Source organism: Sorex fumeus, unplaced genomic scaffold (assembly GCF_029834395.1).
Source record: "Sorex fumeus unplaced genomic scaffold, SorFum_2.1 ptg000099l, whole genome shotgun sequence".
NCBI lineage: Eukaryota > Metazoa > Chordata > Mammalia > Eulipotyphla > Soricidae > Sorex > Sorex fumeus.
In genome coordinates, this window is record NW_026606156.1 from 8352595 (window position 1) to 8481228 (window position 128634).

Consider the following 128634-nt stretch of genomic DNA (forward strand, 5'->3'; position numbering starts at 1 on the left):
TCCTCTCCCCTTCATCCTCCTTCTGTTCCTCTCTCTGCTTCTGTCTCCGCTCTGTCTCTGCTCTGTCTCTGCTTCCCTATGCCCAATCTACAGTCTCATTATATCTCTCTCCAAGAGGAATTGGGGAAACAATTACACAGAGGTGCGGTCACAATCAATAGGGGTAGAAATCAACAGGGGTAGAAATCTTAGCCTCAGGGAAGACCGCTCCTAGGACAGATCCTTCCTCAGCAGGAGGACCCACCCTAGAGCAGAATCCCATGGGCGTGTCTCTCCTCTCCTTGTCCGACAAGCATACAAGAATATAATATAAATCATTTTGTATGGATACAGTAAGAAATATCTTAAACTTATAGAATTGCCCTCCTAGGGCCATCTCGATCTCAGACTACGGTGCTCAGGCCAGATAGTCTTTCCCACCCCTAGCAGGATCCTAGTCTCATCGTTACCATAGACAAATGATTGACAGCATTTGTCTATGATCAAACTCTTAACTTATAGTTAAGAATCGTGGCACTTTGGCCTGGCCCATTTCGATGCCAGGGTAGCTCACCGCTTGCCCTGGGTCCATTCAGTCCCTCGTTGGGACCCTGCTTTTGGGGTGTTAGGAACGAAGGGCAATTGAGGCTTAAGTCGAGAAAACAGATGCCCGGGAGTGAATAATGTTCAAAGCCAATCAAATCCTAAGTTACAAAGCATAATGTTAATGGTCTTCCTGTATCTATACAAAAAGGATATTACTTTAAGGCAAACTGTTCATAAGGCATAAGGAGAGGAGAAAGGCAATATTTCACTCATACATATAAAATCATAGATTTCTGGGAAACTGATCTTACAAATTAACAAAGTCTGATTAAGGGGAAAGTTGATTAACTGGGTGGGAAGGAGAGCATAGGGAGGACTGTTTACAGATAAACACAATGGAAGTGGAAGTGCTTCAGGAGCACTGTGATGGGTGTAACCAGATTGATGGGTGTAACCAGATAAACCTAAGCTTCTTGTGGAAGGACAAAGCAATGTTACCCTACAATTAGGAGAAAGCACGTGCTTGTAGCCATGAACACAGAATCATAAAGGCACGGCACGTGTAGCAATGACCACGGAACCAGGCCAAGGCGAGCGCTGTCCCTTCATCCATGTCCAGCTACAGAACTGAGCACAGGCGGATGAGACGTGTTTTCCGAAGGAAAGCAAGTGCGGACGTGAACCAGGAAGCAGTGACCCTCCAGGAGCGGCCCCAGGGAGGGAAGGGTTAAGAGCAGTGAAGCCACCCCTCCCCCACGGAAGCCGTCCTCTACCCCTGCTTCCTGCCCGTGTGCATGCGGTGATGAAAACACTTTCCAGGGCATGAAGGGGCTGTGTCTGATGTCCCAGGGGCACTGCCTGACTCCGCGGACCCCTGGCAAGCCTGGAGAGACCGTGACCCCCGTGGGGGCTTTCAAGGCCGTGAGCTGTTTATTCTACAAAGTCTCTTGTATTTTTTCTGCAGACATGTTCAATAGCAGCTGGCCCGTCCCTGACGCAGGCCCACCCCAGGCACAGGGCTGCGCAGGGCCCAGCTGCCTCTGGGTTGTTGAGGACAGGCGGCACCGGAAGGGGCTGCTCAAGGAAGGCCCCCGCCCCCGCGACCCACCTGCAGGCACTGGGCATGCACAGGCAGGGTCTGGCTGGGTTCTCCCGGCTGGGAACCACCCTGGCCTCTCTCCTGGCAGCATGGAGAAGACAGCCATGCTGGACTCAGGGGGTGAGACCACCACTGCACAAGGGATTTCTGGAAGCTTCCATGCCAAGGCTCCTGCCTCACTCCTTTCCAGCTCCTCCCCCCACAAGCTGCAGGCACCCCTCTGGCAGAGAACCCCACCACACAGACGAGCTCTCTGCTGCCCGTGCGCCAGCAGCATGCAGAGGTCACGGCAGGTGCCCGTCATGCCTGTGCCCAGCATCCTCACCGAGGGGGCTCATGCAGCCCAGAGGGAGTGGTGGGGGCTGGGGAGGGCCGGGCTGCCCAGCAAAGCCCCCAGCTTAGTCCCACGCATGCCCCTGCCTCCAAGTAGACGGTAGGTCCGTGTGGGAAGCAGCCAAGGTTGCCTCGCTGACTCCCCCCAGACACACAGGACCCCAGGGGACCACGGGGCTGCCACCCTTCCCCACCCGAGCACGAGCCACCAGCCTGAGACCCCCTGAGCATGACTCCTGCCCAGCCTGAGACCCCCCACTGAGCACAGCCCCTCTCAGCCTGAGACCCCCTGAGCATGGCCCCTGCCCAGCCTGAGTCCCGCCCAGAGCACAGGCTGTCCAGTCTGTGATGCCCATGTCCCTGGAGTCCAGCGTGGGAGCGGGCCGGGATGCCGTGGGCAGTGGACACTGAGCATCCTCTTTCCCAGCACTCCCCGGCCCCGTGTTTGAACAGGTGCTGAGCACAGCCTTGTGGGTGCACCAGCGGCAAGTGTGGGGGTCCACACACTGCCAGGAAGTGCCCTGACCCCTGCCCAGAAACTCTGGGAGCTGAGAGTCCGGCAAGGAGTCAGCCATGCCAGTTCCATCTCCAAGCTGGGCCTCCCAGGATGGCCTCAGTGCCGGCGTCCCAGTCTGAACCACACAGAACAGCCCCGGCCTAACGAGGATGGGAGCAGGAGGAAGAGCCCCCCGGGAGCTGCCTGGCGCCATGTGGGGGCCAACAACGGGGCCTCCTGGCCGGCATCTGCTGGGGTGGCCTTCTCGGTGCTGCCCAGGGTCCGGGCTGGCTGATGAGCACAGTCACAGCTTTCTTTATCTTTGCTGTGAGGAAAAGCTCTTTCACCCGATGAATGGAAGCTGATGAGAACAGCTCTGACAGGAGGGTCGGCCTCAGAGCCTCCCACGTCACCCAGCCCCCTGTCTGCTGAACAGAAGCTCTGCCTCCTCTCCCCTGAGCACTGAGGGGAGTGCAGCGCCCTGACCGGGGCTGGATTCTGAGTGCAGGGTGGGTCCAGACGCAGGTCCCCTGGGACTCAGGCTCCCTCGGGGACCCCCGACTGCTCTTTCCAGGTGGGTATCGAGACCTGAGACTCAGCATCCAAAATTCTGTCCCTCTGACACCCAGGGCCCCTGCCAGGCCACGGGGCCTCCCCGAGCTCTGACACTCAGCAGACGTGGCTGGATCCCTGGAAAACCCTGGAAGGCTGCACACACAGCCCTGGGACCCACCCATGTCCAGGATGGACAGTCCCCTGTGTCCCTGTGTACAGGGGACCCCCTGTCTAGCCCACCCCACTGCCGAGTCCTGCCAGGACCACCCTCAGGAGCAGCACCCAGCTTGTCACCGGAGCAGTTGCAGAGATGCAGACCGCCGGGTCTGAGGGCCACGTGTGGAACAGTGCAATTCGAGTCCCACACAGAGACCCTGGGAAGGACTGGACACTCGTGAACCCACAAACGCCCTGGGGTCCACCCTCTGGGGTCACACAGGGCTGGGGAGAGAATGCAGAGATGGACACCCAGCCAGGGCCCGGGTCCCCGAGCAAAGAGGAGGGCAGGAGCCTGGAGCAACCCCGAGGGACAAGCCGGGGAACATGGACACTGGGGCTGTGACCCTCGGAAAATCGCCCAGGTTGTCCACGGGGCCCCGGGCACCCCAGGTGAGGCCCCACAGCAGGCAGCGCTAGAGAGAAGCTGCGGCCTTGGCTTGTGTTGGCTCAGGCTTGATGTGGGCAGTCTGTTACTCAGAGCCAGGACTATGGACCAGTGGTTCCGGCTCTGGGCGCAGAGCTGGTTGTTGAGACACGCGTGAACTTTGCTAGGGACTGTGAGAGAGGAAATGCCCCCCCCCCACCCCAGCACACATGCCTTGTCCGGACCATTCCTTAACTCAGCACTCGCAAAACTGAGTCTGTACTTCAAGTTGTTCCTAAAAAAAGGCTCTGATCGAGGTGAGAGGCCCCTGAAAGAAGGATGCAGGGGCCAGAAGGTTCTAGAAAGGAAGAATGAACGACAGCAGAAACTCCGAGGAGAAAGAGCTCCGTGGGTTGGGATGGGGTCCTGGGGAGAACAGTGCGGCCCCCTCCCCCCGCACACCCCCCAGGTCTTGTCGCCCACCTCAGACCACGGCATGGGGAGCTGCAGGAGCCGAGAGCTCCAGCCAAGTCCTCCTGGAACCCCCACGGCCAAGGGAGCCCCCGGCTGTGTCCCCAGGCCTGCGAAGACCAGCCCACACCCCCGCATGCAGGGAAGGGCGCCCGGCTCCGAGGTGTTTCCGAGGTCACTGCCCGCCCGGGGTCAGAGGGCAGCAGCTGTGTTTGTCCTGATCAAAGAGACTGGTGGGTAGGAAACTGGGCATAGAAAAGCCTCAGCGAGCCAGGTTGTGCCAAGGCCAGGAGAGACGCCCACTCCGGCTGTCTGGCCGCCCGCTGAGCCTGATCCCCGGGGTGGGGGCTCCTGGCGGCAGCGAGGAGGAAGGATGAGGCGTTCTCGGATGAGAGCCCCACCCGATCCCTATCTCCGATTCCTGATGCGTCCTTGCAAGAATCTCGTTGACTGGAGGAGACTCCCGAGACTCCCGCCCCCGCTTTGCTTTCAGAGGGCCGTTAATGACGCAGGGCCGCGGCCCCACCTTCCGGGATGACCCTCGTCTCGGAGTCGTGGAGACCTGCCTCTCTGCTCTGGTGGACGGTGCTTGCGGAGACGGAGCACGTCCTCTTGAGGGGGAGCTCCAGGGACTCGGAAGCTGCAGGCGGGTCCCGGGTCCCAGATGCAGAACCAGAGGCTGGGGTGGGAGGGCCCTGCACCCCGAACGTGCCACCCAGCAGGCCACACGCAGAGAGCCAGTCGCCTGGGGCGCTTCCTTGGACAGTTCTGGAATCCAGGCAGAGCTGTGTCCAGAGCAGCCTTGAGGTGGGACGCTGGTCTGTGGTGGGTGTGTTGGCCTTGTGCGTGGGGTGGAGGCCAGGCCTGCAGGGTCCCTGAGGACACTTGTGCGGGGGGAGACCAGCCTGGCTTGTGGTGCCAACTCGCCTGGCTGCGTTGTGGCGGGGGGGCAAGACGCCACGTCTGGTGTTCAGGGAGCCCCTCCCCCTCCCAGCCTCTGGTCCTATGTCTGGGCCCGAGAGAAGTGTGACTCTGACCATCTGCTGACCTGCCATGCCCCCGTGCCACGGTGCCCCCAGGCCCCTGTCCACCTGGTGTCCAGTCAGGAGAAAGCCTGTCAGCAGTTCCTTCAGGGAGGGCTCTGAGGGCAAAAGGAAGAAGAGGATTCGGTCCCAGATACACTCATGAGCACAGAGCAAATGACGCACAAGTGTGTGCAGAAGTGCAAATGTGTGAGGGTGTGTGCATGTGTGTGCCAGTGCATGTAAGTGCATGCAAGAGTGAGTGAGTGTGTGTAGGCAAGTGTGGGAGTGTGCAGGAAGGGTGTGATTGCTTTTGAAATGTGTAGGTGACTGGTGTGGGGGGCGACTTATGTTGTAGTGTATGTGGGTTTATGTATACGTGTGTATGGTGTAGATGACTGTGGATGTGTGAGGTTTATGGGTATGGGGAGTGTGGTGTGTGTGAGGTGTGTAGGTGAGTGTGCAGAAGTGTGAGGTATATAAGTGGGAGTGTGGGGGCATGTGTGAGTATACCGTGTGAGATGCATGTGTGTGATTGTGTGAGGTGTGTGAGGTGCATGTATGTGTATGTGAGGTGTGTGTGTGAGTGAGGAGTGTATGTGTGAGGTGCATGTGTGTGTATGTGAGGTGTGTGTGTGATTGTGTGAGGTGTGTGAGTGATGAGTGTGTGTGAGGTGAATTGTGTGTGAGGTGTGTGAGTGTGATTGTGTGAGGTGTGTGTGAGTGAGGAGTGTGTGTGAGGTGCATGTGTGAGTGTGTGAGGTGTGTGAGAACTGTGTGAGAGAGGTGCATGTGTGTGTGAAGTGTGTGATTGTGTGAGGTGCGTGTGTGAGTGTGAGCATGTGTGTGAGGTGCATGTGTGAGTGTGTGAGTGTGAGGTGTGTGTGTGATTGTGTGAGGTGTGTGTGTGTGAGGAGTGTATGTGTGAGATGTGTGTGTGAATGTGTGAAGTGTGTGATTATTTGAGGTTCCTGTGTGAGTGTGTGAGGTGCATGTAAGGGAGAAGCTGCGTGTTCACAGAGGAAGCGCCGTGTTCTGCCGGGAGACTTCCTCGCCCCGCACCTGACGGAAATGCCCTGAGAGGCTGCGCGTGGCCCTCGCCCGGAGACCTGACAGTGAGCAGCAGTTCTCGAGAACAGCCCAGTCGCGCTCCGCCTGCTCCCTCGGAGCCTCAGGGACAGAGGCAGGTGCGGTCTGTCGGGCAGGGCCGGGTGGGCTCCCTGGCGCCCCCACAAACAGCCCCTCGGGGTCCACGTTGGCTGAGCCACTTTGTTCAGCTTGAAACCATTTTCCGAGTAAGTGCCAGCGTAGGTGTTGTGCTAGGGATATTGGGCAGCGGACGCAGGGGTCGCTCCTGACTGGCTGAGGGGAAACGACGCAGACGCCGGCTGCGGCCCTTCCTGTCCGACACCCCTGGGCTCTGCTTGGCACCTCCGCACCCCTGTCTGGCAGCCTCAATCCCAGGCTGGGGCTCGTGTCCGCAGTCCCTTGGGGGAAGGAGGAGCACTGGGCTAAGGGCAGCACTGCCGGGTCACGCTCGGTGCTTCACCTGTGGTGAAGCTCCACGCGGGGACGAGGAAAGACTCGGCACTGGCCCCCGGCCCTTGGCCTCTGCCCTTGCTGCACCTTCAGAGGCTTCTCCCGGGTCTGTCTCCACCATCGTCCATGTCAGCGGCCAGGCCTGGAGGGGACTGTCAGAAGGCAGCCTGCAGCCCCCCCCACGCCTACACATGTGCACACGTGTGCGCACACCTCACAAGCACACACACTCCACACGTGCACACACACATGCACACACATGCATAAATGCACACACGCTTGTTGTGCCGCACTGTCCAACTGGCCCCTGCTGTTGTAGGACCCCCGGAAGCAGACACCAGCTCCCAGAAAACACCCCCGGCCCCCGGGCAACCCGCTGGCTAGCCCGGCTCTCACTGCTCCCCAGCGGGGCCCCATACTTGTATTTCAATTCACAAGCCGGGCGCTCGGGACCCCACTCCCACCTCCCTCTCGCCTCATCACAGAATGTGCCGGGGGTCCCCACCCCCTCAACTTCCTCCACAGCTGTTGCTGGCTGAGCCTCCTGCAGCCCCAGAGGGTGGGGCGCCTTCGGGCTCCCACAGCCGGAGCAGGTCTAGTGGGTGCCCAGAGGAGTCCCAGCATCACACACAGGGCTGAGCACCGTAGGAAATCCAGGTTCCGCCAGGGTGACTTAGCAGCTACGGCCCTCGCCCGTGGTCCTAGCAGCCGTGGCTCCGACAACCACAGACCTAGCAGCTGTGGCCTCGCCACTGATCACACCAGAGGGTGGGTCTCCCACTGCGCTCCCGGCCGTGGCCTCTGACGGAGCATCCATCTGACAAACTGGCAAATCCTCCCCGGGAACAAAGCCTGGTGGGAGCCGTCCCTCTGGGCTCCTGAGACAAAGCCTTGGCTGGCCCAGGAATGAAGAACAGCTGCGGAAGCAGAAGCCCGTTTCAACAACAACGTGCCTGCCTCTCTGCGCTGGGAGCCTCAGCACACGCTGCTTTGAGAACAGACCCAGAGAACTTGGCAGCGCACGTGCCAACCCTGTCCTGTGGGTCGGTGGGTTGGGGAGGGCTGGGAGCACGGGCACAGAGGGTCTCCGATTGGGTTGGGAGGGCTGATGGGCTGACGCAGCCACAACAGCCAGAGCCACGCTGGCGTGCGTCCCTCGACCAGCACCTGACTCTAGTGCAGCTCACTCAGCAGCCAGTGCTCATTGCAAGGTCAGGAGACGCAAGTCGTGCCCTGGTGCCATGGGCGGGGCACTTAAGGAGCTCCACGTGTCAGCACATGCCTTTACGATCCACACACGTGTCCTCACAGGGGCTTACAGAGAGCTCACGCCACTGCCACACGCACTGTTACCATAAGTAGTTGACGTAGCGCTACGTGAGTGATCATGGGTGGTACCATCTCCCACACAAAGCATCATCCAGAGTGTGGCCACACCCTCTGACGCAGGCATCAGATACAGGACAAATGTTAATAGACATGACACGTCACACAGGCAGTATATGTGGCTGTGTCACCTAATACATGCATGGATAAGCACAGATAAGCACAATTTGCGTATACATCACAGACTATGTATAATGCATATGCTATCCGAAGCATGCATGCACTACGCTTAGTGCGTGTATATATCAATTACCACACGTACAAATACATACCAGTGCATGCATGCTATATGCAGTGCATGTTATAGACAGACATCTGTTACATTGTAAACACATCTATAAGTTTATAATATAACGTTACATAATAATGAATGCTCTCTACACGCACCCCTGCTCCGTGTCCCTGTGGACGCTCTCCACACACACCCCTGCTCCGCGCCTGTGGACGCTGTCCACATACTGACACACTCCCCCCAGTGACCTTGGCTCGACTCCTCTGGGCACCCCTCCTGGATGAGGGACAATGGTCTGTGCTGAACTTTGACCCTTAGGAAGCTGCCGAGCAGAGACCATGTCTGGACCAGGAGGCCTTGCTGGGAGGGGCGGTCGGGTGTGTGGGCAGCACCCCAAGGTGGCCATGTCCGTCCAGGACAGCAGTGGCAGACAGAGACCCCCAGGATTGCCGTGCGAGGACAGAGGCAAATCAGGGCACCCAGCCAGGAGCCAGAGAGGCTGCCCGTACCCCAGACACTCGAGCCCACCTGTCTGTGGCCTGGGTCTCCTCGGGGCGCTGGGCAGCACCTTCTCAGAGCGACAGTCGTGCCCACAGCCTCAGCACCCCCACCCAGCAGAGGTCCTGTGGGAGCACCTTGTACCTCCACAGGGGAGGGAGGGGGCTCAGGACATACCACGAGTGACTGTGCTGCTGACCCCACCAGAGCCCTCACTGTACCGGGATAGCGGCCCCCGGGGTGGTCACCCGACTCTCAGCCTACCTGCCTGGGGCTCCTTCTTCCACTTTCCAGGCCGGTGCTGCCGGCTAGTGGCGTGGGTTCTCGACACGCTGCTCCTTCAAGCTCGCAGTGTCTCCGAGCAGCGTCCCTGCACGCCCTGCAGTGGCCTGGCTCCCCGCGACAGGACACCAGGTGCAGGGCATGAGGCTCTCGCCAGTCGTCAAGGCAGCCCCGGACTGCAGCTCTGAGTCCTGTGGGGTCTCTGGGCCCCTGTGGCTCTGACCAGCCGCACCTGGGGCCTGTGAGGAGCAGGAGCTGCAGCTGCGGCTGGGCCAGCCGGACCCTCACCTCACCCACCTGCCGCCCTCACAGCCCAGGGCAAGGAGAAAGCAGGAGCCTCATTTTCCGCCTGGACACTTGGCAAAGGAGGGGGGAATGGGAGGAATCCCTGGTCTTTGAGAGGGAACAGCTGCTCAACATCTGTTCGCCCCTACCCAGCCTCCAAGTGCGGAGAGAGGGTGCAGGCGCGGGTGAGCCCTGGCCTGCCTCCACGCAGTCCTGTCTGTCCATGAGCCCACGCACGGTGCTGCAGGCCCCCAGGTCCTGCCCGTGACCCGGGAGCCCCGGCTTCCTCCGGGACATGCAGGCTGGGCCTCGAGCAGACCCTGCCAGAGGGACCTTCTGGCAGATGCTTCTCCGGCCGGGAAGGTTTGCTCAGTCTCAGCTGTTGGTGATGCAAGTCCGACCCCTCCTGAAATCTCCCTAGAGCTCATCTGCGTCTGTCTACAACAGGAAGACCCTCGGATTGATCGGCCCCTTCCAACACCCCACAAAGTGGTCTGGACGAGGATGTCAGCTGGGCTCACGAACTAGCTTCTTTTGGGTCTTTCTGAGCAAACTCTCTTTTTTCCCCCTTTTTCTTGGAGGATACACCTGGTGAGATACACCCTGGTGGGCAGAGCCTGGCAAGCTCCCCGTGGCATATTTGATATGCCAAATACAGTAACGACAATAGGTCTCATTCTCCTGACCCTGAAAGAGCCTCCAATCGTTGGGAAAAGATGAGTAAGAAGAGGCTGCTAAAATCTCAGGGCTGAGAATCTGGAAAAAATCTGAGTGCCCAAGAACAGATGACTAGTTAAAGAAACTTCGGTACATTTACACAATGGAGTACTATGCAGCTGTTAGAAAAGATGAAGTCATGAAATTTACATGCAAGTGATACTACATGGAAAGTATCAGAAAGAAAGGGATAGACATAGAAAGATTGCATTCATCTGGGGAACATAAAGTAACAGAATAGGAGACTAACAACCAAGAATGGCCGAGATTAGTACCAGGAATTTTACTCCATGGCTTTGAGGCCAGCCACACGTGTCAGGGGAAAAGGGAGCTCATATAGAGAAGGGAGCACCAAATAAAGGGTGTTGGGAGGATCCTCCCAGGATGGGAGAAGCATGCTGAAAGTAGACTATAGACCAAACATGGTTGTCACCCATTGCCTCTTTTGCAAACCACAACACCCAATAAGAGAGAGAGAACAAAAGGGAATGCCTTGCCACAGAGGTAGGGTGGGATGCGGGGGGGGGGGGGGTTGGGGGGTGGGAGGAATACTGGGATCCGTGGTGGTGGGAAATGAGCACTGGTGGAGGGATGGGTACTCGAACATTGTATAATTGAAACCCAAGCACAAAAATTTGTAAGTCTACAACTGTACCTTGGGCTGGAGCGATAGCACAGCGGTAGGGTGTTCGCCTTACAAGCGGCCAACATGGCTGACCCGAGTTCGATTCCTCCGCCCCTCTCGGAGAGCCTGGCAAGCTACCGAGAGTATCTCGCCCACACGGCAGAGCCTGGCAAGCTCCCCGTGATGTATTCGATATGCCAGACACAGTAACAACAAAGTCTCTAATGGAGACATTACTGGGCCCGCTCGAGCAAATCGATGATCAACGGGGGGGCCTTTACCTTTACCTTTTTTACAACTGTACCTCATGATGTCTCACTAATAAAAATTTAAAATAAAATAAAATAAAATCTCAGGGCTGGGAGGAATAGAGATGTTATTGGCACCCGCTCAAGTAATTCGACGACCGAGGGATATAATTCTATGACCAACGGGATGACGGTGATACAGTGGTACACGTGGTAGAGTGCAGGGCTGACTCCTGGCCTTGTACTCAGAGATCACTCCTGGGTTGCCAGGGATGGATCCTGGGTCAGCTGCATGCAAGCACATGCCCTCCCACTGTGCTAGGGCTCAGGCCCCGCTGAAACCTTGAAAAGCAGCGTTCTCACTCTTGAGAGCAGGGCCACACAGTGCTGGCAGCTAAGGCCTTGTGAAGGTCCTTTCGATGCGAAAAGTCCAGGGTGCTCAGATAGAGACCCAAAGTTCTTGCATATAACTGGCTCCTGTAAACTGAGCCGTCCACACTGCAGAGACTTGGGGAATCTCAGAACCATTCAGGAGGTAAGAGCAAGCGGTGGACTGATGGAAGGGCTCGGTGGAGGCGGGACAGACGGTGGCATGTGCGGGAACGTTGGCAGGCGAAGCCCGGAGGGCTCTGGGTCTGGGCCCAGAGTGCTCCTCTCTGTCTGCTGTGAAGAGCCTGGCTCGGGTCTGGTTACTCATGTCCTTCGTGAGAACACGGCTGTCGCTGCACACCAGGTCTCTGCTCTGAGGCAGGGGTGTCTGGATGTGGGCTGCCCGGCAGGGGGCATGAGTCCTGGGGTCTTGGCTGTGAGAACAGCTCCCACAGCTCGGGCCGAAGACTGTGTGTAATCCCATGAATTTGCTTCCACTTTCTAACCGTTGAGACAAAGGCAGGTCCCACAGAAAACCGGGGCAGGCGTGTTACTAAGCCCTGACAGCCACCCAGTGGGGGAAGCTGTTTGCTTCCAAGACATTCCTGAAACCCGGCCAAGTGGGAAGCTCGGAAACCGGACCTCGAGACTCGTGAGGCGTCCGGCCTTCCCCAGCGCCCCTCCCACGAGCCCGCTGCCCACATCTCTGACGAGCAGAGCGCCGCGCCCCTCCGTGCCTTTCCCCATCTCCATTGGGGTTTTCTCGGGGGCAGGGGGCACAGGCCACCCCCAGTCACTCCCAGTCAACTGAACCAGGCGGGACCAGCAGTGCTGGGGGCAGTGTCCTGCTGGGCGTGAATGGGGGACCCTCGCTCCTTGCTTCTTCACGGGGTGCCACTTACTGGGGTATTCTGGGGGCCCTTGTCCCTCCTGGGGCCTTTCCTTCTACCTGCTCCAAGTCTATGCTTGGACATGAGGAGAAAGGGTTGGATGCCCGCAGGCAGGGAAGGTGGCGGCCGGCCTGTGGGGTGCGGCCCTGTGGGAAGACCCTCCCTGCCCTCACAGGATCTCTCCTGCCAAGGATAGAGCATTCCCAACAAAACATGAGCCTTTATTCCTTTAATTTTGTAGAAGAGACTTGTTTGCTTTCACACACAGAATTAAAACTGTGGGGAATTCTGTGGAAACACAATTTATGAAAAGCTGAAGAAATGCTAAAACAATCTAAACCATCTACATGTTCTGTGCCTTGTCCCTGCTGGTGTCCAGGAACAATGAAGGCGCTTCAAGTGCTGCGAAGCCTTCGCCAAGCCAGCTGCATCTGAGCCCTAGTGTCGAGGCCCAGGAGACCCAGGATCGACGCAGATAGTGCCCACTCCTGTGGGAACGAATGACCCCCACCAAGGGCACCAGAGAACACACAGCCACGGTTGGAGACTCTTTCTCCCAGCACCAGCACCGGCTGGTCCCACGGATGGTCTGATGTGCCTGCCACTGCCCTTCCCACTGAAGGACAGTGCCCTTCTCTCCGCTTCCACAGGTCATGGAGCTGTGGGCTGTGGGGAGGATGGCAGAAGGAACTTTGGCGATGAAGACGGCACTGTTCTGGACTTGGTGGGAGACATGTTGGGACCCCCTAAAAGCCTAGGGAAACTCGCAACAAAGCCGTTGCTGTCCGAGAAGGTGGCGTTCCCGGGAGGTCCTCTGCTCTCTGCTTGGTCCCCTTCACACACGAACACAGACACAGGCGTGTGCACACAGAAACACATGCAGCAACAGAAACAGATACGCACACAAATGCATGCACACAGAAACACACATGCATACTCAAAAGCACACTTATGTACCCGCTCACACAGTCGCCTGTCATTAACCCAGAAACGCTACGGCCACCCTGTGAGTGACCTCACTGGTCACACCAGCTCTCAGTACTCAGCCCCTTCCTGCTGCTGTGGGGGCTACTGTGACTGGGGTGTGTGCAGGGTGGCACAACTGCTCAGTCACGGGGCAGTCACCCTGGGCCCCTGAGCTCGGGCAGGGACAGCTGAAAGGCTGATGCGAGAACGGTAAGTTCCTCAGAAGTGATGAGAAGAGCTCTGGCAATGCCTCATCTCAGTAGCTCGGGGGGAGCCTGGCTCACTTTTAGGGGGTAAAAGATACGGACTGTGTGAAATCTACCCCTGGAGGAGCAATGTTGGGGTGAAGGGGGCTGGACAGGACTGCAGAGCCCAGTCTCTGCTGAGGCACGCGGCGGCTATGCCGGAAGCAGGATGGTGCCTCTGGCCTTCTGAGCACGTCACAGCTCGGTTCCGTGTGCCCCCAGGTTGACGCAGGCCAAGCCAGAGCTCAGGTCCAAGTCCCATTGGAAAGTTGGACCGTGGGTCTCCCGGCAGGAGCGCCATGGAATCCCCGCGCCATGCATCTGCAACTGCTCCAAGAGTCATGGTGACCAGCTGCAAACAGCAGCCCTGGCCAGCTCACTGGGAGCCCCTCCAGAACCCAGATCTGGGAACGCTGATGGGGAAGGCCTTGGCAACGGGCCTGGGCACAGAGCTGCACCACCAGCCTCTGCCCAGACACAGAACTCACAAGCTTCCCGACTGCAGCCAGGTCAAACTGCGCAGTCCCAGAGGAGAGCACTTAGGATGGGAGTCACGTCCGAGGGAGAAATTGCTGCTGCATTGTGAGTCTTGCACATCGCTGAGGACAGACTTATCTGGAAGATAGATGATGGTGGAATTTCTAGAAGGAAAGGATTTGGATTTTGTGCATCCAAACTCAGTAAGACTGTATTTCTAGTGCCCCAAGGGGTTGTCCTCAGAGTGTGGTGGCAGCCCCAAGCTTCCCCTCTCTGGGGAGAGGACGGCCACCGCAGAGGAAGCATCTTCAAGAGCCTCTGCAGGTGGCGCCAGTGACTTAAGGCTTCAGCATCATGTGCTCTTATTGGCAGAATCTCAGGCATGAAACACAGACAAGCCATGTTCGCGTGCTCATGGCTAAGCGAGGGGCTGGGAGCTGCCGCAGGGCTTGGGGCAAGGCTGGACCTCAGAGTGGAGGCCTGTGCTGGCCGGGACTATGGCAGAGGAGCTGTTGTGAGTAGCCCAAGCATCCATCCACGCAGCTCTGAAAGGGGCCTGGGTCTGTCCACAAGGCCACAGCATGGGTGCCCCAGGCAGGGGCCGTGCTCGCCCTTCGGTGTTCCTGGCCAGTGCTGCTGAGGCTGCTCCACTGACACCTGCTTGTTCCGGAGGCCAGACTGCCATGGACACCGGGAACTGTGTCCCTCTGTCTATACTCAGAGCCACTGCAGACTTGGATCGAGATCACACTGATGGAGATGGTTTATGTTCTTAGTCAGTTTGGGGGCTCCAGGTCCCGGCTCAGCTTCTGTGTTCCTTCAGGAGGCCCCAGCATGGAACCAAGACCCCTGCAGTCAGCCCAGGAGCTGCGCTCTGCTCCTGCCCTCTTTTGAAACAATGACCTCATTTTAAGTCTTAAGCCAAAAATGAGTATTTTCCTGATCAGCTCCCGGAAGCGCGCGGCCGCATTTGCAGCCGTGCGACATCTTATTATCTAGTTCTTACTCTGGAGAACCTGGCAGGCTACCAAAAGTATCCTGCCCACACAGCAGAGTCTGGCAAACTCCCCGTGGCGTATTCAATATGCCAAAAACCAGTAACAACGATAAGTCTCATTCTCCTGACCCTGAAAGGGCCTCGAATGTGGCATTTTCTAATATCTCAGGGCTAGGACAAAGGAGACGTTACTGGTGCCTGTTTGAGGAAGTTGATGAACAATAGGATGACAGAGATACAGTGATTCCTGATCAGTATAAACATATCGAACTCTATGCACAGCATTTACACTTCCCAAATTATTCTCAAGCAAATGCGTCTACATTCTATGTCAACGTAGCATTTTCCCTTGAATTTTCATTTCCTGTGTTTTCACTTTAGCGGCGCTGTTTCGCAGTGTCTAAATCTCAGGTGTGCACCATTAGAAACCAACCTCTGTACATGCTACGTGCAGGTACATTTTTCTTTACAGGTAAATCTTTCTTGGTGTCTTTCAGTGATGTTCTATACATTTTCTGTAAAGGCGTTAAACACGCTTCCTTAAATTCTCATGTGTTTAAAAATTCTCAACTATTCTGCCAACACTGTGTTTTCAGCCCTTTTCTGCAGAAACAATTGCATTCTGTAACTCTTTTGGTGGCAGGGCGTACACCCATTAGTGCGAGGGGTGAGAGGTGGCAGTACTGGGGGACCAACCAGGGACTCCCAAATGCAAGGTAGTTGTTTAACCCTGAGCCGCCGCCCGAGCCTGCTTTGCACGTCTCACAGGAGGTGTGCTTCCCACGTGCCAGCAGCGGGAGATGAGCAGCACAGCGGCCCTCAAGCGGCCCCACGGACCCCCTTCCTCCAATCTCCCTCCTGCGAGTCAGCTCTGGGCCTCTTTGGAGCAGGAGGGAGCAGCCTTAGGAGGACTGGGGGCTTTACTGCACTTCCCCAACACGGCCGCCAGAGGGCACCATTGTGCCAGGTTCATCCAGGAGCCGCACTGGCTTCTCTTGCCACTGGGCTGGTCTCTCCCGCCTCTGCTGGGGGCTGTGGCGACAGTGAGGACATCAAGTCCCTCCCACTGGCACTTGATGAGGTGCCAACCTTCCCATCTTGCCTCTCCTGGAAGGTTCCAGAAGGTACCAGCATGACTGGCTAGCAGCAGGACGCTTTCCCCACTTCCCGAGGAGTGGTGGGTCTTCAGGCAAGGCTGCCCAGGAACCCGTCCTGACCTGCTGGGCTGTGTCCACAGGCGGAAGTGCATGCTTGGACCCCGGTAGAATCCCAGCCAGGAGGGGCCACAGTGGGCTTTGGCGATGGGGATGGTTCTAGGCCCCACAGCTGAGGGACTCTCCCACATGGAGGAGCTGCCTGGGGCACTGAGCAGTCCAGGGCACTGTCCACTGTTCCCGAGGGTAGAGGGAGAGAGCAGGTACACCCATATGCCACCCAGACTCCAGACATGAGCCAGACTCTTCTCACATGGCTCTCAGAAGCTGAGTGACACCCACTGAATGTCCAGTGTTGGCCCGTCCAAGGTCCCTGGGCAGAGTGACCTCATGTCCAGATCTATGGGGCTCATTCTGACTTTTGATTCAATGCTGCTGCCTATCAGCGTCCCCATGGTAGACAGTCACCAGTTTCTGCTCGATTCTCTCATGGGGCCTCAAATGCTTCTCAGGACACCTGGTCCCTCCTGGGTGTTCAATCTGGCTGGGGGGCCCCTGCAGGGCCCTGGACGTGGTGCCAACTGAGCCCGGCAGTGAGGGTAGAGCCAGGGTCAGCTGCATGCAAGGCAGGCACATTACCCCCTGCACTCTCCCCAGTGCCCGCTGTCTGTGGACGTAGCAAAGATTATTGGTTAATGAGAGATTGACCGGTTTTCTTGAATTCCTGAAGGACACAATTGTTGAAGTGGTTGTGACCTGGAGGTGTTGATGAGCCAACTGACAGCAACGTGGTTCTCCACCTGTTTCTTGTGTTCTGACTGACAGCAATGTGGCTGTTTCGGTCCCCACTGTGACAGCACGTAGCCCTCCGCCTATTTCCTGTGTCCTGACTGTGACAGTATGTGGTTTCACAATCAACATGCAATACAATACAAAAGAAATGAGAAATGGTGGGCTGTGGCGAAGGCAGGCTTGCATGCAGGCTAGGAGCAGACAGGATGCAAAGGCAGCATTAGGAGGAGGACCAGGAGTGCTCCCCCTCCCCGACTCTTCTGGATGGCAGGCGAAGGATGGGTGACGGCAGACTCCCTGGTGTCGTATGATCTCTCCCTTTACGGCGCAGTCATAGTCATCATTACAGCCATAATCTCGGTTATCAGAGTTCCATCATCCTAGTCTCCTCGCAGACCTCAAAGTCTCCAAAGTGTGTTTTCCTCCTCTTCTTGTCTTCTCTTCGTTGCTGTGCTCTATCTTCTTCCTTTGTGCTCTGCTTCTATGTGTGCCAAGTGCTCTTAAGTTCTCTGTCTTCTGTCTGTGCCATTGTCTTCTCCTTCAGTCTGTCTCGTGGTCATATCCTTTCTTCTTCTGACCTTCTAACCATCTGACCTGACTTCGGCAACCTATAACCTTGTGACGGTGACCTCCCCAGCCCCTTACAGCATAGTTTTTACAGAAATCATGCAGGGCAGGGATACAAAGGTGGGGTTGAACATTAACAAATCAACAAAGAGAGGTAAGGCCACCCTCCAGGCGATCAACTCAAGGACAAAATCTCATCTAAGGAGATTACTCCAGATTGCTTAAAGGCAGGATTCCATCCAGGGTGTGCTGCTCTTCTTCCCGCAACTAGTAATCCACTTGGTCACAGTCACGGTCTTCCCGTTGTTCATCGATTTGCTCGAGCGGGCCCAGTAACGTCTCCATCGTGAGACTTGTTACTGTGTTTGGCATATTGAATACGTCACGGGTAGCTTGCCAGGCTCTGCTGTGCAGGCGAGATACTCTCGGTAGCTTGCCGGGCTCTCTGAGAGGGGCAGAGGAATTGAACTCGGGTCGGCCATGTTGGCCGCTTGTAAGGCAAACGCCCTACCGCTGTGCTATCACTCCAGCCCAGTAATCCACTTAGTTTTAATAAATTTCTAATATTTCTAGCAATGTCATTTTGAATGAGCACAGTAAGAGAGATAACGAGCTTAAAGTTTGGTTCTTCCTGAGGACATCTCATTATACATTCCAGACCACAGTCCTCAGGCCAGGTTAGTCTTCCTAACCCCAGCAGGATCCTTACTCAGTTACTTCTTTTGGGTCATGACAGCTTGCCCATTACTGTGCTCTTAACCCATAGTTAAGTTTTATGGCGCTTAACCTGGCCCATTTCAATGCCAGGGTAGCTCACAGCTTGCCCTGGATCCATCAGTCCTTCAATGGGACCCTACTCTTGGAGTGCTGGGAACTAAGGGCAACTGAGGCTTAAGTCAAGTAAATACGGATGCCCAGGAGTAAATATTATTTTGGAGTCAATTAACTCCCAAATAGACATAAAGCAAAGACTGCTAAATAAACCATACAAATGACATAAAGAGAAAAGCAATATGATTATTAGTTGTGCCTCAGTTGCTCCGTTGTAGGAGTGGCTCAATAAACCTTAAGCTCCCTGCAGGAGCATCAGTGTTATCCAACACTGACTGTGACCGTTTGTAGCTCTCTACCTGTCTCCTGTGTCCTGATTGTTACAGGAAGTGGCTCTCTGCCTGTTTCCCGTGTTCTGTGACAGTATGTGGCTCTCCACTTGTTTCCTGTGTCCCAACTGTTCCAGCAACATGGTCTCTGCCTGCTTCCTGTGTCCTGACTGACAGTATGCGGCTCTCTGCCTGTTTCTATGTCCCGACTGTGATGCAGTGCAGCTCTCTTTGTCCCGACTGTGACAGTACACGGTCACACTGAGTGATGTTGCCCTGACCCTCCTAAGGTGTCTCTGGCAACCTTTGCTGCTGGCCCATCACTCCCGGTGAGGAGGGAGCCACTGCAGTCCTGGGAGAGGACTCTCGGGCTGTGGCACCTGCTTTGCAGCCAGGCACCCCACAACAGAAGTGCCTGCTATGACATGTCCCAACTTCTTGACGTTATGGTGCGAGGGCAGGCACGCGGATCCAGCAGGTGGGCACAGGGGAGAACACCCACAGTGAGGCGGGGAGAGTCACATCTCCAACCGGAATCCAGCGAGACCAGACTGCCTGTCTCCATCCAGGCCTGGTGCCCGCCTCTGGGCTTCTGAAAGGACCTGGCAGGGCAGTGGACAGAACTTGGTCCCAAGCACCTGGTGTTGAAAGTCTCTGCAGAGCTCAGCACACCAGGAACTGGGATACTGACGTGGGTCTTCATGTTCACAATCTCTCACACATACGCACACACGTGTGCACATGCCAGACATTTTTGTGAGGTGCTTGTGCAGGACACCAGTCATGGCTGTGAGCTTGCATCACTCCCTGGATGACTCACATGCTCCTGTCCTGGCATGAAGCAAGAGCATTTTTAAATACACTGCAACTGAGCCCCGCCACAAGTGTGCCCCCTACATAGCCACATGCGGCACTGCAGCCCCTGGGCTGGGGGGCTCGGGCGTCTCTGGGGAGGGGCTCAGGGACAGAAGGACAGCAGGCCTGCTCGAGCTTTGCCCAGAGAGGCCCTAGTGGTCCTGGGCTCTGCTCGGGAAGAGGAAGTGACACAGCAGCAGGGTGGGCAGTCGAGACCCCATGGGCAGGAGAGCGCAGCCCCACCCGACACATCACCTCCAAGTCAATTCCAGGAGCCACCGGCAGCAGAAGGTGCTGTGGAGTGACTAGAGATCGAGGCCCAGGTTCTAGAATGACGGGCGAGACCAGGGTTCCAGAGCGATGGCCAAAACCCGGGTTCTAGAATGACGGGCAAGGCTGGGACCTACAATGGCAGGCAAGACCCGGGTTCTGAAACAAACACATTTACTCTGGAGGGCACAGGCTGCCCAGGGCCTTCTCAGAAGGCATCTCTGCGGTCCCCACAGACCAAAATCCTCAGGAGCAACAAGGAGCCTCTTCCCTCCCCTCAAGGCAAGAAGGCGGGGGCAGCTCCAAGAGCCTCTGGGGACCTGGGACCCTCTTCCCCGCCTTCCACTGCCCATGTCCCCTGCTAGGCCCTAGCACTGCCGCAGAGTGAGGCCGGGGAAGACTCGCCAGCCAGGGGAGAGGTTCCCTGGGCCTATCCCAGCACACGCCCGACTACAAGGGTCCACTGCAGGCAGAGCCGTGTCCGTCCCTTTCTGCAGCTGGGGCTGGGGTGCGGGTGTGGAGTGTGGGCAGACAGGAATGCCCGTGGGGTGAGCCCCGCTCCTGCCTGTGCTGTGGTGCTGCTGCAGGGGAGAAGGAGCACCCAGAGTGCCCATGTGGCGGCCTCAGGGAGGAAGGAGCACCCAGGCAGTGTCCACGTGGCAGCCTCAGCGTGTGTGCAGCCTGCTCCGAGCATGGTAGTCCTCATAGAAGCTCTGGGATGAGGCGGGCGTGCGGGGCGGCACAGCGTCCAGGGCCTGCATGAAGTGTCTGTGCAGGACACGTGTGGCGCCCATGTCCTCCTCCAGGGCTCGCAGACCGGCCTCCTGGCACACGGCCACAATCTGCACGACGAGATGGCCCAGTCAGGGTGCACAAGGCGGGGCTGGCGAGGTGGGCTGGACAGAGACCCGGGCAGCCCTGAGCCACTCACCTCCGCCCCGGAATACGCCTCCGTCCGCGAGACAAGCTCCTGCAGGTCCACATCCTCAGCCACGGGCATGGCGCGCAGACGCAGGCCCAGGATCTCCTGCCGGGTGGCCGCGTCTGGCAGTGGCACGTAGATGACACTATCGATGCGGCCGGGCCGAAGCAGTGCCTGCGGGAGGGACCCAGGGTGAGCGGACACCACGCCCCAAACACGGACACCGGACACAGAACACCAGACATGGACACGGGCAGACACGATGTACACGAACACAGGCAGACACGGACGGATACGGACACGCCCCCTCGCTCAGACCTGACACCGAATCCTGGACGCGCACCAACAGCGACCCCAGACACACACCGCCTGCATGCAGGCTCCAGGAGGGGCGGCACAGCTGTGGGGGGCCTGGTACGAGCCAGCTGGACATAGAACTTCCTTGCTGGCCTCACTGACCACCACTGGCCGGGTGGTCTAGGAGTCCTCCCAGCAGCTAGAGCCTGGGTGTCAGCTCACAGGGGTCCCCACCATGCCCTTCCACCAGCACTTACCTGGTCTATCTGATCCGGCCTGTTGGTGGCTGCTACGATGGTCACGTCCCTCAGCTGCTCCACGCCGTCCATCTCTGTCAGGAGCTGGGCCAGGACACGGTCTGCCACGTCCCCTGCCCCCGAGGACCTGAGTATGGATAGGCACAGACTAGGCGGCTCCCCACACAAGCCCTGAATCCCAACAGCCCATAAGTCCTCCAATGAGGAAACGCCCATGTCTGGACATTCAGACTGCAGACTCAGACCAAGGTGCTCCTGGCTGGGAAGGCAACCCATCATGGGCCCCAGGAACGGTCTCCACACCCCCCCCCTCACTCACACATACACACTTGCAAACATACACATACACTCACATACACACAACATGTACCCTCAGACTCACACACCTTCACTCATACATACACTCACATACATACACACGTTCACATACGCGTTCACTCTCACACATTTACACACAACTCACATACTCACACATACATGCTATTACAACTCATATATACTCACGATATGCACACATATACTCACAATACACTTTGTCACACCCCCACACTCAGACACATACTCTCACCCAAGCACTCATACACCCTTCACACAAACACTCTCACCTAAACACACAAACGTGTGCACGCACACACATCCCTCCCATGTACACGCACAGATGTGCAGTGCTGCCCCGGGATGCAGCCACCTCCACAGCAGGGCCCGTGCGAATCCTTAGAGGAGCTTGAGAGTGGGGCAGAGAGGGATCGTGTGCCCGTGAAGATTTCCCACAGACTCTGCCCCCCACACACATCCACAGAGACACACACATGAAACCAGCTCACACACGTGCATGTCAGCACACCAGACACACACATGCATGCTCACACATAAACACGCACATTGGAACAGATTATAATTCTCTTTGTTACCTGAGAGGCAGGAATACGCTCTTAATTTCATGCAATTGCAACACTGGAAACATGATTTAGCCCTGCAAAACCGAGCCCTGAGTCGTGTGCCCTCCTGACGGGGCTCTGCTGCACGATAAAACCTGGCTGATCTGTCTCTGAGGGTGCTTGGGCCCCCTAGACCACACCCGAGGGTGTTTGGGGAACCATGCTGTGCCGGGGACTGAAGTGGGTCAACCCTCGGCTCTCTCCCAGTCCAAATTTCAACAGCTTCAGTAGACACTGGATTGCGAAAATGACCCCGGGCAGCCCCAGAGTTTCCCGAAACTGAGGTCCCACATGCAAGCCTCGCCAAGCACACCATGAAGGAAAAGGCCAGAGAGAAAGACGTGAAGAGCAACCATGCTCCCCCAGGGGACATGCGTGAGGCCCGTCACCCCACGGCTCTGACAAGGCTGAGGCAGGAGGGCGCCTGGCCCACCCATGCAGGGCAGCACCCCACGGTCCTGGCAACTGTCTCTTACCTGCCCCTTTCAACAGCCAAGGCGTCGAGCTCGTCAAAGAAGATGATGGAAGGGGCCACCGCGCGAGCTTTCCGGAAGATCTGTGGGACAGATCAGAGCGGGTCAGAAATGATCGACTGTAGTGCTCCTCCCTCCTGAGAAAGGACCCTCACCGCCTCCCTCCTGAGAAAGAACGGTCACCGTCCCCCTCCTGAGAAAGGACCCTCACCGTCCTCCCTCCTGAGAAAGACCGTCACAGTCCTCCAGTAAACTGAGCTGGCAAAGATGTAAGGGAGGCAACATGGTGAATTTAGAAACAAACTGTCTCAGTAATCAGAACTGCACCTGAAACAGGAGGACTCTTGCCTAAAGAAACCACAATCCGCTCTCAGGTGGGCTGTGACGTCCCCGGGTTCGTACCCCGCGTGAGACACACGAGCTTGGCCGTCTTACCTCCCGCACTGCTCGCTCTGACTCGCCAACGTACTTATTCATTAACTCAGGCCCCTGCAGGGAAGCAAGCAGCCTCAGTGTCTCGCTGCACCCTCCTGGCGAGGACGAAAGCACACAAGGAAAACAAGGCAGGCGTGCGGCCAGCCTGGGGTCCGCCCCTGAGCACGCACGCCCGGCCCACACCAGCACCCACACTGCTCACGGCTCCCCTCACGTTCCCTCACATCTCCTCGCACGAGTCTGCTCAGGTCTCCTCGGCCCTGCTGACAGCTCCTCACCCGCCACTCAGACCTCTGCTCACACCTCCCCTCACGAGCACACCTCGCTCACACCTGCTCACAACTTCTCTCCCCTCCCTTCCCCAGAGGCTGCCGCGCAGCAGTGCCAGCCCACGCCAGATCCCTCTGGGCGCTCCTGCTGCCCCGGGGCCCCTCCCACCTTCACAGCGAGGAAGTTGAGCCCACTCTCGTTGGCCAGCGCCTTCGCGATCATGGTCTTCGAGCAGCCGGGGGGCCCGTACAGGAGGACCCCTTTCGGGGGCCGGATGCCCATGCGCAGGAAGGCCTCGGGGTGTTTCTGGGGCCACTCCACAGCCTGTTTGAGCTTCAGCTTGATTTCCTCCAGCCCCCCGATGTCTGACCAGGAGACCTGTGAGACACGAGTGCTGCAAACGCAGGGCAGAAAAGCAGCACCCGGCGGCGCAGAGCAGGAGGGCAGATGATCACAGCGCAGAGGGCACTGGCCTTGCACACCACTAGCCCACGTTCCTTCCCAGCACCCCACAGGGTCCCCGAGCCCACCAGGAGTGATCCCTGGCACAGAGCCAGGAGTAAGCCCTGAGCATCGCGAGACCAAAGACCAAGGGGGAAACAGGTACCACGACGAGAGCCAGGCGTGACGAGGGTCCCGGGACGAGCATCTCTGGGCCAGCAGAGGGCTGCCCGTCCCTCAGCATCTCAGCCCCCAAGGAAACAATCAAGAGGCTGTTAAGTGAACCTCTGCCTGCCCCTCTGCACAGGCACTGCCCAACGGGGCAGTAACTGACATCTCGGGGGGATTAAGAAGCGCTTTAAAGTCGGTGGGAGGAGCACATAGCAGACAGGGTGCAGGAAAAGCAGCGCTCGGGGTAAACAGACAGCGAGTCACACTTGTGAGACCAAGAAAAGGCAAGACCACTAACCACCGCTCCCCACTTCAAAGTGAAGGCAAACAAAGCCTAATGGAAACCAGGATGGAAACAAGACGTGGGCAGGCATCAAAGCAGCAGCCCGTGAAAACAAGGAGCAGGGTGGAGCCGCCAAAGACGAATCCAAAGGACTCACCCAGAGGCCACCTCTCGGGTCCCAGACATGTGCAGCACACCCACACACGTGACTCTGCGTGGGAGCCAGCCCCGAAGCACTGGACGGGGCCTGGAGACCCCCCAGCCCTGGCACCCCACTGGGCAAGACAAGGAGCTGCTGACAGCAACAAGGCACGCCGGGCCCCCAGGAGTGAGCTCCATGTCCCCCAGGGGCACGCCGTGTGTGGGCTTGTGGCCTGACAGGGACGTGCGCATGGGGAGCCTGAGGGAGGTGGCCGACTTCAGAGGCAGAGAGGCAAGCAGACAGGCAGGCAGCCAAACAGGAAGTCAGCGAGCTCCATGGCACCCCACGAGAGCTGTGAGCCCTTTCCCGGGTGCTCTTTCTCACCTGCTCTCTCTCCCCCCACCCCCGTCACACACAGGGAGTCAGCGCGCCCCGGAGCACCCATGAGGAGAGCTGCGTGTCCCATCGCTCTGTGACACTGCAGGAAGGTAGTTGTGAGGGTAGCCTGAATGCTGAGTCTCAGGCAGGGGGAGGCAGCACTTACACTGGGCACGTCCACGGCCACCTCTCTCATGGCACTGGGTCTGACCTCATTCATGGCCTGCAGGAAGTCCTGCAGAGTGACTGTCACCGACGCGGCCAGCTGGCTGTCGGGCACATGCGGCTGCTTCCCCTGGGCCCTCAGTAAGGCACACAGACCTGCAGGGACAGACGCCAGCTCACCTCCTGCCAGAGCCGCACATGCCCTGGAGCAGTGGCGAGCAAGGGGGCCTGGCGGGGACCTCACCGACAGACGGAGAGAAGCACCCTGCTCCCCCCACCGCCGGCCCTGCACAGGAAACTCCCCACTATCCCGCTGAAGCTCAGCGGGGAGTAGGTTCGGTGACTTCAGAAGAGACATCAGACCCGAGCCAGCAAGGCTCACCCGTGCACGTCACTCCCACTGACAGATGCCCACCCACACGCAGAGACACGCACATACACACGAAGATACAAACACACACAGACACACACGTGCACACAGGCAGACTCACAGACACAACCCCCCGTCCCGGCACCCAGGTGCAGCGTGACACCAGCTGCCGAGACAGACACGTGTGAGAACACGGAGTTCTCTCCGAGCCATCTGACTTTGCTGGCACCGGCAGCTGTGCTGGCTGGACCCACCTAGGCCTGGGCAACTCCGTCTCAATGGCCATGCCAAGTTGCAGATGGTCAGTGCTGAGAAGTAAGACCTGGGGGTGCGGCCTGTCATGGGGGCTGTCCATGGAGCCTCACTTACGTGACCTTTCAGACTGTGTCAGGGTGTCTGTGGGGGGATGTGTCTGTGTGTAGGCGTGACTAGACAAGGGTGTGTGTGGGGGGGTTGTGTGTATTGTCTATGTTGGGGGTGTCTGTAGCGGGTGTGTCTGGGGGGTCCTTGTGTTGTGAGGCCAGAGGAGGCCCTGTCTATGAGAGGATGAGTGGGTACATGTGTGCATGTATACGGTTTTATGTGCAAGTGTGTATGTGTATATGTGTGCGAGTGTGTTCATGTGAGTGCGTATGTGCATATTAGCGCACGTGCATATATGCACGTGTATGCATGAGTACATGCACACGTGAGCAACTGTGTGTCCACGTGAGTGTGTATGTGCAAGTACACAAGTGAGTGCATACGTGTGTGTGCACGTGCACGTGTGTGCCCAGAACCGCACAGGCCCGGCTGCGCCCTGCAGGTCGCAGTGCCCGTCTGTGGGCCCCTTCCCGTGGTCCCACCAGGAGCCGCCCGCCCCGCCGGCCCAGGCTCACCCGCCTCGTTGCACAGGGCCCTGAGGTCGGCCCCCACATAGCCGTGGGCGCTGCCGGCCAGGTGCCGCAGGTCTGCATCGGTCAGCCCGTGGGGGACAGAGCGGAGCAGCTTGCGCAGGATGTCCAGGCGGCCCTCGGCAGTGGGCACGCCGATCTCCACCTCCTGGTCGAAGCGGCCGGGCCTGCGCAGGGCCGCGTCCAGTGCCTCAGGCCGGTTGGTGGCCCCCAGGACCAGCACCCGCCCTTCACTTCCTTCCTGGCAGAAGGAAGCCACGTGCCAGCGTCACCTCACATGACGGCAGGCAGGTCCCACTGCCTGCTCTGTCCACCCAGCCACCTAGCCCCGGGTGCAGGCAGGACTCACAGCGCCAAGGCCATCCATGAGCGTGAGACGGCAGGCAGGTCCCACTGCCTGCTCTGTCCACCCAGCCACCTAGCCCCGGGTGCAGGCAGGACTCACAGCGCCAAGGCCATCCATGAGCGTGAGCAGAGAGGCCACCACGCGCTTGTCCACGTCACTCTGAGCCCCTTCTCTTCTCGGGCAGAGGGCGTCCAGCTCGTCAATGAAGATGACTGACGGGCGCCTGTGGGCCGAGAGCAAGCTCCACCGTCTGCTTTGTGGCCCCTCCAAGACCCCCCACCAGCCAGCCCAGCAGCCGCACACTGGGCTTGGCTGCCACCAGTGGACAAAGGAGCATGAGGGCTCCGTGGCTCAGGACGTCTTGCTCGGGAACCCTGGGCAGTCCTGCCGGCCCTGCGGAGGACACAGCCCAGGCAGCTCACGGCGTGGAGGGCGACTGTCTCCGCCCCAGGCCCAGCACATGGGCACCTGAGCCCCGTCTGCCCCTGCTCCCGCCCAAGCCCGAGGACGCACCTCCGCGAGGCTTCTGCAAAGATCCGGCGAAGGCTGGCTTCCGTCTCTCCATAGAACCTGCGACCAGCGACACCTTAGGGACCAACCAGGACGATTTCCCGGAGGGGTCTGGGCAGCCTCGACTTTCCAAGTGTTTCCCGAGCACTGAGCTCTCTCCACGTGGACAGGGGCTTCGTCCATCCCTGAGCCCCCACACCCGGCCCAGGCGTCCACAGCATCAGCCTGGACCTACTTGCTCAGGATCTCGGGGCCGTTGATGACAAAGACGGACGCGCCAGACTCGGAGGCCACAGCCCGGGCGATCATGGTCTTCCCGGTCCCCGGTGGACCGTAGAGCAGCACCCCCGTCGGGGGAGGGACCCCTGCAGGGAGGCCCAAGGCTCAGCGTTGCCAGCAGTGTGCGGGCTGCCCACATCTTGGCCTGAGCTCACACGGCAAGGGAGGGCCCAGCTAGCTCCAGACCCCGGGCCCCAGTGGCCAGTGGAGAGAAGACACCACCCCCTCCCTCCTTCAGGGCCCGGTACCCACACTGGTCACTTGAGACGCAGAGAGAGAGAGAGGCAGGCCAGAGTCTGCGGGGCCCTGGCGGTAACCATGCAGGAGCCCCTCAGAGTGGCGTGGGACGGCCTGGACGTGTGCGTGGACACCATGGGGAGGGATGCCCGGGGACACCACACAACCCGGCCTCACCGCAGCGCCGGAACAGCTGGGGCTGGGTGAGGGGCAGCTCGACGGCCCTCCGCAGGGCAGCCAGCTGTGGGGCCAGCCCGCCGATCATATCGTAGGTCACCCTGGGCAGCGGGTTCTGCTCCCCGGACTCTGTGTGGGCACCGGTGAAGTGGATGCGGGTCGACGCGGAGATAAAGTAAAACGTGTCCGTGTTGCGCCGCGCCCCCAGGCTGGCCGGGTCCAGCCACTCTCGGTCCCCAGCGGGCCTGGAGTCGGATTCTGAGCCGAGACCCGGGCTTGGGACCTGGAGCCCAGGCCCACAGCTGTCCGCAGGGCTCTGGGGGATGCACGGGGAGCCATGGTCCTGCACGGGCCTGCAGGGCGTGCTGCTGGCCGGGGGCAGCCGGGGGGTGCCCAGCTCCAGCTGGCTGAGCTGCAGGGACAGGTCCAGGGTGCTGACATCTGTGCTGGACGGCTCAGAGGCCGGGCCCTGCGCCTCCTGGTCCCCCTCACCCGGGGGCTCTCTCAGGACCACGCCATCTGCCCCTCGGACACCCAATACTCGCATCTCCAAGAGCCGGATGTAGAAGGTGAAGGACAGGAAGTTGCCCGGCAGGACGATCTTGCGGTCTGGAAGGACAAGGGGTGGAGGCTCAGGCTGGCTCACGCGGAGTGGCAGCCCCATGGGCCACTGGACACACAGTCCATCACGGGCAGGTCCGGAGGGCAACACCTGCAGGTCACCCTCTGCCCATGACAGCCACGTTCAGGACGCCTGACACTGGCGGCTGCAGCCGCCATGGTCAGTGCCTGTCAGTCCTCGGCCACTCGCTCCTCTGCAGCGGACCCCACAGCTGGCTCACCCAGTTTCCTCCGCAAACACTCGGCCAGTGGCTCCTTCCCCAGGTCCTCGTCTGCGTCACTGCATGGGTGGAAATGGTGTGAGTCCACCGGGAAGGGGGGCACGGCCAGCACAGTGAGCTGGCCACACTTCCTGGCTCCTGACCACTAGCTGAGGCTTATTTGTGAGGCCAAGCACAGACCCCAGCCCCTGCTGGGCACATCTTCACAGTGACCACTGTCCAGCAGGGCAGAACGCCAGAGTCACACACAGAAAAGCACGCTGGTGGGGAGTGCATGGACACCCCGCAAACCACAGTGGAAGCTCTGGTGTCTCTGGGGGGGGGGGGGGCGGGGGCACGTCAACCCCAGGCCTTGAGTCTCCAGACAGGCCCCTGCCGCCAAGTATAGCCCCAGCCCTAGGAAGTCCTGTTCGTATGGTGCCTGGGTCAGAACTATCAGGTGACGCTGTCCACTGCTGCCCTCAGCACCGGCCCTGCCTGAGCCTGCAGCGGGAGCGTCTCTGAGGCCTGTGCCCAACTTCATCTTTGAGGAAAGCAAGTCCACCTCCTGGGAGGCCAAGCAGGCCAGAGGGGACAGAGGCAGTCAGCACGCGGAAAGTGCTCCAGGCCAACTGTCAGACACAAACCCGAGTCTGCCGGACACTGCCCAGCCACGCCCCGGGTCGGACTCAGCCAGAGATGAGCAGAGGGTGTGGTGGGGGAGGTGGTTCGGCCCCACAGCTCTTAGCGCGCACCTAACTCTCCGCTCCGCATAGACACCAGAGCCCACAAGGGCGTAGACCACAGATTCCCAGCACATGCTGGGACGTGCTGATGCCAACAATCCCCCAGCGGCTTGGCACATGCGTGCACAGGACACCAGGCCACAAGCCGGACGACCAGAGAGGCTGAGAGGCCCGTAAGCCAAGAACACTCAGAAGGCGCTTAAGTTACAGACCCAGACAAGAACGATCAAGTCTGTGCTCTGAAAAGCGGACGGAAGAGGAGAAACACACATCCTGGCCACGGAAAGCCACGCTGGAATGAGCAGACACAGAGAAGCACTTATGCCAGCCAATGGTTTGGCGACGAAGTCAGAGGGTGAAGTCTGTCCTGTGTCATGACCCCACGCCACACACGCCAAGCTTGGGACCAGGCTTGAAGCCCTCTCCTTGGTCCCTCAAAACACCTTCTGAAAATGGCATTTGATGAGGAAGAACTACAGCTACGATGGAGAAAGACTCGAAGGGTGATCTGCTGACCGCTGGCCTTGAGGGCTGTCAACCAGCCGGTGCTGATGTCCCTACTAACACGGCTTCAGCCACAGCAAGAAGGACAAGGATCGGCCCTGCCAACTGCACTGTCAAACCATCCCGGGTACTGGATCCCTAAGCGCCCGCAGAGACACACCTGAGGCACACGTCCACCTCCTCAGCTGGCACCAAGGCCCCCAGAAGCGGCTGCACCCGGACGGCGTCACCTGCCTTCACGCCCATGCTCCTCTGGGCGGCTTCACTCAGGCCCACCTTCCCTCCGGGAAAGGCCGCCACTGGCCAGGCTGTGAAGATCTGCCAGGACAGAGAGGAGAGTCAGGATGCAGGGCACAGCGGGCCCTGGGCAGAGCTGGCACGGGCAGCCAGGTTCCTGTCACAGCACTCCTCCATCAGCGACGGACTGGAGAAAGCAGGAAAGGCGCGGGGAACAGTCCGCAAGAGATGAGCCGGGAACGTGCAGCGGGTCTAAGCGGGAGCGTGCCCGGGGTGGAGGAGCTGCTGGGTCTGATCTCTGCCACCACAACAAAAACAAGAGCAAAACTCCCAGTACCAGGCTGGGTGCAGCTCTGAAGAAGGGAGGGCACAGGAGGGGCAGTGCAGTGCAGATCCAGCTTGCGGGGAGACAGACAGACAGAGCTGGGCGGCGGGAGGTCACGTGCCAGCCTGCCCCCTTGGCAGAGCGTGGCCATGGGGGAGCTTGCCTCCCAAGCAGGGTGCGGTCCTGGGGCCTTACCTCCTGCTGCCCGCGGGGGCCGGTGAGCAGCGCCGGGCGGCCGATGCACAGGCCCGCAGCCTTCAGGGTGCCCAGGGCCAGCTGCACCAGGGAGCTCTGGAGGCGCTTAGGGACGCGGACATCTGCAGCAGAGAACACCCTGTCCCTGGGTGCCGGGGGGGAAAGGTCCCTTCCCAGCGTGGCCTGGGGCCAGCCAAGGCAGGGCACGCAGGATGTCCCTCAGCCCGTTACCCGGGAGAACCCACCCGGCACCAGCTCTGGGGTCCCCACTCAGAGCGGCTCCTGGCACAGATGCCCCAGCAACCTGGGCTACCCCACCCACCTCCTGTGCCCCCAGAACAGCAGCATTGACCCTGCACTTAGGAGGGCATGGGGCTCCCCTCCCACGGCCTGATCCTGAGTGAAAGGCAGCACACACCGCCTGTACCGGGGAGGCAGGGAGGGGCGTGCGAGGGGCGTGCACCCTGGAGAGGGAGGGGCCCCGCACCCCTGCACCTGGGGAGGGAGGGACCCCGCACCTGGGGAGGGAGGGACTCGGCACCCGTTCACCTGGAAAGGGACCCTGCACCCCCGCACCCTGGGGAGGGAGAGGGGGCCCCTGCATTCCTGCACCATGTGGAGGGAGGAACCCCGCACCCCTGCACCCTGGGGAGGGAGGGACCCCGCACCCCTGCACCCGGGAGGTGGGGAGAGGCCCCGAGAGGCGCCTGCACCCCTGCACCGGGAGGGAGGGCGGCCCCGGCCCCGGCCCCTGCCCACCCTTGTCCAGGGCGCCGGTGACCGTCAGCAGCGCGGGCCCGTCGGCCGGCGAGCCCGGGGCCCCGTCCCCGCCGCGGGAGGGCGTCCGGCGGCCCTTCCGGGAGGACATGCCGGGTCCGGCGGCCGGTCGGGGGGCGCTTCCGGGGCAGAGGTCACGGGCGCGGGGCCGGCGGGGCCGGGGAGACCCCGGAGAGGCGCCGGGCGGACGCCGCGGAGCAGCGCGCGGCTCGGCGTGGGCAGCGAGCCGGGCAGGCGGCCCGGAAGCGGAAGCGCGGCGCGGGGAGGCGGGACCGGAAGCGCGCGCCCGAGGGCGGGGCCGGAAGCGGAAGGGCGCCCGCAGGAGGCGGGCCGGAAGCGGAAGCGCGGGCGGCCATGGCGCTGCGGCGCGGCGCGGGCCTGCGGGAGGCGCTGCTGGCGCGGCTCCTGCGCGCGGGCGCGGGCGCGGGGCGGGCGCGCGGGGCGGCGGGCGCGGGGCTCGGCGAGCTGCGGGCCGACCCCGACCGCTTCGGGGGCCTGTGGGTGCGGCTGGCCGCGCGCCCCGCCCTCGACCCCGCCGCCTTCCGGAGCCGCCTGCAGGGCAAGTGGGGGCTGGGGACCCGCGGGACCCCTGACCTCCCCGTCCCCGAGGGCCCCGTCCCCGTCGGGGCCGCGCTGCCAGGTCCGCGCGCTGGCCTTCCCCGTCCCCGCCGCCCGAGGTCCATGCGCTGACCGCCCCCGCCCCGCCGCAGCCCTGACTGCAGGGACCCCGAGCCTGGGGGGTCCGACAGGGACTCCCCGTCACTGCCCGCCCCCTGCCCCCCGCGCAGTGACTCCCCAGCGACCCGCCGTCTGGGGTGTCCTGCACTGACCCCGCAGTGAGTGTCGGAGTCTTTCCCGCCCCCCCCCCCCCACCACACCGGTCCCAGGCTGCCATCAGGTAGTGACCCCAGCGGGCGGGCGGGGGCTGCAGGGGTCAGGGCTCCCTGCCTTGAGCAGTGGGTGTGGGTGTCACACTCTGAGGGACTGGCACTGGCCTTGTGGCGCGTGCCCAGCTTCTTGGACGTTGGAAGGGCCCCCACCCGGCCGGTCGGTGCCTGAGCTTGGCCTGCACCTCAGCCTCCTGCTGCATTGGCCGCTGGGTGGGGCCGCCTGATGCGAGGCCAGGGCTGTGCCTGTTTGCACGCGTGAGGGCCCCACATCCACTCGTGGATGGACACCCAGCCTGGTGCAGCTCGTCCCGGTGACGGTGGAGCTGTGAGGGTGTGGGGCAGGCCAGGCCCCACCTCCTGCCCCAGACCTGCAGCCAGCAGAGGCCCCCTCCCCGCTGCCCTGGCTGCCCACCGCAGCCTGATTGGTGACCCCTTCCCTGAGCACACCTTGATGCCGCACCTGGGGCTTGCTCAGGGAGGTGGTGGTCTCCGGCCTGTTCTCAGTGACAAAGAGACCTTGCAGAAGTCAGGAGCTCCCCTGACTATGTCACAGGATTCTGGTAGCAGGAGGCCACGTTGGTGCCCAGGCCAGGGAGTCCTAAGCTTACGCTCATCTGAGCAAAGCCGGGCCCTCGTGAGACTGCTGGAGGGAGCTCAGTGGCCGCTGTAAGGCCCTAGGTCCGATTCCTGGTCCTGCCCAGTCCTGGGGACTCCCATCCCTATAAGAACTGAAATTTTAAAGTACAAAATCATTTAAAACATCTAATAAAAGACAATCGTTTAAATGAAAGGCACTAAATGTCCGTGATGGGGACTGGGCACTTGTCCTGCATGAGGCCACAGTGGGCAGGATACTTGTCTTGCATGAGGCTGACCCACGTTTGATTCCTGGCCCCACATAAATAGCCCCCCTGAGTCCCACCAAGAGTGACCGCTGAGCATCGCTGGCTGTGACCCAGCTTCTCCGCTCCCCCAGAAAGGCATCAGTGATGTGTGTCAGTACCAAAAGCATATTTATGCACGTCCAACCTCTTCGTTTTTCACCTGCAGAAGTTGACATTTCTTCAGAGTTTTTCTAGAACACGAGTGTGATTTAGAAACCAGCTCTGCTGATTGCCCACCATGAGCTGCAGGAGTCCAGTGAGAGGCTGGAGAGTGAACCTGCCGGCTGCAGGCACGCAGGAGGGGGTGTGCATGGGGCCCAGGGCTGGACTAGACCATCTATGGGCGCTTCCAGTCCCTCAGGGAACTCAGTCTGGCGGCAGTGAACACAGCGTTAAAATGCCAGGCGTGGCTGAGACATCGGGGACCAGCCCCCTCCTCCCCCCTCACTATTAAGGAAGCAGCCCCCTGGGAAGGTGCCCTGCGCCCCGGCCGGGTCCCCTCACGGCTCTCCTCTCCTTGCAGCGGCGCTGGAGCTCTGGCGCTGCGAGGGCAGAGTCGCGGTGTGGCTGCAAGTCCCCATACCCCAGAGCCAGTGCATCGGCCCTGCCTCCTCGCTGGGCTTCCGCTACCACCATGCAGAAGGGGACATGGCCACGCTGTCCTTGTGGCTGGCCGAGGGGCCCAGCCGGCTGCCTGCGTTCGCCTCACACCAGGTTGGAGTGGCAGGTCCGTTGGGGCGACGGGGGGGTTCTCAGGGGACTTGGGACAGTCCCTGGACGGGAACGCCCTCCTGTGCAGATCGACGGCCCCACAAACCTTCCTGGTGGCTGATGGAAAGTTTAGAGGCTGTGCCCCAGGGCCTCCTGGGAAGTGGTGTTTCTGGGGGAGGTTTGGGTGTGTGGGGGCGGGAGGCCTGAGCCCCTGGTGAGCCTGTCCCTCCCCCAGGAGCTGTGTTCGATGAGGACTCTGGGAAGATCCTGGTGGTGCAAGACCGACACCAGGTGAGCCCCCTCCCCACACCCAGCCACAGCCAGGGCCGCAGAGGGCACTTCTGAGCCATCGGGAAACCCGCTGATCTAGAAAAGTGCTTCACGTGGCTTGGACCAGGTGGCACCGCACTGGGAGCGGGTCTGGTCCCGGGATCCGGTGGCGGGAGTAGGGTCTGGTCCTGGGATCCAGTGGCAGGAGCCGGGGTGGTCCCGGGATCCGGTGGCAGGAGTGGGGGCTGGTCCCTGGGTCCGGTGGTGGGAGCAGGCTGTCCTAACCCCTGTGCCCACACGCCTCACGCTTCATCGCAGGCAGAGATGGACACAGGAGACTGCGTGGGTGAGACCCTGCGGTCTGCCTGCCGCTGGCCCGTGTTCCTGGGACACTGCTGGCCCTACCCCGACTTGAGTGGTCAGGGTTGACTGCTGCATCTGAGCTGTTGGTCTCCAGAAGTGGCTCCAGGGAGAGCTGCAGCCACCTGCGTCCCCGGGACCCCCGTCTCACAGACAGCCGGCCTCACCCCACAGCTGGGAGCCTCTCAGGGCAGCAGCTCTGTTTCTGACCTGAAGACTTGGCTTTGGGTGACACTGTGGCACAGAGACCCTTCTTCCCTGGGAAGGAGGCTGGACCGTGGCCGAGCTGTCCACAGACTCCTGGCTAGGCCGTCCCAGCCACACCCGGGGAAGGACGGAGGCCCATCCTCTGTGGGGCTGAAAGACCGCAAGGAATCAGGAAATGAAACGACAGCGAGTTGGGGGCTCGCCCTGCGCACGGCTGACCCGGGCTCCATCCCCAGCTCCCAGATGGCCCCCAGGCACCACCAGGAGCCATCCCTGAGCACCGCCGGATGTGGCCCAAGATCAAGAAAAAAAGAATATGATTCATTCTGGAAGCCCACATGTAAACTTGAGTCTGACTACAGGACACGCTTTCAATGCAGCTGCAGATGGCGTCCAGAACAGCTCTGACAGGACGACGGGGGACACCTCAGCCTGCTAGGGGCCGGGGGACACACAAGAGCCTGCTAGGGGAGGAGGAACACACCACACTCTGCACCTCACACTCAGTCGATCCCCAGCAGACCAGTTTCTTGGGCTGCAGTTCCTGACTCTGAGGGCCAGGGCAGGAACCCATCACCCTCACCTTCTCTTTTCCATCCCCACACAGCCATGTGCCGCACACACGCACATGCGTGCAGACACATGCATGCAGAGACACATGCGTGCAAACACACACATGTGTGCAGACACACGCACGTGTGCAGACAGGGAGCAGACAGCCACGTGCACAGCTCTGCTTGCTGCAGGAATGACGCATCTGTCGGCCCTCCGCGGCGTGCACACCCCAGCCCGCTCCAGCTCTCAGCGCCCCAAAGCAGGAAGGTCATCTGTGAGTCACAGGCAGCCTGCAGGCTGGCCGTCTCCTGGAAGAATCTTCTCGGAGGAGTGGAAAGTTCCTTCCCAAGACTGCGGCAAGGCGCATGGAATTTTACACGTGAAGCACAGAGCTGCCCTGTCCTCCGGGGGCCCGAGAACAAAGGCGGAAGCTGACGGCCCCCAAGCTCGGCCTCCGGCCACACCCCACTGAGCATCAACTGGAGACGGCGCGGGGACTCAGGCTAAGGGTCTTCAGGCAGACAGGCGGGTGGACGCGGCCCGGCGAGTCCCGGCAGAGCAGCCGGGAAGAGGTGCCGGTGCTCGCTCCCTTCTGTGGAGACTGGCCCGTGACCCCACGGCGCCCTTCCCGCCCTCAGTTCCTGCCCGCGGTGGAGCCCTCACTGGCCACAGCAATGTCCAGCACATGGCATTCCCTCTTGGGGCTGTCAGGGCCACACCAGGGCACTCAGCCAATCGGGACGAGAGTGGCCCTTCCACAAGGGACTGGACCAGGCATCAGACCCGCCGGCTGGCTCAGTCTGGGCTGGGACAAGGGTCTCCCGCTGCAGCACTGCAGGGTCCAGTGCCCACCCCTGGCAGCAGTGAGAAGCAGCCCCCTGGCACTCAGGCCCCTCAGCAGGGATCCTGGGGAAGTGTGGACAGGAGAGGCCACTCAGGCGGTTTCTCACCAGTGAGGGAACACCGCACGCTTTATGAACTGACCTCGGAAGGCTGGTGGCAGGGGCTCGGTGCCCGCAGAGTCAACAGTCTGCAGAGTCCGGGCATGGCGCCATGCTGTGAGCAGACCTGGAAGTGGCCCCTTCTCTGAGAGCCGCAGGCAGAGGTGCCCGCTTCCTGCTCCGTCCTGTGGCGGGTGCAGCCCAGGGCCGGGCAGAGCATCCTGGCACCATGGAGTCCTGCCCCGCTCTCCTCGGCCGCCCTGTCTCGGTCAGCGTCCTGCCCCGCACAGGCACACACAGACCCGGAGTCCAGCCATCCGTTTATTCACACTCCAAGAGCCACCTCCCACGGGGACTGCTCCCGTGTTACTCTGTCTTACATTATTATAGAGAGCACTAGTACTAGGGTACTCTGTTACAATGGAGAGTAACATTAACTAGGTTACTCTGTCGATTATTGTGTGGATTATTATTACTAGATGACTATCTGATCAGACACGATACAGAAAATAAATGTGAAACTTTAGAACAGCCTGCCGTAGTGATTCGGTTTATGCTGTTTCCTACATCTGAATAGCAGCATCATAACATTCCTCTATTTCATTTGTCAATAGTTAACTAGCAGCACGTTTTTTAAGTCACGTTCAGTAGATGTTTATCTCTGCTCCTTCATTCATGCAGAACTTGCCACGTTCACCAAAGCAAGCAACTTGTGTTTCTGTAGAAACGGGGAGGACGGCAGCCCACGGCAGCCCGAGTCACCAGCTCCCTAGGAGGGAAGGGGGGTGGGGGGACGGGGGCTTCACGTGGAGTCACGAGTTGCTGAGTCGGGCCCGCGAGAGCCGAGGCCCTGCTCACTGTCTTCTGACTTTGTCCAGCAGGTGAAACACTTGTGGAAGTTCCCCGGAGGGCTGTCGGAGCCTGGAGAAGACATCGGTGCGTACCCCAGACTCCGCTGGGTTGGGACTCTGAGGGTTCGTTCTCTTGCACGGTCGCTGGCAGTGAGGCGGTGAATTCTCCCCCCGGGTCAGCTGCTGTCTCGTTAGCAGGGTCCAGCCACGGCATCAAGCCTGGTCAGTGCCGTGCAGACCAACCCGCTGCCCGGCTCTCGGCTCTGCTGCAGGTTCTTCTGTTTGACCTCTAGCTTCTGGCTTCTGAGGTCCATGAGCGAAATTTAGCAGGAAGGGTGACTTTGGGCAGGACTCGGAATTATTGTCCAGATTAGATAAGTGTGACTTCACCACCCTTTGTCCAGGCACATGTGAGGAGTGACTGAGGGGAACTGGGAGGAGATCAGTATCATTTAGGAGAACTTCATCTGCTCTTCAGGACAGCCAGGGAGACTGGGCACAGACAAGTGTCTGCAGGATGGGGTCCCCGGACACCCCAGGAGGGACCACAGGATAGGGTTCCCAGGTACCCCACAGGGGCTGCAGGACAGGCCCCCGAGCACCCCCAGTGAGGTCTTCAGGGGGTCCTTGGGCATTCTAGTGGGTCTGCAGGGAGGGGTCCTGGGGGGTCGTAGGAAAGGGTCCCACTATTTCCTCATTGCCTCTCCTTTGGGTGTTTAGACGCACCTGTGCCAGGTGGCTGAGGCCAGTGAGACAGCCCATGTGCAGGCAGGTGCCCATGACCTCCAGTGAGGGTCTGGCCGACCTCGTGGGCGTATGCCACTGTTACCATATTGGGCAGCATTCTGTCTCGCTGCCCACAGGCCTGAGGTGGAGGCTGGCAGGCGGCTGCAGTGACCTGTGGCTCCTGAGCTCCCCGAGTTGGAAGTGGCCAGTGGGGCACTGAAGTTGGGGCTGGAGGCCATGCCCTGGGGATGCACTGTGAGGACATGGGGTGTGTGTGTGGGAGCCCAGCCCAGGCCCAGCGGGCGCCTCCTCCGGGCAGACAGGCCCGGGCAGCTCCCCGTCCACTCTCCCCGGAGCTGGGGGCAGGTGCAGGAGACCCAGGCCAGTGTGGAACCCCCACTGCTAGGCACGCTCCCCCACCGGGCAGATGCTGAGAGGAGCAACGACGGGAAGCCAGGCTCCCGAGACCTGCCACCTGGTGTCACATCCCTCTCCTTCAGCAAAAGGAACCCAGAGCCTGGGTTTGGGTGTGTCCTGTGGCCGCTGGAATTGGGAACAGCCCAGTTCTGACACAGGCCCCCGACAAGGTGCCGCGTGCATGCCTGCACAGAGCTGGGCTCACAGAAGGGCTGGCCCTGGCCCAGAGCTTCTGCCCGGGTTCCCGCGTGGCCACCAGACGTCCGCCTCCCAGAACTGGCCACTCACAAGCTGCACGGGACCTCGGTGTCCGGCATTGCCAGTGACAGGCTGTGTGGGCGAATGTTCACTGTTCTTACTGGGGAGAGCTTCCCCCTTTCAGCTTAAGAAAGGGAATGCTGACTGACCGCCAGCGAACCTCAGCCCCCAGGGAAGCCAGCGCCTGACCCCAGCACTGCATCCAAGGCAGTGTCCAAGGCTGCCTTGTCGGCCCTTCCCAGACTGTTTGGAGAAAAGGCCCGGGCGTCCCTGCCGCTGGGGGGAGCATGGCCGGTACCAGTGGGAACACAGGAGGCCCTGAGGCACATGGCCGTGAACCACAGCACAGCCGCCAGGTGGGCGGGGGCAGCCGGGAAGCAGTTTCCTGCTCCCCCCAGACACCAGCCGGAGCCTCCCAGCATTCCAGAAAGTTCATGCAGGGGCTTAGCAGACATTTAGCAAAAGCAGCCCCAAAACTCTGGTCGGGGCACCGCAAGGAAACAGGACAGCGCCGGGCCCGGGAGGCCCAGGTCGTCAGCGGCCCCGTCACCAGCCAGGCGCTGGTGGTCGCTACAGCGCCTGCTGAGCCTTCGGGATGGGCTGGTGGAGAAAGGGGTTCCGACTGCAGCTCTGCACTTTCACCCCCCCATGGACACCTCTGGGAGACCGGGGGCGGGAGGGGCGGGTGATGGCCCTGCGCACAAATGCCCGAGGCAGCGACTGGGCGCGCCATGGGGGCTGCTGGAAGAGGGCAGGGCCCAAAGCCTGGCGGGCAGCGTTGACGGCCATCCGGGTGGGGGTGACAGGTCACTGGGCTGGGGTGATGGGTCGTCCAGGTGGAGGCGATGGCCATGCAGGCAGGAGTGACAGGTCATCCAGGAGGGGGTGACGGGTCATCCGGGCTGGGGTGATGGGTCATCCAGGTGGAGGCGATGGCCATTCAGGCAGGGGTGACGGGTCATCCGAGCGGGGGTGGCCGAGGCTGCCCTGGCTTGTCCGCGCTGACGGGCATGTGGGGCCAGGCCAGCGGACGGCATCTCTCCCGCAGGAGACACGGCGGTCCGGGAGGTGTGGGAGGAGACGGGGGTCCAGGCCGAGTTCCGGTCCCTGCTGAGTGTCCGGCAGCAGCACTGCAGCCCCGGCGCCTTCGGCAAGTCCGACCTGTACCTCGTGTGCCGCCTGCAGCCGCTGACCTTCGCCCTTCGCCCCTGCCCGCACGAGTGCCTGCGCTGCCAGTGGATGGAGCTGGCCCAGCTGGCGGCCACGGCGCCCGCCACGCCCGTCACCCGCAGCGTGGCCCGGCTGCTGCTGCACGGCCACCGCCAGGGCTTCCACACGGTGGACCTGACCGTGCAGGACGTGCCGGCCCTGCGCCCCGGCCCGGCCCCCAAGCTCTACCACCGGGAGGTGCCGGCCTAGGCGGGGGGGCCCCCCGGGGCTGCCCGTCAGCTCCTGGCCGACATGGGGAGGAACAGGATGGCCTTCTGCCCCGGGCCCGTCCGGGGCCCCAGCTTGCACTGCCCGGTGCGCTTGAGGGCCACGTACCAGCCCGAGTACTTGCGCGAGCGGTAGGTGTTGTAGTTGTTGGACTCCAGCCGCTCCAGGAAGAAGCACTCGTCCGTCACGCATTTCTGGAAGACAGGGAGAGCGGCTGCCGTGGGCCTGCACGCGCTGTGCCCACCCCGGGCTGCGTCCAGGCCCAGCAGGCACCTGCCAGGCAGGGGCTGAGGCCCGCTCTGGGAAAGGCGTCTCGCTCCATGGCCCCGGGCAGCGGGCACGGCCTGACAGCGCCTCGAGGAGCCCCTGAGACTTGTGGCTGGAGCCCACGCAGCTGGTGCAGACGCCCGGGCTCAAGACCCCCCTCTGGACAGCACTACTCATGGCCACAGGAGTCCCCGCCAGGGCCGTCCGCAGGAGCCAGCGGCAGCCCCAGCCCCGGGGGTGCAGGCCCTCCCTCCCTCCTAGTAAATGCCTGGACTCCCCACTGTCTCGTGTGACTTGACCCCTGCAGAGCCCACCAGTCCGGACTGTCACTCCCAGTCCCGGGGGCGGGGCTCGGGCTGTGCCTTGCCCCACCCCCTATCAGGTGGCTGAGAGCACCAAGAGGCTCCCCCTGCCCGCCGCCCACCCAGCCAGGAGGAGGAGCTGCTCCCTCCCTCCTCCCAGCTGCGCCCACTCTGCCTTTTGTTCCCCACACAGACCCTAGGAACAGTGGCCAGGCCAGCCAGGGGTGGACTCTGAGGGGGACACCCGGGTAGGTGCACATTTCAGGGGGCAGGGTCCGGAAGGCCAGTGAGCAGGATGCAGGGGGAGGCCAGGGGCCCGGGTCCTCCCTGGGGCCCTGTCTCTGCGGACGTCTGGAAGCATCAGGCCCTGAGACCAAGGACGAGGGGCTCTGGGGGTCTCAGGAGACACACACAGCGACAGACATGGAGAAAAGCCCAGCCTAGAGCAGGGCACTGCCTCGCTGCCCCCGCCGTCAGCCTCCACCCGGGGCTGTCCTGCCCTGCACACCGTGTCCCCCGGGACTGTCTGTGCCAGAGAGACACGCCCCCAGGTGTGTGGCCGCAGAACAGACCCCAGCAGCATCCGCAGGGGCAGCTGGACACTAAGTGACCTGCAGTGCCGCCGGCAGGGTTGGGGTCCGGGGAGGAGAGAGGACAGTGGAAGCACAGCGCTCACCAGGGCAGGGCGGACGCAGGGCTCTGAGTTAGCTGACCGTGGCCCAGGGCTGAGAGGAGACCAGTGGTCAGGTGCCTGTCTGTCAGTAGGACATAAGCCACGGGACCACCCCCAGGACAACCGCCTTCATCACACGTAGAATCAGGCTGGCCCTGGCTGCCACAGAACTGAGCTCTGGTTCTCTGCTGCTCCCGTGGGCTGCACGGCTCAGGATGGGCTTTGACTCCTGCAGGTGCGACCGTGGGACTGGGAGGCTCCCGGGGCTGCACTGGGCTGCTTTCTCTGTGCCCACCCGTGTGCAGGGCCTGGCACCGTGATCCACATGAAGAGGCACTAGGTGTGTGCAGAAATGCCTGCACTTGCTAGTGTCGCGTCTGCGTTAGACGTGTCTGCCTGGCTGGCTGCCTTCATGTGTGCGTGGTGGTGTTTGCAGTACTGCATTAGTGTCAGGGGCACAGACACACGACTGCACTCGTGGACTTGCAGGACTTGCAGGAAGGTCTGCACTGGACACAGACCCTTAGCGACATCCCTGAGTCCATGCAGGAAAGTTCGCATCCAGGACAGCGTGGCTGGCTGCCCTCACTGTTGCTCTAGACACACAGTTGCGTGACTCTGTGCAGATGTGCGTGGTGCGTAAGTCTTTGTGGACATTGCGAAGTCCAGTAAGGACCAGAACAGTCAGGCCGCAGAGAGCACAGACCATTTGGAATTGAGAACATGGACTTTCTGGACTGCAGGGGCTGCGGTGGCGTGACTGACCCCCTTCCCACGTGTGGCTTCCCCGAGCATGGACCCCCCATCCTCCTCTGTGAGGCCGAGTCGGGCTCTGACCCCGCTCTCTGGGCTCAGCCCCTGCCCGCCGCTCGGGCTTCGCTGTTTGTCCCTTCACAGTCCTGGACTGGGCAACCTCGGCTCGGAGGAAGTTTGCGCAACATGATTCCAAAACTGCCTTTTCTTACACCACTTCTGAGAATGGGAAACAGACATGATGTAAGTCTCAGCAGTGACGCTCAGGCAGGCACTCAGGAAAGGTCAGCCTGGCAGGGGGGCCCACATGTGTCAGACCCGCTGCTCAGGACGGCCGGTGCGGGCGCCATCAGGAGGGTCAGCCGCCCTGCAGACTGCTCAGGCCCCCGCAGGGAAAGGCCTGTGGGTGGGCGGGTGGGGGCTGCAGTGACCCCAGGGCCCAGGTGCGTGTGAAAAGGACAGCTCCTGCCCGCCCCGCCCTGCCCTGCCCTGCCCGGTCCTCTCTCCCCTGCCCTCCCTTCCCTGCCCCGCCCTGTTTTGCCCTCCCCTCCCTCCTGCCCTCCCTCTCCCCCCAATCCCTGTCCTCCCCTCTCCCCTGTTCTTCCTTCCCCTGCCCTCCCCTCCCTCTCTTTCCCTGCCCTGAGCTTGGGGCTAACCCAGGGGAACTAGATGGTGCCCACAGGCGACTGGAGAAGTGCCCACCCCAGCCTCTGTCTGCAGGGCTCAGGGGGCCGTGTACCCCCTGAAGCCTGGGACTGGGGTGTCCAGCACAGCGGGCACCCAGCCTCCCTCAGGGCGGGTCCCTTCCCTGGGTCTCTCTCCTCCCCGTCTCTCTCCACCCGCCCTGGGGAGCACCTCCCTGGGACTGCCTCTCCTCGGTCTTCCCCAGAAGGAAGAGGTGAGCTGGGTGGGTGTCTCAGCCAGCTGGGGTGCAGCGCACCCCTGCCCTCAGATTCCTCTGGCTGGGCCGTGGTTTCTCGCGCGCGCGCGCGCGCGCGCGTGTGTGTGTGTGTGTGTGTGTCTGGCTTCTCGGGTCACCAGTCCCCCGCTGGCAGAGCTGGAACCTCAGGCCTGACCCTGGTTTTGTAGGGGTGTCATGCCCCGAGGGAGCTGCCCTCAGTGGCCCCACACTGCTGACCTGCCTCCTGCTGCACAGCCTGAGTTGGCATGGGACACACACAGGCCAGGCCCAGGGCACACGTCCACCACTGGGCTGCGGAGAGCCAGCCGGCCAGCCCCAGAGCCCAGCCCCACATGGGGCAGCCGTCCACTCGTTCCCCTCTCGAACAGGCCCCGCCCTGGCCTCTGGCCTCCCACCCAGGGTCCCGGGTCCTCCAGGCCGACCCAGCAGCTGTCCCTTTGCTACTGGAAGGCTAGGGTCAGACCCAGCCAGGAGTTGATGGGCCTGCCCGACTCTCTGGCCACACGCCCCATGTCCCTGGGCCCGCCTCGAGCTCTGCACACTGGTCTGTAGCTGCCTCCACTGACCCTGTGCCCACGCAGACCCACTCCACCCCTCCAGCCCATGCTGGGGCCACACGTTCCCAGGGGTGGCCCTGCCGATCCATCCTGGCACTCAGCACGAGGGCCCGTCCCTGGGGAAGGGCTTCCACCAGCCCCGCTCTGCCCCGACACTGGCCAGCATGGTGACCTCGACAGGAGTCGTGCTCTCCGGGAGAATTCCAGAGTGCCCCCACAGAGAAATGCCAACACTGGAGACTGGGAGCCAGAGCGGCCAGCCTGTGCCCTGGGGGCCTGTCCACCAACCGAGGGCTGAGACACAGGCCCAGCTGGCCACGGACGTGCCTCAGGGTAGTCCCATGCCAGAGTCACAACGCTAGGGCCATGAGTGTTCCCTGGGCCACCTGCCCCCGGCCCAGCCTCCTAGGGTGAGCCCCCAGCTCGGCCTCCCGGGGCGAGCCCACGGCCCTGCCTCCCGGGGTGAGCACTGCAGGCCTTCTGTCCCGGTACCCTCAGGTCACTGCCTGTTGGAGCCCTGGGCCCTTGGGACCTCCTCCCCAAAGACTGGGCGTGGTCAGAGTGCAGGACTCGGAGTACAGGATCCCAGGGGCTCAGTGCTCCGGGAAGTGGGACTCACAGTGAGGGACCCCAAGCACCCAGGCCCCTCCCGGAGCTGTGCATGTCCCACACACAGACTGGCCACACTCGGGCTCGCAGGGCACGTGTGCCAGGGAGGCCTGAGGAAGCGCCGGTGAGTCCTCACCAGAGCCAGCAGCCGTCCATCGTCCTTCATGGCCAGGTAGCGGTTGGCGCTCACGCCCTTGATGGACACGACCCCTCGCTCCTCAGCCTGCAGCTGCAGCTTGACTAGAAGAGACAGGAAAGCACCTCTGGGTCTCATGGCATGCACACTCATGCACACACACCACAGGGACATACCCGTGCACACACTACAGTGACACTCATACATGTGCACACACACACACCACAGTGACTCACACTTGTGCACACACACCACAGTGACACACATGTGCACACACATCACAGTGACACTCACACATGTGTACACACACCACAGTGACACATGTGCATGTACACGCCACCAACATATACAGGTGGACGCACATACAACGGTGACACATACATGCACATACACACCACCACCACTCATAACGTGTGCAAATACACACAAGAGCCACAGTCACACGTGTGTACATATGCCAACGCACACATGCACACATACAATGACATATACAAGCGAGCACACTGATACTTGGAATGTACACATACACACGGCAACCCTTGTCCCACACAGGTTCCCATATGCCCACAGCAGCACAAACACCTGCACACACGAGTGCAGACACACAGCCCGACTCTGGACCAACGGGAAAGGGAGGGAAGGCCTGGCGGGCGGCCCAGCCTTGACACTGAAGCCGCGGGGTCCACGTGCGTGTGGCTGTGGGGTCTGTGCACGTGCTCTAGGACTGGCCAGGACTCGTGGGCCCTGCACAGCCCCGCGAGGCGGCCGGCACGTCCAGGCCTCTGTGGTAAGCAGAGCCCGGCATGGCCTGCCGCCCCTGGTCCCAGCAGTGGACAGTGCAGACATGTCCAGGGCAGGGTCGAGGGGCTCGCGCACGTGCTCTGCACCCCAGCCTGGTCCCCGGGCACAGCCCCCACACGAAGCCTGGGAAGGAGCTCAGCCAGGCCCTTGCTCGGGGCCAGGGGCACGAAGCCGCGTCCCAAGCAGCCCACCGGCAGGCGTGGGCTAGAGGGGCCTGGCCAAGCCAGCACTCCTGAACGGTGGCTGGCGTGCCATCGTCCCGCACAGCCCAGGGAACACCTGTCCCCAGGTGCGCAGGTGTGCAGGACCCCAGCAAAGGGGACGTCTAACCAGCGCGGGCCCCAGAGACTGGAGCTGGGCCCAGAACAGGCTCACAGACCTCACATGTGTGCCCTTGTGTGCTACAGCGACCCCGGGGCCTGCGGGCAGCAGAGCTGGGCTCAGAGCCACGGCACTGCACATGGGGCCTGCCCACAGGGAGGGAACAAGCCCCCTAACCCCCCCCCCCCCCCAGGGCTGAGTAGCGCAGGGCCCGCCCTTCCTCCTGGCCACACTCCCACCAGCTCCCAACTGATGTCCCGACTGATGTCCTGGCTGCGACCACACTCCAGCAGGAGCCCTGCTGCAGGACGCCCTCCGCAGAGCCCGAGCAGCCCGGCGTGAGCCATTTCCACACGCCCCTCCCCGTCCCTCCATCCCTGGCAGCCGGCCAGCGGGCTGCAGCCCAGCTCCGGGAGGCCACACTGGGAGAACGCTTCCAGAACCTTGGGGCCCCGCGGAGGGCGGCTGTTGGCTGAGCACACGCTGCCTTTGGCCCCAGGCTGGCCCTGCCCTTACTTGGGCCCTTCTCTGTGCTGCGGGCACCCAGGGCGGGGGGATACTGGGCTGCCCCCAGGGGTCTGGCCGCTCCTCTGTCCCCAAAGGCCCCTGGGTCTGGAGGAGAAGCAGCTGGTGTCTGTGCCCATGTTCCAGCACATTCTGGGGCCTCCTGTTCCTTCTGTCTAGAGGAAGCTGCTCCTGGGCAGGCTGAGTGGCCATGTCCACTTCTGTCCCAGCACCCTGCAGTGGGCTCGCAGCCTCCGGGGAGCACTGAGCCTCAGCTCCTGCCGTGCCCCTCGGCGTGGCTGCATCGCAACACCAGCCGCACCAGCCTCCACAGGGCCACCAGGAAGTGGCCAGGAGCCCTCGGGAACTGGCTACCAGCAGCAGCACAGCCCCCCCCTCCCCTTGCTGGTCTCAAAATCAGCTGGCCGCCTCCACATGCCCACTCCCCCACGCCATTACGTTTCTGCCCTGCTGTCCCTCTGCCGTGTGTCCTGCTGTCCTTCCTGTGTCCACCCTATGGTGTGCTCCACACCCACACGCCTCCACGCAGCAGCCGGCTCTCGGGGACCCTGTCTCTTTGCCGGGGGCCCTGGGGTCCCGGGAGAAGGGAGACTCGGGTGCCTTCTGGGGTGAAGTGGGGTTCAGGGCTGCACCTCCGCAGCTGCCCTAGAGATCCAGCTCCCCTGGCGAGGAGACCCCCGGGACTGGCCAGCTGCTGACAGTGAGTCCGGATGGCTCTTCAGGCCGTCTGCAGAGGGGGGCCCCACGGACAGGCTGTGGGACCACCGTGCAGGGGGCTCCCACTGGCCCTGCTGAGGCCGGGCAGGGTCCCAGGAGAGCCCCTGCGCCCTGCACCCTTCTCAGGTCAGGACCCGGAGGGCGCCCGCGCGAGGGGCAGCCACAACGCTGGCCTCTGGGCTCCTCGGGCAGCCTCGTCCCAGCCGCCAGCTGCAGCCGCTGCCAGGGTCTGTGTTTGCTTTTGCTCCTTGTCCTCGTGGGTCTGGAACACTCGTCCAGGAGGCGCCAGGAGCTCTGGCGCCCAATTACTCAGGAGCCTTCGACACCAAGTCTTTCCAGGCCAGCTCGGCGCTGGGGGCCTGGCTCTGTGCCCGCTTTCCTCTCCCAGACTAGCTGTTCCTGCTACCCCTGCACAGAACGCCCCGGGTGAGAAACGCAGATGCCCACAGCTGCTGGGACCCCGGACCAGCGAGGACCGGAGTCAGAGCCCTTGGCATCCCTGTGCGGTCAGGGGCACATGGCGCCCACCTCCCAGCCTCCTGACGCTCTTCCTTCTCGCAGGGGCGCGGGAGAGGGAGGCGTGGAGCCAACCCCAGGGACCCTGGCCGCGCTGGTTAAGGACTTTGACTTGGGGGTTTGTGGTTGAGTAAGCAGTGCTCAGGGCTTAGTCCTGGCTCTGCACTTAGGGAGACGTCCTTGACCACTTGTCCCAAGATTGACTCGGAAACAGGCTGCGGACACGACCGTCCCTGCACCGCTGGCCCAGCATCCTATTCCGTGTCTGTTCCCAAAGACGGTAGAACTGGAGGCTTCCCACAGCCCCAGAGGAGGCCCCCACCTGCAGAAAGGAAGGTCACAGGCCTGCAACCAAAACCGACCCCCACACACTCTCCCCGGGGTGCGGCTTGCAAGGAATCTGCTCTGGACACTCAGTGCTGTTTCTCTGCAGCGTCTCCTCCAGAGAGACAGCAGCAGCACTTGCTGCAGGCAGGCTCTGTCCCCAGAAGCCCAGGTGTGACCCTGAGCCAGCAGCCACTGAGTTCCCAGCGAGAGCAGAACCTCACCTCATGGACACTCCTTGGGTTTCACAGCGGGCCGGGCAGGACAGGACCTCTCCCCCCTGCCATGGGAACACCCGCAGCCCCGTAGACCCCGAGGCCCCTCTCCAGCTCAGGGGCTCCTGCCTCGGTGCCTCAGAGGAAGCGCCCCTCTGCCGGCCTGCTGGGACCCACGCTCCAGCCAGCGAGCTTCCGGAGGATGCTGACCTGCCTCTCCCTCGCTCCCCCGCCTCCTCTTGTAGTGAGCCTGACCCCCAAGTGACTCACCGAGACTGAGGAGACTGAGACCGGAGGAGGAGGAGACGGAGGAGGAGCCGGCCTTCAGGGTTGCTCTCCCTCCAGACAGACATCACATCACAAAGCCCATGAGTCACGTGCCCCGAAGCCACCCTCAGAGGCAGAGCAAGCGCAGCCAACTGTTGGGTGCAGGTAGCCTCTGCTCTGCTCGAGGGCACCAGAAGCCCCTCCCCATCCCACACAGACCCAATCAAGGAAGAGTTTGCAGCCCTCACACCCATTCTAGAACATTCCTCAGCTCCTGGAGAGAAAGCCCTGGACAGGGCATCTGATGAATGGCTGTGGTCCCCGAGGCAGCGTGGGGTGGGAGGGACGCAGGGGGCCTCTCAGCACGAGGCTCTGAGCCACAGACAGTCCTGAGCTCCTCACTCGCCTCGACTGTGGCTCATTTCTCAGCAGAAATGAGGGGAGTGAGGGTATGTGTGTGATGTGTGTGCATGTGCGTGCATGTCTACCCAGGTGTGTGTGCACATGTGTGCACCCACATGCATGCATGCACACACGAGCATGTGTGGACCCAGGTATATGTATGTGCATCACACAAGTGCATGTGTGTACAATTATGTGCGCATGTGTGTACCCAGGCATGTGTACATGTATGTGCCTGGGTATGTGCACATGTGTCCAGATGTATGTGTGCACATGTGTATACCAAGGTGTACGTGTGCACTCGTGAGCATGTGTGTTCAGGTGTATGTGTGTGCATGTGTGTATTTGCGTGTGTGTATAGACAAGCAGCACTGGGATAGCCCAAAGACCAGACGGCCCCGTGCAGAAAACCAATTCCCACCACTGTTCAGCAGCACCTCAGGAGTGATGGAGCACAGTGTGACACGGTGGTCCGGCCCGGCAGGAGCGTGGGGTGCTGCAGGTACCCCCAACCCTGTGGTGATCACTGTAGCCCAGCAACCCACTCCTGAGTCAGGGGCAGAATCTCATGGGCTCCTTGGGGCCGCAGCTGCTCAGGGACAAAGCCAGGGAACCATCCCAGGGCTGCACCTCAGGGCCCTGCATGACCTGGACATCGCCTAAGCTACAGCGGTCCATTGCAGGGGAGCTCCTGCATCCCTCGTCCCAACTCCAACCCTGACGAGGACCCCCACTTCCTGTGCAGGGCAGCTCTGCAGTGTTTGTCTCCAGAACTGGAGAGATACCACCTTTCCCTTCCAGCTCCTATGAGGTGACTTAGTTCACAGGGTGAGTTGAGGGGGGATGTAGTAGCCACTGAAGAAACAAGATCTCAAGTTCACACATGTCTCTTTCTCTCTCTCTCTCTCTCTCTCTCTCTCTTTCTCTCTCTCACACACACACACTTCCTCTCAGACACTCAGTCTCACTCACTCTCACAGATACACAAACACTTCCTTTCATGAGTTCATGCGCACACACACACTTAGTCACATTCATACACTTTTCCTCATCTGCTCATTTCTAAGCACATTCAGTCAGTGCCTCACTCATTCACACAGTCGGTTATACACTTCCTCTGATGTGCTCATTCACACACAGTCACTGCCTTTCTTATGAGTTACTCACTTTCACTGAGTTACACTCACATTTCCTTCTCTGCACCCATTCAGTTAGACACTGCCCCTCATACACTCACACACACACACACACACACACTTCCTCTCATAAACTCAGTCATTCTCACGGTTACACCACACTTCCTCTCCTAAGCTCATTCACAAACACGTTCAGTCAGTTATACACTTCCTCTCATACACTCACTCATTAATTACACAGTGACAGTTACATACTTCTCTCATACACTCACTCTCCCAGTTACACATACACTTCCTCTCATACACTCATTCACAAACACCCTCAGTCAGTCATACACTGTCTTCCATCCACTCACCCCACACATTCGGTCAGTTACGCACTTCCTCTCATATACTCACTCACTGTAGCACTGTAGCACTGACCTCCCGTTGTTCATCGATTTGCTCGAGGGGCCATTCACACAGTCACTCTCACAGTTACACACACTTCCTCTCAGGTGCTCGCTCACACACTCAGTTATACTTCCTCTCATACACACTCATTCACACACTCCCTCAGCCTCCCAGTCACCGTCACACTCTCATGCTGACAGTCACTTTGTCACACACGCTCACACTCCTCTCACTCTTGCCCACTGGCACACACTCACTAGCTTGTATACTCACACACTTATTCACACATACTTTCACACGCATTCTCGCTCCACAATCTCACACATGCCTCCACTGTCACACTTGCACACACTCATGCTCAACTCTACATTCATGGACACTCGCACGCTCACTCAAACCCCACTTCTGTGAAAGGATGAACGAGGCTCAGACTTCGCCTCAGCCCCAAGGTTCTGTCTGGGTGGAGAGCAGGCAGCAGCCGAGGACAGGGCTGTGGGTCCCCGATGTCTGGCCGTCCCCCGCTGGGCTTCCAGGGCCCATGACTATGGCTCGGTGGCTTCCCTCCCCTCCCCTGCCGCACGTCTGACCACAGCTGCTCTGCCCCCTCACTAACCCTGGGAGTGAGCCCCAGGCCAGCTCGCAAGGTCAGCCTGGTGAGGGGCACCGATGCTCCCCCTTCCTGGCCGTGGGGGGCTGGTGGGGGAGGGGCTCTGCCTGGCGGAGGCCTCCTTTCGTGACTGGGTTGCGTAACCTCGGGAAGGGCGGGGTGGGCGCAGGCTGGGACCCACCCTTCCCACGGCATGGCGCGGCCGGGTGAGTCGGGACAGCGTGACATCAGGGACCCCCAGAGCTGCCTGAGGAGCACCACAGGCTCAGCCCCTCCCTGGCCTGCCCGGCCCCCACCTCCCTGCCCTCGTCCCCCTCCCTGGCCCGTGTCCCCATCTGCCTCCCTAGCCTTCCATCCCTCTCACCAGCCCCTCATCCCCTCTTCCTGACCCCGTCCACCCTGCTGTCCTCTGGAATCTGGGAGCGGGGCTGGTGAGGTCTAGGTGGGGCGCCCCGGGGCATTTCCAAACCAAGGGACAGGGTCTAGGCCCCCTAGGATCCTGCCCTGGGACGGAACAGGAAGCACTTCTAGCTGCCCCCAAGGCCGCGCTGACCCTGTTGATCCCGTGCCCCCCTGAGAAAGATATGACTAAATGGGGGCGGGGTGGCCCAGACCATGTCTCAGCCCAGCACCCGCACCGGGCCCCACCCTGCCCATCACTGTCCTGGTCTGGGCCACCCACTTCCGCTCGGGCTATGGGGTCCCTGCCCATGGCTCCCAGGTTGGGGTGAGGGTCCAGTTCTGGTCCTGGTCCTCACAGTGGGAGGTGGGCTGCCTGCCTCGGCCCTGTGAGCCTGGGGTCACAGCACTCCCCGTAGGGCCATGAAGGGTGCCCGTGTGGTGTCGGGCACAGTGCGGTCCTGCCACACCCGAGATGCTGCCCCATCCCACATCCCCAGGGCCCAGCTTCCTCCTCCCCCACTGGAGAACTGCTGAGCTACAACGAGGTGACAACCAGCCACACCTGGAAGGGACAGTCACAGCTATCTCCTGAGGGTAAGTGTGGCCCTCTGCCCACTCTTGCCAGCCCTGAGGGTTTCACACGGGAGCATCGAAGGCGAGAATGGAGACAGGTAACCAGGTGACACCTGTGGTCCAGTCCCTGCCCAGACAGACTGGCTGATGGCAAGACCCGAGCGGCCGTGTAGAGCCCGCAGCCGCAAGGCTGACTCCAAGGCCCCAGATGGCATGTGCCACTGTCACACACCAGGGAAGGAAGCTGCTGGCCCCTTCCGGGGGCCCAGACGGCTCAGTGCCACGGTCCCGTAAGCGGCTGGCAAAGACGTTTAGCCAGGGCAGCGCTGGACCCTCCTGATGGCTCCTTGGACCACTAACGACCCAACCAGCATCAAAGTCCTTCCCCACAAATCCCACCACGCCCGTCCCCACCTGGAGCCCTACGGCAGGGCGGGGACCTTCTTCCTGCCAGGGCCGGGTGGACACTGACAGCACCCTTGGCCGCCGTACAGCACAGACGGGCCTCGGAGGGCAGCTAGCGAAGAGCGCTGGGCGTGGCCTGGCCCAGTGGCCGCCGCCTCCCGCAGGGAAACAGGCTAGAACCTACGTTCCAAGCACAGGTGCCCCGACCACCTGGAGGGCAGAGCAAGGACCCTTCCCGCCCTCCCCATGTACTTTACGGCAAAGCTGACGTGTAGACATATAACATGCCTCGAACCCAGGGACAAAATAACGGGAACTGGGGAGAGGCGCTGAGAGACGGGTCTGGGGAAGGCACAGGCACGGAGAACAGCGCAGGCACACCACCACCGGGGCAGGGGCACCACGGCCAGGCCCAGCCCCCGCCCAGGCACAAGCCCTGCGGGTGGAGGGAGGCAAGAGGGACGCTCACTCCTCGTGGGTGCAAACGGCAGAGAAACTGAGGCTGGAACCTCCTCCGATGCGGCATCCCGCCCCGTGGTGCAGCCGCCGAGAGCACTGAAACAGGGCGTCCAAGACCGCACATCCGAGCTCTGTCTGGAGACCAGGCAGAGAGTGGACGAGGATGATGGGTGGGCACGCCACGGTCACTGCAGCGCAGAGGGGCCCGAGGGGGCCACGAACTGAGTCAGGAGACCAGCAAATACAGGACGGTCTCCGGGACCTAAAGGAGCAAAGTCAGGGCCAGGCTGACTCTGAAAGCCCACCCGCCCTGTCCGGGCAGAACTGAGACCCTAGGGGTGGACACCGCTCCCGAGGCCATGGCCTCGCAGGGCAGCCTGGAGGGCCTGAGCGTGGGGCGGAAGGGCGCTGGGGAACGCTGCCCCTCTCCTGGGCGCACAGCCGCTCCAGGCCCAAGTGGTCAGCCTCAGCGCCCCGTCACACCCCCAGGGCCCGAGTGTGTCCGTGCCTCAGCGTCGGGGGGCCCTGCTGGGGTCAGCCGAACTCCGGTGATGGTCCAGTGCGAGGGTCCTGGCCGCCGGCGGGGCGCAGGGCCGGGCGGGTGGGCAGCAGCTTCCCCACCTGGCCCGCAACCACCTCCACCTGGACGCCGGCCAGGACGCGGACGCGGACGCGGACCCGGGCGGCCACTCACCGTGGGGGTCGCTCTTCTCGCGCGCCCCGTCCACGCGGCCGTCGGGGTGGATGCGCAGGAAGAAGCCCCCGTTCTTGCAGTAGAGCCGCTTGGGGTCCCTGAAGTGGCCGGGCGGGAAGGCGCCGCCGTCGGGCAGCGTGGACACGGCGCCCGAGGCCATGGCCCCGCCGGGACCCCGCGCCGCGGCCCCCCGGGCCCGGGCCCGCCCGCGCCCCCGGCCCGCCAGCTCGCCGCGCCCGCCCGAGCAGCGCCGGCCCGTCTGCGCGCGGCCCGCCCGGCCCGGCCCGCCCGGCCCGGCCCGCCCGGCCCGGTCCCGCCCGCCGCCACCGGCCCGGCCCCGCCCGCGCGGCCCGGTCCCGCCCCCCGCCTGGGCCGGGCCGGCCGGGAATAGGGGGCCGGCGGGGGGACACTGGGGGGCCGGCGGGGGGACAGGCCGGGCTGAACAATGGGGGCGGGCCGGGGGGCCTGGCTGGGGGCTGAGCTGGGGGCTAGAGGCGGGGAGGTCTGGGGGGCCGGGCTGGGGGCTGGGAGCTAGACTCAGGGATGAGGGCCGGGTGGTCCTAACTGCCGCAGCCGATCTGGGCCCCGCCCCCGAACCGCAGACCCCGCAGGCTGGACCCCGCAGGCCCAGGGACAGAGCTGGACCCGGCGCGCCGGCCGGGGCTGTCCCTGGAGGCTGCTGGGCAGGGCGGGGCGCACCCATGGGCCGAGGGGCTCCCAGAGGGTTCAGAAAGCCCAGCCCTGCTGGAGGGCGGGAGACCCCCGGGGCCCTGGTCCAGGACAGGCGCCCATAGCGGGGCTGTGCTGAGGGCGCCTCCTCCGTGCCCCCAGCCAGACCTGCCCCTGCTGCTGCCCGCTGGGACCCCTGCTCAGTCAGGCCACACACAGCCCCTCAGAGGCACACCTGATCCTCTAGGGAGACCACAGAGACCGCAGCAGAGTGACCACAGAGAGTGCAGCGGGGAGACCACAGCTCTGTGACACTGGAGAGACCGCAGGGGAAAGACCAGGGCAGAGTGACCACAGCGGAGTGACCGCGAGGGACCGCAGCAGAGGGACCGTGGAGGAGAGGCCACACATCACGGCAGAGCTGTCCATCCACAGAAGGCAGTGGGCAGCCGTGGGGCCACAGTGCACTCCGCCTGGGGCAGGGGTGTGTGTGCTGGCACCGGCGTTCTTGGTTCTGAGTGGTGGGCAGCCCTGAAGTTGAGGGCAAGGGGGGGGGCTTGCACAGTTGTGGCACTGAAAACCTCCCTGGGGTGCTTTCAAGTGGTGAATATTAAAGCACAGGAAGTATATCCCAGAAGGAAAACCAAACCGTGATGAAATAAAGGCTGGTTTCCTCGGCACAGTTGAGAGAGGAAAGTCAGTTACTCCGTGCTAGCCGGGACTCAGGATACGGGCTCCCGTGAGCGGCCACAGGGGCCCCAGCAGTGTTTGGAAGGACGGCGTTGGGGCCAGAGAGTGCAGTGGGTAGGGTGGTAGCCTTGCATGCAGCCAACCTGGGTTTGATCCAGATACCATATATGGTCTCCAGAGCACAGCCAGGAGTGATCCCTGAGCACAGAGCCAGGAGTATGCCCTGAGCACTGCCAGGTGTTCTCGGCCCCAGTCCTCGGCTCTGGCAGTTAGGACCATCATCCCTCTGGCCCTCATCCCTCTGAGTCTAGCCCCCAGGCCCCAGCCTGGCCTCCAGCCCCCAGCCCAGCCCCCCAGACTTCCCTGCCTCTAGCCCCCAGCTCAGTTCCCAGCCAGGTTCTCCCAAACCAATCAGCTCAAACAAAGCACCTGTGTCAAGGTCAGGGGTGAGGACTGGGGCCGAGCACAGTCTGCAGGCAGGAGCCCGGCTTCACCCCAGCACCACATCTCCTGGCCATCCGGGTGGTGGGCCCGGCTGGGCGCTGGCAGGTGAGCTCGGGCTGGGCTGTTATGGCAGCAAGTGGGTCCTTCCACCCACACACTGCCCTGTTCTCAGTGGGCGTGTGCCCACGGCCCCCACTGCCCAGGGCTGTAGCCTGCCCTGCCTGACCCTGTACCTGACTTGCGGTCGCCCCCGTTCAGGAGCTGTCAGGTCTCGAAGTGTGTGTCTGGAGTCAGCCCTGAGTGTGGGCACAGGCAGGCTCGCATCCTGACCGCTCCTGGCTCCACACGGCTCCCAGCCTTGCCTGCTGGCTCATCTGCACTGTGTGCAGGGGTCGGGAATGTCCCCCTTTCTGCCTCGTCATCACAGGTCCCGAGAGTTCATGCCCATGTGTCCACATGCGGGGATCTTCCCAACAAACTGGCACCCAGAAATACTTTGCAGGGCCTTGAGTTTCTGTCCTGGAGGCCCTCCTAGTTTCCCCTGGCTCAGCACTGGGCTCTGGGCATCACCTGGTGGCCCACAGCAGCTGGTGAGACAACAGGCCTCCCCCAGGCGCTGCGCCCGCCTCCTCCCCTGCAGACACACACGAGTTCTACATGTCAGTGTCCAGTGTGAGCTGGATGGCTGAGGACAGCGAGGTGGGAAGTAACAGCCACAGGGAAGTGAAAGGCCCGACTGCCCATGGGCCAGGACAGAGAGAGAGAGAGAGAGAGAGAGAGAGAGAGAGAGAGAGAGAGAGAGAGAGAGAAGGGGTCGCAGAGCAGGCTCGATCCCCCGCACCATACCAGGTGTGGCCCCTGAGCACAGTGGGGGGCCTTTCCCCAAACCATAAAAATATTAAAATGTCACGTGCCGATGGCCCCTGGCAGATGCACAGGGACAATGCTGTGTGACACTCGAGTCACTGCCCAGCCCCGGAAGGCACCGTCCTCAAAGTGGGCAGGTCATGTCCGGCACAGTCAGCCCGGGGGGGATGCAGACTGGGACGCCCAGCGAGGGAGGACAGGTGCCCCTCCTTCTTGCTGGGTCCTCACGCCTGGGATTGATGCAGGGACGGCAGCTCCACCACATGTGGGAGGGCAGGGTAGCTGCTCCCCTTTCACTCCCACGGGGCTCGCCAGCACCCCTCCTCTGCCCAGCCCTGGAGGACGGGACAGGCCCCAGTGTCCTCCCGCCCACAAAACTACAATCCTCCTTCTCTGGAAACGCCCGGCAGCCACAGCCACACAGCCCTAGGTGGCCCCCAGAGCCGGCGGACAGGGTGGCCACACCCCAGCACCAGGGCTGGGCCCCCCGTCTGCACAGGCCTTCACTCTGCCCCCCGGCCAGCTCATGGTCCCTCCACCAGAGCGATGACTGTGCTCCTCGGCCATGACCTGATGCAGGTCTGACCTCCCGCGACCCCTGGGGTGGAGAAAGCCTTTAACTCATCGCTGGTCATCGGAAGCAGCCGTGCTTTCATCCTGAACCCACTCAAGGGCTGGGCCCCTCACATAAGGAAACAAAGAGTCAGCTGGGATGGAGGTGCTGGCAGCAAACTTGAGTTCTGTGATTTCCGGTGCTCGGCGACTACTCACTCCACCTCCCTGGACCACCAGCAGTCAGGGGGCCTCTGAGAACCACTGCAGTTCAAGCAGGCTGAGCTGGAGCGCCCTTCCTGCCAGGAACAGCTCCCCCACCCAGGAAAGCCTGGGGACACCATGGCAGGACATGGCCCAGTGCTGCCTGGACCACAGCAGCGGGCTCCCTTGTCCGAGCTGACAAGCTCAGAAAGTGCACCGGGACCACCTCCTTGCTGCCTCCTCCTGGGCCCTTCGCTTGGAAGGAAGTCAGCACGTGAGCTGCCCTTGGCTTCCTGTGGCTCCCCAGGACAGCACTGCCGTGTGTGTGCCTGGGTGCACACCCAGCTGCCGAGCCCCAGCCTGGCCGTGACCCCACCCTGCCCGAGACCCGGGCCCCTCGCCCAAGCCCAAGCAGCACAGAGAAAGGAGGACAGGCACTAGGGGGTCGGGATCACAAACTGTCTGCAGAGACAACCTTGTCTTCAGGAGGCCCCAGTGCGTTCAACTGTTGGATTAAAGGGGCTGAGCCCTGCATGAAAAGGGAGCTGAATATTTACCAAACGCCCCAGAGGCATTAAAGGAGAGGGAAAGAGCCAAACAAATCAGTGTCCAGATGTGGAAAGCATTGCTTGGGGCAGGGATGTGGCCTCTGGTTCCAAGTTGTGTTTCCTGCAAGGAGAGGCCGTGACTGACCAGCCCTGCAGCTCCTCAGGGCCTCAGCTCTTCTCAGCCGCACCCCAATCACCTTGGGGCCTCTCTTGTCCCCATGGGTTCTAACTTCTCAGAGTAGCTACTAGCTCAGCGTGCTGTTATCTCAGAGAAGTTAAACTGCACAGAGTGATCATTATCTCAGGTTCTAGTTATCTCAGGGCTGCATCTAGTTATCTGGGGTCATCTAAAGGATATCAGTGACCCAGGTGATGTCTTAGTTCTCTAGGTGACATCTCTTCTGTGGAACCCGCTATTGACTTCAGCTGCCAAGAAGGGAGATGCCCTTGGAAATCCGGGTTCATTTTCCTTAAATGGAAGCAAAGAGCTTCATTAGAAAACAAGAGCTGACAGGATCATTGGTCGAGGGAGCAGGTGTTCAAACAGGCAGAGTGAGGAGAAAGTGACTTGTTCTCTGGACTGGCAGACCAGGACAACCTGAATGTGGTACAGGGACTTGGGGACGGCTTTGTGCTCCTGTCAAGCACAGCCCCAGACTGAAGAGGATGTGGCTGTGGGAGTCAGCGGCTTCTGAGAGGGGACAAGAATGTCAGAGCCTCCAGTGTTGGTGGAGAGGCAGCAGGCAGCTACTGACGTGGTCCTCCTGGAGTTGCAGGAGCCCGCGCCAAGCGTCAGAGGCGCTGCAGATGGAGGTGGGCACTTCCCAGAAACTCCCAATATTGCAGTCATTTCTGGAAACCCCAGGTCTTAGATATGCGAACAGAGCTGGAGGTTTCAGAGGCAAGAAGGGATGCTAGCCCAGGACACCCGAGCGCACAGGAGGCTCCTGGGTCCCGGAGGTAGGGTGGCGGCCAAGAACAGCGGCGGGGCAGGGGGAGGAAGATGCTGAGCAGAGGCACTGCGCAGGCGCCGAGCGAACAGTGCCAGGGAGGAGAGGGATACAGGACCGAAGGACCATGGGCATACCCCCAAATTCGCACTTGCGACCTGATTGGCCACCTCCCACACCTCATTTACATGTGGGCCTACGAGAGCCTCTGAGGAGCCCCGCCAAGGGCATGTGCAACCTGATTGGTCATCCCACAATCAAACCACACCCGCATTTGCATCCACAAGCGGATTGGTGGCTTCCGGCTGATGACCTGTAATGTACAACCAATCAGGTAGCAGAGATAACCGTGGGGCGGGAACCGTGATGCTCTGGTCGCAGGTGTGAGTGACGGGTCTCGGGCTGGCCCTGGGAGTGCTGGCCACGTGGCTCCTGTTTGCAGGATGGGCTCCAACCCGAGGCCTCGGGCGCTCCCACGGGCAGGCTGACCACCTTACACCCACCCGCAAGGCCCCAGAGCTGATCACGACAGGCCGTAACATGGTCCCAGCAGACAGCTGGCAGGCGCGTGGAAGGGCGGTGGGCTCCTTGGCTGACACCCTCTGCCCACCGATGCGGCTGTGTGCCAATATCTGGAGCCCGCAGCCCCCCACAGCCACGGCAGGAAAGTCCAGTGCTTCCCCCCGCAGGGCCGTCCCCTCTGCACGCTCCTAGGGAAGGCCCCCTAGGAGGCCTGAGGCCCTACACTGGTAAGTGCCAGCAGTGCACGTGCCTCTTCACCCATATGGGTCAGGCCCAGACAACACTCAGCCCTCGGTACACAAAGGTTGCCCCCTGGGCCCCCGATGGCCTGGCTAGGTCCCACAGTCAGCTCTGGGGCAGCCCACACCTGCACACAGCAATGTGATTTTGCTGAGCAAGGCCCAGGGGCCCCCATAGCGGTCTGGATGCATGCGGGGTGGGCGGGGCTGTGGGTCCTGACTTAGCTCCAGGGAGTCTGTCAGCTGGGCCAGGCCCTGCAGGTAGGACCTTCGCGCCCAGCCCGTGACATCAGAGTGAGGTGGAAAGGCTCCCTGTGGGTCCTCCCTCCGCTCGGCTCTGAATCTGAATCCCGATCATTTAGTCACTGTCACTGTCCTCCCGTTGTTCATCAATTTGCTTGAGCAGGCCCAGTAACGTGTCCATTGGAGACTTTGTTGTTACTGTGTTTGGCATATTGAATACGTCACAGGTAGCTTGCCAGGCTTTGCTGTGCGGGCGAGATACTCTCAGTAGCTTGCCAAGCTCTCCGAGAGGGGAGGGGGAATTGAACTCGGGTTGGCCATGTTGGCTGCATGCAAGGCAAATGCCCTACCCACTGTGCTATCGCTCCAGCCCATCATCATTTAGTCAGCAGAGCTAAAACTGGATGACTGTCTCTGGGGCACACGCAGGACACCAGGGCCAAGTGGACACTGACGGTACCTGTGAGCTTTCTGGCTGTGCCATGAGAACCAGATCACATGGGACGAAATCTCCTGAGCAAACACTCCACACAAGCCATGAGCCCCACGTTCCAAGTACCTGCCCGAGACCCTTCCAGGCAGGACCGTGCCAAGCAGGGGGTCCCCTCTGGCTGCCGTGCCTCCTCCTAGTACCAAGTACCCTCCAGAAGCTCCTGCCCGGCTGTGAAGGAGGGAGGTGTGTGTGTACCAGCTTCCACCAGAGATGGATGGCAGGGACTTGGGTGGGCAGTAGCCGGCTCCCGCAGGGACCTGGCTGAAGGCATTTATTGGCAGGACGGAGCACAGGTCACTCTCCAGAGATGGCCACGGACGCTATAAAAACAACAGGTCTCTAGAGTCCTGAGAACTTATCTGGGTGGGTCCGAGTCCAGTGATAACCTCGCAGTCTGTCTGGAGGACCAGAAGCACCAAGTCCAGTGCCCGGCGCCACGCCTCCAGCTTGGGGGTGATCACGTCATATACTCTGAGGGCCCGGCCCACGCCCAGAGCCCCGCAGCCCAGCTGCTCGTACATCCTGGCGATGTAGGCGGCAGGCGAGCCCGAGGCCAGGGCCTGCCGCACCCGGCCCTGGGTGCAGGCGCTGGCGTCCAGCTCCGTGGCGTGCGTGGCGCTGTTGACCGAGAGGGCACACAGGTACCTGTCCCAGCCCCGGGCCAGGCACTGGAGCACCGTGGGTCTGTAGAGCGCCAGGGCGGAGGCCAGCCAGGGCGGGCAGGCCTGGCCCTCCTCCCCGGGGGACGTCCCGGCCAGCACCTGCAGGTGGCAGAGGCACAGCAGCTCCACGGCACCACCCCCCAGGAAGACCCGGCCGTCCCGCAGAGCCTGGCTCAGGCGGTGGGCACATGCCCAGAACCCGTCCTCCCTGGCTGGCAGCTGGGCGACCACCGGGCTGGCCAGCACGGCCGTGACCAAGGGGCTTCCCTCTGCCCACAGCGTGATGGCCGCCCTGCCCGTCCTCTCCGCGGCTTCCCAGGGAAGGCTTTCCCTGACGGCCACGCGCAGCCCCGTGCCCACACAGCGCTCCTCCAGCTGCGTGGCGTAGGCCAGGGGCACCGCCCCCGAAGCCTCGGCCAGGGCCTGCAGGGCACGGCCACTGACAGAGCCAAGGGCCAGGCGGCCGCTGTGCAGGCAGCGGTCCCGCAGGCGCGGGCACACCCGCCCCTGGGCCAGCACCAGGTCCACGCGGAACGAGGTCAGCACCTGCAGGACGTGCTCCAGCCACAGCTCCTCCGCGCTGGCCCGCGGGTCCTCCATGCCGGCCACCACGGACCACACCGGCCCACGGAGTCCCAGGTGGCGGTAACTGGCGCTGAGGTCCCCCTCCAGCAGAGCCACCCGGATGGGCTGGGCTTGCAGTGCCGCCACCAGAGCCATGTGGGACAAGGGCACGGCCATGACGAACCCTGGGCAGACACAGGAAGCAGATTCTGGAAAGCCTGGGAAGCAGCAGGTGAATACTTTGGAGAGGTCCAGGCTGCAGGGGGCAGGGCTGCTGCCCGGCTGCGTGCGGGCACTGCGCCACTGCCAGCGTGCCACCGCGTCCACCAGCTCCATGCTGCCCGGGTCCCCGTGACTCAGGCCCGCCTCGAGCTCCGCCAGGTCCGCCGGGCCCTCACAGCAGGGCACCCTGGACACTGAGGCTGCCTCACGCAGGCCCTCCTGGGGGAGTGTCCGGGGGACGATGGCGTCCTGCTCTCCCGGAAGCCCCCGCGCCCGAGCAAAGTGCCTGCTGTGAGTCAGTGCCGACTGCCGTGGGCGGGTCTCTGAGAGCAGACGCCCCTCCCAGGCCGCCGCTCGGGCTCTGAAGGTGGGACGGGGCTCGACAGGTGTCTCAGGAGGGCGAGCGGTGGTCTGCAGCTGCTGGGAAGGCCCCGAGTCAGGGCTCTCGTCCTGCAGAAAGGGGCCCCTGGTGCCAGGAGCTGTGCAGGGAGCCGAGCGCGCGAGAGTGCCGGTGCCCCGAGTGGGCAGTCCCCGCAGAGGCACCTGGAGGGCGGCCACCGCTCTGAGGCAAGAGCTCAGGCCCTCGGACATGGCCGCCACCAGCACGGGGCTGGGCACCCCCAGCTGCAGACATTCCTGGGCCGCACGACTCCAGGCGCCCACGAGGAGCAGGAGCGTGCTGGTGCCCGCGTGGTATGTGCCGTGCTGTGCCTCGACCGCCTCCCGCAGCAGCTGGCCCCCCGCACTGCTGAGGTCCAGAGCGCCCAGCAGCCTCCGCGCTGACCGGACCAGCTCGCTCTCACGACCCCCTTCGCCCACGATGAACTTGGACGCTTTGACTGGGCCCAGGAGCGTTCGCCCTGTTTCTGCCAGTGACGAAAGTTCCTGAAGTCCTCGGTGCCGCCTCTGGTCCACGACGCCCCTGTGGCTGCGTGCCGTCATCTGCGAGTCCTGAGGCCCGGCCCTCGGTGCTCCCTGAACAACCCCGGGCACTCCTGCCTCCAGGTGTATCCCTGCGTGGAGGGGACAGGCAGCCCAAAGCCACAGGCAGCACCTCCAGCAGAGGCATAGGTGTCGGAAGGAAGAGCAAGGTGGGCAGGCTAGTGGACAGAGCCAGGGGCAGGGGCCAGACTCGAGTCCAGAAGCCGCAGGTGCCGAGAGGCCACAGCTGGGCAGTGCTGGCCGGCAGAGGTCCGGTCAAGAGAGCCACCGCGGGGCAGTGCCGGTCCGGGTGCTGGGAGCATGTGGTCATGTGCAGCCACGCTGGGACTAAAGGCGGGTTAGAGAGAAATGACACGGGCGATCAGACCGGAGGCAGAGAGGGTGCTCCGGGGTGCTCTGGGCTACTACTGGGTGTAGCTGGGAGGCAGCTTTCCCCACAGCATCTCAGCAGGAAGAAGAGTGAGGAAGAGGGAGCCCCGTGAAAGCAGCCACTGGGTGTGGGGCGCAGCAGAACAGCTACGTCTGCCCCTAAGTTCGCAGTCACTGTGGAAGGTCACAACACTCGAGCAGTGCATCTCACCACGGCCTCAGCATCCCAGGTACCAAGGCACAAACGGCACCGAGACTTCTGCTCCTCCTCTACGCTGGCCTCAGCACTGCCGATGAGTTCCTGGAAGCCGCCTTGGCCTGGGAGCTGAGAGCCGGTGAAGCCCGAGTGGATCCCAGGGCAGAGAACAGCGAGGTACCCAGTGAAACCGGGATCCAGGAGACTCTGCTCCAGAACTCACAAGCAGTCCTGTCCTGAGAGATATCACACTCCAAGGAGTGAAAGCAAGACTTGCAACCCCCTCAGGCACATCCCTCAGGCCCAGGAGGTTCCAGACCCAGCTCACCAATCTCGAGACTGTCCAGCTGGCACATTCCCACTGTCCACTGCATCCCCCAGTGCAGTTACACCAATGCCCTCTGACCTGCCTCCCAACCCATCCACACCCCTTGCCCACTCACCATCTGCTTTATCGTCCCCTGCAGATACACCAGCCATGCTGGAATCCGTCCATCACTGCTCACTGCCCAGTGCAGGGAAACACAGGGAGCTGCACACGGCCTGCTGAGAGGCGTCCCGTCCAGCAGCCTGGGCAGGCCCGAAGCGCTTCCTCCCCTATCCAAAGTGGCTGACCTGTGCCCTCCGGAAGGCCTGCTCCCCACCCTGTGCGCAAAGGGCACCCTTCCAGCTCTCTCTCGCCTTACTTTGGCCCATTCGAGAGCCCTCTGTCTGCGATGAACCTTCCTAAGTACACTCGAGCTCCTCAACAACTAAGGGTGTGGCAGTTCTCTATGATTCATAAACAGAAAACTCAAAATAAGAATCCCTCGCTCCCAAAGGCCAAGACGGTGGAAGGAGGATGAAGGAGCCGAAAGTCCTCTGCCAACTCCCTTTCCTGTTGTGCTGACGCGGCCCGGAGCCGGACAGCTCCCTTGGCCAGTGTCACCTTGACCCTCCCAGGCACAGAAGAGCAGTCACCCTCCTCTGCTGGGACCCTCACGCCTGCTCTTGGCCAGGGCGCACGGAGAAAGCACCGGCCAGCAAAGCTATTAGGGGGCTCCTTCCCGCCCCAACGGTGAAACTACTGACCCCAATCTCCCCCCTAGCCCAGGAAGATCTACCACAGTCACCACACTCACGCATGCACACAAACACACACACACAGGCATGCACAAGCAAGCACTTTCACGCGCACGCATGCATATTCGTGCACACCCAGGCACGCACGGTCACGCACGCGTGTACAACACGCATGGACACGCGCACACACACACCTACGCGGGCGCGCGTACACAGCACGGGCGCTCGCGCACATGCACGCACACACACGCACACTCACACACGTGCTTGCACAGGCCCAGGTGCTGGCACACGCGTCCCTGCAGTCTCGGCCCACATCTGCCCTCGCGCAGGGGTGAGAGCCGCGCCCGCGGTCCGACGGCGGCTCCTGCCGCTCCAGGGGCGCTGATGGCCCCCGACGACCCTCGGACCCTCCCCACCCGCCGCGGCCGGCTCAGGCCCAGCCTCGCGCGAGCCACTGACCGCTGCCCCGCGCCGCGGCCGGCGTGCGAGCGGCCCGGCCCGGTCGCTAGGCAACCCCGGAAGTCCCGCCTTCCCGCCGGCGAGGAGGCTGTGAGCTCGCTATTGGTCGCGAGGAGCGAGGGGGCGGGCGCCACTGGAATCCCCTCGCTCCCATTGCTCAGCGTGGCTGTCCATCAGGAGGGCCAGGCGCCGGGAGCGCCTAGAGCGGCCTTAGCAACGGGGTGACTGAGGATAGCGGCCTTAGTGACGGCCCGGCGGCGTGGAAGCCGCGGACCCACGGCCGCTGGGCATGGTGCGCCGGGCTGCGGGTGGGCTGGGGCTGGAGGCGGGAGGTGGGGGTGGGCGGGGAGGGGCCCTGGACTCGGTGAGTGGGTCCGGGCCGAAGGGTCCCCGGTGGGCCAGGGAGCGCTTTGGTGGCACCTCTGGCCGCTGAGCCACCAGCCACGGGGTCCTTAGTCCGTCTGTGGTGAGCACAGCGACGAGGTGTCCCCGGCGGGTGGACGGCACGGGGAGGAGCTGCCTGTGGGGTTGGGGGCAGAGGACTCTGGGGGGCTCACAGCCGCATGCGCAAAGGGTGGAAGTCAGGGAGCTGCGGCCCAGCCTCGCTGGGAACAACCGGGCATGAGCCCAGAGCCATGCGACGTGACCCTCCTCCTGCCTCCTGGACAGTGCCCACCCTGCGCCCACACTGCTGCCCGGAGGCCTGGAGCAAGTCGACTTGTCCTCAGCCCCGGGCTGCAGGGAAGATCCTTGGAGACTCTGTCTGGGCATTTGAGCAGAGACGCTGGGCCAGGTGGACGGACGCAGCAGACCTCACTTGCTGGCGGCTGTGTCTGTCCACCACAGCCTGTTTGCTCGCCGTGCGTTGGGACTGGCTGGACTCCAGGCATCATCGCTCCCACTGTGCCCCACATGACGAAGAACCAGCCTTTTCAGAAAGACACCCATAGCGAGCCCTAGGGGAGCCAGTGACCGGTGCCCTCACGAGAGGGGGGCTGACACCAAGTGTGGCCAGCCCTCCTGGTTTGGTCCTACACTGAGTGCGGGTCGCCCTTCCCGGTTCTGGTCCTACAAGGACTGTGGGTCAGCCCTCCCAGTTCTGGTCCTCCACCCAGTGAGGGTCGGCCTCCTGGTTCTGGTCCTCCACAGAGTGTGGGTCAGCCCTGCCAGTTCTGGTCCTTCATTGAGTGCAGGTTGGCCCTCCTGGTTCTGGTCCTACACCGAATGTGGGTCAGCCCTCCTGGTTCTCCTACACCGAGTGCGGTGCGGATCAGCCCTCTGGGTTCTGGCCTGCACCAAGTGTGTGCCGCTCTCCCTGTCTGGGCCTGGGAACCGCTCCGGTCACGCCCGATGCTCACTTGAGTGCGGTTCTCTCAGGCCTCCAGCTTCCGTCGGACTTCCGACCAGTGGAAGCAAAAAGCAGCAAAAGTTGAACTGAGCCAATCCCAGAAGCAGGAAATCCGAGAGGCCTTTGACCTATTTGATGTGGACGGGTCTGGAGCCATTGATGTCAAGGATCTGAAGGTTCTGGGCCCCTCACCTCGCCCCTGAGAGCAGCTATGCTCAGCGTGAGGGAGGGGCGTGCCAACCCCAGTCCTGGGGTGGCACAGTGGGGGAGGGGCAGCGTCTGGGCCCTCCCAGTGTGCAGTGAAACAAGCTGGTCCTCCTGGAGGGCCTGGCCACTGACCATGTGTGTGTGTCAGATTGCCATGCAGGCCTTAGGGTTTGAGCCCAGGAAGGACGAGGCCAAGAGCCTGGTAGCTGAGGTCGACAAGGATGGGCGTGGCACCATCTGCTTTGAGGACTTCCTCGCGCTCATGAGTGTGAAAGTGGTAGGCAGACTGGCAGCCACGGTGGCCTGGCGGGGGAGTGGGCTGGGGAGGAGTATGCCCAGGGCGGGCACGGCTGCGGGGAGACCAGCCGCCCCGCAGGAGCAGAGCCTCGTGTGCCGCAGACTCAGGGGATGCCCGTGCCCTCCCTCCTGTCCGCTGAGTCAGCAGAGGGGTGGGCTGGGCTTCAGGGGTGGGCTGGGCTCCCTGGCACTCATGCCGGAGGAATCGAACGTGGAGACCCAGTGACAGCACGTGCTTGTTTTCCCAGAGTCAGAAGGACGAGAAGGAAGAGATCCTGAAGGCTTTCAAGCTGTTTGACAACGACGGCACGGGAAGCATCACCCTGGCAGACATCAAGAGGGTGGCCAAGGAGCTGGGGGAGAAGCTGTCGGACGAGGAGCTGCAGGTAGCCCCGCCCACGCCCCGTTTCCTGTGTGCCCCACACGCGGTGGCCGTGGCCTCCTCCCTTGGCCACGGGGGTGGAACGCAGTTCTGGGCCTGCATCTGGCCACTCTGTCCTGTCTTACAGGAAATGCTCGACGAGGCGGATTGTGATGGAGATGGAGAAATAAACGAGGAAGAGTTTTTGAGAATAATGAGGAAGACGTCTTTGTATTAGCAGCTTTGCCCCTTCTGGAAGGGGGTTTCCCTCTGCGCTGCACATTCACACCGGCCGTGCAGTTCTGTACTCCCCACTTTTGGTGGATGGGTTACGAATGTCTCTGTGTATAGTCCATAAATGAGTTGCATGTTTCTACGTCTGTGTTAAGTTGATGGCATCAAGAGGCAAAGAAAGGGTAACTCTCCTTTGAGCCATGGATGGCAGAACAGTGTTAATTCCAGCAGTGACTTTTAGAGTTCCAGGGCCCAGGGACTTAATGAAGTGACTGAAATTGGCCCCACAGCCAAATGCATCCAAGATGTTATTTTTCTTTTGTGCGACTCTTAAGGTGTGGACTGACATTTGGTTTTGAATCAGCTAGTCAGATGTGTGAACTATCACATAAAACTTTCTGCAGTGATGTTATTTGTTGATTTTCTTCTGTTTTTTTGTTTTGCTTTTTGGGTCACACCTGGCGATGCTCAAGGGTCACTCCTGGCTCTGCACTCAAAAATTACCCTTGGCGGTGCTCAGGGGACCATATGGGATGCTGGGAATCAAACCCAGGTTGACCGCATGTAAGGCAAACGCCCTACCCTCTGTGCTATTGCTCCAGCCCCCATGATTTCCTTCTGGATGTAAAGAAGTTGAAATCAGACCTACACACTGCGTCTTCCAGGCCTTTCTGTAACTAGACCCTTTAAGATTATTAACTCTGACTAGTGGTTTAATGACATGTTTTTATTTTCTAAATTCGTGTGAATTTTTTTGGTCTTTTTTGAGTCACACCTGGCAATGTTCAGGGGTTGCTCCTGGCTCTGCACTCAGGAATTACTCCTGGCGGTGCTCAGGGGACCATAAAGGATGCTGGGGATCAAACCCGGGTTGGCCATATGCAAGGCAAACGCCCTCCCCACTGTACTATCGCCTCCAGCCTCGTGGAATTTTAAATGCTGTTGTTTAGTAATGGTCTGTGTTGTCAGTAGACAGCATCTTCACAACAGTCCCCTGATATTTGTTGAAACTTACCTTTTCAATAAATTTGGGGCCTGGGCCACACTGGTCAGTGCTCAGGGCTTGCTTCTGACTCTGCGCCCAGAGACTACTCCTGGGAGCGCTCAGGGGTGCTGAGGTGAAGCCCAGGCTGGCCACATGCCAGGCAAACCCCCGCCTGCCGAACTCTGCCTCCAGCTCCCAGACCCGTGCATGTTTTTTAGGCATGTCTAATCATTCTTGCAAGTTCTTCCCCCCCACCCTTCTTTGGACGCGGCTGTCCCCATGGCTAGCCTGGCAGGAGAATGCGGGCGGCAGAGGTGAGGTTGTGGGTCTGTCCTGGGATCCAGACACATGCTCCTGGTGGCCGTAGCGTGGGGGGAGTCTTAGAGCAACCTGGTGGCCCACTGCCCACAGCACCTGCTCCCGGCAGCGCACTGAGGAACCTGCAGAGGGAGCCAGCACCCAGCCTGTGACTCGCCTTACGGAGCTGCCCTGTCTGCTGGGGGCAGCAGCGTGGCTCTGTGGGGCCCTTGCCCTGGAACAGCTACTGGAGTAGCTCTGCCTCCCGGCTCTGTGACTCTTCCTCCACCTCTCTCCTCTGTGCCCCAGCTGCGAACCCTTCTGGGGCTGTGTCCTGCGGGGGCTTCCCACGCTCCACTGTGCCCGGCTGGCCAGCTGTCATTGGGAGTGGTCCCCAAACACCTCGGGTCTGGTCTTGCTGCAGTGGGCTGCAGCTTGGTGGTTTGGGGGCCTCTGAGCCCCGAAGCTGCTCGTCCCTTCAGGCGTGCCCGGCACAGACCTGCAGCCCTGCTGCCCCTCCAGCCGCGGCGAGTCCATGGCCACTCCACAGCTGAGCAGGGCAGCACTGGATTTCTTGCACTGCCAGGACCGAGCAGCTGCTCTCACCGCCCCATGTCCGACTCGTGTGTGGCCCTGCAAGGGGCCGGCTCCTCCATCCTGTAGAACAGGCTCCTGGGAGGGGGCGGCCAGGCGTGCGGCTCCCAACGCCCCTGCCCCTCTTGGTCCGGGCCGCTACATCACAGCGACACAGCCGAGGACAATCTCTTACAGTTGGGGAGGCCCAGTGGCCTGGTTTCAGGGTTCCTGAGGGAGGAAGGCTGACAGCAGGCAGGAGGCCACACTGGGCAGGGAGGGCGTGTGGTGGGTTTGGATTCGAATCTCGTTCTCTCCTCGTTCCCAGGACAGGCCAGTTCCTTGGTACTGCTCTGGACTCCAGGGTCACAGGGCTGCTCACAGCGCAAGGCCGCAGACTCCAGGGAAGGCTGGGCCCTGGCTGGCCGCGGGAGTCTCCAGCAGAGGGCGCCCCGGCCCCAGCCCGTGGACGGTGGGTTTTGGCTTGAGAGCGGGATGTAGTTAGTGACCGATGTAAAGGAACGTTAGAACTAAAGATGTCATTTGCCTGAACAATGCAGAGGAAATTTCATAGATGAGTTTACATTAATGAAGTCATTTTATTGAAAGCAAATCTTGTATTCCAAATCGGAAGCCCTGAGGGGGCTCCCCAGCCCTGCAATACACCGACCCGCTGGTCCTCCCTCCTAGTCTGGCCAGCACCAGCTGTCTCCTGATCACGTGTGGAAGATGCCACGTTGCTGTGGTGGTCTCAGGGTTCTGGAGCGGTGGCCAGAGGGGTCAATGACACAGCTCTCAGTGCTCCCTTTGGAAAATGACCAAATGTCGAACATGGCTGCACAAGTCATGTCCATCCTGGAAGAGCTGATGCGGGTGAGGGTGGCTCACGGGCAACAAGAGAGCCACCGCCAGCTCCCTGCGGCCTCTTGTCATCGAGGTCGATGGGGCTCCATCAATCAGGTCGGCGGAGACCCAGACGCAAAAACAGAAAGTCTGAGCAGAGATCAGGTCGCCCACAGCTCCATCGGCATGTGTGTGAATGTGTGTGTGCACAGGTGTGTCTCATGTGCAAAGGCATGAGTACAAAAACACGTGTACACGCATGTCTGTGTGCATTTGTGTGTTGTATGTGTGTGGGAGTTTGTGTATCTCTCTTCTTCGGGGGGTTGTCTAGACCCAACCTCCTCGGTCTCTACCCATACTTTCTCCTGTCTCAGTACCCACTAATAATCACCATTTGCCACTGTCCCCACTGTCCCGAGTCAGGTCCTTGAGCTTGGGCCCCAGGACAACTTGGTCTCCAATGTTCAGTAAGCCAGTCAACACTGCTTCAGGATCAGCATCAGAGACAGTAGTCAGTGCCAGTATCATATCAGTGTCAGTGTCAGTGATGATGTCAGAGTCAGTGTCAGAGTCAGAGTCAGTCAGTGTCAGAGTCAGTCAGTGTCAGAATCAGTCAGTGTCAGAATCAGTAAGCGTTAGAGTCAGTCAATGTCAGTGTCAGAGTCAGAGTCAGTGTCAGTCAGTGTCAGTCAGTGTCAGAATCAGTCAGTGTCAGAGTCAGTCAGTGTCAGAGTCAGAGTGAGTGTCAATCAGAATCAGTATCAGTCAGTATCAGTGTGAATATCAGTGTCAGTCAGTGTCAGCCAGTGCCAGTCAGTGTCAGAGTCAGTCGGTGTCAGTCATTATCAGTGCCAGTGACAGAGTCTGTTGGTGTTAGAGTCAGTGTCAGTGACAGTGTCAGTCAGGCAGTATCAGAGTCAGTATCAGTGTCAGTGACAGTGTCAGTTGGTGTTAGAGTCAGTATTAGTGACAGTGTCAGTGGTGTTAGAGTCAGTGTCAGTGACAGTGTCAGAGTCAGTGTCAGAGTCGGTCAGTGTCAGAGTCAGAGTCAGTGTCAGTCAGTGTCAGAGACAATATCAGTATGAATATCAGTGTCAGTTAGTGTCAGCCAGTGCCAGAGTCAGTGTCAGAGTCAGTCAGTGTCAGTCATTATCAGTGTCAGTGACAGTGTGGGTGGTGTTAGAGTCAGTGTCAGTGACAGTGTCAGAGTCAGTCAGTGTCAGAGTCGGTCAGTGTCAGAGTCAGAGTCAGTGTCAGTCAGTTAGTGTCAGAGTCAATATCAGTGTCAGTGACAGTGTCAGAGTCAGTCAGTGTCAGAGTCGGTCAGTGTCAGAGTCAGCGTCAGTGTCAGTCAGTCAGTGTCAGAGTCAATATCAGTGTCAGTGACAGTGTCAGAGTCAGTCAGTGTCAGAGTCGGTCAGTGTCAGAGTCAGAGTCAGTGTCAGTCAGTCAGTGTCAGAGTCAGTATCAGTGACAGTGTCAGTCATATCGGCATCATATCCAGTGTCAGTATCAGTGTGGCCGTGGGTGTCATTGTCAGCATCGGTATGTATCAGTGTCAGCATCGGTGCCTGTGTAATGTCACTGCCAGTCTATATCAGTGTGAGGCCCAGTGCGGTGCCTGTGGTCTGAGTTTGTGGTCTGCGTTTGTGGTCAGGGTTCGTGGTCGGCACCCATGGTTAGCAGAGTGCACACAAACTCATGTGTCACCCACTCAGTTGGGGCATGTGTCTCTGCTGCTGCCTGTGAAGAGGACATCTTGCTTCTTCAGACATGGTTGAAGCTGCTTGTCCCCACCCCCATGCTAGCATCAACCTCTGTCTCGGCATCTGGCTGCGTGATCCCAGGGAGAGGAGTGCGTGGTGGCAGGGAGGCTGCCTGAGAAGCAGACAGTGCATCGCAGGGAGTTTTCAGGCTGACTTAGTCCACCTTTCCTTCCCGTGCGGCCAGCTTTTCTGGAAACTTTTACTTATCGGGTAGTTTTTGGGGGACGCTGTGGCTTCCCCAGGAGCCCCTGGATCCTGCGTCAGGAAGTGCTGTTTGCTGTGTTGCCCTGGTGACAGAGCATTTCCTGTGGGAGCCAGTGGAGGAACTGGCTGGAAAGCCCCTTGTCGGCAGAAAGTCTCTGGGCTCAAGACCTCTGACAGTCACTGGAAAAGTACCCAGGGCAGCCACCGCCGCCTCAGCACAGGGAAGTTTCTTCTCTGTGTCAAACCAGCTTCCTCCCATGGCCTGTCTCCTCTGTCCTTGCTCTGTCCACTGGAGACTGAAAACATGTCCAGTTGGAGTCGCTTCCTTGTGTGGGTTTGGGGTGCTGAGCCAGTGAACTCTCAAATAGGAAGAGGGACCCACAGCCCGGAGCACCAGTGGTGGCTCATCTCAAAGATGGGGGCTCACAGCACCTCCTCTGCCCAGGCAAGGCTGGGTGGCCCCGCTGACTCGGGACTATGTGACTGACCTGTGCTCTGAGGGCCCACAGGCCCAGCCGGCACCCAGGAAAGATGGACACAGCACTGAGTGACTTCTTGATCTTCTCTCTGGGGACAGTTACCCCCACCCTGCTCCATCAGGTGTACTCGCCCATGTGACAGGATCTCAGATGTGGGGACAAAGAAACCCTCTTTGATGTAGATGAATTCCAGGGTGCCTGTGGTAGCTATGAGGGTACGTCTGACAGAAACACTGAGGCCCTGTGGTCACCCTGATGGCACCTCTGACAGTGGCACTGAGGCCCGTGGTCACCCTGAGGGTACCCTGTTAGTAGCACTGACATCCTGTGGTCACCCAACAGTGATGCTGAGACCCAGTGGCGGGTGTTGGGAGATGACAGTCTCCTGCTGTGTCTGTGGGGCTGGGTCTCCTGTTACAGGGTTATGGATTTCACATTGCATATGCCGTACGGTATTCACCTCATGGTTGTGCTGTCTTTCCTATCAGGTTGTATTCCAGAAGTGTTGCTCTCCTCCTGGGTGGTATTTTTACGTGGCTTGACCATGGACCATCCTGGGTGGGTGTTGTCCTCCTATTGTGTTGTGCATGTGGTATGATGTCCTATTGTGCCAGTCTGTAGAACCAGTGGCCCCACACGCGGGACTCTAGGAGTATCTGTCCCCTGTGCTGTGTTTGCTACCACAGCTGCTCTTTGATTCTGCCATGTGCCAAGTGCTGCCTGGGAGGACGATGCTCTGAGTCCGATGCTCAGAGTCTGAGACAGTGGTTCATGAAGGTTTGGCCTCCACACGCCTGTCTGATTCAGCAGCTTCGGTGGCACCTGCATGGGGCTGGTGTGGCACTCACTTGGGCAGTGTGATCTGAGTGCTGGGTGCTCACGGGCACACACACACACACACACAGGCTCTCGCACATTCACGTACTCACATTTGTTCAATAGCACACATTCCCTACCTACGTGCACAACATTCTTACACACTTACACAATGCACTCACACATACTCCCCGATGTGTTCACTCTCTGCAGATACACACAATATATACACAACGTTCACAAAATTCACAGTACATTCATATGCACACTCACACACACGTACACACCACACACAACGCTTACACTGCACTCTCACACTCACACACATGCACACATGGTCGCAGCTACACGTCCCTGGGCACCGGGTCCCTTCCTCAGAGCAAGGTATAGAAGTGGGCAGAGTGTTCTCTCGTCCTTCGTGGGGCACCCAGCTGGGGCTCCAGGATCTGCCCTGCCCCACTCAGGGCCAGAGTTCAAGGCCAGGGTCCACAAAGTCACCCTTGGCTTCTCCTGGGCTGCAGCTCAGAACCCACACCATGACACACGTCCCAACGACTGGTTGCCCGAGGCCACCGGCCACCTCTCTCTGGTCTTCTCCAGGCTCAGAACACACGCGCCTGTGCCTGTGTGTGCCCACGTGCATGCCTGTGTGTGCCATGAGTATGCTTATGTGTGCTCTGTGTGTCCACATGTAAGCCTGAATTGGTGCCTGTGTCAGTGTGCCCGCGTATGCCTGAGCACATGCCTGTGTGTGCCTGTGTGTGCATATGTCTCTGTGTGCCCAAGTACGTGCCTGTGTGTGGTCGTGCTGACATGTACATACCTACATGACCGCGTGTCCGTGTGTGCATGTGTCTGAATGTGCCCCGCGTGTGTCTCTGTGTGCTCTTGTACATGCTGCTGTGCATGTCTTGTCTGTGTGTGCATGTGCCCTGGCCCAGCCTGCCGTGGTGGTGCCTTCGAGCTGCTTGGCTGTGGGCGAGGAGAGTGTTTGGGCCACGAAGCACCCGGGCTGCATGATGCTCGCCCCCACATGACTCACCGGCTCAGCACTTCCTGCCCGTGTGCAGCTTTGCTGCTACCAGAGGCCCCAGGGCCTCTGTTTCTACAGAGATGACTGGGATGAAAGGCCAGAGACTGAAACAAAGAAAGGGGATTGTTTTTCATGTTTCCCCTCAGAGTATTGTTTTAGTGCGGGTGAAACCATTCGAATGTGAACAAACAAATTTAAATTAGAAAGTTTTGATGCTGATTTCTAAAGGGAATGGGGTTTTACCTGATAAAATCTATAAAGCAGAACATCAATCCTAAGAAAAGACCAGCTCCACAGACCCATTACTCATGCTTTCTCTCCTTCCTGGGGAGCTGACATCAGTCCACAGGCCGAGGGTGTGGTGGCGAGGAGGCCCAGAGGAAGGAGCGCTGCCTCCCATCCGCCAACGCAGAGCCCGACACCAGGAGCCCGCGGCCCTGAAAGGTAGCGCGACACTTGCTCTGGAACCGCCCCTGCCTCCGAGTCGCTCTGCCGACCCAGTTCCCACGCTGACCCGGACAGGTGAGCGAGAGTGGCCCTCGTGCCTGCAGAGGGCCCCCAAAGTTGGGCCGCCTGCCATGGGGACTCAGGAGGACAGGGCCTGTTCCACAGGTGTCACAGGTGAGGAAGGGGAGGGCCTGCGGGTCTCTCTGGCCAAGTCCCTGTGGCTAAGAGCTCCCAACCAGACCTCCCCACAGTCCTTCAGGGCCCTGAGAAACTCTTCAAGACTGAAAATGTGTTCTCTCCAGCAGAGATAACCTACCTCACCTTTCAGAGTCAATTCTCTCCCCTGACCACATTTCTGATATGTCTTTGGGAGGTACCTGGTACAAACCTCACACAGGTAGACCCAGAACACCTGTGTTCACACCCACTTCAACACACATACACACACACACAGGCGATACCTGGGTGCACACTTACTTCCTCACATTTGTGCACACCCCATACACAGACACAAACATTCATACACAAGCCATGTGCGTGTACACACAAATGCACACGTATCTGAGCACTGCAATGCACGGGCACATAGGCACATGGCTATGCCACTATGCACATATGCCGTATGCCATGTGTGTCACAGAGCGTGAATGTAACAGCCATTTCCCAAACTCTTCAGAGGTTGTTTCTGATAACCCTGAGACAAACTGCTTAGTCAGTTAAGGGAGAATCACAGACAGGACAGAATAGACCCAACAGAGCAAGTCTGACCTGGAATTTCAGAGAAGTGCTGGAATAAAGACTCCATACTTGCAGGGACCCAGAGGCCTGTGAGCTGGGAGTTTCTCACCTCAGGCCCTGTGAGCTGGGAGGTCTCTCACCTCAGGCCCTGTGTGCTGGGAGATGTCTCACCTCAGGCCTTGTGAGCTGGGAAGTCCCAGTCTCAGGCCCTGTGAGCTGGGAGGTCTCTACCTCAGACCCTGTGGGGTGTTGGGAAACCCTCACCTTAGGCCCTATGAGGCATGAGTCCTTCACCTCAGGTCTTATGAGGTGTGAGGATTACCACCGAAGATCCTATGAGGTGAGAGTCACTCACCTCAGGGTTCAATGAGGTGGGAGTCCCTCACACAGGTCCTATGAGATGGGAGTCCTTTACTTCAGTGTTTTGTGAGGTGAGAGGTTTCTCACTCAGGTCCTCTGAGGTGGGAGCCCCTTACCTCATGCCCTGTGAGGTAGAAGTCCCTCACCTCAGGTCTTTCAAGGTGGGGGGCTTCTGGCCTCAGGTTCTGTGAGGTCAGAGTCCCTCACACTGGTTCCATGAACTGGGAGGTTTCTGATCTCAGTTCTGTGAGGTAGGACCCCTCATCTCAGGTCCACTTAGCTAGGAGTTTTCTTACTTGAAGGTCTCTGCCGAATCTCTTTTTTGGGGATGAACTGCGCCTTTGTCTATTTTTAATTCTTTTGGTTGAGTTGTGATTTACAGCAGTTACTGATGTTAGTGTTTCTAATGTGGTTTACTGAACCCCACGCCACCGCTCTGTATCACCTCTCCCCGCTGCTCCAGGGCACCTCCCTCCTTGGCAGACCCATTCTGCAGGCAGAATCCCAGGCTTTGTGTCCATGGACATTGTCTCCTCCCTTCTTGTGCTGCACCAGACTTGTGGGTGCGCTCCCCTGGCTCTTGGCGCCCTCCTGTTGACTCTCTGGCAGAACCCTGACATGCTGCCAGGATGCAGTGAATGGTAAGACACCCTCGCCCCCCTTTCTCACAGCTGGGCAGTGTGACTGGGGCCTAAAGGGCCACGACTTTCTCCATTCTCTGTCCTTGGGCTCTTGGCTTATTCCCAGACTTGGTGACTGTGAGTCGAGCTGCCACGAACACAGGCTTGCCAGCATGTTTTTAAGTTACTGGCTTTATACTCTGAAATTTTGTTTCTTTAAAAGAAAGCGAACAAGAGGAAGCCCACCTGTGCCCACCCATGAAGCTTACTGAGCATAGATTTCTTTAGGAGGGGTGTTATTTTTTTCTCCTTAATTAAAATACACAACGCACACGTTTTACTTTCAGCTAAATTAACACCAATGATTTTGGTTTGTCACACAGTAACTTTTTTTGAAGGCCTCTGTGAAGTTGTCAAATTTAATAGGGACATCTTGCCTCACAAGTCCCTTCTTTGGGTTGCCTAGATTCTCTCAGATGTGTAACCCAGAGACAAATAAAGGCCTCAAGGGAAATTAAGTCCAACTCCGCAGAGAAGCAGTAATCAGCACCCTGGAGAGGAGTTTCTCCAACCTCAGCTTGTGTTGTGTGAATTTCCACAGAGCAGAGCGCAGGAGTGTATAGAGTAGAAGAATGTGTAGAGGAAAGTACAAGGGTATGTAGAAAGGAGAGGGCAGGGGCATGTAGGGAGGAGAGGGCAGGGGTGTGTAGGGAGGAGAGGGCAGGGGTGTGTAGGGAGGAGAGGGCAGGGGTGCATAGGGAGGAGAGGGCAGGAGTGTGTAGAGAGGAGAGGGCAGGGGTGTGTAAGGGGGAGAGGGTAGGGGTGTAGGGAGAAGAGGTAAGGGGTGCATAGGTGCATCCTGCACACAGAGGCCAGAGCAGGGCATGAAGGGAGGGCGCGAGGTCCTGCAAGGGGCCTGCTTTGGAGGCCTTCCCCCGGGCCTGTGTCCTGCACCCTCGCACCGCTGTGTGTCCGGCCTGTGCCCCACAGGGAACGCCCGGGGCACAGTGCTCCTGCAGACCCCACAGGCACCCTGCTGCCCTGCAGGGCCAGAGTCGGGTGCTGAGGAGGCACAGCAGGGGAGCCCTCAGCCCGCGCTGTGTGTGTCCTGCGTCTCGAAGGCTGGGAGGAGGACACAGAACCTGACAAGGAGGAGAAAGAGCACGTTCCCCTTCTCAGGCTGAGTCGCCTGCGCAGGGCAGCCTCGGGGACCCCCTTCTCGCCCCAGTAAGTGGCACCGTGGGCAGCCTGGCTGGGGGCAGTCACCGGTAGATTGTAACTTTGTAGCACAAAAATACTTCTCTGCTCTCATTTTTAATACCCCCTGAAAAAAGGGGGAAAAGTGGGAAGGAGGAAGCAAAGGAAGAGGAGAAACAAAAGAAAAATGAAATTACTAAAATGAACAATAATAGGTCTTAAAAAAAAACGAAACTAAAACCCGGCATTTATGTAGGGTGAATCAACAGGTGGGACAAACCTTTTCTAGTAAAATGAGATTTAGGTGTAAGAAAAGCAACCACAGAGGGGATTTTCTCTTCTCTCTCTCCCCCCCTCGCTCTCAAAGAAAATGGATTTTATTCATGGCTCGTACATGGTGAATTTCGAAGTCTCCTCTCGCTCTTACTGTGAATCACCCCCTGCGTGTTTGCGTGTTTTCTTAGTAACGGCGTGAATCACTCCTGTAAACCTTTGAAGTTCTCAGCTTCCCTGCGCTGCCGGCCCTCCTCTCGCTGTCTATGAACACGGTGAACTACCTGGGTAGTTCCAGCATTTTCTGTAGAACAGGTAATTCAGTGAGCTCGGAGGGGCAGGACCCACAGAAGCAGAAGCAGGTGGGGACAGAGGAAAGGGCTGGACACACCCTGGGCTGAGGTGGACGTGACACACCCGAAGGGCTGAGGTGGACGTGACACACCCCGGGCTGAGGTGGACATGACACACCCCGGGCTGAGGTGGACGTGGACACACCACAGGCTGAGGTGGACATGGCACACTCTAAGGGCTGAGGTGGACGTGACACACCCTAAGGGCTGAGGTGGACATGACACACCCCACGCTGAGGTGGATGCGGACACACCACAGGCTGAGGTGGACATGGCACACCTTAAGGGCTGAGGTGGACGTGACACACCCCGGGCTGAGGTGGACGTGACACACCCTAAGGGCTGAGGTGGCCGTGACACACCCTGGGCTGAGGTGGATGTGGACACACCACAGGCTGAGGTGGCCGTGACACACCCCAGGCTGAGGTGGACATGACACACCCTGGGGCTGAGGTAGACGTGGACACACCCCGGGCTGAGGTGGACGTAACACCCCCGGGCTGAGGTGGACGTGACATACCCTGGGTTGAGGTGGACGTGGACACGCCACAGGCTGAGGTGGACATGGCACACTTTAAGGGCTGAGGTGGACGTGACAGACCCCAGGCTGAGGTGGACGCGGACACACCACAGGCTTAGGTGGATGCGACACACCCTAAGGGCTGAGGTGGATGTGACACACCCCAGGGCTGAGGAGGACGTGACACACCCTGGGCTGAGGTGGACGTGACACACCCCAGGGCTGAGGAGGATGTGACACACCCTGGGGCTGAGGTAGACGTGGACACACCCCGGACTGAGGTGGATGTGGACACACCCCGGGCTAAGGTGGACGTGGACACACCCCAGGCTCAGGTGGACATGGCTCACCCTAAGGGCTGAGGTAGACGTGGACACACCCCGGGCTGAGATGGTTGTGGACACACCCTGGGCTAAGGTGGACGTGGACACACCCCAGGCTGAGGTGGACATGGCACACCTTAAGGGCTGAGGTGGACGTGACACACCCCAGGCTGAGATGGACGCAGACACACCACAGGCTTAGGTGGATGCAACACACCCTAAGGGCTGAGGTGGACGTGACACACCCTAAGGGCTGAGGTGGACGTGACACACCCCAGGGCTGAGGAGGATGTGAAACACCCTGGGGCCGAGGTAGACGTGGACACACCCCGGACTGAGGTGGATGTGGACGTACCCCGGGCTAAGGTGGACATAGACACACCCCAGGCTGAGGTGGACATGGCACACCCTAAGGGCTGAGGTGGACGTGGCACACCCAAGGCTGAGGTAGACGTGGACACACCCAGGACTGAGGTGGATGTGGACATACCCCGGGCTAAGGTGGACGTGGACACACCCCAGGCTGAGGTGGACATGGCACACCCTAAGGGCTGAGGTGGACGTGACACACCCAAGGCTGAGGTGGACGTGGACACACCCTAAGGGCTGAGGTGGATGTGACACACCCCAGGGCTGAGGAGAATGTGACACACCCTGGGGCTGAGGTAGATGTGGACACACCCCGGGCTGAGGTGGACGTGGACACACCACAGGCTGAGGTGGACATGGCACACCTTAAGGGCTGAGGTGGACGTGACATACCCCAGGCTGAGGTGGATGCGGACACACCACAGGCTTAGGTGGATGCGACACACCCTAAGGGCTGAGGTGGACGTGATACAGCCCGGCCTGAGGTGGACGTGGACATACCCCAGGCTGAGGTGGACATGGCACACCCTAAGGGCTGAGGTGGACACGATATACCCCGGGCTGAGGTGGACGTGACACACCCTAAGGGCTGAGGTTGATGTGGACACCGAGGAAGGGACTGAGCAAGCAGGCGAGGACTGCAGGGAATGTCCAGCTTGCCCTGGCAGCCCCTGAGCCCACAAGGTTGGCACCTGTAGCCCCGAGCTGGCCTCACCCGGCAGGGCAGCAAGCAGGTACCCAGGTCCTGCCCAGGGATGAGCAAGAACTCAGGGGCCCCCACACACGGTGGGGCGATCTCAGGCCGGGCCGGCGTCCACGTTCCTCTGTGGCCGGTGCAGACAGAGAGTGGGCTCAGGGTCCTTGCTCTTTCGTTGCTGTTCTTAATGAAATACGCTGGTCCCACTCACAAGTCCTCCAGGTCAGTTACTGCTCTGCGGACACATTTCCCGCAGTGTGACTTGCCACTGTATCTTGCCCTGTGCGGGACACACAGACCAAAGGCCTTTATCACGATCAGGTCACAGAGCTACAATAGTGTTACGGTTTTTACTGCCCAGTTAGGGGCACGGGCTGGAACACGTCTGGGACTGCCCCCCGCGCCAGTTCCGGGCCTGGGGGCTCCCCGGGCCCCTCATCCCTCGACAGTGCTGCTCTTTATCTCCCTCTTCCTTTAAGGCAACAGAACTGTTGTCAGCCAGCCCCACAAGGGTTTGAAGTGGTTTCCTGGTGAGCTGCCTTCCCCGAGAGGCCGCCTCCCCGGGTCGTGGGTGCCAGGGGTACACGGGGGCGGCGTGGACGGCAGGAACGGGCCACCGGGAGGGAAACACTGCACAGCAGACCTTTGGGCCCCTCGGGCTGCGCCTGCCTTCCTGGCCAGCCACGCTTCCTGGGCTCTGCCGCACGTCGCAGGCTCTGGTGAGGCCACACACTTCACTGGGCGCCTTCCAGCTCGGTGGGAAAAACGCAGCAAGCAGAACTGATTCTGGTCCAGTGAGCTGCTTAGGACTCTTTCGAAAATTGAAGAAGAAAGGAAGATTTGGGTCTTTCTTCACATTCTGTTTTTTTATTTCATTTTATTTTTTGGTTACGGGGCCACATCCAGCAGTGTTCAGGGCTTACTCCTGACTCGGGCTCATGGGTCACTCCTGGTAGTGCCGAGAGGACCAGATGGGACACCAGAATTGAACCCAGCTTGGTCACATGCAAGGCAAGTACCCTACCTGCTGTACTCTCACTTGGGCCCCATTTCATGAAATCTCGTTCAGAATTACTGAGTCAACCAGAAAGTGTCTTAAGCCTCTGTCTCTTTAAATGCACTTGGCTTTAACTAGAGATAGTTCAGCAAACTAAAATTGGGTCATGTTGAACTTTCCAGAATGTTACACATATAATTTGGTTGACATTGGTCATCTCCATAATATCTGTGTACAAGATGAAGAATGATCCTCACCTTAAATTTTCAGTCAGATAAAAGCACACTGACGGTAATGCCTGAACCATTTCACAGTCACAAAAGAGTAACCTTTGGGGAGAAATGTTGAGTTTTGGGAGACCTTTTCCAGGAAGCGCTCTGCAGGCAAAGAGCCTTGGTGTTATTAGGAGAGTATCACTTTTTCTTAGTGAATAAATCTCCAACTTTCCAAATGAGGAGCTGATATGTGAGGCCTGAAGGCTCAGAGACCCACCGGGACAGGGACCCACCTGGACAGGGACCCACCTGGTCATGAACTCACCTTGCTGGCTAGCGCCGGCTCTAGCGCCGTTTGAGTTACGAGTGCCACCCCCGTGATTTTCCACTGCTGTGGAATTCCATCTGTTTAATCAAACTGAAACCAACCATAGTGTCAAGGTCCTTATACCTTAAAAGATTTCCTTCCTGATAGATTATCTTGCTAACCCATTGCATCATTCAGAAAAATAAATAACCCAGCTCAGCACACAGGAAGTGTAACCAAAAAGGAAATCGAAAATATTAAGGTACAGATATGTGTGTCACACAAGCACCAAGCGCATGCAATTGCAGTGTCCAGAGTTTACCAAACACGTACACTTGGTATTGCTCAGTGTCTTTCCAGTGATCAACCCTACTGAAAGGAATTGGCCCATTTTTCTCATTTTTCAAAAAGAAGTCCCGAATTAGAACATGACCCTTCATTGGTGCTGGACTCCAGCTGGAGAGGTGAGAGGCTGGATCAAATCCACGGTGGCGGCCACTGCAGAGAGCCTCGTCGGGATGGACTCACCCTCCCTCTGCGCCCCATCCTGCTGGCTGGAGGGACACTCACACACGGTGCAGATGCCTGGGGCAAGGCCCTCTGCAGGCCTCCCATGAGCCGCGCGAAGGGCCTCCAGCTGACGGTGTCCTCCCACAAGTGTCCCGGCAGTGGGGTGGGCACTGCTGGCATCCCCGACCCCTGAGCTGCCTGGCGTGTTGTTGCTGAAGCCCAGGTGGGAGATGCTGCCCTGACCCTCATGCCTGGAAGCTGGGAGTAGCCTGCTCAGAGCACTTTGCACGTGAGCCACCAGGTGGCCCAACTGTCCCCCAGCTGCAGGAGAGGGTCAGTAGGACTGGGGGACTCTGCTGTCTGGGGCAGAGCTGCCCAGGGCCACGGGGCCTGCCCAGACCAGAGTGCCAGTACCCCCAGGGATCCTCCAAGACCAGAGTGCCAGCACCCCCAAGGGGGCCACGCAGACCCATGGGGGCCCTCCCGGAACTGAGGGCCCATCCAGGCCTGACCCTTCCCTCCCCCCCACGCAGAGGAAATGAGCATGGTCCTGCCCCTGGGTGCAGCCCAGTGAGACGGGGGCTTGTCTGTGCCCACCTGCCCCTCATCCCAGCTGACCTGCCCGGGCCCAGGCAAGGTCTCTAGGGACACTGTGACTGCTTTCCCCTGGCGCTGTATTACCACATCCCTGATCCAATCCTATTTTATTTATTTTCAGTGAAATTAGGTTTAGTGATTCAAACAAACAACAAAAATCCTACTTTGGTTCCAAAATTGGGCAGCGAGCTTCTAGTTTGTGCTGAGGACACAGAAGGTTCCAGCATTCCCTCCCACAGGTCCACCCTGGAGGACCCAGTGGGACAGTCCCAAGTGGCCCTGGTGGCTGGCCCAGGGAGTGTGATCTAGGGCTGTTTCCCGGGTGATCCCTGAGGCTCAGCCCTGAGCATGTCTACAGCCCTGTTCTACTGGGTTGTTTGTCATTCCAATGCTGTGGGAACCTTTTTCTTTTTTTGGGTCACACCTGGCGATGCACAGGGGTTCCTCCTGGCTCTGCACTCAGGAGTTACTCCTGGCGGTGCTCAGGGAACCATATGGGACGCTCTGAATCGAACCCGGGTTGGCCGCGTGCAAGGCAAACGCCCTACCCGCTATGCTATCTCTCCAGCCCTGGAACTTGTTTTTTGATCTGGGGCTGAAACCCAGGCCCTCACTGACACAAGCCTGCACCACTGCTGGGGAATAGGCTTTACCTCACGCGGCGACCCCTTCTCTCTTCCGGCACCTGTTTGCATGCCCTCAAATGCTCATGAACCTCCTCACATTGATAAGGCAGAGACTTCTTTCAAGGAATAGTTGGCACTCCACACTCAGGGGAGGAGCCCGACTTTATCATGTAGATAAGAGCTGAAATGCAGTCCTTTAAAATTTAATGGGTAAGTTTTCTTGTCTTTATGGAGGCACTGTGACTTACAGTCTTTTGACCCCAACATGAGGCTCTAGACAAGACCTACTGAGACTACGAATATCCAGGTTAGACACATGACAGGGGCCGAGAGAGCACAGGGTGACGGTGTCCCTTGCGTGGACAACCCTATTCTGATCTCCGCACCACGTAGGGCCCCCAGAGCACAGCCAGGAGTGAGCCCTGAGCACAGAGCCTGGCGTGACCTGCTAGGAAGCTAGGAAGGCGTCGGGGGATGACTGAGTGTGGCCTTGTGCATGGGATCTGTCCTGGTGAGCCTCCGAGACTGTTCCGGAAACCAGGACTCTGACAGAACCTTCCGAATCAGCCAGTGCAGGTCGTGGGGTGAGGAGTGTCCAGCGGCAGAGGTGAGACCAGTGGTGTTTCCTGGGGCCAGGTGGTAGGGACACTACCACAGGGTCAGCGCCATCCGCAGCAGGGATGGTGCCACCAGAGGCCACCAGAAGGCAGGGCACCGGCCTTCTCTCTGCTGACCCCACGGGGTCTTCCCTGGAAACCCCACAGCAACTGCTGCTTCCTTCTGGACCGGGAGATGGCTCTGCCTGGTCTCCTCCCACCCCTGTGCGGGGACTGAGCTCAGGCGTGTGCTAGCGATGGGAGCCTCCGGAATCGGAGGAAAGGAAGCAGGTGCCTTCTGTGTGACCCTGCATGAGGAGGCCACTGACGGCCCATGGAGACTTGATCCTGGCTGAGGTAGTTTGAGAGAGCCACGGGGCTGGCCGCTGCCAGGGTGGTCAGGTCAGATCTGCAGGCGACACGCTCTGCAATCCACACAGCTCTCTGGCCACAGAGCCCCCCGTCCACACTGCCGCCCAGGCCACACAGCTGACAGCCCACGTAGCTCTCGGTGCTATCGCAATCCCCACGTGCGGTATCCCACCCGTGGCCCACAGGCCGCTATGCCCACCTCGCCTTGTAACCCCTGCATCGGTAAGACTCTGCTGTCTGCACAGATGCCACTTGCTTTTTGCCTGGCTGTGGAGATTGAGATGTGACTCTCTCCAAAGTGTCTCCTGTGGAACGCCACACGAGACCATTTCCACGACCGGGGCATGCCTTGCCGAGAGCAATGAGGGATTGCAGCTCCAAGCTGGCTGTGGGGACATTTCTCAAGGGGGGGGGGGTCCAGGTAGAGACAGAAACAGTCTTTCTGAGTCTCATCACCTCCCGCTCTGCCCGGAGGTCACAAGGTGCCCCAATCCCGGGCCAACTGGGGCTGTCACATGGCCTGGGCAGCCGTTCTGCATAGGTCTAGGGAGAAAAAGATTCGGGGCCCAGTGGGGACCAAGGCTGCCGGCCCCTCTCGGAGGAGGAATGACTCGGCTCATGACAGCATGACCCGTCGCTGGTGGAATTTCCTGTGAGACCTCTTCTGCCTGGCTTCCCACGTGGCTTTCCCGATGTGTGATTTAATGCTGGCACCTCCTCCTCACATTTACTGGACACCCAGCTAAAGGGCCATGTGGTGGCTCGTGTCACCCAGTGGGCAGGGGCCCCCAGGCCATGAGTGCAAGCCCTCTCGTGCAGGACAGAGGCAGTCTGCCCCTCACACACCACGTGGCCAACAGCAAGCATGATCACGGGCATGGGGAGTGACTGGTGATGGGCATGGCTGAGTGTGATGTCAAAGGTGAGAGGCCTGGGGTGCGGGGGAGCGTGAGAGGTCAGAGCCAGGCTGCGGTCACAGGCGGGGCACGCGTAGGCCGTTGGTTCCTCTCCCAGGGGCAGCAGAGGTGGGCTGAGGGGATGACCCCACCATTCCCACCTGTCCCTGTGCTGGGGCAGCACTGTTGGCCCAGTGCAGGGACCGCATCTGTCCTGGGCCCCAGGCAGTGGAACTCCAGCTGCACCCTGTAGTGCTGACCCTGCAGTGCTCTTGGGTCTGTGCTGGGGCCCAGGGTTTCCTTTGAAAGGGCAGCGGTGAGTTCCTGCCTGACTACTGGACTTTCTCTGCTGTGGGTTTCCGCTGCTGCTCTCTGGGCCAGGCTCTGGTTTCGGCTGTGACGCAGAGGCCAGTTAAGGGCAACCGCGGCCTTTTCCCATGTGCCCACCACCAGCACCTTGCATTCGGGGGCTGCAGGGGGTAAGCCGGTAATGTCTGAGGGCTGGGGAAGGGCCCTCCGGACCATGGGCATTGCCTGTGGCCCTGTCCAGCCCACACCGCACACGCAGCCCTCAGCCCACCCCTCTGTCTCTCCTGCTGCTCCCTGGGCACCTGGCTTCCTGCCCAGAGGACAGACTCCAAGAGCAGGACACTGACCCCCTGTGGGGCTTCACATAATAGCTGCTCAGCGTGGATGAGGGTACAGGAGAGGAGAGAAACCAACTGGGGAGAGCAGGAGGACAGGGAAAGCGATGGAGTAGGACCCCGAGGAGAGGGATGGGGGCAGGGTAGGGGGGTGGGGACATTGGGGGGATGGGGAAAGGGTGGCTCCATGTGATATGGGGAGCTGTGGCTCAGGCAGAGTTGGGGCCTCCGAAACCCCAGTGTCTGAGGTGGGGTCAGGGGGCGTGCAGGGGCATGAGATGTCAGACAGGCGTGTCAGATGGGCAGCAGCAGCGCTGACCCTCATTCAGGTTCTGCGCCTTCCTGCTGTCCCATAGGTGAAGAGCTCCCATGCAGCCTCTGAGACTCCTTCCCTCCTCCAGGTTGAGTCAGTGGGCTCAGGAGTAAGATTAGGGCTCAGCTGTGAGATTAGGGGGCTCAGGTGTGTGATTAGGGGCTTAGGTGTGAGATTGGGGGGGTCTGGTGTGATTAGGGTCTCAGGTGTGTGATTAGGGGCTCAAGTGTGAGATTAGGGGATCAGGTAAGAATAGGTGTTCAGGTGTGAGAATAGGTACTCAGGTGTGAGATTAGGGCTCAGGTGTCTGATTAGGGATTCAAGTGTGAGATTAGGGGCTCAGTTGTGAGAATAGGTGCTCAGGTGTGAGATTAGAAGGCTCAGGTGTGTGATTAGGGGCTCAGGTGTGAGATTAGGGCTCAGGTGTGTTATTAGGGGCTCAGGTGTGAGATTAGGGGCTCAGGTGTGTGATTAGGGGGCTCAGGTGTGAGATTAGGGGCTCAAGTGTGTGATTAGGAGCTCAGGTGTGAGATTAGGGGCTCAGGTGTGTGATTACGAGCTCAGGTGTGAGATTAGGGGCTCAGGTGTGTGAATAGGGGCTCAGGTGTGAGATTAGATGTTCAGGTGTGAGTATAGGTGCTCAGGTGTGAGATTAGGGCTCAGGTGTGTGATTAGGAGCTCAGGTGTGAGATTAGGGGCTCAGGTGTGAGATTAGGGGCTCAGGTGTGTGATTAGGGGCTCAGGTGTGAGATTAGGTGTTCAGGTGTGAGAATAGGGGCTCAGGTGTGAGATTAGGGCTCAGGTGTGTGATTAGGGGCTCAAGTGTGAGATTAGGGGCTCAGGTGTGAGAATACGGGCTGAGGTGTGAGATTAGAGCTCAGGTGTGGCACTAGGGGCTCAGGTGTGAGATTAGGGTCTCAGGTGTGAGAATAGGTGGCTCAGGTGTGAGATTAGGGGGCTCAGGTGTGAGATTAGGGACTCAAATGTGAGATTAGGGGCTCAGGTGTGTGATTAGGGGGCTCAGGTGTGAGATTAGGGACTAAAATGTGAGATTAGGGGCTCAGGTGTGTGATTAGGGGGCTCAGGTGTGAGATTAGGGGCTCAGGTGTGTGATTAGGGGACTCAGGTGTGAGATTAGGGGCTCAGGTGTGTGATTAGAGGGCTCAGGTGTGAGATTAGGGTCTTAGGTGTGAGATTAGGGGCTCAAATGTGAGACTAGGGGCTCAAGTGTGTGATTAGGGTGCTCATGTGTGAGATTAGGGGCTCAGCTGTGTGATTAGGGGCTCAGCTGTGAGACTAGGGGCTCAAGTGTGAGATTAGGGGCTCAGGTGTGTGATTAGGGTGCTCAGGTGTGAGATTAGGGGCTCAGGTGTGAGATTAGGGGCTCAGGTGTGAGATTAGGTGTTCAGGTGTGAGAATAGGGGCTCAGGTGTGAGATTAGGGCTCAGGTGTGTGATTAGGGGCTCAAGTGTGAGATTAGGGGCTCAGGTGTGAGAATACAGGCTCAGGTGTGAGATTAGAGCTCAGGTGTGTAATTAGGGGCTCAGTTGTGAGATTAGGGGCTCAGGTGTGAGATTAGAGGCTCAAATGTGAGATTGGGGGCTCAGGTGTGAGATTAGTGTCTCAGGTGAGAGATTAGTGCCTCAGGTGTGTGAGTAGGGGCTCAGGTGTGAGATTAGGGGCTTAAGTGTGAGATTAGGGGCTCAGGTGTGTGATTAGGGGCTCAAGTGTGAGATTAGGGGCTCAGGTGTGTGATTAGGGGCTCAGGTGTGTTATTAGGGGCTCAGGTGTGAGATTAGGGGCTCAGGTGTGTGATTAGGAGATCAGGTGTGAGATTAGGGGATCAGGTGTGTGATTAGGCGGCTCAGGTGTGAGATTAGGGGCTAAGATGTGTGATTAGGGGCTCATGTGTGAGATGAGGGGCTCAGGTGTGAGATTAGGGGCTCAGGTGTGTGATTAGGGGACTCATGTGTGAGATTAGGGGCTCAGGTGTGAGATTAGGGGCTCAGGTGTGTGATTAGTGTCTCAGGTGTGAGATTAGTGTCTCAGGTGCGTGATTAGGGACTCATGTGTGTGATTAGGGGCTCAGGTGTGTTATTAGGGGCTCAGGTGTGAGATTAGGGGCTCAAATGTGAGATTGGGGGCTCAGGTGTGAGATTAGTGTCTCAGGTGAGAGGTTAGTGTCTCAGGTGTGTGAGTAGGGGCTCATGTGTGTTATTAGGGACTCAGGTGTGAGATTCGGGGCTCAGGTGTTTGATTAGGGGCTCAAGTGTGAGATTAGGGGCTCAGGTGTGTGATTAGGGGCTCAGGTGTGTTATTAGGGGCTCACGTGTGAGATTAGGGGCTCAGGTGTGTGATTAGGGGATCAGGTGTGAGATTAGGGGATCAGGTGTGTGATTAGGGGGCTCATGTGTGAGATTAGGGGCTCAAGTGTGAGATTAGGGGCTCAGGTGTGTGATTAGGGTGCTCAGTTGTGAGATTAGGGGCTCATGTGTGAGATTAGGGGCTCAGGTGTGTGATTAGTGTCTCAGGTGTGAGATTAGTGTCTCAGGTGTGAGATTAGTGTCTCAGGTGCGTGATTAGGGACTCAAGTGTGTGATTAGGGGCTCAAGTGTGTTATTAGGGACTCCGGTGTGAGATTAGGGGCTCAGGTGTGATATTAGGGGCTCAAATGTAAGATTAGTGTCTCAGGTGTCAGATTAGGGGCTCAGGTGTGAGATTAGGGACTCATGTGTGAGATTAGGGGCTCAGGTGTGAGATTAGGGGCTCAGGTGTGAGATTACGGGCTCAGGTGTGTGATTAGGGGGCTCAGGTGTGAGATTAGTGTCTCAGGTGTGTGATTAGGGATTCATGTGTGAGATTAGGGGCTCAGGTGTGTGATTAGGGGGCTCAGGTGTGAGATTCGGGTCTCAGGTTTGAGATTAGTGTCTCAGGTGTGAGATTAGTGTCTCAGGTGTGAGATCAGTGTCTCAGGTGTGTGATTAGGGACTAAAGTGTGTGATTAGTGGCTCAGATGTGTTATTAGGGGCTCAGGTGTGAGATTAGGGGCTAAAGTGTGTGATTAGGGGGCTCATGTGTGATATTAGGGGCTCAGCTGTGCGATTAGGGGCTCATGTGTGAGATTAGGGGCTCAAGTGTGAGATTAGGGGCTGAGGTGTGTGACTAGGGTGCTCAGGTGTGAGATTAGGGACTTAGGTGTGAGATTAGTGTCTCAGGTGTGAGATTAGTGTCTCAGGTGTGTGATTAGGGGCTCATGTGTGAGATTAGGGATTCAGGTGCGAGATTAGTATCTCAGGTGTGTGATTAGGGGGCTCAGGTGTGAGATTAGGGGCTCAGGTGTGAGATTAGGGGCTCTAATGTGAGATTAGGGGCTCAGGTGTGAGATTAGTGTCTCAGGTGTGAGATTAGTGTCTCAGGTGTGTGATTAGCGGCTCATGTGTGAGATTAGGGACTCAGGTGTGAGATTAGTATCTCAGGTGTGTGATTAGGGGGCTCAGGTGTGAGATTAGGGGCTCAGGTGTGTGATTAGGGGCTCAGGTGTGAGATTAGGGGTTCAAATGTGAGATTAGGGGCTAAAGTGTGTGATTAGGGGGCTCATGTGTGATATTAGGGGCTCAGCTGTGTGATTCGGGGCTCATGTGTGAGATTAGGGGCTCAAATGTGAGATTAGGGGCTCAAGTGTGTGATTAGGGGCCTCATGTGTGATATTAGGGGCTCAGCTGTGTGATTAGGGGCTCATGTGTGAGATTAGGGGCCCAAGTGTGAGATTAGGGGCTGAGGTGTGTGATTAGGGTGTTCAGGTGTGAGATTAGGGACTCAGGTGTGAGATTAGGGGCTCAGGTGTGTGATTAGGGGGCTCAGGTGTGAGATTAGTTGCTCAGGTGTGTGATTAGGGGCTCAGGTGTGTGGTTAGAGGATTTAGGTGTGTGATTAGTGGCTCAGGTATGTGACTAGGGCTCAGGTATGTGATTAGGAGCTTAGGTATGTGATTAGGGTCTCAGGTTTGAGATTAGGGGCTCAGCTGTGTGATTAGGAGCTCAGGTGTGAGATTAGTGTCTCAGGTGTGTGTTTTGGGGCTCAGGTGTGTAGTTAGGGGCTCAAGCTTGTTATTAGGGGCTCAGGCATGTGATTAGGGGCTTAAGTGTGAGTTTGGGGGGGCGCAGGTGTGATTAGGGGCTCATGTATGTTATTAGGGGCTTAGGTTTAATATAGGCACAGGTGTGAGATTAGGGGCTCAGGTGTTTGGTTAGCAGATTTAGGTGTGATATTAGGGGCTCAGGTGTGTGATTAGGGGCTCAGGTGTGAGATTAGGGGCTCAGGTGTGTGATTAGGAGCTAAGGTGAGTGATTAGAGACTCCGGTGAGTGATTAGGGGCTCAGGTGTGGGATTAGGGGCTCAGGCGTGTTATTAGGGGATTAGGTGTGAGATTGGGGGGCTCAGGTGTGATTAGGGGCTCAGCTATGTGATTAGGACCTTAGGTGTAATATAGGCTCAGGTATGAGATTAGCGGCTCAGGTGTGAGATTAGCGGCTCAGGTGTGTGATTAGGGGCTCAGGTGTGAGATTAGGGGCTCAAGTGTGTGATTAGGGGTTTAGGTGTAATATAGGCTCAGGTGTGTGATTAGGGGCTCAGGTGTGAGATTAGGGGCTCAGGTGTGTGATTACGGGTTTAGGTGTAATATAGGCTCAGGTGTGTGATTAGGGGCTGAGGAGTGAGATTTGGGGCTCAGGAGTGTGATTAGGGGCTAAGTGAGTGATTATGGGTTTAGGTGTGAGATTAGGGCCTCAGGTGAGTGATTAGGGGCTTAGGTGTGAGAATGGGGGGGCTCAGGTGAGATTAGGGTCTCAGGTGTGTGATTAGAGTCTCAGGTGTGTAATTAGGGGCTCAGGTGTGATTATGGGCTCAGGTGTGTGATTAGGGACTCAGATGTTTGATTAGGTGCTCAGGTGTGAGATTAGGGGCTCAGGTGTGAGATTAGGGACTCAGTTGAGAGATTAGGGAGTTCAGGTGTGAGATTAGGGGCTTAGGTGTGATATTTGGGTGCTCAGGTGATATTAGGGTCTCCGGTGTGTGATTAGAGTCTCAGGTGTGAGATTAGGGACTCAGGTGTGTGATAAGGGGTTTAGGTGTAATAGTAGGGGCTCAGGTGTGTGATTATGGGCTCAGGTGTAATATTACGGGTTCAGGTGTGTGATTAGGGGCTCAGGTGTGAGATTAGGGGCTCAGGTGTGTGACTAGGGGATCAGGTGTGTGATTGGGGGCTTAGGTGTGAGATTTTGGGGTCAGGTGTGTGATTAGGGGTTTAGGTGTAAGATTGGGGGCTCAGGTGTGATTAGGGGCTCAGGTGTGTGACTAGGGGATCAAGTGTGTGATTGGGGGCTTAGGTGTGAGATTTTGGAGTCAGGTGTGTGATTAGGGGTTTAGGTGTAAGATTGGGGGGCTCAGGTGTGATTAGCGGCTCAGGTGTGTGATTAGGGGCTCTGGTGTGTGATTATGGGCTCAGGTGTGTGATTAGGAGCTCAGGTGTGAGATTAGGGGCTTAGGTGTAAGATTGTGGGGACTCAGGTGTGATTAGGGTCTCAAGTGTGTGATTAGGGGCTCAGGTGTGTGATTATCGACTCAGGTGTGTGATTAGGGGCTCAGGTGTGAGATTAGCATCTCAGGTGTGAGATTAAAGGCTCCGGTGTGTGATTAGGGGCTTAGGTGTGAGATTTGGGGGGCTCAGGTCGAATATTGGCTGAGGTGTGAGATTGGGGGGCTCAGGTGTGATTTGGGCTCAGGTGTGTGATTAGGGACTCAGGTGTGTGATTAGGGGCTCAGGTGTGAGATTAGGGGCTCAGGTTTGTAATTAGGGGCTCAGGTGTGAGATTAGGGGCTCAGGTGTGAGATTAGGGCTCAGGTGTGTGATTAGGGGCTGAGGTGTGTGACTAGGGGATCAAGTGTGTGATTGGGGTCTTAGGTGTGAGATTTTGGAGTCAGGTGTGTGATTAGGGGTTTAGGTGTAAGATTGGGGGGCTCAGGTGTGATTAGGGGCTCAGGTGTGTGATTAGGGGCTCTGGTGTGTGATTATGGGCTCAGATGTGTGATTAGGAGCTCAGGTGTGAGATTAGGAGCTCAGGTGTGAGATTAGGGGCTTAGGTGTAAGATTGTGGGGACTCAGGTGTGATTAGGGTCTCAGGTGTGTGATTAGGGGCTCAGGTGTGTGATTATCGACTCAGGTGTGTGATTAGGGGCTCAGGTGTGAGATTAGCATCTCAGGTGTGAGATTAAAGGCTCAGGTGTGTGATTAGGGGCTTAAGTGTGAGATTTGGGGGGCTCAGGTCGAATATTGGCTGAGGTGTGAGATTGGGGGGCTCAGGTGTGATTATGGGCTCAGTTGTGTGATTAGGGGCTCAGGTGTGAGATTAGGGGCTCAGGTGTGAGATTAGGGGCTCATGTGTGAGATTAGGGGCTCAGGTGTGAGATTAGGGGCTCAGGTATGAGATTAGGGACTCAGGTGCGTGGTTAGCAGATTTAGGTGTGTGTTTAGTGGCCCAGATGTGTGATTAGTGGCTCAGGTGTAATATTAGGAACTCAGGTGTGAGATTAGGGACTCATGTGTGCTATTATGGGCTCAGGTGGGAGATTAGGGCTCAGGTATGTGATTAGGTCTCAGGTGTGTGATTAGGGGCTCAGGAGTGTGATTAGGGGGCTCAGGTGTGAGATTAGGGGCTCAGGTGTGTGATTAGGAACTCAGGTGTGAGATTAGGGGCTCAGGTTTGTGAATAGGGGCTCAGGTGTGAGATTAGGGCCTCAGGTGTGAGATTAGGGGCTCAAATGTGAGATTAGGGGCTAAAGTGTGTGATTAGGGGGCTCATGTGTGATATTACGGGCTCATCTGTGTGATTAGGGGCTCATGTGTGAGATTAGGGGCTCAGGTGTGAGATTAGGGGCTCAGGTGTGAGATTAGTGTCTCAGGTGTGAGATTAGTGTCTCAGCTGTGTGATTAGGGGCTCATGTGTGAGGTTAGGGGCTCAAGTGCGAGATTAGGGGCTCAGGCGTGTGATTAGGGGGCTCAGGTGTGAGATTAGGGGCTCAGGTGTGTGGTTAGGGGCTCAGGTGTGTGGTTAGAGGATTTAGGTGTGTGATTAGTGGCTCAGGTATGTGACTAGGGCTCAGGTATGTGATTAGGGGCTTAGGTATGTGATTAGGGTCTCAGGTGTGAGATTAGGGGCTCAGCTGTGTGATTAGGAGCTCAGGTGTGAGATTAGTGTCTCAGGTGTGTGTTTTGGGGCTCAGGTGTGTGATTAGGGGCTCATGTGTTAGATTAGGGGCTCAGGTGTGTGTTTTGGGGCTCAGGTGTGTAGTTAGGGGCTCAAGTATGTGATTAGGGGCTCAGGCATGTGATTAGGGGCTTAGGTGTGAGTTTGGGGGGGCGCAGGTGTGATTAGGGGCTCATGTATGTTATTAGGGGCTTAGGTTTAATATAGGCACAGGTGTGAGATTAGGGGCTCAGGTGTTTGGTTAGCAGATTTAGGTGTGATATTAGGGGCTCAGGTGTGTGATTAGGGGCTCAGGTGTGAGATTAGGGGCTCAGGTGTGTGATTAGGAGCTAAGGTGAGTGATTAGGGACTCCGGTGAGTGATTAGGGGCTCAGGTGTGGGATTAGGGGCTCAGGCGTGTTATTAGGGGATTAGGTGTGAGATTGGGGGGCTCAGGTGTGATTAGGGGCTCAGCTATGTGATTAGGACCTTAGGTGTAATATAGGCTCAGGTATGAGATTAGCGGCTCAGGTGTGAGATTAGCGGCTCAGGTGTGTGATTAGGGGCTCAGGTGTGAGATTAGGGGCTCAAGTGTGTGATTAGGGGTTTAGGTGTAATATAGGCTCAGGTGTGTGATTAGGGGCTGAGGAGTGAGATTTGGGGCTCAGGAGTGTGATTAGGGGCTAAGTGAGTGATTATGGGTTTAGGTGAGTGATTAGGGGTTTAGGTGTGAGAATGGGGGCTCAGGTGAGATTAGGGTCTCAGGTGTGTGATTAGAGTCTCAGGTGTGTAATTAGGGGCTCAGGTGTGATTATGGGCTCAGGTGTGTGATTAGGGACTCAGGTGTGTGATTAGGGGCTCAGGTGTGAGATTAGGGGCTCAGGTGTGTGATTAGGGGTTTAGGTGTAATATAGGCTCAGGTGTGTGATTAGGGGCTGAGGAGTGAGATTTGGGGCTCAGGAGTGTGATTAAGGGCTAAGTGAGTGATTATGGGTTTAGGTGTGAGATTAGGGCCTCAGGTGAGTGATTAGGGGCTTAGGTGTGAGAATGGGGGGGCTCAGGTGAGATTAGGGTCTCAGGTGTGTGATTAGAGTCTCAGGTGTGTAATTAGGGGCTCAGGTGTGATTATGGGCTCAGGTGTGTGATTAGGGACTCAGGTGTGTGATTAGGGGCTCAGGTGTGAGATTAGGGGCTCAGGTGTGAGATTAGGGACTCAGTTGAGAGATTAGGGAGCTCAGGTGTGAGATTAGGGGCTTAGGTGTGATATTTGGGTGCTCAGGTGATATTAGGGTCTCCGGTGTGTGATTAGAGTCTCAGGTGTGAGATTAGGGACTCAGGTGTGTGATAAGGGGTTTAGGTGTCATAGTAGGGGCTCAGGTGTGTGATTATGGGCTCAGGTGTAATATTAGGGGCTCAGGTGTGTGACTAGGGGATCAGGTGTGTGATTGGGGGTTTAGGTGTGAGATTTTGGGGTCAGGTGTGTGATTAGGGGTTTAGGTGTAAGATTGGGGGGCTCAGGTGTGATTAGGGCCTCAGGTGTGTGACTAGGGGATCAAGTGTGTGATTGGGGGCTTAGGTGTGAGATTTTGGGGTCAGGTATGTGATTAGGGGTTTAGGTGTAAGATTGGGGGGCTCAGGTGTGTGACTAGGGGATCAAGTGTGTGATTGGGGGCTTAGGTGTGAGATTTTGGGGTCAGGTATGTGATTAGGGGTTTAGGTGTAAGATTGGGGGGCTCAGGTGTGATTAGGGGCTCAGGTGTGTGATTAGGGGCTCAGGTGTGTGATTAGGAGCTCAGGTGTGAGATTAGGAGCTCAGGTGTGAGATTAGGGGCTTAGGTGTAAGATTGTGGGGACTCAGGTGTGATTAGGGTCTCAGGTGTGTGATTAGGGGCTCAGGTGTGTGATTATCGACTCAGGTGTGTGATTAGGGGCTCAGGTGTGAGATTAGCATCTCAGGTGTGAGATTAAAGGCTCAGGTGTGTGATTAGGGGCTTAGGTGTGAGATTTGGGGGGCTCAGGTCGAATATTGGCTGAGGTGTGAGATTGGGGGGCTCAGGTGTGTGATTAGGGACTCAGGTGTGTGATTAGGGACTCAGGTGTGTGATTAGGGGCTCAGGTGTGAGATTAGGGGCTCAGGTGTGAGATTAGGGACTCAGTTGAGAGATTAGGGAGCTCAGGTGTGAGATTAGGGGCTTAGGTGTGATATTTGGGTGCTCAGGTGATATTAGGGTCTCCGGTGTGTGATTAGAGTCTCAGGTGTGAGATTAGGGACTCAGGTGTGTGATAAGGGGTTTAGGTGTAATAGTAGGGGCTCAGGTGTGTGATTATGGGCTCAGGTGTAATATTAGGGGCTCAGGTGTGTGATTAGGGGCTCAGGTGTGAGAATAGGGGCTCAGGTGTGTGACTAGGGGATCAGGTGTGTGATTGGGGGCTTAGGTGTGAGATTTTGGGGTCAGGTGTGTGATTAGGGGTTTAGGTGTAAGATTGGGGGGCTCAGGTGTGATTACGGGCTCAGGTGTGTGATTAGGGGCTCTGGTGTGTGATTATGGGCTCAGGTGTGTGATTAGGAGCTCAGGTGTGTGGTTTGGGGCTCAGGTGTGTGATTAGGGGCTCAGGTGTGTGATTAAGGGCTCAGGTGTGTAATTAGGGGCTCCGGTGTGAGATTAGTGACTCAGGTGTGCGGTTTCGGACTCAGGTGTGTGATTAGGGGCTCAGGTATGAGATTAGGGGCTCAGGTGTGTGATTAGTGGACTTAGGTGTGTGATTAGTGGCCCAGGTGTGTGATTAGGGGCTCAGGTGTAATATTAGGGGCTCATGTGTGTTATAGGCTCGGGTGTGAGATTAGGGTCTCAGGTGTGTGATTAGGGTCTCAGGTGTGAGATTAGGGGCTCAGGTGTGTGATTCGGGGCTTAGGTGTAAGATTGTGGGGGCTCAGGTGTGATTAGGGGCTCAGGTGTGTGATTAGGGGCTCAGGTATGTGATTAGGGTCTCAGGTGTGTGATTAGGGGCTCAGGTGTGTAATTAGGGGCTCAGGTGTGTGATTAGGGTCTCAGGTGTGAGATTAGGGGCTCAGGTGTGTGATTCGGGGCTTAGGTGTAAGATTGTGGGGGCTCAGGTGTGATTAGGGGCTCAGGTGTGTGATTAGGGGCTCAGGTATGTGATTAGGGTCTCAGGTGTGTGATTAGGGGCTCAGGTGTGTAATTAGGGGCTCAGGTGTGAGATTAGGGGCTCAGATGTGTGAATTAGGGGGCTCAGGTGTGTGATTAGGGGGCTCAGGTGTGAGATTAGGGGCTCAGTTGTGAGATTAGGGTTTTAGGTGTGAGATTAGGGGCTCATGTGTGTGAATAGGGGCTCAGGTGTGTGATTAAGGGCTCAGGTTTGTAATTAGGGGCTCAGGTATGAGATTAGGGGCTCAGGTATGTGGTTAGGAGCTCAGGTGTGTGATTAGAGGCTCAGGTATGAGATTAGGGGCTCAGGTGTGTGATTAGGGGGCTCAGGTGTGAGATTAGGGGCTTAGTTGTGAGATTAGGGTTTTAGGTGTGAGATTAGGGGCTCAGGTGTGTGATTATGGGCTCAGGTGTGAGATTAGGGGTTCAGATGTGTTGTTAGGGGCTCAGGTATGATTAGGGGCTCTGGTGTATGATTAAAGGCTCAGGGGTGTGATTAGGGCCTCAGATGTAGCATGGCTAGCAGTGGCCATCTCATGGGCTTTTCTGGTGGTCCATCCTGGGGTCAGGAGGAAAAACCTCTGTGCAGTACCCCTGGCCACACTGCCCTGCTCTCTGTTCTCAGCACCCCTAAGCCCAGAATGTGCTTCCCCCTGGCCCCTGCAGAGGGCGAGCTCAGGCTGAGTCCAGGCCTCCTTCCTGTCCACCCCCGCTGCCTCCCTCAGCTCCTCTCCAGGGTCCCAGGGTCCCTCCTGCCACAGGAGGAAGGAGCAGGAGGCCTGGGCGTGGCTTAGCCTCTGGCGAGAGGGGCCCTGTGAAGGTGCCAGACACAGGGGGCCAGCGTCAAACCCAGGCTGCTCCCCTGAGGGAGTGGCCGGGCTCTCTGGGAAAGGCTGTGGTGCGGCCTTCTGCCCACAGCCCTGCTTCCTGGGTCTTGCGGGGTGTCTCCTCTGGCGGCAGGAACCTGAGCCTGCTGCTGCTGTGGGCGCCACCGTGGCACTGCCTCCCGCCCTGGGCTGTGCTGAGCACTGAGTTCTAGGGGTGCCCAGGCTGCCCCAAGCCCTCAGGTCCGTGTGTTCTCCTCCGGGCTGCTCCTGGGCCTGCAGCCTCTCAGGAGCCCTAGCCGCCCTCCACCGGGCTGCAGGGGCCAGGCAGGGCCAGCTCAGGCCTGCGTCTGGGGCAGGGTCAGGGCTCTTCTGAGGCGAGCCTGGCACACAGGGGCCCCGCTTCTGTGTCAGCCCCCAGTCTCCACTGGGACCTGCCATTCCCCTCATCCCCACTGCCACCCGTGAGTCCCCACGGGCCCTCGAGAGTCCCCACCATCCCCCATGAGTCCCTACTGTCTCCTGTGAGTCCCCACTGTCCCCCGTCAGTCCCCACCATCCCCTGTCAGTCCCCGCTGTCCCCGTCAGTCCCCACTGTCCCTGTGAGTCCCACTGTCCCCATGAGTCCTCACCATCCCTGAGTCCCTTCTGTCCCCTGTGTGTCCCCAATGTCCCCCGTGTGTCCCCCGGGCCCCGTGAGTCCTCCCGGACCCACTGTCCCCTCTCACCCAGAGAAGGCCTGGAGGCCGGTGTCCAGCAGCCCTTGGGAGCATCTGTGTCTGCTCCTGTCTCCCCCTTCTCAGTGCTGGAGTTTGAATGTACAAAGCCTCCCCTTCCCGGAGGATGGCCCGAGCCCAGGGCATGCGAGCAGTGCCGGTGACCAGACTAGGGTGGGCGCAGGGACAGATGCCACAAGCCAGGGGTGTTGCTCAGCTGGGAGAGCTGCTCCGTCAGGCGCTGAGCCAGGTCAGGGAACAGCCGAGGCTGGGCAGGGCCTTCTGAGCCCCAGCGCGGGTGAGTAACTTCCTCACTGGCCAACACAAATGCACAGGCGCAGCCACTGAGAAGAAACCACACATCGTTTCTGCACCGGTCACCAGAGGGGGTGCTTTTCTGCAGGTGTCGGGCTGCCCGAGTGACCACAGCACTGCAAGCACGGGCTTCAATGTGCCGTGGCAGGTGCCTTCTTATCGCCAGTGATGGACATGCTGCTGCTGCAGGCCTGGACGATGGGGCAAAGTCAAGCACAGTGGCTCTGTCTCTCCTCACGCAGCAGGCTGTTGGCCGGGCATGGATCTGCAGGGTCGGTGCCAACACGGGCTCCACGGAGCGGCCAGGCCACGGGGCCACACCCGGTTCCAGCGTCATGGCTTCTCGCACCCCTTCCAGCCCAGCAAAGCCTGAAGCACGAATTCTAGACCCATCTGGAGCCCCTGGTCCCTGGCACCCGAGTCCTCGAGGGCTAGAGGTGGTCACGCATGGTCAGTCTGGAGCGGGAGGGCAAGGGTGTGGGCAAGCTGGCTCGGTCCTGCCCCGGAGGTGCAGGGGTTTGGCGGCCCCTGGGCCACAGAGGCACCGGGTGCTGCCAGCCGGGTTCACACCACCACCTGGCCGCAGAGGCCACAGGACTGCAGAAGACACATGTGCCCTTGTCGCTCCTGGTCGCGGCCCCTGCACCCACTTGTTGCTGCTGTCCTCTCCCCTGCCCTGGCCACACGGCACAGCCGGGAAGCCAGCTGCCGACAGCCTGCGCTTCCGCTGGGAGAGAGCCTGCAGTGGGAGCACGAGCTGGGGTCAGCACGAGACCCGAACGTAAGACTCTGTCAGGAAGGGGGTGCCAGGCGGGAGGGACGCTGGCCCTGGTGGTGCCTGTGGGGCTGGAACATGCTGATCTGAAACTCAGTTGTTAACTGTGTGACTCATGGCACCTGCAGAAAAATGGGAAAGAAAAGAGAATCAAACTTTGATGAACATAATCGTGATTTTTTTACAAAGTCCCGAAGTGCAGGGAACTTGGTTCCTGGAAGAAAATGATGTGTCTCGGACGTGGTGGATGCCCCAACTTGGGGTGTCCTCATGGTGAGTGTGTTCGTGATGTGGGTGTGTCCCTAACCTGAGCAAGCACCCAGCGTGCATGTGTCCACTGATGTGTGCATTTCTGTGATGTGGGAGTGTTCGTGATGTGGGCGTATCCATGATGTTGGTATGTCTGTGATGGTGGCGTGCCCATGACATGGGTGTGTTCGTGACATGGGTGTCAGTGATATGGGCGTGACCGTGATGTGGGTGTATCTGTGATGTGGAAGTGTCCGTGAGGTGGGTGTGTGCATGATGGGTGTGTCCACGACAGGCAGTGTCTGGGGTGTGGGTGGGTGCATGATGGGTGTGTCCACGACACGGGCATGCCTGTGGTGTGGGCAGATGCGTGATGGGTGTGTCCACGACACAGGCATGTCTGTGCTGTGGGCGTGTGCATGATGAGTGTGTCCATGACTTGGGTGTGTCCGTGGTGTGGGCGTGTGCATGATGGGCGTGTCCATGACACGGGCAGGTCTGTGATGTGGACGTGTGCATGATGAGTGTGTTCATGACTTGGGTGTGTCTGTGGTGTGGGCGGGTGCATGATGGGGTGTGTCCCTCCCAGTGTCTGCCAAGATGGTGTCTTCCTTATTGAAAGGCTCTGGTTAGCAGACAAGCCCCTTTGTGAGTGGAAAGTACCTGGATGGGTGTGCTCCGGGCTCCTGTCCAGCACCGTCACCCCAACACTCCCTCCACAGGTAGCTGGGGGTAACGCTGCCTCCTCTGACCCCTGTGCTGGCCCCCCACGCACTGGGAGGGGCGACATCCCCCAGGCAGGCTTCCTGAATCTCTTTCCTCATCCGCAAACCTCAGCCAAAAGTCACAGGAGATTGTGGTACTCTGCTGATTCTGGTCTCACATTCCCACAAGGCCTCACACACAGGGTTGCACAATGTCATACAGGAGGTCACAAATGGGGTCACCTATGAGGTTGCACATAGGGTCACACACAGGGTCACTTATGGGGTCACACATGGGCTCACACACGGGGTCACATGGGATCACACATGGGGCCGCACATGGAGTTGCACACAGGACCACAAATGAAGTCACACATGGGATCATGCATGGGGTCACACACAGGCTCACACATGGGATCACATGGGGTCACACATGGGGTTGCACATGGAGTTGCCCACAGAATCACAAATGGGGTCGCACAAGGGTCACACACAGGGTCACACAAGGGGTTGAACATTGGGTCACACACGGGGTCACACACAGGGTCACACAGAGTCGCACACAAGTCACACATGGGGTCACACATGGGGGTCACACTTGGGTCGCACACGGGATCACACACATGGGGTCACACACAATGTCACACATGGGGTCACACATGGGGTCACACACAGGCTCACACATGGGGTCACATGGGGTTACACATGGGATCGCACATGGAGTTGCCCACAGGATCACAAATGGGGCCGCACATGGGTCACACACAGGGTCATACATGGGGTCGAACATTGGGTCACACACGGGGTCACACACGGGGTCACACACGGGGTTGCACACGAATCACACATGGGGTCACACATGGGCTCACACACCGGGTCGCACACGGGCTCGCACATGGGTCTCTCATGGGAGGGTTCCCCGGTTGAGGTCCAGCCCACACCTCTGTGCCGACCTTCACAGACCCCACGACTGGGTCCCTCATCAGCCCGAGGCTGTCCATGCTCTGTCATCCCCTGGCCCCCACAGGCCATAGGCGTTGGACCCAGGACCACAGCCCCATTGTCCCTGAGGAGGCCCTAGTCGCTGTGGGATGCAGCAGGAGGCAGAGAGCACCTGCGTCCGGGTCCGCTGGCCTGGGGCGCTCGGCGTGTGCGGCTGCAGGGGAAGCCGCCCTGGGCCTGGAAAGCGTGGCACCCACCCAGGGGACCCTGGGCGCCGTGGCACGAGCATCTGAGCCAGGGCAGGGCGGAGGACGGGACGGGGGCAGCAGAACTCCCAGCAGCCGAGCGAGGGGCCGGGCGGGGTGGGCGGTGAGCGCTCGAGTCCCTTCGTGCCCTGCTCCCAGGGCAGAAGCCGGGGTGAATGTCACCCAGGAACGAGCTGGGTCAGAGCGGGGGCAAAGCCACCTCAGTTCCCCGGGCCGAGGCCGGCCCGAAGTGCTGACAGGGAGCCCGGCTCCCCTCCAGGTGGCTGCAGGGCCCGGGTGCGGGGCCCCTTTAGTCATTGTTGAAGCCAGCTATGACTGGCGAGCAGGGAGTGGGGGCCAGCGCGCGCCTTCGCGGCTGCAGCGCCCCTTTGAAGTCGTGGCACGGGGTGTCGACAAACCCACGGCCTGGCCGGCTGCTCGCTGGAATCCACCCATCTCTCTCCTTCCTGTCGAAGCTGCCGATGGGGCATGTTCGTGGCCATCCCTGCCCCCACACCCCTCGGCACACGCACGCCAGCCAGTGGAAAAGAAAATCGTTACTCACCTTGGTCCACCTTGCAGAGGTTTCCAGCGCGTTGGGAGGCGCTGCCTCTCCCTGAGGATGGATAAATAGGAGCTTTGCTGACAAGCCGCCACAGCCCGGCCACCGGCACCATGCTCCGCCTTGTCCTCTGCCTGGTGGTCACGATGGGCCTGGGCACTGCAGCCCACACGGCCGGTGTCCAGGGGCCTGACCGCCTCCTGATCCGAATGCGCCACCTCCTAGATATTGTTGGCCACTTGCAAACTCTGGTGGACAAGCTGGTAAGGGCTGGCCGGTCCCAGGGACGGCCCAGAGCTCCCGTGAGTGGAAAGGAAAGGCACCCCACTCACAAAAATAACAACAATTCTTCTCACTCTAGGGTCCTGCCACGCTGCCAGCCCCACGGGATGTCAAGGTAAGGCCAGGATCTTCTATGCTTGTGGGAATCCAGAGGAAAAAGTCATTAACATAATTACTTAAGATGCTTTATTTTGTTGGATTTTGAGTCAAGTGGTTGGTAAAATGCTTATTCTAATATTGGCCAGACACTTATTGGTTTACCATAGGTCAACCAATTAACACTATATTGCTTACAGAGTGCTGTAAATATTCTAAGTATCTTTAAGATACCAGGTAGGAGATATGCCAGAGAGTAACAAACTTAGGAAATAACTCTGCACTATGGTCATTTTCTGAACAACAGATTATATCTAAAGATCCTATGTGCATGAAAATTCTTGAACCCTAAATTCATAAACTTAGGGTTACACATAGGACTAAAAAAAAAAAGGTAAAGGCCCTCCCGTTGATCGTCGATTTGCTCGAGCGGGCCCAGTAACGTCTCCATTGGAGACTTTGTTGTTACTGTGTCTGGCATATCGAATACTCTCGGTAGCTTGCCGGGCTCTCCGAGAGGGGCGGAGGAATCGAACTCGGGTCGGCCATGTTGGCCGCTTGTAAGGCGAACGCCCTACCCGCTGTGCTATCGCTCCAGCCCAAACACAATTTTTCATTACGAGAGAGAAAGAAGCAAAGAGAAAAAAGAGGGAAGAAGGAAGGTGGAATGAAAGAATGAAGGGGAGGGTCAGGAGAGAGGGAAGGAGGGAAAGAGAGGAGGGAGGGAGGGAGGGAGGGAGGGAAGCAAGGAGGGAGGGGAGGAGGGAGGGAGGAAAGGAGGGAGAGAAGGAGAGAGAGAGGGAAGGAGACAGAGAGGGAAGGAGGGAGAGAGGGAAGGAGGGGAGAATGGTAGGGAAGAAGGGAGGGAGAAAAGGGAAGAAGGGGAAGTGGGAAGGAGGGAAGAAAGGAGTGGAGGACAGAAGGCAAGGAAGAGGGAAGGAAGAGAAGGAAGGAGGGAAGGAAAGAGGGAGGGAAGAAAGGCAAGGGAATGAGAGAGGGAGGAAGGAGGGAGGGAATGAAGGAAGGGAGGATGGAAGGAGAGGAGGATGAGAGGAAGGAGGGGAGGGAAGGAAGAAAGGGAGGGAGGAAAAGAGGGAGGGTTGGAAGGAAGGGAGGATGGAAGGGAAGGAGGGTGGGCAGGAGGGCAGGAGTGAGTGTGTGTGCGGGGGCCAGGGCTGCAGGGACCCCGGGGCTGTGAGAGGAGTGAAGACCCTTTCTGCGGACACAGCCCCTGTACCTTAAGGAAACAGCCCGGCGTCGCTGAGGCTTGGGAAGGGCGTCCCAACAGCGGGGGATGTGGGAGTTGGGGTGCTGGGGGCACCGTGTGGCTGTTGGCCCCTCGGTGGCAGGCGCCGTAGCTGGAAGGGCTGCCAGTAAGGAGAGCCTGGGGCCGTGATGGTAAACGGCTGACTGGGACGTGGGTGAGTCACAGGCGCCTTTCCTCCGAACCCCGCGCCCCGAGCGCAGCACTCCACCAAGGGCTCCCACCCCCTCCCAGCAGGAGGAACGCCTGTCGGTGCTTCTGTTTTCTCTCTGGACACACCCAGAGGTGCTGGAGGGTCCTCTCAACTCAGTACTCAGGGGTTGCTCCCAGCTGGGCTCCAGGGACCACGGTGCTGCGGCTCCAAGCCGGGCCCCTCAGACCCCCAAGCTCGCTCTGCCCGGGAGAAGCACGTCGTGGTGTGCCCCGACAGCTGCATCTGAGGGGATGGTAGCCAGTAAGGACACACCTCCAGCTGTGTCAGACACTCAGTGGGCTTTAACTCACACAAATCACAGCGCGGGGGCCCCTGTGTCAGACTCAGGGAGGAAGAGAGGCTTCTGGCGTGCCCGGCAGGAAGAGAGTGGACACGATCTCCTCAGGGTAGATAACAGCGGACACGATCCGCTTAGGTCAGGATAAGAGAGTGGACATGATTCGCTCAGGCCAGGATAAGAGAGTGGAAGCTATCTGCTCAGGGCAGATAAGAGAGTGGACACAATCTGCAGATGGCCCCGACCCACCTGGAGGTGCCACTGTTCTCGGTCAGAAGGGGAGGTGAGAGGCCCTTCGTGCTCCAGGATGCCCAGCTGAGATCTGAGCATCTGCGTGTCCCGCCCTGAGACCTGGCCTCTGGCTGGACCAAGGTTGCCAGTCCCATGGCCAGGTTCCTGGGACACAAAGGAGCAATTTCACAGTCAGCGTCAGCGTCAGGGTCCCTGAGACCAGAGCAGGGCCGGGCCCCGGGCGCCCGGGATACCGTGGCTTGCTGCCATTCTGGGGGGTGCTATGACCTCAGGCTCCTGCAGGAGGCAGAGCCTGCCCCTTGCTCTGGGCTGCCTGTCCCTTAGCTGCCCACGGACGCTGGCCACTGAGAGGGTGGCCAGCGGGCAGGACGGCCGTGCTGTCCGCACCCAGTGGCCCCTCTGGAATGGGCTTTGCCTCCATGCGCACAAGCAAGTGTTAACTCAGCGAAACGGGTTTGTGAGAACCGCTGGGTTTTCACAACGTTGCAGCTGAAACAGTTAGTGTTTTCAGTTTCAGCTGGAAAATTTGCCCTTTAAATATGAAATAAGTTTTTTTTTCCAGTAAGGTAAGCTGGTTGTGGTCAAAAAGAAGAGAAAAGAAAAAAATTAACAAACACAAGCATGTGGTTTTCAAGGAAACAAAAGTGCTACAATGAACATTTATAAATAGTTTATATCAAATAAGCATTTTGGCGAATACGGAAAGGCTGGTGGTGGCCAGGGACGATGCTTGCGGCCACATATGCAAAACTGCCTGCCCCAGGCACCGCCCTCAGGCCAGCTGTGCCAGCTCCGCACAGGGTGAGGTGGGGACTCCAGAGATGGCTGGATCTGGGACAGTCTTCCAGAAGTAAAGGGGAACCCGAGAGCTGCATCCAGCTGCAACCCGACTCACTGAGAGAAATGCTCACACATCTGCAGCTACACCCAGCTCTGCCCTGGTGTGGGCAGGCGCCAGCCCAGGTGAGGGGGCAGCAGCAAGCCTGTGCCCTCAGCAAGTGGGGGTCCCTGCCAGGGGCACTTTGCCCAAATGCACTAAGTCAGGCTCCTTGCACAGTCCGAAGACACCAGCTGAGCCTCCCAGAAGACAGCTGGCTGCGTCATGGAGACACACGGTCAGGAGCACTCACTCCTCAGCTCTCCCCACCAGCCCCTGCCCTGTCCCCTCTCCTAAGGAGAAACTGCCCCCACCACAGCAGCTCTCCTATGAAACACAGCCCCACCCCACCCGCTCCCAGTCCTAAAATGAAAAGCACTTGGGGGGAGGGGTGCAGCCCCTTGACCCCAGAAGGGACCGAGTGACTGTGCCCGAGTGACACAGGCCTGGCTCAGCTGTGGAGACTGATGAACCCAGGGCTGGTGGGGGGTGGGCCGGGGTTGATGGGGTGGGCTGGAGAGAGTGCTGCATGCCCGGAATAACTGAACACAGAGACCTGAGCACACACCATTTTTCTTTCAGAGACACTGCGAACGGTCAGCTTTTTCATGCTTCCAGAAGGAACAACTACAGCCAGTGAGTGCAGGAGCGAGTGAGAAGATCATTTCTTTACTGGCTAAACAGCTGAGGAGAAAACTACCTCCGGGTCCCAAAAACGCAGGGAGAAGACAGAGACACAGAGAAGTGAGTGTCTTGTTTGGTCAGTCTGATTGTTCTTCATTCAATTGCTCTGAAATAAACAGGTACACACACATGCACTCCCATGCACTGCATGCACACACACACACATGTGCATCACATCCACTGCTCACATGCAGGCACACACATTTACACACTTACAATCACATATACGACACATACACTGCCTGCATTCATACACACGCATTCACACTGAATGCACACACTCTCTCGTACATCATTCACTGTGCTCGTGCATTCACACACACCATACACATGCATTTACACACATGCATGCACACATCACATATATTGCACACATGCATTCAAACACATGCATTCATCTTTTGTATGCACATTCTGCAATCACACTCATAAACATGCATCTTATACACTGTACACACATACATACACACATGCATTCACAATGCGACACAAACATATTCACACACATGTGCATCACATACACTGCAACAGAAACATTTGCACACATGCTGCATAAGCACATGAAAGTGACACTGCACAATGCCTTCACACACATTCACACACATGCATTCACAACTGCATGCACACATGCACGCAACCATTCACACACGCATGTTCCCATGGCACACACACTGCATGCACACACCAACATGTACACGTGCATCACATATACTGCACACATGTATTTCACCTCTGCACACATGTATTCACACACATGCATTGACACACCTAACAGTGTACTCCCACACATGCACACACATGCATTCATACGTGAGCACACATGGGCATTTGCACACAATGTACAATGCATGTACAACGTGCACACGCATGTTCACAAACAACACACATGTGCACAATTCACTCACACGGACAGGCATGTAAGGTCTCTCACTCACACCAGCTCCCACCCTGTAGGTTCTGTGGACCTCACCTTGTACACACACGCTGAAGAGCGAGGCCCCTGACCCCCGAGTCAGGTGCCCCCGGCGTGGCCGGTGCTCAGTGTCCCTGGCCCAGAGTAAGTGAAAGCACTGCACTGAGACCCCAACAGTGAGGAGGGGTGACTTGAGCCCCGAATTCTGTGAGAGATGAGGCTCTCTCCTTTGCTGCCACCTGCAGGGGGCCACAGTCCCTGAAACCCTCCGGGCCAGACAGGAAGCAGTGCCTGTGTTCTCTGGGGGGTCCACTCTGTTCCCAGGGCCCTCTTGCCTGTGCGCCATGCTCAGGAGTAATTTGAGCCGCCACCAATACACAGAGGAGGAATCAACCCACGCCTTTCTTTCTTGATCCTCTGAGGACTGTTTCAGGGGTCAAATGAGTCGACGACTCAAATGAACGACAGAGCAGAACAATCTCTGCTTCCTTCAGTGTGTGGTCAGCTTGTCACAGGCTGGGTCTCCAAGAAGAAAAGGCCAACATGTGACTGAAACCCAGAAGCAAACAATCGCGAAAGGCCAGTGCAGAGCTGAGTGCACAGGGCTCAGAGAGGGGAATGAGAGCACTGAAGGTGTGCTGTGCACAGGGTGGAGGGGACTCCCTCCTGCAGTGCTCACCTGTCCTTACCCTACAGAGGGGCTAAATCCACGAGGGTTAAAAAAAATCAGTCTGCAGGGTTGAGGTTAAGGAACAGAATCCAATACATTAAATGTGTACACATAGGTGCGAGCTATTGTTCAACCTTCATGCAGTCAGGTAAATTAAGGTAAAAACATATGAACCTTGTTGTTTTTGCAATTAAACATTTTAACCATAACCAAAACTAGAGAAAGTTCTATTTGAAGGGATACAACTTCTTTTACAATGTATATCAGACACCATTTTAAACCCTTTCGGTTAATAATTGTATTCTCAGAATTAAAGACACAAAGGTGCATGTGGAAATTTGCTCAGATGTTCTTGCACTGTGTGCACTGAGACGAATATGGAAAATCTATGCGAGCATCCAGCGGAGTCCCTGCTAGAAACTGGGGTGGCTCTGATATGTGACATGTAGAAGCTGCAAAATCAGCAACTGGTGAAAACGCGAATGCAAAGAAACATTCCCAGCCTCGCCTCCGCAGCGCTGCGTGCTTCTCTCTGGGTCGCCACATAAACACATAAGCATAAACACTTGCTTGCATCTCTAGTGGGAAATTATGCTGAGGACAAGTGTTTTCTTCAACTGAAAATAATGTTTGAAGACTGCTGTTTTCTCATTGTGTTTAGGCTTGCCCTTCCTGCGACTCTTACGAGAGGAAGCCGCCCGGAGAATTCCTAGAGAGACTAAAATCTCTCCTCCAAAAGGTACGAGGCGAAGGTGTGTGGTCCTGCCTGCCTGTTGTGTCTGCCCTCCACTCAGACCCACTGTTTCTCCACAGATGATCCACGAGCGACTGCCCTAGAGCCGCTGGCACGGCAGTTCCAAAGCCCGAAGGCAGAACTGGACACGATTCTCCACACGCTCACCCCTGGGGACCCACGTCTGCTCTTCCCAGTCGGCTGCTCCAGCTCGCCCATGCCGGGGAGACTCAGACTCAGAGGGAGAACAGGGTGACCCTTCAAATCACTGCAGCACTGTACCTGGGTCTGCGGGTTCTGATACGATCAGCTGGAGACTTCCGCTCAGTCTGAGTCCATTTCCTGCTAGCATTTCCCTGACTTATAGGTGTTTGTTTTATCTTCCTGCCACTCTGAGCTGTTCGTGAATTCGTGAATCTTCCATGACTCTTGATCTCGCCGTCTTGGCAGAACCGAATGGGTACATTTTCTACCTTTATTCAAGCTGAAAGGTGCAGAAACATCAGGTCTAAAGGAAGAGCCAAAGTCCTTGTTCTTTTGAGGAAATGGAGTGCTTGGTGTAAACCTGAGACTTCACCCTTAGTCTCCGGTCTCACTCTAGCCTGCTTACACACCGGGACAGCTTTATCAGCCTGTACAAAATTACTGAAACATGGCAGGTAGGAACGTATTTATGGGATGGACGTCGTCTTCTCTGCTAACTCCAAGGCTCCCCTTGGAAGCGGCCATTGTCAGCTGTGGATGCAGCAGCTGGAATCTGTGGAGGGGCAGTGTCTGGTCTGAGGACACTATGGTTTCCAATGCCAAGGCCTGTCCCACCCGCCTGCAGCCTCCTGCCGGGAATGTGGGAGGCCCGTCCTGATGTGGGTGCAGCCAGCTCCTGGGGCCTGTGCTGCCGAGTGCTTACAGGGCACCTCTGCCCTCTGCGTCACAGACAGAAAGAGCCGGTTCTGGAGCCCTGCTCAGGAGCCAGGTTCTCCTCCACTGTCCCAGAAGCGAGACATCTGCTCCATGAGACGTTCTCCTGCCAGCCCGGCCGCTGCATGGGGGGGGCCTGGGTCTGGGCTGTGCAGTGCTGGCCGGGGGGCGCCGCGGGGAGACCAGACCATCTTCCATCTGTTTCTGGGCCCTTTGGAGTCATACTCAATCACATAGCTGGTCATGCGCACTGCCCGGTGTCTCTGCTCTGATCCTTTCGGGTAGCGATTCTGCCTTGAAAGCCACGATGGTTTCAGGGCAGGGAGAGCCTTGTGGTGCCCGGTCCCGGTTGGACACTGGCACTCACGAGCTCCTCCAGCATTCGGGCCCCAGTATCCCTGGGTATTGCCTCAGAGACCCCACGTGCCCTGAGACAGCCTTGGTGGTCCCAGCAGTGCAGGGTCAGGTGGCAGCACCCTTGGGTTGATGCCTGAGGTGGCAGTCATGGCTGAAGGTGACTAGAAGGGCAGGGAGGACTCGTTGGGAGGCCCCTCTTCCCCAAGTAAGACTATTCCATGGCATTCTGGCGAGCCTGTGACTGACCCAATGCCAAGCGTCCACTATAGACCTTGCGGCCCCGCAGGGAGGGAAACCATAAGGGTATGCATGAGGAAGAGTCCACCTGGCACTTGTCTTTGGGTTCAGGATGAAGGCAAGATGAAAGCCCCCATGCCTGCTGGGGCCTGGCACCCTGCCTCCAGCCCTCCAAGCAGCCTCCCCTGGCTCCCACCAAGTCTGACCCTCAGTTGCGCAAGGTCCCACAATACCACCTGTAGCAAGAACAAAGGAAATAAATTGTACCTCCAGCCCCCCAAAAAGGGAGGGAGAGGGACAAAGGAGGAAGAGGCAAACATGCTGAGGGGCAGAAGAGTTTAGGGAGAACGAATCCGGTCTTTAACATTTGAGCTGCAAGTCTCCTCTGGATACTCAGGATTATTATTCTGTATTATCAGAACAATGTAACGAGCAATTCTATATGATTTCTGTGTGGGTGTTACATCTGAGAACTGAGTTTAATATGAACATTGTATTTTATAACTTAATGATTATTTATTATGTATTTGGTGTTAAATGTTTATGTGCGTGGCTTCTTATTTAAGACCTGATCCGATTAAATTCATGTGGTCAGCACAGCTTTCTTCTGTGACTCCGCAAAACCCTCCCAGCACTGGAGCGGGAAGCAGGAGTGTGGACTGGGCTGTGCGTGGGCCCATCTTGCCCACTTTCAAGCCCCCGTCCCTCTATCCTTGGGGCCGGCCGGGCGGGCTCCTCAGAGCTCTCCCGGCCCACTGGCCAGAACTCCAAATTCCCGGAGTCACCAAGGCAGGGGCCTCAGATGCGGCTCTGGAAAGGCAAGATCAGGCTGTTGGCAGAGTCTGCCCAGGATTCGTGCCTGCTCTGCCTCCTGCCTTCAGTGGGTCCTCAACAGAGGGTGTCCTGGGACCCCACCCTGTCCAGTGTTTGCACTCACTGCACTCCACATACACATACCATACATACCACACATATCACATACATACCTATACTGTACTCACAGCGTACACACACACCATAGCCCTAACACACATACTGTACACATGCTGCACACACACCACACATACTCACCACACAGATACCAACACACATACCACACGCCATACATACTACACAAACACAAGTCCCCCCACCAATCATACAGACCTCACACACACCACACACCACCCCCACACCAATTGCACACAACTCACACTGTACACACATTACACACATACCACACCCCTCACACATCACACACCCCATACTCCACCCACCGAACATATACCACACAACATACACACATACTGCACATACCACACTACACACATCACACACATAACATGCAACATGCATACATGCTATGCAAAACAATGCACACTATACACACAGTGCATAGCATTCACGCACCCACAGACCCTGTGGTGACCCATAGTCACCACAGACTCTGCTCTCTCCTGATCACCAGAGCTGTGCGCACACAGCCCACCAGGGCCCCAAAGCTCCTGTGTCTGGAGGGAAGGTCGGGGACCGCAGACGGCAGCTCTTCTCGATATCTGCTGCCATGTGCACCATATGCACCATATATATACCTCACACCCCACCGCACACACCAAACATACACTATACACACACTCATCACACTATGTACAGCCCATGCACTCCACACCTACCCACACACCACACACACATTCACCACACTCTATAGACACACACTACACACCACACATACACCATATTCTCCCTCCCCCCCCCCCCCACACCCCGCCCCACTGTCCTCACCCACCACACACATGCCTCAGCCTGGTGCCCAGGAGAGAACAAGCTGGAGAGGCCAGGGAGGCATCACTGGGCAGGCCAGCCTCTGGGAGACCACCCCCGCCCTGTGGGGAGGCTCAGGACTTCCCGAGAGCAGAGCGCAGTCCCCATGCACCAGAGACCCTGCTCTCTCCTGATCACCAGAGCTGTGCACACACAGCCTACTGGGGCCCAGGAGCTCCTGTGTCTGGTGGGGAGGTCGGGGGTCGCAGGCAGCAGCCCTTCTCGATATCTGCTGCCAGGTGCCTGCAGCCGTGGGCTCAGGAAGGCACACAAAGCCTCTTCCAAGGCTCCACGAATCCACTAGATGACACACCAGCTGTCCAACATCTGCACATGGAAAATGAGTTCCCACTGCATTAGACAGCCACGGTATGGACCTCACAAGCACAGGGGCCAAGGGCCAGAGGTGCCGAGTGGGGCCCTGGGAGGGAGGGAGCCTGGCCACTCAGATACCCGGCTGCCCCTCCCTCCAGACAGAAGGGAGGACGACGCTCAGCCCAAAGTCAGAATCCTGGGCCAAGGAAAGCCAAAAGGGGACAGCAGGAAACAAGGCCACAGACATCCAGTGCAGCCTCTGGAGTGTTGGGAGCTGAGTGGACAGCACTGACCCACTGTGACCCCGCTGGGGCCTATTCGCAGTGTTCCAGCAGTGGGAAGAGCCTGCCCTGGCAACCACGATCTCCTGCCCTACAGCCCTGGGTGTAGGGGGGCAGGGAATGGAGATGGGTGGGGACAGACACACAGCGTGGCTGCCCGGGAAGTGCTTCCAGTGACCCTGCCCTCTGCGCCCAGCAGGGGGCGTGCCAGCCTAGGCCCAGGCGAGGCCCCTCCAGCCTTCCCCTGCCCAGGGCGGGGGCAGTGTCCCGGGGCTGTGCTTGGGCACTAGACTCCTGTCCTCCACCAGGGACCCGGTACCCCTGCAGAGCAACAGAAAGATGCGACCCCAACCCCAATCTCGCCACCTTCGCCCAACCTGGGCCTGAAGCCCCGAGCGGGCTCCAGAGACCCCAGCGAGCAGATCTTGGCTCATTACTCCACACCCTTGCATTACCCCTTCATGTCATGTCACGCCCCTGCGTGCCCTCCCCACGTCATACCATACCCCTGCACGCCACCCCCCAGTCTCTTCTGGCGGAACACACGCTGTCTCTCTCTGTGCTGTGCCTTTCTGGGCCCAAGGCTGAGTCCTCAGGCTTCGGAGGGCACTGGGCCCTGTCCCAGCAGGAGGTGGTTCAGGCCTGTGGGGGCCCTGTCACCCGCCTCCCACGCCCTCCCCAGCCTGGCCCCCTCCACACACACAGGCAGTCCAGGAGGGCCCCAGGGGAAGGTGGTTCTCCAGGCCCTTCCCCCAGAGACCCTTGATGGCAACCCACCGTCCTCACAGGGAAGTAAGGAACTGAGGAATTCTTAGTTCTGAGACAGAAACCGGGAGCCACCGGTTCACCTTGTTCCTCCAGAGAAGACCCCGAAGTTCAGGACAGAGCCCAGCTGAGACCCCTTTGCTTGATGCATGGGCAGAAACTTCAGGCCCAGACCTTGCAGGTTCCTGTGTGCTGCGCACCTGCCCTGGGCTGGGGAATTCCTGCCTGTGGCCGAGGAGGAGGCGCTTCCTGCCCCTATGGCGCAAGACACTTCCCTGTGGTGCCTCTTCCAGTAACCAGCATCCTGGTGTTTGCCACTGAGTCACCCGCCCCTGCAGCCACCAGCGAGGCGGCTGCAGACCACATGGAAAACCATCCCCCAGGAAATGGAAGCTGCGCCGAGTGACATCACATGGCTCAGGTGACCGCACCAGCTGGGGACACAGAGCTCCGGGCTCTGCCAGTGACTGTCACAGCGTGTCCGCCCAGGACCTGCAGCAGGGCGGCTGGGGCAGGGTCTGCAGGGCAGGACGGAGCCTGGGTGACACTGTGACCACACAGGCTCCATTCCCCAAGCAGGCGGCGCTTGGTCTCAGCACAGCCAAGGAGCCTGAGGAGGACGGTGCCTCCAAAAAAGCTACAGAGCAATGCAGAAACAACAACTCTCACTTTCTTTAATCTTGGAATTCTTTTGTTCTTTCTCAATGAGAAATGTTCCACTCCATTCTACATGGGAAAAAGTAAAAGCAGTCGATCGATTTTCACTCTGAAACCACAGTGGATGACGCAAGTGAGCCGGTGACTCAGCGAGCAGCTGCCAGAGAGGGGGACAAGAGCAAGCAGGTAAGTGACCCCATCGTCCAGACTAGACTTGATCACAGTGAGAGTGACTCTGACCCCAGCAATCGTGATCACAGTGGCACAGTCTGACCCTGACCCTTGTATGTCATGTGATCACAGTGACAGAGTAACCCTGACCCCCAGCAACTGTGGTCACAGTGACAGTGTGACCCTGACCCCAGCACACCATGTGATCACAGTGACTTGCTCTTGCTGACATCAGTGAAAATAAGAGAGTTACATCTTGTACTTGCACTATGTATGTGACTCAGACAGTGCAGAACTTGGCTCACAAATGCACGTGCGTTCATACAACACAGCATATATGTATGCCTGTGTGAACCCACTAGCATGTGCACTGACAGAGAAAACCACTCTGCACAAACGCTCACACGAGCACTGTATACACTGCAGGAAGATGCTCAGGGAAGAATGTGTGTGACTCAGCGAGGTCGGAGCTGTGTGAGGGGGTGGGAGCAGGCTGGCTTCAGAGCCAGTGACTTCAACCACAAACGTGATTGCCTCTGAGTGACATTCTGCATGCTTGACCAGGTGAATGTGACTGCCGATTTGGGAGGGCTGGATCCCACCTGGTGTGGCTCGTGCTCTGCTCCACAGTTCCTGCTTGGAGGCGGCTGGCGTCGGGCCCGGCATCACTCCTGCCAGGCTACTCGGTCTCCAAGGGTCTCAGCAATTCTTAGCCCCCCTCCCCTCCCTTGCCAGCACAGAGCTAAGAAGGTGCTTCATTGTTTTTCCATTAGGAAAAATTAACTTTCTCAGGATCGGTGTTCTCTTCTGTTCCTCATTATACAGAGACCCTCGAAGCTGGTCCCTTCTAACCACTCTGAGGCCCAGTGCAATGAGCTGCTTCACTTACAGCATGGACAGAACTGCTGTGTTAGAAGTTTCAATATGAAGCCCTACATCAAGGAGGTTCCTTCCCGTTCAGCCGCTGCCAGTTGGTGTCCTGGGAATTCTGCCTCCCGCCAGATGTCCCACTTGTAGACCTGTGATGAAAATGTTTCTATTTCCTGTCAATTTAAGAAATGTTTCCGGAATATTCATGGATAAAATAGGGTTTATCTGATCATAACGGTTCTCTTACAATATAAGTTCAATGCTCGAGCGGGCCCAGTAATGTCTCCATTGGAGACTTTGTTGTTACTGTGTTTGGCATATCGAATACGCCACGGGGAGCTTGCCAGGCTCTGCCGTGCGGGCGAGATACTCTCGGTAGCTTGCCGAGCTCTCCGAGAGGGGTGGAGGAATCGAACTCGAGTCGGCCATGTTGGCTGCGTGCAAGGCAAACGCCCTACCACTGTGCTATCGCTCCAGTCCAATAAGTTCAATAACATTAAAAAATTTTTTTTGTGTGTGTAGCACTGTAGCACTGTCCTCCTGTTGTTCATCGATTTGCTCAAGCGGGCACCAGAAACGTCTCCATTAAAGTCTCCATGAGACTTTTTTTTTGTAGGAGTACTGCTATTTATTCAGTCACTGATTAGCTGATTGAATTGGGCATGAACTCCACCTTACTTTTTTTTCCCATTTTTTATAATTTTACTTATTGCATCACCATGAGAGCAGTTACAAAGCTTTTGGGTCTAAGTCTTGGTCATACAATGAAACACCCGTACCTTCACCAGTGCCCATTCTCCACCACCAAAAACCCCAGTATACCCCCATCTCACACCCTCCCCCTACCTGTGGGGCAGATGATTTCCACATTACTCTCTCTCTACTTTGATCATATTCAATATTTTGACACCAGACCCACCATTATTTGAGATTTTACCCCAACACTCAGATCTGCTGAAAAGGCAACAATAGACAATTTGTGTTCTACTGCTGGTTATGAATAACATATGATGTCGCGTGGCTACAGTAGGGCCATGTAGGATAACACTCTTTGGTCCTTCCTCAGGTAGCTTAGGTTTGTCAGGTCAAACCCATCTAAGAACACTGAACTTGTATTGTAAGCAATGTCCTTTCTGTGTGGACACAGGAAGACAGTTAATATTATGCTTTGTAACTTGGGAGTTGATTGACTCCGAATAATATTTACTCCTGGGCATCTGATTTCTTGACTCAGTTGCCCTTAGTTCCTAGCACCCCAAAAGCAGGGTCCCAACGAGGGACTGAATGGACCCAGGGCAAGCAGTGAGCTACCCTGGCATCGAAATGGGCCAGGCCAAAGAGCCACGATACTCAACTATAAGTTGAGGGCATGATCATGGACAAATGCTGTCATGATCCAAAAGTAAGTAACGACGAGACTAGGACCCTGCTGGAGCTAGGGAGATTAACCTGGCCTGAGGACTGCGAAATGTATAGTGAGATGTTCTCAGGAAGAACCAAACTAAATTTATATCTCTTACTGTGCTCATACAGAATGACATTGCTAGAAATATTAGAAGTAGATTTATTACAACTATTTAAGTAGATTACTAACTGAGGGAAGAACACACCCTTGTTGGGATCCCACCCTTGAGTGGATCTCCTAGTAATCTGAAGTAATCTCTGTAGATGAGAGTTTATCCTTGAGTTAATCTCCTGGAGGAGTGGTCTTACCTCTCTTTGTTGATTCGTCAGTATTCAACCCACCTTTATGTCACCGCCTTATGTGACTGCTATATAAACTAAGACGTAAGCTCGGAAAAGGGGTCAGAAGTGAGAGAGCTCGGGCTCCAGAGATCCAGAGTCAGAGCCAGAAGGAGAGAGCTTCCAAGACTGGGGCCCAGGAGAGAAGGAGGCAGATAAAGACAGGAGTGAAGAGGATTGGAATAAACTACTATTGATATAGACCAGCCTGGCCCCCGTTTTTTCTTCCGTCTGCCCTTGGCCAACAGCCGTTCCGATCCAGGCCACACACAGTGGCTCAAGAGCACCGAACGCAGGCTGTGAAACAGTGCCGTCCAGTGAGCCCGTGAACATACAACCTTCGGCGTGATAAGATTTTACAGTTTTGAAATTCTGAAATTTTAACACTTAAATCTGGAGGGATTTCTGCCAAAAGCCACTGGGTTTCGAGATCTGCTCCTGAGTCTCTGGGATCATGGCCATTGAGCAGCTTGATGAGGAGCCAGAGAGGGCGTTCATGGGCGATGACTTGGGGTCTCGTTGGGGTGGGGAGGACAGGCCCGGCTCTACCCCATCCCGTGAGGCCCAACAAGTTTTGTCACTTTGGGCCCAAGCCTGACTGTCCAGTGACCTCTGGAGGATGAAGGCCACCAAGCCACCAGAAGGAAACAGGCGGAGAGACAGCACCCTTCCCCCCTGGGGTGGCCCGGCGACAGTAACTGACTGCGGGGTCCGGACACATTTCTGCCAAAAGCCACTGGATTTCAAGATTTGGTTCTGAGTCTCTGGGATCAAGGCCGTTGAGCAGCTTGATGAGGAGCCAGAGAGGCCGTTCGTGGGTGATGACTTGGGGTCTCGTTGGGGTGGGGAGGACAGGCCTGGCTCCCCCCGCCCCATCCCGTGAGGCCCAACAAATTTCGTCACTGCGGGTCCAAACCTGACTGTCCAGTGGCCTCTGGAGGATGATGGCCACCAAGTCGCCAAGAGGGAGCAGGCGGAGGGACAACACCCTTTCCTCCCTGGGGTGGCCTGGCGACAGTAACATACTGTGGGGTCTGGATGCATTTCTGCCAAAAGCCACTGGGTTTTGAGATTTGTTTCTGAGTCTCTGGAATCATGGCTGTTAAGCAGCTTGATCAGGAGCCAGAGAGGCCATTCGTGGGCAATGACTTGGGGTCTCGTTGGGGTGGGGAGGACAAGCCTGGCTCCACCCCCATCCCGTGAGGCTCTGTGTGTCTTGTCACTGGGGGCCCAAATGTGACTATCCAGTGGCCTCAGAAGGATGGCAGCCACTGGGCCGCCAGGGGGAACAGGCCAAGGCATAAACCTATTCCCACCTGGGTTGGCCCAGCACCGGTAGCCTACTGCAGAGACCGGACGCATTTCTACCTAAAGCCACTGGGTTCCGAGATTTGTTTCTGAGTCTCTGGGATCATGGCTATTAAGCAGTTCAATCAGGAACCAAAGAGGCCTTGCCTCCAATTATATAGCTGAGCCAGAGGTGGTTTGTGGGTGTGTTTCCCACATACCTAACTTTTGGCCATTTACTTTCTTGGTAAACTTTGCCCTAAGTTTTTGGGGTCTGGCCAAAGGCACAGCAGCAATTTTGGGGTATCTGGAAGTCTGAAGGCGCCATCAGGCTGCTGATGCACTCGCCTCACAGGTACAGATTGACCTGCTGGCGGCACCATACCCCGAGACTTTTTTTTTAAATGTAGGAGTACTGCTATTTATTCAGCCACCGATTAGCTGATTGAATTGGGCATGAACTCCACCTTACTTTTTTCCCCCATTTTTTATAATTTTATTTATTGAATTACCGTGAGAGCAGTTACAAAGCTTTCAGATTTAAGTCTTGCTCATACAATGAAACATTCGTACCTTCACCAGTGTCCATTCTCCACCACCAAAAACTCCAGTATACGCCCCTTCCACACCCTCCCCCTACCTGTGGGGAAGATGATTTCCACATTACTCTCTCTCTACTTTGATCACATTCAATATTTTGACACCTGACCCACCATTATTATTTGGGATTTTACCCCAATACTCAGATCTGCTGAAAAGGCAACAGTAGACAATTTGTTTTCTATTGCTGGTTAAGAATAACATATGATGTCACATGGTTGCAGTAGTGGCCGTGCGATTTTGAAATTCTGAAATTTTAACACTTAAATCTGGAGGGATTTCTGCCAAAACCTGCTGGGTTCCGAGATTTGTTCCTGAGTCTCTGGGATCATGGCCTTTAAGCAGCTTGATCAGGATCCAGAAAGACCGTTCATGGGCAGAAACTCGGGGTCTTGTTGGGATGGGGAGAAAAGGGCTGGCTCCACCCCATCCCATGAGGCCCCGCGTGTCTCGTCACTGAGGGCCCAAACCTGACTGGCCAGTGGTCTCTGGAGGATGGCAGCCACCGAGCCGCCTAGGGGGACCAGGCAGAGGGACAGAACCCTTTTCCCCCTGGGGCGGCCCGGTGACAGTAACCTACTGCACAGTTCGGACGCATTTCTGCCAAAAGCCGCTCGGTTTCAAGATTTGTTTGAGTCTCTGGGATTCCATGAGACTTGTTGTTACTGTCTTTGGCATATTGAATACACCAGAGGGAGCTTGCCAGGCTTTACTGTGAGGGCGGGATTCTCTTGGTAGCTTGCCAGGCTCTCCGAGAGGGACAGAGAAATTGAACTCAGGTCGGCTGTGTGCAAGGCAAATGCCCCTACCCGCTGTGCTATCGCTACGAAAAAAATAAAAAAAACAACCCTCACTCCAAAATTCCAGCAAAACCCAAAGTGCTATTTTCAAAGGGGAATTTTTAGCCACAAGTAATAAGACACTTCTCAAATAGTTGCTTGAGTGGAATTTAAGATTTCCCCCACTTTTTTCTTCTGCATAGACTGACTTGAATCTACTGATATAAACTAGGAATAGCAACGCTGAGAATGAACATCCTCTGTGAGAATCTCTTAACACCATCCTAGGTGTTTCAAAACAGCAGCTGTACCTAAAGCCAGACCCCACTGTTTCAGGAAGGAACAGGCCCCTGTCCCATGTCTGACCAGGAGAAAGAGCCATGTCAAGGGGAGCAGAAGTGAAGAAGAGGGGCAGCGTCCAGGGGAGCAGAAGAGGGGCAGTGTCCAGGGGAGCAGAGTGAGGAGGAGGGGAACACTTTGAGTGGGAGTGCCATGCAGTGGAGAAGAGCTGAGGGGGTGTTCCCTGCTAGCACACTCAGTGATGGTGGATACTCAGGGACCAAGTCTCCAGCCATGTCTGAAGGCTGAGACTGGTGCACTGCGAGTACGTTCAGTACTACCATAACGAGGAACAGGGAAAGATTGATCTGAATATCTAGTAGGAAATACCAAAGAAATGAATATCCACATAATGAAATACCATAAGTCACTGGCAAACATGCTGGTTATGGGAAGAACATTAGAAGATACCAGAAGATACCAGGAGATATAATGCATGAGATTGGCACATATATGGACCTCGTCTTCAATGGAGTTTATGTTCGTGCTCAAAAGCCACATCACTAGCAAGTGTCTAGTGACGCGATGGCCATGATGCCAGAGGGGTGGCATGGGTCGGCCGTGTTGCAGCCTGCTTGCTCCCAGCCCCTGGTTGCTGGCTATGAGGTGGTGCGGAGAACCGACCTGTGCTGAGAGTGGGGAGGCAGGCACAGAGGCTGGTGGCATCTACGCTCCCCGTCTGCCTGTGCACTCATCTCAGCTTCACTCTGGAGAAGCCCCAAATAACCCCACAAATGAAACTCATCTCTTCAGGCCTTGTGTAGTCGGGTAACTCTTGCCAAGAGCACTCTAGGCATGCCAGTCTAGATTCAGCACCTCACAATGTGCTGGAGGGCTCAGGGAGAAATGGTTAGAAGTGAGGGCAGAGGTTCCTGTTTCGCTTGTGCCAGGACTGTTTGCCGGGGTTGTAATTTCAGAAGGAATTTCATTGCCTTTGGTGATTGCTTTCAGTTTGAATGTCAGCGCAGCTGGAGCTTCCTGGGGTGTCTGTCCTGACTGTGGAAGGTCTGTGGGTGGTGGGGCCACCTCCCTCTCGCCCCCTTTGCCTTGTGAGGACATGGAAAGTTGCAGACTTATTTGAATAAAGGTGGGAAGGGCAACTCTTTGGCAAATTTCTCCCTTTGACTTGTCTTGTCAAGTGATGTGCGTGAAAGAGGCAGGTTTTTGGGGTGCGGTGACAGTCTGGTTTTAGTGCTTTTTCCCACTGTGTCATCTTTAAACAAGGCTTCTCTCAGAAGAGACACATGCTCGGGACCAACCTTGGTCCAGACTGCTGAGGTCAGGTATTGCCTGAGGCTTCGGCTCTTACAAAACTACATCAACATGATCCTGTCCAGGCCATGCCATGGACTCTTGGGAAGTCACATCTGATTCGAGGAAAAGTTCTGGATGCATGTGTATCAAGTCTCCTCTGTCCTTGGAGTGCAACATGCCCAGGACACTGGGTGGGGTCAGCACTGCAGGTTCTCTGGGCTTGGGAGACATTGTGGGCCAGGAGCATGGGCCAGGAACAGCAGACCACAGTGAGCACCCTGCCATGGAGAGCCTGTCCCCAACCTGCACTGGGACGAGTGGGTGGGCACTTTTCTGGGTGTGGACTCCAGGCCCGGCTGCTGTGTGGGGCCAGAGTGCAGGACAGACGCTCGCAGGACAACTTGCACTTGCTGCTACTGGTGGTGGAGGTGGGGCACACCGGGTCTTCTGCTCTGGTCTGATCCCCTCATCTGCAGGACTCTCCTATAGGAGCAGCAGATGACCTGAAAGGCTTCCAGGCCATTGAACTAGTTTTTGTCACTCTTTGGGGCTTCAGAAATGACCATCTGGAGGGCCCATGCTGGGAGAGCTACCCCGGAGAGGTGCTGTCTGTCCAGATTTGGAGCCCCAAATCCCAGCCTCAGTCTGGGGTCACAGAGAGAAGCGGAGCCTACCAATGCAGACGTGTCTCAGTGAATGTGAGTCGGTGTGCAGCACACAGCATTTCTGCTAGAGGAGCAGGAGAGAGAAGTGGCTGCCCCCCACGTGCAGCAGCTCAGCCAGCCCGGCACTCCTGGAGGAGGTGGCAGTCTTGGGATAGCACATCGGTACTTACCATTCTACTATCTCCCAGTTCAGATCTGGAGGCCTTCGCTTGCCCTGGGCCCTAGGAAAAGCAAAGTTTCACACAGTCCCGGGAACTCGATTCTTCCTGGAGCACTGTCTGCAGAACAGAGAAGGGAGCTGGGTGTGCAGGACAGAAATGCAGGGTCAGGGGGAGGCAGGCACACTTGGCCTGGAGCTGCAGCAGGTTGCTACCACCTGCAGGCGGGAGCCTGGAGAGAGAATGTGCCTGTGCTGCTGTGCTCGTGAGCTCTATGGCCCTCTGGGGACAGAGACATGCCAGAAACTGTACAGCCATCTTCGAGGGTGGTGGCAGCTGAGAGTGGGCTGACAAGGGTCCGTATACTTGCACGTGTGTTCACGTGTATGTTTGTGCACGTGTGTGCATGTATATGTGCGCATGTGGGCACAAGTGTTGCAGGTTGAGACTGAGCCCTTAGGGATACTTAAGAGGCTGGCTTGTCTCCCGTGGTAAGATCATCAGGCCCTGCAAATGTTAGCGAAGTCCTCCTGAAGAGAGTGTGACTATGAACTCGGATGTACTTCAAACAGGACAGTCCTCTTTGTGATGATTTTGACTATAACTTTACGGAATTGTTATGTTTTCCTTTTTTGTTGGATGATCTTTTAGGAGATCTTCTATATTATTTCTTCTTCATCTTTCTTTTGTAAATGAAGACAAGGGAAAAGAAACAGACATATCAGTGATGTGACCAATCCACGGCATGAAAAGGTACATTGAGCTGTTCTTTTCAAGAGTCTGTTGTTTCCGTACAGGTAACACTGCTTTTGTCAATTAAAACAAAATCTAAATGAGACATAAGCAATAAAAATCACTCCCAAATCAGTGTTTAGAAGTTTGTCCCTAGGGATGTTCTCATAATAGCTGATTCCCATCTACCAAAAATATATGCACGTGGGAGAGGGAGAGAATGAGGGAGATCAAGGGGGATAGAGAAGGCCTCTCTGAATCTTCTAGAAAAACCGGTATTGCCCTCTAACCAGAACCCAAGGGCCATCACCTTGGGAAGTCAGGAAGCCATGCCCCATGTTTCAAAATTACCAGAACACACCGCAAGCGCAGCCGGGTTGTTTGGGAAAATTGCTAAAACTACTCTGTTCTTTCCAGAATAATGTGGAACATGGGAGGGAAGGGGACTCACTGACTCTGAAGCTTGTGTGTCACACACAGTTCTCTGTTGGGGAGCCACTGAAGGGAGACAGAGCAACTTTCCTCTGTCGTTGCAGCAGACTTGACAGAGCTGCGGGTCTCTTTGGTTGCAGACATAGCCAGAGAAGTGAAATTATGCTCCCTCAGAACAGCGATTTTAATACAGAACAACTCCAACACAAGCCCTTTCCAGATCCTGGCACCACTTTCAGCTCATGGGGTCCCTTGTAGGGGTAGAGAAGAAAGATCTGGGCTTTAGGGTCATGTGGTCTGGGGCTGGGCAGGCCAATGCTCTCTGTTTCACCTTGTAGGCACAATGGCCTCCTCAAGTCCCAGCCCTGGTGTGGATCAGGCTCCGCAGAGCCTTCGGAGGTGTCTGGAGATGAGCAGTGCTGTAGACTCTGCTGCAGTCAAGCTGCCCCCAGGCCACTGAACTATACAGGGCCACAGACCACCAGCTTCTTAGAAGAAATGGCCTTAACCTCAAGACTTGAAAGTGCTAAATGTGTCTGTGACACCCAGCGTGTCCCCAGTTGAACACAGCACCTTTTGCCTCTGCCCATATGGGGGAAAGGACCTTGGCACAAATCTGTGAAGCAACAAATCATATCATCATGCAGCTGCAGAGACCCCCAGGACACACAGGGAAGATCTGTCAGGAGTTCCAGACATGTGAAAGGTGGTTTTCATCAAAGTTTGTTCTCCCCCAGATTCCCCACAGTCCTAACATGTCTGAAAACTGGTAGGGAAAAGCCGCCTGCCAGCAGACTTGGCCTCCCACTCTCTCCTGTGTGAGGGACAATGCAGGCATAGGACAGTGAACAGCTGGATAAAAGTGGCCCATGTATGGAAGTCCCCTGAGAGGAGGGTGTGGACGGCATGGTGGCCTCATCCATGAAGCTTTTGAGGAAGAGCTGGTGGGGTCTCCCCATGTATGGCTCTTCCCACTAGTGAATTCAGACCCTGTGCCCTGTTGCACCAGAGCACCTGCTATTTTCAAGAACTTCCCTGGACTTCCTTAGGCTCTGCCTGAAAACTGAAGCACTACTTGGTGGGGGGGGGGTGGTGGTGGATGGTGGTGCAGATGGCAGGGCAACCCTACTTGGGCAGTGATCACATTGCCTATGTTTCCATAGTTCTGTAAGAACTGGCCTGGTGTGGTAGAGGAATGTGGCCAGCAGTAGCCCAGGTCTGTGTCCGCCAAGATTCTTGAGGACACTGTGGGACTGTCCCTTTGCTACAGCCTCTTCTCCCCTCCCTGCAGCCTCCTCACACCAGCTGTCTGGGCCGCAGACCAGAGCACAGAGCAAAGAGCTGTGGCTAAGAGGAAGCCCAGGAGGCCTCAGCGAGGACGTGGTACCCAGGCCCTGACAGCACCAAATAATGAAGGCCATCTTGGGGCCAAGGAACAGCCCCTTGTTTCTCACGGTGAAGGGTTGTGAGAATTGAGCCTCTTTATGAGGTAACAAGAAACCAGGTCAACCACAGCTTCCTGCAGCCTCTGCTGAGACTCACTTCTCCACAGTGACTGGACCTGTCCAGACAGAAACTGAAGGCAGGGCTGGAAACTCCATGGGGACATCCAGAGTCCAACCAGAGCTGCCTGGGTGATCCGAGCACCCATAGATGATGGGCAACCAGTCTCAGACTCTCACCCTCATGGACACATGAAAGAATGGATGCAAACAGGGACATCCCTTTGCCCTGGGTTTGGTGGGGATCTGTTCTTGAACAAAGATAAAAATGGGTGAGGGGTAACTTCTAACTCAAAAATGTCTGCACATGAAAGGACAATCAACAGACTGAAAGGCAACCCTGGAGGAGGAGAAAGTATTTGCCAACCACTGGCCTGACAAGACATTGATAATACATAGGAAACACCTACAACTCAATGGCAATATCCAAACAAAATCAAGCCCTAAGCCCAAGATGTCCTAATTAAAACATGGGCAATGGAATTGAGTGGACACTTTTCAAAGGAGACATCCATGTGAAAATCATCATCCATCAGTAGTGATTTGGGAAATGCAGACCAAACCCCTGAGATGCCCCCTCGCCCATGTCAAGGTGTTTATGAAGTTCAAGGACAAAGCACGCAGATGTTGGTAGTGTGAAGAGAGGACATCGAGGTTACAATAGAAGCCCTACAACAATCTGGCTTCTGAGGGCCATTCAAAGGAGCTGAAGTCAGGATCTCAGCGAGGTGACTGGTCTCCCAGGGAAGCCATAGGATGTAGAAATGTGGTATAAGAGTAGAACTGTTGGACCTGGGAGAGAAGGAAACCCTGCAGACTGACCACTGTGCTGTAGAGTTCTACCCTCTGACCGTCCTGTGGCTGGGGCACATCATGTGGAGAGATCTCCGCCAAACGGCAAGATCCTGGGCCAGAGAGATGGTACAGTGAGTAGGGTGCTTGGATTCGATCCCCAGAATCCCAGCAGGTATGATTCCTGAGTGCAGAGCCAAGAGAAACCCCTGAGAATTCCTGGGTATTGCCTCCAAACAAACAAAAACAAAACAAAACAAAATAGACTGCAAGGTCTCCGGATGGGCTTACCTGAAGTAAATACACTCAAACAGAGGAGAATGAAGAGCAGAGAGGGGATGTGCATACGCGTACTACCCATCTTACTGCTGGTCAGTGGGTCCGAGGCTTTGTGAGGGATGAGCCGGTGCCCGCATGATGCTACTTGGAAGTATGCGCTTAACATGAGCTCAGAGGGCCAGTTCCTGTGCTGTGCTATCATCAAGGAAAAGGGGGTTACATATGGCCTTGACTGTGCTCCTCATGGCTTCAGGGGCATCCTAGGTACAAATTCATTCATTGCATACATAAAATATGCTTTAAAGTTTTGTCTGTTGATTTTACTTCAACAAGCTGTGAAAAAGAAAAGTGAACGGTACTTGGAGCATTTGCATCCTTAAGAACAAGGTTCAGATATAGCTGAGTTGTCTCTTTAATGTGGCCAACTACAAAATGTAGAGTAAGATTTTTCAATCTAATAAGGCATTTTTCTGATATAATATCCCTTGGTCTGGAACACTTTTGACACACACTGCAGACAGAATCAAACGCTAACAGTTCTCTCTATGGCTGCATACTGTGGGCTGTGGTTTTCACTGCTTTTGCATCTTAGATCTCATACCACTAAGAACTGCAGACCAAGCTGCTTGTCTCAGATGGGGAATCTCTCTGACTTGGTGAATGAAACTGGCATTCAGGAACCGATGCCATTACCATCCCGAACCACCCAAGACTGTATGAGAAATGAAACAGTGATCAAGATGGATGAACTGAATTGCACACAGTGGGACGGTCACAATTTTCCAATGATTTAATCTCACAGATCAGAAGTTTTACCTACTCTACTTCAGTGACTGGCTGACACTTGGATGAAAGCTTCAGCACAACATATCGAACCCCAAGGCAGTGGCTGGAAGGGTGTGTTGGAGGTGAGCTCTCGTAAACTGAGGGGGCTCAGCAGAGCCTGCCCTGTGAGTGTGACTTCAATCTCTGAGACCTGGGATGTGAAACCAGGTATCCGTGGAGTGGGCACACACCTTCAACTCACATGAGCTCATTTTGTAGAAAGCACTCTGGTGTACTGGGGCTCCCTCTCCACTCTGGAGAAGCCCACATCTCGAGTGTGTTTCCTCAGCCTCTCATTCTCTCCAATTTGTTTCCTCCCTCCCCTCCCTCAAAACTTCCAAATAAAACATGTTTTTTACTTAAAAAAACAAAACAAAACAAACAGTCTGGCACTCATGTCTGAGTCCACCAATGGGAAGTAGGTTCAACACTATTTAAATTATAAATCTATGAATGGAAAAAAAAAAGGTAGAAAAAAAAACCAACCCAAGAGAAAGCTCACAAATGAGACAATTTAAGATAGGCTCCTTTTGTTATGATCCACTTAGCAGGAAACAAGATTCTCACCTCCAGCTTATCTGATGCAGCCCATTCGGCCAGAAATCTATCAATGAGGAAGTTCATAGAAGGCAGTGTTAGGGAACACTGCATTTCACACCAGGTGATGATAGCAACTGTAAATACCAACTTCTTTCCCAGAAGAGACACATCACATTTCCCTCAAAGTACAGAGAACTCTGGGAAATATGAAGAGCTGCACCAAGGGGTCTGGAGGAAGCCCAACTTCTCTTCAGCACCGCACCATCAAGCCCCAACCACCATGACCAGAGTTCTGTGGCCTGTAGGCTCTGTGTCCTTGATGCCTTGCTCTTTCCTCAGTAGACATTGCTGAGGCTAATTTTTTGCCTTGGTAAGAACGAACATGAGAAGCTTCCCTGCTCCCTCAAGAAAATGTCCTGTCCCAATTCAGGTGGTTCCAGCTCTTATCTTTCTATGTACCTCAACTTTCCCTACCAAATTTCCACACTCCTGCTGACCACATGCACACCACAGCCCAGTTCCAATTCCACACAGCATGTACCCTAGGAGTGACATGGCCTGTATTAGAGATAGGGGCAGACTTTCATTAATCAAGGCATTTCTCAAGGAAAGGTCTTCCTAAATTAGGTTCAGCCTCCAAGAATATTTCTACACAATTCTGGTACGAGGAAAGGAAGTCATTCCTTTGTTCAACCCTCCATGATGCCTCTCCAAGAACCTTCAGGACATTCGCTTACAAACCCAGCAGCTCCTATGCGTGCCTCTCAACACCACTAGGGCCATATCCTGAGTGACAGCGTGCCTGAGTCTGCTCCTCTGTGGAGAGCGAAGGGCCTGCCAACAAGGCAGCCGCCCCACTTTCTTCACTGAGATGGAGAGCACATGAAAGAGTGATGCAGTGAAAGGAGGCCCCAGTCACTGGGAGCGAGGTGGGGGGCACTGTCTCTCTGACCAGAGACACTGGAGATGAGGGTGAGGATGGAGAGTAGGTCAAGTGATGCTGGGGAGGGGGTGGCTTGTCAGCAAGATGAGAGAGGTGGGGGGGAGGGGTGGCATAGGAGGCTCATATTGGAAACCAGTACTCATACATACTTGAAGATAAATAACTGCTCACAAATACTACAGAAACTTGGAATAGTCCCACAAAGTGGTGCCATTACTTTCCCTATTACTTCTTAATGGAATTCCCCCTCTCTTCCAGCTCCCCAGAACAACACATTGCTGTCACCTTTGTCTTCTTTTTCTTTTGTACCCAGATTCAGTCAGCTCCTGCGGGTTGTTCCCTCAGAGCTTATCTATGTCACCACTTTAACCACAGCTTTCCATGACTCTGCACTGAGTCCTTCCATCCTTACTTCAGTCTAACCGATGCCTCGCAACAGTCCTTGTTCCACTTGAAGCTTGTGTGATGCAGGAGACTCCCGATCCCCCAGAAGTGCCATCAGACAAGCACACACTGATGCTGCACTTTGAAGGGTGCTATTTACATTTAAAGAAAAAACCTTCTGACCTCTTCATCATGTGGAACTCATTGAGGTGGTAACTGGCAAGAGAATTGCTTGAACACCAGGCCACATTTTTGACTACCTCGCAAAAAGCTCTGTTGGAAAAGTCATGATTTGATTCCTATTAATTGTATGATCCACTTATCTTACAAGTTCTGGTAATCTCAGTCTTGGAGATGAGCAACACAGCCTCATTTGGGAACACTTTATTTCAGTGTCAGCACAAAGTAAAGGGTGCAGCCTATGTGATAACAACAGGGAAGCAGTCGAGGAACTTCTAAGAGATGAGACACAGTTCAACACCAAAAGTGTATGGCTTAGAGTGCCATACGGTCCCAAAGAGATACAGCCATCACTGCTAATTTTTATCATTCCCAAAGTAACCCACCCAACTAGCTGTCATTCCCATTTTTTCCCGTCCTCAGAATCTACAAATCTCCTTTCTGCCATAAATGGCTTTTCTCTGAACATTTTACACTAATAGTTAGAAGCCTTCCAATACTTGGCTTTTGACAAACACTTTCTTTAACATGTGATGCTGGCTTTGCATTTGTTAATTAAACCACATTCAAATGTGAGCCACTGTGGTACACACCAGCATCATGTTAAGAAAGCCTAACATTTTCAAGGTTCACCTATGCTGTAAAATATTTTGAAACTTGAGGTCTGTGATGCCAGCAATGTTCCATCAGACAGACAGATCTTGTATGGATCCACTCATCAGCTGATGGGAATAGGAATTGTTTCCATGGGGGACTACTAGGCTAAATCCTGCTATGAATGTATGTGTACACATTTTTGCAGATTATCTTCCTCTTTCTTGGGTCTGTGCCTGCATGTGAACTGCCGCCGTATAGCAACTCTGTTCAGTGTTTTGAGAACTGCCCACCAAAACTGTTGTGTGACAATCCTCAGAATGTGCAAAAGTTCCAGCTGCTGCAGGTCCAGTCTGCCCCATGGCTCAGTTCTCTGCTGCGGTTCCCACGCCAGCCCAGTGCAGGCCAGGCTTGTCTCCACTGGACTGGCTGTGCAGGGCATTTAAAGCCAAGGTCCCCTCAGAGGCAACACCGGCCTCCACCAACTCCTGCTGGTCTGACTGTGATGAAGCCTCTTCCGTGGGAGACAGCTGATATGGGTGGTCCCAGGAATGCTCTGGTTCCAAAGACAGTGAAGCCCTTCCTGGAAGTGAGGGCTGACCTGGAACAAGTGACCACCTGCAGAGTGAAGCCACATTTCAGGCCTGCTGCTCTGATGGAAACAGGAACAAGCCTCTGATTTTGGGTCAGACAGGACAAATCCACAAAGGGGGAACATTTCCACTCTTCTGGCTGCAGGAGGAATTCCTTTCTGGCCCTAGTTAGGAAATCCTGTCAATTCCAGGAAGGAATTGTCCTGTCAGGCACAGAGGCAGTGCCTGACAAGACAAGCCATACAGCCCCAAGTGCACTGAACTGTGGATGGAACTAGAAATGGGTTCCCTGCTGGGACTGTGACAAGGTGTGCCCTGGGGGTCTCTGAGAGTGGGTGGGGGTAGAAAACCAGAAATGGATGGCAGGCCCCCTGCAGCATGCTGGAGGTTCATCATCCAGAGGCATCTCTACTGCCCCCTCAGATGGATGCTGTGGCAAGGCCTTGGGCTGGCACAGGACAGGGGGACTGTCACGCAGGGTGCATCAGCTCAGTCAGCATGCAGATCTGAAGGTAAAGCCATCCTCAAGCAGGAAACCAATATTCTTCCTGTCTACACATGTAAGACTTTACTCTGCTCAACCATGCACCCTTGCTCTTGGCCCCCACAGGCCCCTGCACCCTAAGTTCAGCACCACTTGTGACAGAGAAAAATTTCACAGGCCACTTTTTTTTTAC

The 128634-nt window shown here is 57.9% G+C and overlaps 6 protein-coding genes across 6 annotated transcripts; 3 read left to right on the plus strand and 3 right to left on the minus strand.

The window, feature by feature from the left end:
• Nucleotides 1-19735: 19735 nt before the first annotated feature.
• AFG2A (AFG2 AAA ATPase homolog A) lies at nucleotides 19736-31373 on the minus strand. Its single transcript, XM_056134503.1, has 16 exons — nucleotides 31150-31373; nucleotides 30391-30512; nucleotides 29794-29951; nucleotides 28405-28463; nucleotides 27563-28171; nucleotides 27105-27234; nucleotides 26873-26929; nucleotides 26459-26582; nucleotides 25999-26254; nucleotides 24752-24906; nucleotides 23339-23548; nucleotides 22901-22954; nucleotides 22469-22548; nucleotides 21055-21181; nucleotides 20510-20674; nucleotides 19736-20420 (listed from the first exon to the last, which is right to left on the minus strand). The coding sequence occupies exons 1-16, from the start codon at nucleotides 31256-31258 to the stop codon at nucleotides 20244-20246; spliced, it is 2592 nt and encodes an 863-aa protein (XP_055990478.1). The 5' UTR covers nucleotides 31259-31373; the 3' UTR covers nucleotides 19736-20243.
• Nucleotides 31374-31521: 148 nt separating this feature from the next.
• NUDT6 (nudix hydrolase 6) lies at nucleotides 31522-40189 on the plus strand. Its single transcript, XM_056134526.1, has 5 exons — nucleotides 31522-31726; nucleotides 33465-33668; nucleotides 33888-33943; nucleotides 36867-36921; nucleotides 39286-40189. Exons 1-5 carry the CDS (start codon nucleotides 31522-31524, stop codon nucleotides 39654-39656), a joined length of 891 nt encoding a protein of 296 aa, XP_055990501.1. The 3' UTR covers nucleotides 39657-40189.
• On the minus strand, nucleotides 39641-52870 carry FGF2 (fibroblast growth factor 2). The gene is made up of 3 exons (XM_056134504.1): nucleotides 52651-52870; nucleotides 43894-43997; nucleotides 39641-39868 (listed from the first exon to the last, which is right to left on the minus strand). Exons 1-3 carry the CDS (start codon nucleotides 52808-52810, stop codon nucleotides 39683-39685), a joined length of 450 nt encoding a protein of 149 aa, XP_055990479.1. The 5' UTR covers nucleotides 52811-52870; the 3' UTR covers nucleotides 39641-39682.
• A 6521-nt stretch (nucleotides 52871-59391) lies between these two features.
• BBS12 (Bardet-Biedl syndrome 12) lies at nucleotides 59392-61461 on the minus strand. The gene has a single exon (XM_056134527.1). The coding sequence runs from the start codon at nucleotides 61459-61461 to the stop codon at nucleotides 59392-59394; it is 2070 nt and encodes a 689-aa protein (XP_055990502.1).
• Nucleotides 61462-63739: 2278 nt separating this feature from the next.
• On the plus strand, nucleotides 63740-66067 carry LOC130042372 (centrin-4-like). Its single transcript, XM_056134539.1, has 5 exons — nucleotides 63740-63842; nucleotides 64928-65074; nucleotides 65254-65382; nucleotides 65651-65788; nucleotides 65912-66067. Exons 1-5 carry the CDS (start codon nucleotides 63840-63842, stop codon nucleotides 65999-66001), a joined length of 507 nt encoding a protein of 168 aa, XP_055990514.1. The 5' UTR covers nucleotides 63740-63839; the 3' UTR covers nucleotides 66002-66067.
• Nucleotides 66068-100816: 34749 nt separating this feature from the next.
• On the plus strand, nucleotides 100817-107069 carry IL21 (interleukin 21). Its single transcript, XM_056134549.1, has 5 exons — nucleotides 100817-100966; nucleotides 101065-101100; nucleotides 104548-104709; nucleotides 106894-106971; nucleotides 107046-107069. Exons 1-5 carry the CDS (start codon nucleotides 100817-100819, stop codon nucleotides 107067-107069), a joined length of 450 nt encoding a protein of 149 aa, XP_055990524.1.
• The last annotated feature ends 21565 nt before the right edge of the window (nucleotides 107070-128634 follow it).

Bases quoted from the DNA above. Each gene is read 5' to 3' on its own strand.
- LOC130042372 (XM_056134539.1), top strand. The intron at 65,075-65,253 runs GTTCTGGGCCCC...TGTGTGTGTCAG, and splicing joins TTGATGTCAAGGATCTGAAG to ATTGCCATGCAGGCCTTAGG. The intron at 65,383-65,650 runs GTAGGCAGACTG...TTGTTTTCCCAG, and splicing joins CGCTCATGAGTGTGAAAGTG to AGTCAGAAGGACGAGAAGGA.
- FGF2 (XM_056134504.1), bottom strand. From the start codon at position 52,810: ATGGCCTCGGGCGCCGTGTCCACGCTGCCCGACGGCGGCGCCTTCCCG. The intron at 43,998-52,650 runs GTGAGTGGCCGC...TGTCTCTTCTAG, and splicing joins CGAGAAGAGCGACCCCCACG to TCAAGCTGCAGCTGCAGGCT. The intron at 39,869-43,893 runs GTGAGGACTCAC...CCTGTCTTCCAG, and splicing joins ATGGACGGCTGCTGGCTCTG to AAATGCGTGACGGACGAGTG.
- BBS12 (XM_056134527.1), bottom strand. From the start codon at position 61,461: ATGACGGCACGCAGCCACAGGGGCGTCGTGGACCAGAGGCGGCACCGA.
- AFG2A (XM_056134503.1), bottom strand. From the start codon at position 31,258: ATGTCCTCCCGGAAGGGCCGCCGGACGCCCTCCCGCGGCGGGGACGGG. The intron at 26,255-26,458 runs GTGAGTCCTGCC...TCCTTCTGCCAG, and splicing joins TCATGGATGGCCTTGGCGCT to GAAGGAAGTGAAGGGCGGGT. The intron at 20,421-20,509 runs GTGAGTGGCTCA...CTCGTCGTGCAG, and splicing joins AGGCGTATTCCGGGGCGGAG to ATTGTGGCCGTGTGCCAGGA.
- NUDT6 (XM_056134526.1), top strand. From the start codon at position 31,522: ATGGCGCTGCGGCGCGGCGCGGGCCTGCGGGAGGCGCTGCTGGCGCGG. The intron at 31,727-33,464 runs GCAAGTGGGGGC...CTCTCCTTGCAG, and splicing joins CTTCCGGAGCCGCCTGCAGG to CGGCGCTGGAGCTCTGGCGC. The intron at 33,944-36,866 runs GTGAGCCCCCTC...TTTGTCCAGCAG, and splicing joins TGGTGCAAGACCGACACCAG to GTGAAACACTTGTGGAAGTT.
- IL21 (XM_056134549.1), top strand. From the start codon at position 100,817: ATGCTCCGCCTTGTCCTCTGCCTGGTGGTCACGATGGGCCTGGGCACT. The intron at 101,101-104,547 runs GTAAGGCCAGGA...TTTTTCTTTCAG, and splicing joins CAGCCCCACGGGATGTCAAG to AGACACTGCGAACGGTCAGC. The intron at 106,972-107,045 runs GTACGAGGCGAA...GTTTCTCCACAG, and splicing joins TAAAATCTCTCCTCCAAAAG to ATGATCCACGAGCGACTGCC.